Source organism: Semicossyphus pulcher, unplaced genomic scaffold, assembly GCF_022749685.1.
Source record: "Semicossyphus pulcher isolate SPU_LCO1_2020_fin unplaced genomic scaffold, fSemPul1.0.p SCAF_3, whole genome shotgun sequence".
NCBI lineage: Eukaryota > Metazoa > Chordata > Actinopteri > Labriformes > Labridae > Semicossyphus > Semicossyphus pulcher.
In genome coordinates this window covers 14,416,850-14,519,862 of record NW_027211704.1, presented here as the reverse complement: position 1 = coordinate 14,519,862, position 103,013 = coordinate 14,416,850, and the positions used below count along the sequence as shown (strand labels likewise).

General features: G+C 40.6%; 11 protein-coding genes across 16 annotated transcripts; 5 read left to right on the top strand and 6 right to left on the bottom strand.

Annotated features, from left to right (window-relative positions):
* Positions 1 to 529: 529 nt before the first annotated feature.
* Positions 530 to 23,178, bottom strand: LOC138606560 (sodium- and chloride-dependent GABA transporter 2-like). Its single transcript, XM_069679027.1, has 14 exons — positions 22,986 to 23,178; positions 22,041 to 22,175; positions 21,440 to 21,580; positions 21,048 to 21,135; positions 19,628 to 19,760; positions 17,634 to 17,768; positions 17,363 to 17,466; positions 15,309 to 15,433; positions 13,326 to 13,438; positions 13,105 to 13,242; positions 12,764 to 12,866; positions 7,216 to 7,316; positions 5,370 to 5,540; positions 530 to 865 (listed from the first exon to the last, which is right to left on the bottom strand). Exons 1-14 carry the CDS (start codon positions 23,176 to 23,178, stop codon positions 716 to 718), a joined length of 1,830 nt encoding a protein of 609 aa, XP_069535128.1. The 3' UTR covers positions 530 to 715.
* Positions 23,179 to 36,111: 12,933 nt separating this feature from the next.
* frs3 (fibroblast growth factor receptor substrate 3) lies at positions 36,112 to 42,299 on the bottom strand. Its single transcript, XM_069678898.1, has 6 exons — positions 42,241 to 42,299; positions 42,030 to 42,118; positions 41,700 to 41,886; positions 39,764 to 39,925; positions 37,841 to 37,962; positions 36,112 to 37,758 (listed from the first exon to the last, which is right to left on the bottom strand). The coding sequence occupies exons 2-6, from the start codon at positions 42,093 to 42,095 to the stop codon at positions 36,436 to 36,438; spliced, it is 1,860 nt and encodes a 619-aa protein (XP_069534999.1). The 5' UTR covers positions 42,096 to 42,118; positions 42,241 to 42,299; the 3' UTR covers positions 36,112 to 36,435.
* A 5,806-nt stretch (positions 42,300 to 48,105) lies between these two features.
* tspo (translocator protein) lies at positions 48,106 to 50,539 on the top strand. Its single transcript, XM_069677954.1, has 4 exons — positions 48,106 to 48,457; positions 49,294 to 49,469; positions 49,563 to 49,701; positions 49,816 to 50,539. Exons 2-4 carry the CDS (start codon positions 49,297 to 49,299, stop codon positions 49,987 to 49,989), a joined length of 486 nt encoding a protein of 161 aa, XP_069534055.1. The 5' UTR covers positions 48,106 to 48,457; positions 49,294 to 49,296; the 3' UTR covers positions 49,990 to 50,539.
* Positions 50,540 to 50,704: 165 nt separating this feature from the next.
* uqcc2 (ubiquinol-cytochrome c reductase complex assembly factor 2) lies at positions 50,705 to 52,485 on the bottom strand. The gene is made up of 4 exons (XM_069677956.1): positions 52,320 to 52,485; positions 51,394 to 51,468; positions 50,970 to 51,036; positions 50,705 to 50,880 (listed from the first exon to the last, which is right to left on the bottom strand). Exons 1-4 carry the CDS (start codon positions 52,455 to 52,457, stop codon positions 50,774 to 50,776), a joined length of 387 nt encoding a protein of 128 aa, XP_069534057.1. The 5' UTR covers positions 52,458 to 52,485; the 3' UTR covers positions 50,705 to 50,773.
* An 84-nt stretch (positions 52,486 to 52,569) lies between these two features.
* tomm6 (translocase of outer mitochondrial membrane 6 homolog (yeast)) lies at positions 52,570 to 55,112 on the top strand. 2 transcript variants are annotated; one of them, XM_069678437.1, is made up of 3 exons: positions 52,570 to 52,700; positions 54,274 to 54,397; positions 55,027 to 55,112. In XM_069678437.1, exons 1-2 carry the CDS (start codon positions 52,603 to 52,605, stop codon positions 54,368 to 54,370), a joined length of 195 nt encoding a protein of 64 aa, XP_069534538.1. In that variant the 5' UTR covers positions 52,570 to 52,602; the 3' UTR covers positions 54,371 to 54,397; positions 55,027 to 55,112. The 2 variants fall into 2 exon arrangements, with proteins under 2 accessions (XP_069534538.1, XP_069534537.1); XM_069678436.1 differs by lacking the exon at positions 55,027 to 55,112 and adding an exon at positions 54,503 to 54,592.
* On the top strand, positions 54,762 to 55,583 carry cunh1orf74 (chromosome unknown C1orf74 homolog). Its single transcript, XM_069678435.1, has one exon. The coding sequence runs from the start codon at positions 54,762 to 54,764 to the stop codon at positions 55,551 to 55,553; it is 792 nt and encodes a 263-aa protein (XP_069534536.1). The 3' UTR covers positions 55,554 to 55,583.
* A 378-nt stretch (positions 55,584 to 55,961) lies between these two features.
* On the bottom strand, positions 55,962 to 58,244 carry sirt4 (sirtuin 4). Its single transcript, XM_069678877.1, has 3 exons — positions 57,760 to 58,244; positions 57,051 to 57,345; positions 55,962 to 56,960 (listed from the first exon to the last, which is right to left on the bottom strand). The coding sequence occupies exons 1-3, from the start codon at positions 58,242 to 58,244 to the stop codon at positions 56,808 to 56,810; spliced, it is 933 nt and encodes a 310-aa protein (XP_069534978.1). The 3' UTR covers positions 55,962 to 56,807.
* A 954-nt stretch (positions 58,245 to 59,198) lies between these two features.
* Positions 59,199 to 68,135, bottom strand: sxph (saxiphilin). Its single transcript, XM_069678026.1, has 17 exons — positions 68,081 to 68,135; positions 67,557 to 67,720; positions 65,085 to 65,184; positions 64,812 to 64,988; positions 64,566 to 64,728; positions 64,390 to 64,454; positions 64,085 to 64,242; positions 63,816 to 64,002; positions 63,579 to 63,727; positions 63,373 to 63,463; positions 61,865 to 61,912; positions 61,598 to 61,780; positions 61,356 to 61,503; positions 60,983 to 61,065; positions 60,697 to 60,881; positions 60,290 to 60,476; positions 59,199 to 60,190 (listed from the first exon to the last, which is right to left on the bottom strand). The coding sequence occupies exons 1-17, from the start codon at positions 68,133 to 68,135 to the stop codon at positions 60,147 to 60,149; spliced, it is 2,187 nt and encodes a 728-aa protein (XP_069534127.1). The 3' UTR covers positions 59,199 to 60,146.
* A 542-nt stretch (positions 68,136 to 68,677) lies between these two features.
* Positions 68,678 to 77,775, bottom strand: sfi1 (SFI1 centrin binding protein). Its single transcript, XM_069678025.1, has 31 exons — positions 77,550 to 77,775; positions 77,396 to 77,467; positions 77,137 to 77,247; positions 76,962 to 77,056; positions 76,731 to 76,848; positions 76,540 to 76,642; positions 76,289 to 76,445; positions 76,032 to 76,193; positions 75,827 to 75,897; positions 75,653 to 75,745; positions 75,461 to 75,558; positions 75,261 to 75,327; positions 75,002 to 75,132; positions 74,799 to 74,880; positions 74,539 to 74,717; positions 74,377 to 74,452; positions 73,903 to 73,998; positions 73,742 to 73,818; positions 73,530 to 73,632; positions 73,336 to 73,432; positions 72,261 to 72,421; positions 72,099 to 72,173; positions 71,687 to 71,761; positions 71,389 to 71,580; positions 71,108 to 71,307; positions 70,956 to 71,027; positions 70,570 to 70,825; positions 70,407 to 70,476; positions 70,171 to 70,303; positions 69,987 to 70,086; positions 68,678 to 68,848 (listed from the first exon to the last, which is right to left on the bottom strand). The coding sequence occupies exons 1-31, from the start codon at positions 77,711 to 77,713 to the stop codon at positions 68,678 to 68,680; spliced, it is 3,657 nt and encodes a 1,218-aa protein (XP_069534126.1). The 5' UTR covers positions 77,714 to 77,775.
* A 1,938-nt stretch (positions 77,776 to 79,713) lies between these two features.
* eif4enif1 (eukaryotic translation initiation factor 4E nuclear import factor 1) lies at positions 79,714 to 91,507 on the top strand. Of its 3 annotated transcripts, none has more exons than XM_069678962.1 (19): positions 79,714 to 80,007; positions 80,723 to 80,859; positions 80,940 to 81,013; positions 82,475 to 82,602; positions 82,958 to 83,229; positions 83,344 to 83,545; positions 83,703 to 83,866; positions 84,510 to 84,648; positions 85,098 to 85,274; positions 85,890 to 86,161; positions 86,774 to 86,848; positions 87,072 to 87,258; positions 87,573 to 87,661; positions 87,957 to 88,090; positions 88,382 to 88,463; positions 88,580 to 88,703; positions 88,783 to 89,097; positions 89,212 to 89,382; positions 89,686 to 91,507. In XM_069678962.1, the coding sequence occupies exons 2-19, from the start codon at positions 80,764 to 80,766 to the stop codon at positions 89,871 to 89,873; spliced, it is 2,889 nt and encodes a 962-aa protein (XP_069535063.1). In that variant the 5' UTR covers positions 79,714 to 80,007; positions 80,723 to 80,763; the 3' UTR covers positions 89,874 to 91,507. The 3 variants fall into 3 exon arrangements, with proteins under 3 accessions (XP_069535063.1, XP_069535064.1, XP_069535062.1); XM_069678963.1 differs by having other exon boundaries at positions 80,720 to 80,859; positions 83,347 to 83,545; XM_069678961.1 differs by having other exon boundaries at positions 80,720 to 80,859.
* A 684-nt stretch (positions 91,508 to 92,191) lies between these two features.
* Positions 92,192 to 102,207, top strand: patz1 (POZ/BTB and AT hook containing zinc finger 1). Of its 3 annotated transcripts, XM_069678466.1 has the most exons (6): positions 92,192 to 93,438; positions 94,640 to 94,703; positions 94,805 to 94,976; positions 95,510 to 95,668; positions 99,736 to 99,948; positions 100,354 to 102,207. In XM_069678466.1, the coding sequence occupies exons 1-6, from the start codon at positions 92,192 to 92,194 to the stop codon at positions 100,833 to 100,835; spliced, it is 2,337 nt and encodes a 778-aa protein (XP_069534567.1). In that variant the 3' UTR covers positions 100,836 to 102,207. The 3 variants fall into 3 exon arrangements, with proteins under 3 accessions (XP_069534567.1, XP_069534568.1, XP_069534569.1); XM_069678467.1 differs by lacking the exon at positions 99,736 to 99,948; XM_069678468.1 differs by lacking the exons at positions 95,510 to 95,668; positions 99,736 to 99,948.
* Positions 102,208 to 103,013: the final 806 nt, after the last annotated feature.

The following is a 103,013-nucleotide window of genomic DNA, read 5'->3' as shown; positions in this document are numbered from 1 at the left end:
TAATGGCAGCTGACAAGTACAAACACGCTGCAGTGGCAAAAAAAAAAGACAAAACAAAATGCAGTAACTGCAAACGCACTAAAAATACATAAACAATTCATGGTTTAGTCAGTTGCAGAATATTTCAGTTTGTTTTGGAACATGTGTGTTTTTTAATTAGCATTGTTGCAGCTTGTTTGCACTTGTCAGCCGCCATAAATAACAACTTGTGTTTCAAATTTCTGATGTTCAAAAACTTTTGTTCGAATACTTTTCAATGCTTCACCATCTAGATTATTAATGCACACTGTCGCACTATGTTACTGCTTTTGTTGCTTTGATTGGTTGTAGCTCTGTCCAGCTGCATCCAGAGGCACTTTGTTCTCCACCCATTGATAAAAAAACTCCTTTAAAAACACCCCAAAATGATCCTGATGCTCTATTAATGTGGCATACTGAAGCATTACAATAATCATAAACATTTCAGGCTTTGACTAACAATAGTATTTAAAACTGTCTAAGCTTTGTCTTCAATACTGTTTGTGCCCTATGTAGTTCTACAACAGTCACACAAGACTCGCTGCTTATTGTACTGGATGCGGACCTGATATGGGAACTCACTGGAGCTGGAAGTCTTCTGAATTTATTGCTCATCATATGTCCCTAATAATAATTAGCTTGTAAAACTTGTTAAGTTTCAGATAAAAACATCACATTTAAAACATTAAAAAATGTCTCACATTTGCATCTCCATCTCAGCTGCCCCACTGGCCTTGTATTCATTGGCAGCAGGAGTAAGTGTGTTGTCTGGGTTCAAAGGGTACTGCTCTGGCTGCTTTGCTGTGGTGTGCGTCTTGTTTTCGGGGCGGCAGAGTTGCCTGAGGTTCTGTGGGAACAGGGTGGCAATACAACAAATCCACATCAGTCACAACATTGAAGTGCAGTGCAGGTTTTCCAAACTGGTGGGTAGGAACATGTTGAAAAAAGGATAAAATAAACAACTTAAACATTTACAATGCTCCCTCAGTTCTCCTTCCTTTGAAGGATTTTTTTTTTCAAAGGGAGGAACACTGATCAGTTGATCCCCTGACTTTTCCTCTAGCGCCACCATGAGGTCCACAAATGTCTCAATAATTGAATGGATTGTAATTAAATTTGGTACATATATTCAATTAAATTAATCGGCCTGTTACCTTATGTGATAGTAAACTGAATATCTTTGCAATCTCATTTTTTTTCTTCTTTTATCATTAAAAAAAAATCAGTTTAATCAATATTTAAATTGTTGTCTTTATGCCTTAAGTACCGGAAGGGTACAGAACAAAAGCACAAATAGAGCCTGGCCTCCCACATCTAATTTCTCATATTTTTAGGCGTCTTTTGTGTCAACGAATGCCCTCCTCTGGCATGTTTCTATTTCCTTATTTATTACAAAAAAACAATTATTTTCCATATAATATATAGTAGGGGGAGGGGACATTGGTGGTGATTAGAGTCTTGGACCTGTCAAAGATTAGCCACAAAATTGATTTGATTGCATATGTATTTTTTATGTAGTGTCAGATACTCCCTCTGGACACCTTCAGCGCAAAAATTACATGCATTTTTGGCCACGAATGTGTCCAGAGGGTAGTGTAGTAAATTTGAGCAGGGCACAAGGGTTAAGTGTTTGAGTCAAGTGTGGTGGAAAGTGCAGCTGCATGTCCTTGAGGCTCATGTCTGGCCAGAGGGCCTCGTTGATATTCTGCTGTTCTCTATCGTATCGAGACTATCTGTGAGGGCACTCAACCTTTCGGCCCTGTGAGAGTGGTGAAAGAATCAACTCACTGCAAACGATGTGTGTGGCACTGATTGGCTTTGATTAAGCCCAGGTGTGGGAAGTCTTCATATACCCTGAGTCTCCAGTGCCCTGGGCTGACTCATTATCTCACCTTCAGAGGTAGTGAGAGGTTCTCCATGTGGCATCTCTAGTTGTCGGTGTATCTGCAAACACCAACTCAGAACTTTATGTGTATTGGTGGTCATTGGTTTCCCAGGGAATAATTTGGGGTGCTGGAGAGTTTGTGTGACTCCAGCCTTTTGGGTTATCAAAGGCCTCCCGGGCAGCCTTTGCCTTTAGCTTTGAGTTTTCTGGCTCTCCTGGACAATTTTGGTTTTGAGTTAGCTGCTTGGCAGCGGTGATTTAGTTAATCACTTTAGTGCTTTATTTCATTAAGGAAGCCTGTAGCGGCTCTATACAGTTTCGTTGTCTTTTTCCTCCCCTTTCCAATCTATCGCTACTGCGATTTTGTGGTTATCCCTCTGGGATAACTTTGAGACACCCCTGGGTCTGCACCTGTGTCCCACCCCCCCCCGTTTCCTGACACTATCTCTCCACCCTACATATTTCATATGTACGGGACTGATCCCCTTTGGACAGTTGACATGAATACTCATTTAAGACACACCACCTATTTGGCCGCATTTGCGTGCATAAAAGGCCCAGGTGTGCATGCAATCACTGATTCACTGATTTCCATTTGGGAGTGGAAGACATGAGAGAGCAGAGGTTACAAGAGAGAAGTTTGGATAGTTAGCGAAGAATCCACTTAGCGCTGTGTAAGCAAGAGAGCTGGTCCATGGGACAATTCACTCTGTTAACGCATCCAGGTATAGCCTACTATCAAAGCTGACCCAGTCAGGAGGTATAGTGTGGCATCCCTTTGTGTCCAGTAGAGCTGAGAAGGGTACTGTACAGCGTATTGCAGCATTCGCACTGCTAACGCGCTCAGGTACAGCCTGCTATCAATGCTCGGCGGGTATAGCATGGCATCCTTCCCGTGCTCGACGTAAAGAGGATGTATTACAAGATCTGCTCTGTTAACACATCCAGGCACAGCAATCCTAAAGTCAACATCAAAAGCATGCACTCTTCTTGTCATACAACAAACATATTCCAACACGACAAAAGCTGACCGAGTTGGTGGGAATAGTGTGGGGGTGCTTGCTGCTTGTCCAAACAAAACGTGGCAATAGCTAGCCGCTAATGCTGCAAACATAAGACACAGCACGCGCGTACACTTCCGGGCTGCAGGAAAAAAAAGAAGAAGAGAGAGACGCTTTCTGGTTGCCTGGCAACAAGCAAAGTATGGCAATCAGTGAGGGACCTCCCTGTATGGGCTGTGGTGTGAAAATGCCCATAGAGGATGGACATGATTAATGTGTGCTCTGTTTAGGAGCTGTGCATGCATCAACAGCCAGGGACAACCCAGCCTCACGCATGAGCTGTTTTTGTATGTCAGTAAGACAAAGAGAGGCACGTTGACATTTGCTTGGTAAACGGCTGCCTACTCCTGCTTTAAGACCTCGGTCGGCTAAGCGCCACAAGACTGCGGCTACAGTAGTGCAGGGTACAGCAGGCAGTGATGCCCCCTTGCCCTTCACTATCGTGGTCGACAAAAGGGGGGGTCAGAGACCTGGGTCACAAGAGCCTCAGGCGACCGTTAATAAGCCTCCCGCTCCTGGACTGGTGGAAGAGAACTACACTCTTTCCCCCGAATCAGAAGGGGAGGTGAATGTTCTCACCCTGGCAGCCTCTGATGATGATGAGTCCATGCTGCAGCCAGAGGACAGGGTGTGCCTACTTAAGTTACCCGTCAAGCCATCTGCCATGTTTGGTCCTGATGCTGCTAGGATGCTTCAGCAGGAACAGGAAGCTCGTCGCTGTGCTTGTGAGGTATCAGGTACCTTAAGGCAGAACTGGGCATGGCACCAGCCTCAGCCACACCAGCCAAAGCAACCCCAGCCTACCTGGAGTCAGGGGAATCTGAGGGGCCAGCTGGAGGCATCACAGCAGAGCAGGGCGAGACAGAACAGACGGAGGAGAGGTGGCTGAAGGCCACCGCAGCTCTCACCTCGTTCCTGACAGTAGTGCCACCCCGAACCTGCCCCTGCCCTCGAGGAATTCGGGCATCATGGGAAGCCCTGAGGGCAGACCCCTGGATCATTTCAACAATGACCAAAAGGTACCGACTTCAGTTAATGAGTGCTCCTCCAGTGATGAGGATAGCTGCATTTTCCATCATCGCAGACCCCCAGCACAGAGAGGCTTTGCACTCAGAGATCTCCACTCTCCTGGCAAAGACAGCCATCAGGGAAGTGAGGAGAGAAGATCGGCAGGCAGGATTCTATTCCTGATATTTCCTCGTCCCGAAGCAGGACGGCACCCGCAGGGGAGGGTGACTCAGGGGAGGCAGGAATCGCTCGGGGTGTGCCTATGTGCCCGGTGCAGAGGTGTCTGTGGCGACTGGGGCTATGCCCACGGAGACACCTGCAAGCCCCAGTGTGGGTCACCAGGAGGCTGTGGGTGGCCCTCAGGTGGTGGAAGATTCCAGACCCACCTGGGGGCAGACCCTCTCTCCAGAGAAGGCCCAGCCCCTGGGGAAGGAGGCTGCACCCGGAAGTGGTTGTGGAAATCTGGCGCCACCATAGGAAGAGTCACTGCCCCCTGGGCATCTACGCCATGGCACACCAATGGCCTCAGGGACTGCTGTATGTGTTCCCTCTATTCAGTCTTCTTCCATCCCTGCTGCAGAGAGTTTAGGAGGAGGAGGCGAGGCTGATCCTGTTGGCCCCGTATTGGCCCCACATGATGTGGTTCTCAGGGATAACCCCCCTCTTAGACGGGAAGCCATGGGAACTTCCAGTTTGCTGGGACCTCCTCAGTCAGCACAGGGGGCCCTGTTCCATCCCTTTCCACAAGGGCTCATAAACGTAACACTCAGCCTACGTGACTTTCGCTGTACCTGCCTCGCTTGGACATCTGTGATTTAGCTCAGCAGTTAAATCGGCAACCATGTACAGAGGCTAATGTCCTTGATGCGGTTTCAACTCCCACCCTCGGCCCTCCGCCACTATCCACTGTCCTCTCTCTAAAAAATCAAGGCATAAAAAGTCAAAACATTTTAAATAAATGAATGAATACCAGCACATCACTGTGTTGGCTGCTCTGTGCATCTGAGCCAACACACGTGAGTCGTGCCGCCTTGCCTCACGCTGTCCTTTATATCACCCTTCACCGCCTTCTTCATATTTAGTTTTGTGGTTTTTAATCAATTGGAGACTCAATTTGAAAGTCTGTCATGCTGTTGCTCCTGCATTGCTAAGTACACAACAACAAAAAAATGCGCCTTCACCCTGCTCTGCCCCGGTGCCAAGTTACATCACCGTCCATCACAATGTCAAATGCTGACAATTGTATGAAGACATTTTTGGACATTTTAAACCAACCCATATAAATATAAAATGAAAATCTAAAAAGTTGGTGATTAGTTTTCTTTCCATTGACAAATCGTTTTAGCAGTAGATCCTGTAGGACCTTGAATATTCATTTTTCTTTACTGGGTACATACCTGCCCTGTCGTCCCTTTCATCCGAGTCACTTTAAAGATCATCCACAGAGGAACCAGGAGAACGCAGAACAATCCAAGGGACCAGCCTAAAGCGTAAGCCCAGGTCGGGTAGACATATGTTTTGTTGAACTTCAGAGGCTTGTATTTCACCACCGAAAAGATGAAGGTACCCTGAAAAAATATAACATAGTTTCATGAAGCCAAACTTCCAACTGAGACTCTGAGGTTCAACTCAAGCCCAGGGATGTTTTCTTAGATCTCAGTGGAGACCAGTTTATAAAGAGTCTAATGTTTATGGAGAACACTTGGAAATATTCTCAATAAACTTAACACACATGCATACAGTATGAACCTTTCACTGGTCTTATTTCATGGCCTCAAACCATTTATGGCCAAGTTAAGTTGCTTAGTTCTGACAAGGCTAATATCTTACTTAATACTAGAGCACATATTTATAATTGGGGAAGGCTTTCTCCTGTTTCAACAGAAGTAAAATAAAATCAGCATCTTGAGTTATGTTTTAAACAACTCGACCCGAGTTAGATTTTCTTGCACACTTGCACTACTGCGTAAATTATGTCTAAAAAAAAAAATTCACACAGCCGAGAAATCTTAAATCAGTCAAGAATGACAGGTCTATGATTGGGCGGTGGCCCAGGACATGTCAAACACATTGCAAGACGTATGTAGACATGTTACCTGAGTGATCGGATATCATCCCTCAATCCATCCTGGGTGTGCTTACAACTGTGCTCCAGCCTGTGATCTGAACACTCAGACCACATGCTGATACCAGGTGTAAACGGGGTCTTTAACTGTAGACCAAACTAACAGTCAGGCTCAGAATAGACGTCTAAATTCTGGTTGGTGGCTATTTGAAGTTGTGCTCATTTTCCATTAATTCTTGATAAATTAACACAGTGTCAAGGTCAATGTGTTCTTTTTGCCTGGTTCGCTCCACAATACTGTAAGCCTTCAAACCAGGTGTTGAAGCACCTTTGAAAAAAAAACTTGTCTGACCTCAAACACCTTTTGGAAGAGTCTTATCAGCCAGCATGGCTGCCTGACCTTGCTAACACTCTTGCAGCCTTCCAAGAAGAGTGGAGGCTTTTATGGCCTGCACATACTTTGACCTGGAGTACACTAACTCAAAGCTGTGTAGTGTATGGTGATGTAAAATAACTGGGCTCTGTTCACAAGAAAACGCTGCCATTATTTGTTTGGATTGCTGCCTGAACTTTGGACACTTCAGATCAGTTTTGATATCTGAAAGTCGGTTTGCAGTTTCATTCATTTTTGTATAACTCTCCTTTGTTTCCCTCTCTCCTTCATCGTATACATTGTTAAAGCACAAGTTTTCTTTGGTCTTATATATTCAATAAGTTACAGGGAACCTCTTTCTATTGTCAGAGTCACACTGTGTCTACCATCCTGAATAATATGCCATAAAAACATTGGTGGCTATATGATTCTCTTTGTTCCTCGGACTCTGCATCACCTCACAGTATGTGATATTTTATCTGTAAAGTACACTTGTTCTTTTCCCCTTGGAAACAAACAAAAGAGTCCGTGTCATTACAAACCCTGTTGGTCCAAATGTAATCTCAGCTCTGATCAATTCACATTTTTAAATCCTCATCTCATTCTCTTCCTCACCTCCCACTTCTAACCCAACACATGTACAAAGAGCCGGTGATTACATTTTAGAGTAGAAGGATGACAGAAAAGAACGTTACATTTTCATTCCTTCATCACTTTTTCACAGAAAAGACTCAAACACAAATATATCACCCTACTTTTCTCTTTTTTCCATTTGTAGGAATTAAAGAAACTGTGTTTCACTCACCAGACAAACAGTGGGTGTGACGTAAAGCCAGCAATACTTCATTAGTGGCCATGGACGGTAACCTATCATGTCTTCAATGTTGTCGTACAGACGATCTGCTCCTGTGAATCAAAGGAGAAATCATTAGTCGGTCAAACACATGAACAAAAACAAAATCACAGAGTTTCGCAGTTTGTATTTTCCTCATAGACATATTCGAAGATGATGAATGTTTTAAGTGAAAAGTCACCAATTAGTCTAAGATACAATATTATTGCGTAGCTGACGTAATACTAATGTGCTGCTTAGCTGCAGAGACACACACATACGGTTAAAAACATTACATCATCTGTAAAGTGATTTTACAAATAACCATGTTTACATTTATTGACGGTTCACAGCATCAAAGTGTCGACGACCTAACTGATGAAACATTCTTCTTCATAACCGGATTACTGACAGCCAATAAAGTTTTGTTCAGTCTGTTCAGTAACATCATAAAACACACAGAATGACAAAAACACCTGAAGAGATATTTATTTATGCTGCACATTTACTGCTAATTGACCAACGAATATTACTGTAGTTTCTTATCCTACTTTATTGTAGTTTATTATTTAGCAGTGTTTTAATTAACAATATGAATGATTTAAAGTGTTATTACATGCCTTATGATTAAATGACACTACTCTGAACCTTACTATCTCAATAATATTACACTAATGCCTTTGATTTCACACCAACACATATTTTCATCAAACGTGTATGTGTCTATGGATATGTTGACTATTATGTATTACGTTTGTTTATGTTAGATATTATTTGTATATAATAAATCTAATTATGCTGTATTATATGTTTAATATCATGTTATAATGATTCATAGATTTTTTTATCAAAAGTTAATATATACTTGAATGTATTTATGATTTCAGTGTGCTTCAATTTATTGTATGTTATTGATCTTGTTATCAATGTGTGTATAGGTGTGTATATACATACAGAAATAGAAATAAAAGCAACAGCAAAAGCATTTGGCCTAAATGTATTTATAAACAAAGGTGGCAAATGGCTTAAATATAGTTGTAAGAATACAAGTCAGTGAAATAAAGGAATATATTTGAAACAAGATTAGAATAATAACCTTGAAGTGGTTGTTTGTGTTAAAGATGAGAAACGGGTTTGCTTTGGTTTGTGCAAAATAGATAACTCATGTCGGACAAGGTATAACTTCAGAAGGAAAGGCAAGGGTATGTTAAAAACAGAGACCAAGAGTAAAGCAAATACTTCTATTTCAAATTATTTGAAAAGGACAAAGAACTTTGAATGGAAGAGGAAACAGCAGGAAAGTGTGATGTATCATGACAAAGTTAGGAGTAAAACAACATATCGTGAAAATGTGTTACACTGACAGAAAGTTAAGGAGAAGGAAAATAAGTCTCCAAATATATCATGACAATGAGTTGCTTAGAGAGACAGTTCAGGATAGGAGTAGCAAAAGAAATCGCTAAACACATCAGGAAAGCTTAAGGCCATCAGTAAAAGAAAATATATAGAAGATGAATTGCATAGAGAAAAGCTTAAGGCCATCAGTAGAAGAAAATATGTAGAAGATTAATTGCATAGAGAGAAAGTTAAAGTATTTTCTTATTTTTTGGGCTTTTTGCCTTTAATTGATCGGACAGCTGAAGATAGACAGGGGATGTTGGGAGGGGAGAGTGGGGGACAACATGCACCAAATGATCAGCAGACCGGGAGTCGAACCTGCAATCAGTGCGACAAGGACTGTAGCCTCTGTATGTGGGGCACCTGCTCTACCAGCTGAGCTAAACCAGCGCCCCAACAAAAGTGTTTTCAAAATCAATTCCAAAGGGAGAAAGTTAAGGTCTACAGTAAACAAAACTATTTACAACATACATTGCACAGGGAAAGTGAAAAAAAAAAGAGTAAACTCAAATATCGCTTTAATCATTTGCACAAGCAAAAAGTGAAATCCATCAGTTGGGAGAAGTATCGTGCAAATGTGGAGAATAAAAAGTGTGTTAAAGGTAATATTGTGAAAAGGCAGCAAACAAAAGTAACGGCAAAGCAGTTTGAGTTTGTAATGGAGCAGTTTTTGGATAAAGTTAAAGATGGTCCAGATTTTGTATGCAGTGTGTGCCATAGGTTGTTGTTGAGACATCAGGTGTAAAATTGTAAAAGAGATGCTTTTAATCACAGCAGGGGGATTGCTTCAGTTGCAGCTAAATGTATTACAGACTATTTACATCAGGGGTGCCCAATCCTGCTCCTGGAGAGCTACCTTCCTGCATGTTTAAGGTTTCTCTGTTCTTGCACACAGCTGATTTGAATGATCTGCTCGTTATCAACTGAAGCTTCTCAGGGGATTGATAATGAGCAAAACATTCGAATCAGGTGTGGAGCAAAAAGGTAGCTCTCCAGGAGCAGGATTGGGCACCCCTGATTTACATAAATGTAGTCAGGACCGTGTAATGCCTTGTGAGTGGTTAGATACAGGTGAGTTGTGAATTTGTTACACTTGTCATTGTAAGATTAGTAAAGGTGAAGTGCCACCTGAAAGTGTAGTTAACAATTTAAAACTTGATCTTGTGCATCTTTTGACAATCATAAGGCAAATTAATTCAAAGCTTAATCCAAAAGGCGACTGGGCTTAGTTGAACTTCTAGAAGATGTTTCACCTCTCATTCAAAAGGCTTCTTCAGTTCTAAACCGACTGGTGGATGGAGCTAGAAATACCAGCCTCTGTAGATCATTAGTATGCTCACAGATGTTTACTAATGACCTGCAGAAACGTATATGTTGGTGCTTGGCCCTAATAGGGTCCTGCACCCGTCGGGTACTCGGCCCGTAATTAAAGCTGCAAGCAGCGATGAACAGGCCCTTGCACTCGTGGCCATGCTGGGGCGTGTTGGGGCTGTGCACCAGTAGGTGGTGCTATGAGTATAAGTGAAAAATTATTACGTAGACCTGTTCAGGCGGAGACTATAATCACGCATGTGAAATTTGAAGCTGATTGAACATTGTTAGTGAGAGTCATTGCTGGCTCTTACCAGTAGGTGGCGCCATGAGTATGAACGAACAGTGTATATGTGGATATGTTCAGGTCGGGACTGGCATCATACATTTGAAATTTGGAGCAGATCGGACAATGTACATGAGAGTTGATACATGCTCTGCCCAGTTGGTGGCGCTCTAACCCAAAATGTATACGCAGATCTGTTCAGGGCAGTAGCCTCCTCAAACCAGTGAAATTTGGTGGAAATTGGACAATGTATATGAGAGTTGACTCTCCAGTGGGTGGCGCTATAGGATTGGTAAGAAAATGAGTGTGTAGATCTGTTTGGGGTGGGTCTGTGAAATTTGGTGCAGATATGATGAAGTACAGCCGAGTTATCAATGCCTAAATGTTATGGCGAGGCATCATGGCAAAGGTTATATTCGCTGTGCTGCCAGGGTCACACCCTCTGTTGAAACCTCACCTTGTTTTTTCATAAACCTTCCACAAAGTGTTAAGGCTTTCCTGGGCAAAGTTTGATGTTGATATGTTTTACCACCTTGGAGGAGGGGCTTGTAGAGTAAATCATGTAATTTCCTGTTTCCAGTGGGGGGTGCAATGCCTGATGGGAAATTTTTTCCTGTAGTTGTGTAGGCCGGGCGGCTTGTGATACATGTGGAATATGAAGAAGATGGAACACTGTGCATGGGATAACAGTGATATTCTGTATTTGGCATTTAGCCAAAAAAACATCAGACTTTGACCCCCCGCCAAGGCCATGCCCATTGACGAAGCTCAATTTTTTTGATAAGTTTTGATCATCAATGTCTTGTCAATACACTGACCGAATTTGAAAAGGATGGAAGGAGGAAGTCCCTAGGAGGAGTTTGCTAAAGTATGGACCCTGTGAATATGGCAAAATAGGCCAAAAATGACCACAAAATACAAAATGGCTGACTTCCTGTTGGGTTTAGGGTATGTCCATAATAGACTTTTTTGTAGGTCCTGACATGATGCATATGTGTACCAAAATTGGAAAATTGGTGCATGTAGGTAAAACCTGTGTGAGGGGCTGAACTTTAGGGGGCGCTAGTGAGCCATTTTACCATGCCCATTCACAAAAGCACGATCACACGTACATGTCTCCTACTGGTGATGCGCACGCCAACTTTGATGAGTTTTGGGGCATGTTAATGCTAACAAAAGCCACCCGTTGGGTGCTCTGGCCCTAAAAACAGAGCACATCCAATAGGGTCCTCGCACCGCTTGGTGCTCGGGCCCTAATTAGGTTTTAAAGTGGGATTAAAAAGTAACAATTGTGTATGCTTTTGTAACAATTATAACCACTTTCCCATAACAAATACCTTTCTCACCCAAACCCCCACACCCCTCTGAGGCAGCTTTTAAATCCCTCTTGACATGGCGGCAGCGTGAAGGATATTTTTATATGGCGTGATAGAGAAAGCTCTTCGATCCCTTTTTTTCATTCACAGTCAATAGAAGAGTGCAAAAGAGACCAGACTCCTCTCCGTAAGAGGGTTAAATGTCCATCAAGCTTAGATGAGCTTAAAAAGGAGTGATGGAGAGAACAAAACTGCGCGTAAAGGGGGCATAAGAACTGAATGAACGAAGCATCTACTAAATCAAGTGACCAAGTACAGCAGGTGTAAGTTATTATATAATTAAGATACTTTTAAAAGGCTCAAACAAACCTGGGTTTGAAGTTCATTGTGTCCTCCACGGAACCAACCAGTTAGTGACTTAGTGGTGCTTTAATCTTAGCTGCTTGTTTGACCTCACATTAGGCCAAAAACATGACGATCCACTGAATGAAGCTTTTAAGTAATGTATTTAGTGCCCCCTACTGGCTTTTATCAAAATAGTTTTAATAAATGAAACCTTACAAAACCTCTGATGGGAGGTGCCCTACGTCCTGGTTCACACACTGAGTGTTTTATGCCTGATAAATTCTTGCCAGCTTACATTGGGTCTTTGGTGACTTTAAGGATAAGCAAATGTTCGACTAAACCCAGCTGCAACTGCAACTTGACTTTTTTAAATGACTTTTAGAAGACATGAGATAAATTCTTAAAATTGAGCACCATAGTGTTATAATGGAATACACTGTATGTACAACTAAATAGTGCTAGAATACTTAACATAAAAATTGGTCCAGCTACTTGGTTGGTTGGGTCTTTATTCTGACATCGATGTAATAGGCCTCTAAGTATTTTGCATTTTTTGCCCGAACCACGATCTTTTCCTCAACCTAACTGCCTCTGGCCAACGGTGATGATTTTAGCGTACAATATATGATATAACAGTACAAAACAAAAGTGTAACTGATGTGATGCAGCCTTGTTCATGTCACTATGTCACATCACTGTTTTGGTAGATGTCCCTGATGCTTACTCGCCTAAACTTGTCCAACGGTGTCATTGATTACAGTGATTCCCACTAGATTCCACAAAGTACATTTAGCTTCTTATAATTAAAAAAAAAGAAAATATTTTAAATAAAAGTAAACTTTTGATCATTTGCAGAATGACTTACCATATATCCATCCAATCGCTATCGACTGACACACTGAAAGAAGGAGGAGATTGTTTCCACTGCAAACATAATGGTCAAAGAGTTGAAGGAAATACAGGCCTCCCTGCGGGAAGATAGAGGGGGTGTTGTTAGTGCACATCAAACACAAGGTAAACACACACTTCTGTACAGTTTTTGTTTGATATAATTAGACTACAATAATGCAGGGTAAGATAGGTCCAGGGCAGATTGTAAAGGGGAAAAAGGCAGCAGTGCTTCAGTATGGTTCTGTTTTGTGGAAGAACACGCTAGCTGTTTCATTCATTGTGAAGAGAACACAAATAAACAAGTGATGTTCTCACCTCAGTGACGAGGAGGAGGCCGAGAAAGAAGCAGACAGAACAGAGACAGAGCAGCAGCAGCTCTCGACGATAAGCTCTTCGAAACACGGTGGGGAACATGTCGGTCACCGAGGTCATCAGACACTCCAAACTCACAAACTGTCAAAAACAATCAAAGCTATTATCTGCAAAAACTAACAGAGGATGAATGACTGATTAATGCAAATTAGTTTCTGTCTCACCTGTGTATCTGCACCCAACAAGATGACCATGACGAAGAAACATATAGCCCATAATTGTGGTAAAGGCATCATGGCTACTGCACGTGGATAGGCGATAAAAGCCAAGCCAGGCCCTGGATTTAAGAAGATGTTGGTAACATTAGCATAAACATACACCAGGTCATGTGTGACATCTTTTAACCTTCAGTCTTCAGTCTCTTATGGAGAATATGGTGTAAGTTGTTGTAAGTTGTGTTCCTTTGGGTTTTGAAGAATAAGAAGGAGCCTGGATCAGAATTACAGCAGGTGTGTTTGTGTGCGCTAAAGGGCCCTCTCATCTGGTGTTGTTGGTGCTGGGATGGGTGTGTGAAGGATAGGGTGTGGTATAGGGGTGTGTGGGAAAATGTTTTCATCTGCTGCAGGTTGGACATCGTTGGGTCTCGCACATTAATCTCCTAAGGACATACAAATAAATTAAAGGACAGTGAGTGGGAACTAAGGGGCCAAGGTCGGAGTCAAACCAGTGGCCGATGCATCGAGTACATGGGGCGCAACTCCTGCCCTTCATTGAAACAATTAGAGGCCAGGAAGGAAGGTTTAGCTTTATTGTCTTGAAGGTGCTATATGCAACTTTCAGAAAATCCTCATCCCTAGCGACATGGTCGGTCAACCTTCTTGTATGCACTCGCACGCATGAACGAGCATCCCAGGTTTTTGCCGAAGACACACGAAACTGAGCATGCTCAGTCTCAGAACTCATCAGCTCTGTTTACTTTTCACTGAGGAGACGTGTTAATTGACCGGTATCATGTTGACCGGCATCATGTTGTCCAAAATCAACACTGTTTTTCATAATACCTGAGTTAATATCATGTTAGGTGGCAAAGTTATTTGTCAAGCTAGATTGACAACACTGACATACGCACTTGGATAGTATTTTGGTTGTCATAATGTTAGCGAGCATGCTAAGGTTAGCCAACTAGCTCTAACAGAACTACACTGCATGGATCTGGCCTTGTGCTTCGTAACCAAACGGCAAATTACTCAATTACCAGCCAGGTCAACCCCGGGAGTCTGCGTGAGTTAGCTGATGTTATCTACTCGACAGTGTTTTGCTACGTTGCCCAACTGGCAAATCGTCTGTGATAGCAGACAAGCTAATGGTAGCTTGTTGCCAGCTTACAGCTGGCTGGCTAGCCGTAACCTAGGCGGGTAATGCAATGATATTGGCAAATAGAAGAAACGTCACATCCTCTTGTTTCGCGGAAAAACCGTCCCGAGTGCTTTACATAAAAATCTGCCCACAGGTTGTTAGGGCCAATGGAGGAACGTGGTGAAGGTCTCGATGTATCAGTTCCTCTACTATCCCTTCACACATTGGCAATAAAAATGATATTTGATTGATAAATATATCTTACATATATATATCTTACATATACATATACATACACATACACATACACATATAGCCCCTTTAAACTAAAAATTGTTGTCAAAAAAAACTATTTGGCAATCACTTTGGGGTAAAATACTACGACTTCGATGCCCAGAATTATAATTATGCTCTGAATTTAGCACACATGTTGTCAAAGGATTGCAGATTATTTTTGTCGTTGAAGCTTAATATTGAACATTTTAGGTGAAAATAGCACAGATTAATTTTAAGAATAGATCTGATGGTTGTTCAGAGCATTACATTCAGTACATTATTATACTGGAAGTTTCCATTTCAAAATGGCCAGATATAGTAAAAACACATTAATAGTGATTTCACTTAGAACCATTGCTGAGGTGATACCAGAAGAATACCTGGTTCCTTGTTGGTCTACTCCCCACATCTCTGGACATCAAAAACCAAAGTCAAGCAATACCATGCAGCATAAATGAGGCATAATGCACATTTTTAAACCATATAGGCTCAAACAGTCTTGGTTACAGAGCAATAATGAACAGCTCTACTCTCAACTCTGCCTATGAAGCACAATAATTACATGGTGGTCTTACCAGAAGCAGCCACTTCAGATATTGGCAGTCCTTGTTCGTAGGACATAAAGCCCAAAACTGAGAAGATCGCAAACCCTGCAACAAAGCTCGACCCGCCATTCACCAAACACAGAACGAACGTGTCCCTGAGAAAACAAACAAAGAGTAGTGAGCAAATGTTTGAGTCTTCGGTCATTTTTGTTACAAAAAGAAGGAAGCAGTAACGACAAAGGTAACAGTGAAGCCTTACGACCACATTTGCATTTTTATCACAATATCAATATATTGAGAGCTTTTAGACATTTTTCTCAATAAGCTGACCATTTATAAGTGAATAATAGCACCAGGATCTGAAAAGTAAAGCCCATGCTAAAGTGCCTTAATCCTGCATTCTTTGTAATGGCCAACAGGGGGCGACTCCACTGGTAGCAAAAGAAGTTTAGAAGTCTACGTCTCACTTCATACTTCTCACTTGATGTGTAAGCTCAGTAAATATTTTTCTAACAAGTTTATTGTCACAGTCACTTGTTTCAAGCCTTCCTCAGTAGAGAATGAGGTTTATTTTGCAAATTATGTTCCCATTTATAACAAAATAGAAAAAAGAACAGAGTGTGCTTTTTGGCTTAGCTTTTGATTGACAAGCCACTGCCACCTCTCAATTCGGATAGATGCATAGCAATGCCTATCCTCCCTAATTTAACCCTCAAGTCAAGATATTGTCACTTCTGCCCAAAAAACAATAATACCAAACTGAGTTATACTTTAACTTTCAATATTATTTTCCATTCTCAATACTCTTCTTATTTTTATTTCAATTAAAAAAATAAGATTGTAGACAGACAGAAATGCTGAATCAAACTAATATACTCCTTCAGTTTAGCAATCAATCAAATCGGTCAAAGTCTGAGGCCACAGCACCAGTTTTTCTTAAATGACTATTTTTAGTTGTTAGTCACAAGGGGAAGCAGGTTTTTTGATTTTTCACAAAAAAACATCTAAACCAACAGGTTAGGAATACCACATCTTCATAATCCTTCATACACGCATAGTCTAGACTCTTACAATTTATATTCAAAAAGAATTTTGATAATCCACTGCTTTTTAAGGATTCATTCTTACGTGAGTCTATCTGGTCTTTAAGTGCACGAGAGTTTTTGAACATGTCATCACAGGAACCTGTATTTCCAGTGGGAAACGGACTACCCTTGTGTCTATCAACTAAAGATAGTATGTTACAGAAATGGCTGTATCTCAAAAACTACAAGGAGTTAAATCAAATGCTTGGTATCATTGGATTCAGAACAACTATATATATGAAATATATATAATATGATTCAGTGTAAGTTGGATATTTAGCATGACAAATGAATGTTGAACTTGTTTTTGAGAATTTTGTTTCTTTACAAAAACACAACTTTGTCAACCAATTAAGGCATGACACATATTCAAAATCAAAAATTGTAATTTTGTTTTGTGTAGCCACATGTATTTGTAGTTTCCACAGCAAATTTTGTATTTCCACCTCCAACAGAAAAAAATCTGTGAGACTTAACATCCTAAATTTAGTTGATAGTCATTAATGGGTTAAAGCTAAAAACAAAGATTTATGCTGGTAGAATAAAATGAAAGATGCTCCCATCATCGAACACTTCTACAAAAAGTGAAGCGGCTTTAAAACCTCCTCGTGTCATTTTTCTACATCTTTAGGAGCACACTTATGTTCCTATATCTTCTTGAATGACTCAGCAGTTTTCATAAAATATTGTATCACAATTGTTTGTAATGTGTAAGACCAGAGGTTTGAAATAATACCAAAAAAAACGCGACAACAAACAGATATTATCATTAATGTCAGCTTCTGTATAATTAAACAAAAAAAGCATATAAACAAAGGCTCTTCTTTCATTTCACAGCATTTTTCAGTAAGTCATTCATTAAGCAGATAAGCTGAGCGTTATTTGGTTCCAGCTTCGTAAATGTGAGGATTAGAAAAACAAATGTCTAGAATCTCACGCTACAATCTACAGTTATTATAGTGATGCATTTAAATGAAAAACAGACCAGAGAGCACTTACTTGTAACAATCATTGTTATACTGATTGTAACTGCCCAGAGCTGTCAAACTCCCCTGACAAATCCCAAAAGAGAAAAGAACTTGTGCACCAGCATCCATCCAAACCTAAGCAGACGCCAGATATTAGTCAACTTTCACCACTTTAACTACCATAAGAGTGAAGACTGCTGCTCATTTATAATAATACAATTGTTTAAAGGCTTCCAGAAGGAGGCGATTAAGCTGGTAGCTTGTCTTTATACTTATATTAAATGTTTGGAATTATTACTTACTTGAGGGTCCACCAACCTTTTCGGGTCTGGATAGAGGTAGAACGCTAAACCGTCCATAGCCCCCGGTAAAGTGAGTCCACGAGCCAACAGAACCACCAGCATCACGTACGGGAAAGTGGCTGTAAAGTAAACTACCTGTCGACAGGAGACATATGCAGGTTTATGCTTTTAACGTTTTAATTCATAATTTATTATTTGAATCTGACTAGAAGCTACAATAGAGCAGGTGCATTACAAGCTGGAGTTACATGAAAGGAAATAGGCATATATCGAGGAGACGTTGTAAAAGATTACATCCTGAACACGCAGCTGCTTAAGAAGCATCAAACACACCTGAGCTCTTCTCCTGTCATTCTTAAGCTGCCAAGATAATTGATAATACTTCTTAATACAACTCATGTTTTACAGTGTAATCAATCAAGCACCAGTGAAATTCTTATTTATGGTCTTTGTGTGGACGACAGCAAAATAAAAACAAGAGCTTAGCTCGTGTTTTCTGCGGAATATCAGTGATTACTTTACTCCGTTATTATCAGCTTCGGTCGTGTCTCCCAGTGCTTTAACTAGTATTTAACTAGTATTTACAACTAGTATTTACAAAATAAATGATTCCTCCTTTAATTAAAGGCCTGATTGTTTATTCCTCATTATCTTTCACAGTACCTACATTAAAGAAGCGTAAATATGTAATAGATATTATTAGTTAGATAGTAACTATCACCTGACGGAGACTGTTGCGTGGAATTTTTTTTGTGTGGCATTGAGTGGGTGTGTGAGCTTATTTTCCTTGCTGTTGTTTTTTGATTGCCTTGCACCTGCATGACCTGACCTGTCGAGGCATGGACCTCTGAAGGTGTGCTGAGATATTTGGCACCAGAATTGACTTTTTCAACAATTTGAACGACAGTAACTCTTCTGTCGGATCGGACCACACAGGCCAGCCTTGGTCGCTTCCCACGCGCATCAATGATCCTTGGTTGCCGTGACCCCGTCGCCAGTTCACCTATTTTCCTTCACCACTTTTGGTAGGCACTGACCACTGCAGACCGGGAAGACCCCCCCACAAGAGCAGCATTTTTGGAGATGCTCCATATGGCCCTTGTCAAAGTTGCTAAACTTCGAGGACAAAATGTTCACTTGCTATCTAACATGTCCCACCCATTGACAGGGGCCATAGTTACAAGATAATCAATGTTACAGTGCATCTCGGACATGTAGGTTACACAAATGCCATGTACAAAAGGCATATCACATAACGACATGACACATAACAGCATTTTCCCTCCCTTCAGTTACTGGGTGGTATTGAATGAGGCTATGCAGAGGGAACAAAACTCCTGCCATAGCGTGCCCTTTTATAGGCCAGAGTCCTGTATCTGCGACCTGATGGAAGCAGTGTGAAGGATGAGTTGAGGGGGTGTCCGGGGTCATGTGCAATGATATGTGCTCTGTGTGTGTGATGGCTTTGCTGTTGAGGTGTGAGAGGGTGGGGTTGGGGAGGCGGTTTGTGTTATGCTTACAAGTTTGTTCCTTTTGTTGTGACTGGTGAAATTACATTCTAAACTGTAAGCAGATATTGCCATATCAAAAAGCTATTAAAATAGCTTTGTCACTATCATAACAGATGGGTTTCAAGATTGCATTCCAGGCAGGGGGGTGTCCAGGACTTTTTGACTGAGCTGGCCCAACTGGGGCCCTGAGATACGAAGGGGTGTTACCATTTTTGCTTCACTATTCATATCTCCTCTAACTACTAACGTTGAGGTATCATACAGTTGTTACATACAGGTTTTATAATTTAAAAAATAACACAAAAGAGTAGCAACATGTAAATGCTTAATTTTTTAAAGATTCAAAAAGAAGATATATCTCAGTTAAAATTGAAAAAAAAAAAATTTAACAACTCTGTTAAACATTATTATCCGCCGCTATCTAAAACAACAAAGAGGGAATACACACAGACACGAAAGTTATCTTCTAAAGAAAAATGCTACCTTTCCAGTGGATCTCACTCCTTTCCACACACAGAAGTAGCAGAGGATCCAGGCCAGTAAGAGACACAGAGCCAACTCCCACCTCAGGCTCCCAACCTCCTCAATCCCTCCAGATATAGCCAGCACTCGTCTCCTAAAAAGAAACACATATTACCAAAGCTGTTTGGAGACAAAAACACTGGGAGATTTGTTTAAAATGACCGATAACAACCAAGGCCTTTTCTCTGACAGGGATGAATGACTGAACAGATGTTGTTCTGACCACATGTAACCACATTCATGTAGAAAATAAGCAAACATTTTTGTCCCTCCACAAGTTAATTTTAAATTACACAAGTATCTAAGGTATTCCTGATGCTCACAACTCTTGAATACAGAAGTAATACTTCTGCTACTTGACATAACTGCCCTGAACACATAATAGCATAATTTTCCCCTGTGGTTACATTTTGCCATTTTTAGCTCGGCATGTGACATGGAAAAAAAACATGGATGACTCATTTTTTTGCCTCTGTGAATTTGGCCGGCATGTGTGGAGTATTACACCGTTTTTTCTCTCGACCAGTTAAATGGCCAAATTTTATGTGGAAAAATTTCCCTCCGCAGAGCCACAAGTTTTTCCAGCGGCGTTCTTGTAAAAATACATTCTGAAAAAATGGATCGACTTGGCTGAAAAACGTCATGACGGCACTTGCCTTAAATACATAGTGTCCTAAATGTTCTGCATGTTATCTATTTGTTGATGGGATGAAGGAGAATTCTTTCACATCCTTTCTTCATGTCTTTGCGTTCTATTATGTTTGTATGTTAACCACCAAATGTGTAGAATTGAAATGCAGGCATCAGGCTGTAACAGATGCATAATGATAGATATTTTAAAGTTCAGATCCTTGGAACTTGTTGGATGTTGTTTTTTTTTAACTATAAAAAAAGAAAGGCTTAATTCACTAAAAGTGGTCCATAGTATTTGGGCAAATTTAACCCAAATCAAGAACTTCTTCATGCTCAATAAAACAATAACATGCTGATGTTAAGGAAGCAATCATGCTTAACATGTTCGGCATCCTGAATAAGTGTATTAGCATGCTAACATATGCAGATTAGCAAAAAACACGTACAGCTGCAGCTAATGAAAATGTCTTCAGTCATAAGGATAATAGTTGTCCTTATGACCTAAATCCGAGAGTTGTAAAGAAATCAGACCAACTAAAAGACTGACTGTGACATGCCTTCATCCATGACGCCAGCATGGCTAAAATTACAAGAGTTACAGATACAATGAGTGCCTTGACATTTGAACTGACGGTATCACAAGAAAAAGACAACCCCTCAAAAACAACAGGGTGCTAGTATGACTGTTCAGCCTCCAAAAGAAATGCGATATGAGCTTCAAAGTAAGACAGGTGTAAATGACACTTACTCCCAGAATTCTGTCGCAGGTGTTGTCGCGTTGGCAGCTGCTGTCCAGTTGGATGACACATTTCTTCTGTCAAATTCAACACAAGACTCTGAGGAATAAAAGATCAGAAGGGACTCATTTAATTCATCAAAGTGTACATAAATATGTCAAAATAGAAGTCAAATACAGATTTACATTCTCTTCAAACCCTGAATTATGTTACACTTATAGCAGGTGACTGACGCTCCACTTAAGGAGAGAAAGAAATTAATGTTGGCTCCAGAATAAACAATAGTGGAAACCATAACTCACAGCCACCTCACCCAACCACTGTAATTGAACAGTTTAACTGCTGTTATAAAGCCAAAATAATATGATGGCAACACACACGGGTCTCCTTTCTGCATATGTACCTGTGTTCCAGGAGTTCCTGCAGCTGGCCCAGGGAACCTCGGCCCTGAAGGACGAGAAGAGGTAGAAGAACGCCCACGCCTGGATGACGATGTATGACACAGCAGCGTACGCAATCACAATCTGGGTAGCGTAACCAATCCCTGAGAAGACAGATATGTGTAGGTCAGCTGAGCCAGCAGGTGCAGTTGATGGTAAAACTAAATTTGTTGTGTTTTCATTGTGTGCACACAAAGTCAGTGCAGAGAGCAGATATTGGTTGATGAATAGGTTACACACAGGATTTTAACCAAAGGGACCAATATTTTGTTTTACAGGGTACATGAACTTTGATGTTCTAGATGAAAATAAAAGTGCAAGAGTTTTGCTAATCTAAAATTACAGTAGACCAACCACAGCTGTTCTGAGTAAGAGTTGGATCAGCTTATGACAGGAAACCTGCTTCAGCTGATGCGGCATGAATCTATACGTTTTTAGCAATACATGCACATCTTTGTAAGATTATTCTACTGTTTTAACCTTACATTACTGCTTGCTGTATCTTTTTTTCCTATCATATAAATTAGTTACATAATGCATTTCTGTTCTGTTCAACAAACCGACCTTCAAACAAAGGGCAGAAGTGCCTCCAGCAGGTGATGCAGCCTTGGGATGTGAACTGTCCCATGGCCGTCTCCAGGAGGAACATTGGAATACCGCAGGAAAGGAGAAACAAGACATACGGAACCAGAAATGCACCTGAGAGAAACATGCATGGAACAATTACTGTAGTCTCTGATTAAATTGTAAAAGGACTGTACTTATATTGTACTTTTCTAGTCTTCCGACCACTCAAAGCGCTTTTACACTACATGTCACATTCACCCATTCCCACACTCATTCACACACTGATGGCAATGACCTAAGTGCCATTTTCCATTTAGGATCTATGCGTTCATATCCGATGGCTTTTTGGGGTTCAGTGTCCTGCCCAAGGACACTTCGACATGTGACTGTTGCAGTCAGGGATCGAACCCCCAACCTTCAGATTGAGAGGTGGCTCTACCACTGAGCCACAGCCGCCCCGCCCTCGGATGGAAATGTGATTACGTAACATTTGTTATACACAATCATTCGTTTTTGTTCATGTTGTGTGCATGCAAGCTAAAAGGCTCTTTCTCTTTGCAAGATAAAGAGATTGTGCTTTAAGACTTTGATCAATCCCATAAATATGAAAAAAGTTCAACCCATCTATTCACAGATTGTGGCGTTATAAACACATCTAATATGACTTAACGTAACCTTTTTTATGTTAATAATTCACAACCAAAGAAGTTATACAATGGTCTCCTTTGTACTTTTAATTTAATTTGGTTACACAATGAAAAAGTATTTTCTAACAGTAGCTCTGAGCGATGCACAAGCAACTTTCTCATCATCTGATTTCATGAATGAGCCAAGGTTATTTTTCCACATTTTTAGACATTACACTCTGAATCAGCTCCGTTGTTTGACTTTGTGCAGAAGAGTAAATATAAAAGCGTCATTCAAAATGTGAATCATGCTTACCTCCCCCATTTTTGTAGCATAAATAGGGGAACCTCCAGAGGTTTCCCAGCCCAACCAGGGTCCCTGCCACAGCCAGCAAGAACTCCAACTTATTTGCCCACTGGCCACGATCCAAGAGCTGAGTCTTCTTAACCAGACTGTTTTCTTGACCAGGCGTCTCCAGGCTGTTCCCTTTCAGGAATTCCCTAGACATGTTTGCGGACAGTAGCAGAATAATAACTAATTCAATGAAATCTGATCTGAAATGTCCTGTCACCTCCACTCACTCATTCACTTTTATAGGACAGGAACTGTCAAACCTTTGTAGCTCGGGTTATTAGACAGAACTACTCAGCTGGTTATTCTGCATTTCTCATAAGCTTTATTTATTCGTTTAAGCTGGCAGGATTACCAGCAATGGAAAGTTTTCAGTGGCAGGTGTTTGTCAGAAAGCTGCACTTTTTCAGCGCATATTTTAGAATTACAGCAGGGCAGCGATGCAATAAGCAGCCAAGAGTAAAACAAAAACATATTGAGGTACTTACCCCTCCATCACAAAGCCCCCTCCCCCAAGAGTTGCTCCCAGCAACAACAAACTGATCAGTATTCCTCTCAGTTGGGTGAACGGCAGGATCTCTACACAAACAACATGTCATGGGCAGAGCCAGAGTGAGAAACAAAGTAGCTATAGTTTCCTTTTGCTCCTCTATGAGCTGATTATTGGTCGATTTGGTCTGCAAACCATGCCGTCGGAGTTGACAAAGTGTTGGGATTTGACAAAGATCCAAGGTATACCACCACTTCCCCTGCTGTATTTTTCCACTGAGACAGGGCAGCTTGAGTCATTGAGATTAACTCAGTTGCTAACAACTAAACCAAATCAGCTGAGCCGTCTCTGTTGTGTCAGTGGCTGTAAACAAGCTCCAGTCATCTGCCCATTGGGATTTTGCAGCTTAAGTTGTAAATCATGTAAAAACAATAATGAGTCATCTGTTGTTTTCTTAAAATGTGCACAGAAATACTTTTCTTTCTTTGTTTGTAATAACTTTTACAGAGTGGCGTCTTATTACTGCAAAACGGTTGGATGTTAATCATGTGCAGCTGCAGCACTTTTCATTCATTGCTTTGATACATGATACTCTGTATATACAAAGTAATGTATATCTTCATGATCTCTGACTTTACTGTTCTTTCCCTCTATTACTTATTTACTAACCACACCTTACTACCACCGTTCCTTAATAACTTATTTTAAGTTTTTATGTTCCCCTCACTTCCCTCTTCCAGTTTTACATTCAATGATTTTACTGTCCTTCTCCTGCTTCTGTGACAATGAGATTTACCACCACGTCATTGCTAAAGTTAATCTTATCTAGTGTTTAAATACACTCTGTTGTTGAGTCTGGAATGTGCTACTGAAATGTGCAGTTTTCCTGTAGTTTAGTGATGCAATTATTCAATATACAAAGCGACATATTTTAGTATGCTTTTAAAATGGTAAGTTAAAAAAGGACCGGCAGATAAAATCATAAAATGTGGTCATTGATAATACAAATAAAGGTTTTAAATGTGACTATTGTGTCGTCGTCATCATCCTCCACAAAAAATAAAACAATAAATATAGTATTTATACATATAAAAGTACCAATGACAAAATGAATAACAATGTGTCTGTGAGTTGTAAATATTAACAAGTAGTTCAGAAAATAAGTGTTGAATTGATACATGGAGTGGAAGAAGTTATATGTACTTATTATGTACGTTATGAAAATAACGTACATGTTGTCTAAACTTGGATAAAGAAAAAAAGTACATGTTACTCACCCAATCTGGTTAGATCCAACAAACAGTCCTTAAACTGACAAACACGGTGAGACTGAAATCCAGCTCATGTTATCCCCCGTTAACGCTCTATGTTGGTGAAGAGAGCAGCACATATATTGTTTCTTTGAGCACGGCTTGTCATAAAGGGTTGTCATAAAGCAGCACAAAATCACCTACCTCCGGTGAACTCGAACCAGCCAATGTGAACACCTCCCTGAACAGCTGTCAATAGATGATATCCGGTAACGATGGCTGGCAGGTGGTCCAGCCAGAAATACTGGTTTGAACTACAAAACTGCTGTCGTATTTGATGTTTCCCCTAAAGCCACACATATTGATCACGTTGATTTTATTCCATTCGAGTGCATAATAGTAGAGTTAAATGTGTACGATAAATTGGGGTTGTTTGTATTTGAGTTCTTCTGCTCACAGAATCATGCCACCAGTGCCTATATATCAGGAGTCATTGTGTGCAATCGGCTGCAACCCCAGCTTTGGACCCCTGCATTTCATCTGCAATATACTACCTGTTCAAACAAATACATCTGAGAATCCAGTCAGTCAAAACACCAAAACATGCATCCCATCCACACATCCTCTGCCACCACATTTTAGGGTCTCACTTTTGCAGTTTGTAATGTATTTTCGCAGCTAGTATGCAGTACAAGCAAAGGCCAAGAATAAACATCCAAGCTGAAATAGCCTTTAATTATTACAGGCCAAAAAGTACAATGAATGACGGAGCCGGTACCTGAAGAACAACAAGTACCCCAGAGACAGAGAACATCAACAACTGCAGATATTTCTTTATACTAAGTATATACCTAACTTATAAAGATAATCAACTACATTTCCCTTTAACATTTCCTAAGTAATACCTTTTAAACAGTTTTGTCACTAGCATTAGCATCAAGTCTTTGTGCCAGCTACAACAATTAAGAAATGAGAACAGCCCCAAGTTATAGCCTCTGCCAACATTTCAAGTTGCAGTTTACATCCATGTCTATCCAGACTTACACTACCAGTCAAAAGTTTGGACACACTTGCCCATTCACTTGTATGAGAAAATGTGTCCAAACTTTTGACTGGTAGTGTATATATGAACAGAAAAATTTCAATAAAAGCTAGTAAGTGTAATTTATTCACAAAAGAATGGGACAGACCGACACAGGTTCCCCTGACTTTTCTGCTAAAGCTATCTTCAGGTCAAATTTTAAGTGTCTGCACTTGAAAACTTGAGAATGTTAGCATGCGAATAACTTCAGGTGGTGACAACAGTAAACACTTTTGCTAGACAACAGCATGTACAGTTAGCATTGACACTGTTATCATGCTAACGTTAGCTTATAACTTACAGCGCCAATTAGTCTAGCAATGATGTTAGCATGGTTGTAGTTTCTTGTAGTCCTTTTTACTGCTGGTTTTACTTGGTAGGTTGGATATTACATTGATAGCACTATATTTAATATATGAGCTACTTTACTTGATATTAGCGCTGGGCTATATTAACAGAATTAATCTCCAAGATTGGGAAAGGCAGCAAATTGAACCAAATTGTCGCAAAAGTTCACCAGGCACTTTTAAAATTGGAGCAATAACTAGGCTAGCTGTTTGTGGATACAAGTGGGATTTTGTGGATACAAGTGTGATTTGGTTATTGCTATTTTGGTTAGGGTGACCATATTTTCAAACCTCCAGTAGAGACACTTCGATTTTACCGCAAACCCACATGTATGAGCTCATGGTACAATTGGATAATACATCAGTGCACCTTTCAACACCATGGAAAGTGCCTCAACAGATGACAAATCATGTCTCCCAAGACACAACCGAAACTTTAGGCCTATTTGAAAAATGTAATAACACCAGTAAACACAAAACCTATTAATTTATTTATTATGTGCCAGATTAACTGGTGCTTGAATTAACTGGTGACTGTCACAGATGTGTGTGGGCGTGGCTTATGAGTCCGTTATACACAAACAAGGAAATAAATGACTCTACTTCTTGGCTGCTGTATTTCATTAATTAATCGGTGTCTTTTGAGACATTGTAAGACACACAGTTTGCTGGAACATTCATTTTTCTGTGGACAACATTACATGACAATAGAGGACTGTCCCCGCTGATTGCTACAAACGTGTTGTCTCTGTTTCTGTTTAAATAATAACAATAAACAATAAACGCAAGATAACTAATCTGAAAACAGGGGGAAGTGCTCATTTTTGACATTTTAGAGGGCTTTAATTTTGAAATTCCACATCAGAATGACCTGATATTTTCTGAGTGACACCCTGGGGTGGTGTACTTTCACTCTGAAGTCAAATTAGCGTGTGATAACCGTTGGTTTCGTTTTAATCCTAATCTAAAATCAGAGGAAAATTATTTTATGTAAGCCATTGTAGAGGGCTCTAATTTTGAAATTCTATTTCAATTTGAGAATGAAAAGTCGCTTTTATTTTGAAATCAGTTCTTTCACGCTGTTACCGTACTGCCGAGCATATATGCGCACTGCAAAAAACCGTGGCGGCTGGTTTGACTGTGTTATTCGAAGTGGAGGCTGGCGCTGGCTTGACTCCAGTGTGATACTGGACATGCATTGCTTGTGTAGGCTACTATCAAAGGTAACCTGGGCGTATCACCAGAGTTTGAACGCTTTAAACTCGGCATACATTTATACTTAAGACTCAGTGTGCTACGTATATTCTGTAGGAAAGTGTTAACACATTAAAATTGCCATGGCACAATATAAAAAAGACAACATGAACAATGTGACAGTTTATTGTAGCATTGAACAGGTATCGACACAGTCACTTACATTAGACATCGTTTTAAACGGGTTTGCAGGTTGGAGTTCCCTGAGACTGTGCAGCAAGATAACGTAAAAACTGAATTCAATAGTTTTTGACAGTTACTTGTGGGTAACTTTTTGTCATCTGTGCACGTCAGTGCTCCGGCATCATAAAAACGAGCTCTGAGATGGCCTTTGCAACCACAGCCCGCAAACAGCGGAACATCACAAGTTAATTCAAACTTCAGCTGACCAGTTAATGTGCTCTTTTACACCACAGATGACTCATGCTTTAGATGTATTGAGTTTGAGTTATTGTGACGCGTTCATCGATTTGACTATCCTCTCTATTTACTCGATGTTTCCGTGTTATTTTAGGAAACAGAAACAGAGACGACACGTTTGTAGCGATCAGCGGTGGCGAGTGTACAGTCCACTATTGTCATGTAATGTTGTCCACAGAAAAATGAATGTTCCAGCAAACTGTGTGTCTTACAATGTCTCAAAAGACACCGATTAATTAATGAAATACAGCAGCGAAGAAGTAGAGTAATTTATTTCCTTGTTTGTGTATAACGGGCTCATTAGCCACGCCCACACACATCTGTGACCGTCACCGGTTAATTCAAGCACCAGTTAATCGGGTCCCGATGGTCACCCTAATTTGGTCCAACAGAAGAAAGATACATTTGCAGAACCTACAGGTGTTTCTGCTGGTTTAAGCTAACAGTTGATATTCACACAACAAGATACACAGCAACTATCACTCATTTGGAGCGATATTTGTGTCAACCCGAGGAATGTACGTTCAATATTCAGTTCATTACATTTTGGGTTATCACCAACTTCTGATGGAAATATCTGACTCCTTAGCTGCTAAGTGCTCACCAGATGGCAGCTAACTGTGTCTGTAAGATAGTTTTTGCTGAGCAGGTAGTGTGCAGTGGGATTTTATAGGGTTTTTTTTGCGGTAGTAGGATGTCTGCTGATGGCCAAAAACAATGTTATGAGAGCGGTAAGCGTAAACCTCAGCAGTAAAGTTACGGGCTAAACATTAAGCTGAAACTTGACTTGAAGCTGGCTAGCCAGTTAGGCTAATGGAGGCTGGAGATTCCTGTAGTAAGTCTTCCTAGATTTATCATATGAGCAACAGTTGTTTCACATTATTTATTTTGTACATAGTTAATATTTAATATTGTTAATTGACGCTTTAGGTTAAATAAATAAACAAACAAACATGTAGCAGTTTTATACTTTTGCATTGATAATTTGTTGATTTTGGTTGCTTGGTTTAATAATCATCTAGGCTACTCTTTTCCCACCTATCACAAACTTCATAATTGCTATATAGGGACAATTGACAAAGTTTATTTAACCAAGTACTGCAATTTTCAATTCAGCTGGCTCCTTTACATGTCAGGAGCAGTTTTAAATGCCTTTTAAATGTGCAACCCAGCCACAACATCCTGTCCCACGGTTGTATTCATATAAAAGTCTGTTTGTTACACACTGGACTGTTTGTAGTAAAAACTCCACTGGTAGACTGGAAATTTCAGATGATCATGTTTCAGGTCTATTTGGTGTTCAGAGAGAAATCCAACCATCAAAGGACAACGAGTTGAGCGAGTTTCATGACGCCATGTAGAGGTATTGTCTATGTGCCTGTGTTCTGTTACAACAAAATGAATTATTGAAGGCTTTGGTTAAGTTAAAACCCTCCAGGCTTAACATTAGGGACGCTGAGTAGAGTAGAAACAATAAAAGCTCTGCTTTATTTGTGAGGCTCCTCTTTTGATACAATTATTCAATAACCATAAAACAAGACAGACATACGGACACAAGACAAGACAACTACCATTTAAGGCATGTATTAACAGTTTGCTGTAAATCTCTAATGCTAACAAGGACCATGCTCTCTGTACATCAAAGTATTCAAATTGTTTACACACTGGCAGATATCTAATGCATGCTCAAAAGAAGTTCATGTTCAGCTGCAAAACAATAATTGAATTAAATCATTATTTGATTTATGGTTTAAGCAAAAAATTGAAATATTAATGTGTCCGCTCGGACAATAATGAATAAATGCTGGGCAGGCTGTTGCAGCTGTACAATACATCTACTGTAAGTGGCGTTCACACAGTTAACATAATTTTTCTCCTTCACACAGCTTTTCTCAGCTGCTGGGCTGGAGAATGAATGATTATCTTCACAAAGGTTTGTGTATTGTATTACACACATTTAAACAGGTCAGTTCACGTCCGTCTTCAATGTTTCCTTAGAAAACAAAAAGACCAGAGCAAACAAAGCATCTCTCCTCCAAGATTGTTTAGTAACATGTTCGGGTAGATTTTATAAAAATATTCTAGAATTCTCTTAAAAATATCTTGTAGATGTTTTATAAATAAAAAAAATTGTACATGTTATAAACCCAAGAGAAAGAGGATCCTGGAGAGAAAGGTTTTTGTTTGCTCAAACATATTTATGGATTCTTTGAGACCTTAAAGGTTGACTTTAAGAAAGAAAGTAGACACTGTTAACTGCACAATAAGATATTTTCATAGCTTCATTTTAATATTAGAATGACATTTACTTTTACATTTTGGACAAATCCACACTCTATAATTGATAAAATTCATGGTAAAATTCACCAAATGTCAGGCTCACTTTGTTTTGGGACAGGGTGGGATGAAGAGGAGGTCAGATAACACACAACGCAGCTCTGTGTGGATGATGTCAGAATTAAAATGTTTCTTTTTGACAGTTGAACAAATGAAGCAAATCAGCTTTTTATATTCACCTCTAATGGAGCATGTAAAGACCATCACTGCATACTCATTTATATAAGCCATGGATGGACACAGAAACATACAACATATATTTGAAGAAACCTTTTTAAACTGAGACAAAAACAAAAAGAAAAGTTTTCCCTCTTTCAGCAAAAATATTCAGCATGGTTGAACCTTCAGGTGTGCGTCATATCACACGTAGAGTCTACAACAGTAGTGAGTCACTGAGTCTCACAGGAGGAGACAGAGAGTACCTGCAGTTCCTTGTAGGTCGCAGATTTTGTCATGCTCAAGCATATTTGGCACTCATTCAATTCATAAATTGATATAATAGTCACAAAGTTAGGCCAATGCAACCTGTATGTAAATACACAAATCCGTCACAAAAATGTACAGCTCAGACCCGTACATGTACATCCCCCTCTGGTGGTGATCACACCCTCGTACCAGACAAAAAAACAAAGCAGATTTAAAAAATTCACATTAATAATAATAATAAGAAGAAGAAGAGATATTACAGTTTTCTGATACTTTCAGTATTTTGACAGAGATCTATCTCATAGCATGGACAGGAAGTGGATGTTTTACAGTATGGCATTGAGATTATGAGTTTCTGTGGGGGATTTAAAAAAATAATAATTTTAAAACGATGACAAGAAAAACCACTGACGAAGATGATTTGTAGCACAATGGTGCAAACCGTATGCTGGCGTTTCTTTCTGTTCTTTCTAATATTCTTGTAATCCGACAAAAGAAAAGGGAATATTATTTTCACATTCTTCAGCACTATGAGAAGAAATGCAGCTGATGAGAAATCAGATAGTCATGTAGTGCACCATAGTCACGTGACATTATAATGACAAACACAATGTAGTCCTTACTTATAATTAACATTATATGCTACAGAACATACGAGTCATGATTCAACACCTTCAGTCACATTCAGTTTGGGTATTTCACTCAGCATATTAAGATTATGTTTCATGTAATCCCAAAGAATGATGATTCATAATTCTGATTTCAACAACCTTTAAAGAAAAAAAATCAACCTATATGGAAATAAGCTTTTCTGCTTTCCTGCCAAGAGTTCGAGAAGATTGATATCACTCACATCTGGCATCAATCAAATGTGCATGAATGAGTGTCGGCTTTATGTGGAACTATTTTATGGAGGGAGGTGGTGACTTTCTGGAGTTTCTGCTGGTCGCCTGCCAACTTCTGTCACCAAATGATCTAAAGAGGCGCCGGTTTAGCATAATTGCTTGGCATGTATAGAGGCACATTCCTCAAAACAGTGGCCCAGGTTTAACTCTGACCTCGGCCCTTTGCTGCATGCAGTCCCCACTCTCCCCGTATTTCAGATTCTAGGCCAGTAAAATTACAAAATGTTCTATTTTACTATTAGGTTTAGGTTTTGACTAAACAAAGGAGACAGAACGTGTCATTTGTGAGATTAAGTCGCCCTGGGAGGTGAGCCGTTTCCTTGATTCTAGTGTTTCTGCTGCTAACTTTTTGCTAGTAGTCTCACATTTAGCTTACAGACATATGTTAATCTAACTAGGCAACAATCCAAGCCTACTGCCGGCAGCCAAATTTAACAACATATGCTGATAACCTCTGAAGCTCTAGATGAAAATTTATAGCAGGTTTGTTTGTTCAGTACAAAAGTAACAATAACTCTTCTTAATTTAGATTCTTGTTATAATTAATTAATTAATTATATTTCTAAATTGTCTTAGGTTATCCAATTTCTTTTGTTTTTTATGTCTATTTTTGCTAAATGTTGCTTAATGTTCTCAAAGCTCCTGTGAGGAACTTTCGGTTTGAGTAGATTTTGGCGCCCCCTGTGGACAAAGCCGTACTTCTTATCTCTTTGCTGATTTTGTCCTGTACATGCTTCAGTGGTGGTTAATTAACAAAAAATCTCATCCTGCTTTCTTTAATAGTCATATGTATCACTCACTTAAAGGTTTAGCCCTGGAAAATGTAAACAAAGGCAGCGTGCAGTTAATCGCTTCGTCTGACACCTACCCCCCCGCCAGCAGTTTCAGGCCTTAAAAATAACTATATAGAAATAATCAATGTTGTCGCTGATGGTCTGGTTTGCTTTTGTAGCTCATATAGAGTCACCAGAATCAATTTCAGTCTGTTTCATAACCAGTGAAAACTCCTCACAGGAGCTTTAATGCTCTGTTTTTAATTGTGTAAAGCACTTTTAATTGCTAGTGTGAATGGTGCTCTCTACATTTGCCTGGCCTTCTAATCTTCGCTTTTGCACCGATTTAGCAAAGAGACATAACATGCTCATGCTTGAGCTTATGGGGATGCTGGTAGTAAGATTTTTAGTCGTGCTAGCTGTTTCCCCTTGGTCATAGTGTTTATGCTAAGCTAAGCTATAAGCCTTCAATTTAGCTAACAGACACATGAGTGGCATCAATCTTGTAATTTGCAAGAAAGCTACTAAACTTATTTCCCAATATGTCACAATATTATTTTAAACAGACAACTTTCAAACACAGTTTGGTGAAAAACAATCAGGAGTTGGCACTTGTTTTTTCAAATACATCTTCATAATGAAATACAACCTGAAGTGTGAAAGCACTTTCATTAAAGCCCCTTTAAACGTCATCTGTCGAAACAGGCTGGGACCTCCCTTATTTTATAACACCAGGCCGCCCCCCCCTTACATAGGAATGAAAATGTTTCTGGAATGAATATGAAAGGCACAGTGAGAAATTTCTTTAAATTGACTTCAAGGTACGCGTTCATGTTTGTAGAGTAAACACAGAGCAAGCCCTTTATGTTAAACAATCCGTACAATAAATCCAGTTTGGGGAACTTAATGACAGCAGTTGTTACCTCGCCGTGTGGCTTCTTGCCCTGCAGATTACATGAGCAGAAAAGATTGAGCGGCAGTAATGACTTCACAGACGTGTGAATTTCGCCTCGAGCATAGACACTGAGGGTTATGAAAAAGAAATGCTTGAGATAACATCAACACGAGCCAATCACAATGAGTTACGAGTCAGAAGCTGCATTTTGTTTGAACTCGAGTGGAACGAGAACGCAGGAATGCTTCAAAACAGTTATTTAACATAGCTACTTATGTGATTATAAACACAGGACAGGAGTTTGTGATTCTGTTTCAATGTTAACAGGTTTGGGTGGTGGTGAGGTTACTGCGTTATAACAAAGATAGTTTACATATTTCGACATGGATTGTTTTTAAATGACCATAAAACCACATGTAACAATACTCTGAAAGTTAAGATGAAACACTGTCTGATTCCTGTGTGACTCCGTCGCCACTGTTTTTGAAGTTTAATACAATAAAATTGAAGTACTGCAATGGTCACCTACTGTATGGCACTGTTTATGTGGGTTTCAGCAAACACAGCGTCTGACAATCAACAAAATAAGCATCTTTTTTTTTTTTTTAAAGTTCATAGCTGAAATCGAACTATGAAGACTGAAAAAATAAATATGGCACCTGAAATGAAAGTAAGACTGCTGACTTACAGAAGAACAGGCGAGTAAATACATGAAGCCCACAGCTCTATAGACTACCGTTTAAATTTCACACTTCACACATTGGTCTGGTGTAGATTGACTAAACAATGATTCACCTATTATTGCAAAAATGTAAACATCCTTCCAATGTATCAGTCAAAATGTCAGCTAAAAGATGGCCGTCTTGTTATAGAAGATTCTTCTTTTTTGAATCAACAAAATTCAAACAATGAACTTTTGATTTGGGGAAATTTGAGGCTTCTGTGTGAGGGAATGTTCAGCAGAAAATCTTCTTCCGCTTGATTAGGTATCACACACTTAAACTTGTTGTGAAGTGGTTCAATTGAGGGAAACTGCGACGGCGACGGCAACATTTTATAGACTAAAATGTTTTAAAAATTGCTGAAAAACTTCCATCCTGTAAATCTAAAACTGGAGGACATTATTTATTTTTGTTATGTGGGCTGCTCTCAGTTGGAAAATATTGATCTGAGCACCATGGCGAACTTTATTTTTGATTAATGAATTCATTTTAAGAAATCATCTTCGTTCTGCACCTCACGTTACACAGAAGCCAAAAACATCCTCCTCATCAGAAGTTGAGAGTTTGTATTTGTGTTTCATATTTAACTTCATGCATCACCTAAATGACACATCTGCATGTGAAGGCCGTCACACGTGTAAATCTAAAACACTTAGTCTCCTTCCATCAGCTGAAAATATCAACTTGATATGAGCGTTAAACAAAAACATGACTGCTTCAGTGGGCCTGTGCTTCCCTTCCAACCAGACAGCCAGGTTGTCAAAAAAAAATCTAAATTAAATTAAATAAAACATTTGCTGATATTTTAACTGCTTGGAAACAACAATGCTACTTCTATTAGCAGATGGTAAAAGGTTGACATCTCTTTAAACACACATGTTGCCTGTAGCTTACACAGGCTACTGTTGGTATGTACATGTAGCAGCATAGAACCACCCTTACTGTCAAGACTACAAGGTCGCCGTTCTTCTATCTCGCTCGGAAACAGCGGTCACACGGCTGAGCAGGAATGTGCAGTTTTTGTTGGTTTAAATTCAGCTTTTTTCTGTTATCACCTTATGTCTACAAATCCTGTTGGCATATTTGATTTGACTCATTATACAGTTTGCAATTAAGTTTGGCACTTAAAATACACATACAGTCTTTCTCTTTTAAATATAATCCAGCACAGTTATAACAGTAAAACACCGGCGACCAGTGATAATTTGAGGTGAAACTTTGGTCTCCATATTACCAACTGTATTACAAAACGCTGATCATCACACAAAATAAACAAAATTATTACAATTAAGAATGAATAAATAAATAATGAAATAAATAAATAAATATCAGCCAAAGACGGTTGATAAATCGCCTCACACAAATCCTCACTGTAAGACTCTGCGACCTTTTACCTTTAAAAACAAACCATTCACACCTGATAACTAACATATGATAGATTCAGCACATTTTCTGTGAGGTTATAGCTTAATGCCACTATTTGAGGTTGTTGATGTCTCCACTAAAACATGACAATAAATCATCCTATCGATAATGCTGACTAGGAGTGACATATTTGGCCCCCCCTGCTTTTGGTAAAAGGACACGGTGGAGGCTGCGGCTCCAACGGAGTGGGAGAGGAGAACAATGAGCGCTTCACCGACTCAGGGGTCAAAAGTGCAATGTGACAAGCGTAAACCGCGCGGACCCCCCCCCGCAGGTCTGCCGTGATATGCAGGAGGAGTGATCAAAGATGATATGCTACTTTTTCATTTGCTGCATGTGGACAGAAAGGAGCTCGTTTTAAACCGCGTGTGCTACTTTTACCATAATTCAGTTTAGAATAATTCGTCTCTTCTCTTCATATAATTCTCTTTTCTTAGACACCTTTTACCTTAAATATGATAAAATACAATTCCATAGGATTGTGTGCAAAATGCTCTGTACGCATATTATAACAAATAATGCTCTCTTCTACGAGCCACAATATAAGACTGCGATGCTTGTGATGAGGTATGAATATTGGCCAGTATCATGGAGGAACCATTAACCTTCCTTCGTGCCAACAAAGTCCGACTTCTTCCCAAATGTTAGTCTCATAGTATTTAAACAAAGAACCACATGGATGTAGAAAAACTAGAGGAGAGGAACAAGATGGTGTAAGAATAAAAATTTGCTCATACAGTATGGCAATGACTGCTTCCACTGAAAACTGAGGTCTCTTGTCTTTGTCATAGCTAAGCATAAAATCATACACGTATATGATTTTATGTTTATATTCATTTATCCAACAAACAGTATTTGCAGTTAAAACTGCCAATTTCTTGAGAGAGCTTCACACCACATATCTAATAAATAACACAGAATTAAATGGCAAATTCTCCTCGGAGATTTCTCATTTCCTTTTATATGCACAGATACGTTTCTAATTAGGTACCTGTACTGAATGGATGGATGACAGTGAAGGGTCCAGTGTGCTAAGATGAGAATAAGCCTTCATCTGTCTTCATCGCTCCTCTTCAGTCTGAACACCGTTTACAGAGGCAGGTCTGTGCTGTTGTGGCGAGTCTTTCTGGAAGTCCCATCATCCCTGGGCAGAGCTTTCTGCAGGTTGGACATGGCAGCGGTCTTCTTTAGGTCAATGACAGCGTAGCATTCGCTGCGCCGGGGTGCCTGTGGGCCACACTTTTTGGGTGGTAGGCGCTGGTGCTGTGGCTGGTTCTGGGCACCCCCGCCGCCGAGGGCCTGGCAGGGAGGTTCTCCGTCTAGGTCCACCTGGATGTAGTTCAGCTGCCGCGATGGAGGCATGTGGCCGTGCTCACAGCCTCCGACCCCTGACCTCGATCGTCTGCGGAAATCAAAGCTAAATATTCGCCCCCCTCGGTCGGGCTGACACGCCCGTGGATGTGGTGGGCAGGCGTGTCGGAGCCGGGGAGGCTGCACCTGCTCTGTGTTGACATAGTTCTGCAGGGCGTCTCTGTGGATGCCCCGGCTGTCCTGGTGGTACCCGTTGGGTGTCCCAGGGCCTTCAGAGAACTCATACTCATCAAAGTCTTCCTCCTCTTCCTCGTACTCATCCTCATCCTGCTCATCATCATCCTCTTCCTGTTCCTCGTCCCGCTGCAGGGCGCTGTACTCCCATACCGGCGGCAGAGAGGGCAGGTTCTCGTAGTTGAGCAGAGCTGTCCGACGGTGACCTCCGCCCATGCCCCTCTCGCAGGCGTAGCCCTGCGGGGGCAGAGACGCAGGGCCGTGGACGTGCGGGTGCAGGAGGGAGTGGGAGTGACTGTCCCCGGTGCTGCTGCTGCTGCTGGAACCGACAGACTGCGACACGCTGCTGGGACTCAGCCGCTGCTTCCTGGCGCTCCTCAAGCCGTTGATGTTCTCGTAGGTGAGCTCGCCGCTCTGGCAGCTGTCTGCGTGCTCGAGGCCCGGGTGCCGGTGCGCGTGGTGGTGGAAATGGTGATAGGAGTGAGAGTTGCACAAGTGCATAGAGGGCTCGTCCCCCTCCGTCTCTGAGCCTGTTGCACCCTCTACTGGCTGAAGGCTGTGAGGATTGAGCCCGTGCCTCTCCCTCTCTCTCTCCCTCTCTCTCTCCAGCAGATGGCGTTGTGCTGGTGTGGGGCCCAGCATGAATTTGACCTCCTGCGAGGACGGCTGTAAGAACACCTGAGGATCGTTGTGCTCCTCCAGGGGACAGCGCCGCAGGTTGGGCTGCAGATTCCCTTGGCCCCCGACAGGCATGGATCCCCGTGTGGTCTCAGGGAAGGTGCTGGGCCGCACCTCCGGCAGGGAGTGCACACAGTGACGCATAGAGAGGTCCCCCTCCATACTAACAGTGTTTACATAGGTGTGGGTCTGTTAAAGAAAATAAAAAAAGTATAATGTTGTGAACTAGCTACAGATACAGTGAACTATAAGAGGCACGGATAGGTCTTACCTGGTCTTCCAGACCCATGAGGCTGTGTCCATGATCATCAGCCAGAGAGGGCTGGGAGGAATCACCTCTGATTGGATAACCAGGATATCCATTGGGAAAAGCCTGGACAGGAAACCCTGGAGCTGCACACACAATCATGTGACATTAAAAAACAAATGCAAGGTGCCATTTGTGATAATGGAGCCTAAAAATTATGTATTATGAAAATAACTAACATACACTTATTAAATATACACTTATTTAACAACAAAAGTCAAAACAACAGTGTTCTACTGCCCACATGTTTTCACCAAGCTTGCCTTCACAAGGTGAGTCAGTTAACTGAAAATTACAAGCATATTTGATAATTTATTTTAGGATGATAATAATGTAATTTTAAATCACATCAGTGAAATAACTATAACCCAAGTGTGCACCCACTTTACTCAACACAACTGCCAGAAAAATCAAGTTGGATGTTTCAGATATCATCCGTGTTTAGCCGCGGTTTAGATGTCTCTCGTGATCCGGTGGATCAACAGCAGATCTACTGAATACGGAGCAGCACAAGCCAGCTGTCAAACACAGCTCTAACACTGACCCCCACTGGCTGCTTTCTGTAACATTCTGCTTCAAAGACACAAATAATGGTTTAACCATGATGTTGTGTGTGAGGACATCAAGGTACAATACTGCATGTATCACCACGGGATGATACAATAGGTCTCCCTTCAGTCTGTAAAACTGCTACAAAGTGCAAAATGATTGACAGAATTTCAAAGCGATCGATCTGTTGCACCTGGAGAGTGTGTCATCAGTGTATGTTTGTTTATTTGAGTAACAAAAAAAGTCTATTATCTGTGTAATTTGTCATATTCATATTTACTTGGTCCTGTTCAGGTAAAATATCTTTATAATCATTAGCATTATATGCTATTTTAGCCACTTCAGTAGTGAAAATAACTTGATAAAAACTTAATGCCTTTACTTGAAGTTATGAATTATTGAATAAAGAATATATGTGGAAATCCTCTTCATAAATTAATGCAATTATGCTTTAGTGTCCCGCCACTAAACTAGACTTTCACATGTGGCAGGAGCTGGGACTCAAAATGTATAACCTGTAAATAGTGCACAATCCGCTCTACCTCTGTGACCAAAGACACAGTCACAGTACTGCTCATTTAAATAGACAAGCTACCCACAACATCATAATTAATGTCCGACCAATTTACCAGTCAACCGGTATTATCAAGCCAGTGTGTGTTTATAACAGATATATCAGTATTAGATATGGTGTCATCATATAGTTTGTCCAGCAGCGCTCAGTCAGAGTAAACTGAGCACATGTAGCAGACCATCACAGCTGAGGTCACAGTGGTCTGCACTGTTTGAATGTAAAATAAAGTGTAATGGTCTTTAAACAAGTAATTTGTTTAAGAAAGAAAACAGTGCCTGAGTATGGTTGCATCGTCGTAAAATAAGTGCTCAATCCACATAAGAGGGTCTACTTTCATAGAAGATCAAAAATCCCATACAGCCACCAGATCAATAATCTGTGAATTCTTTCTATAAAATTGATATCGTATCGGCCTCAACAATCCTTTATTGATTGATGGTCGGGCTCTAATCTAATATAAGAATTTGTTCCAATATAACAGGACAATATATAACACTAACTTTTTGTCGTGCTCTAACTGGCCATATTAAGTGTAAGTGTATGACTACAAGCTCTGTCAATGCTCCATTTATTGTTTTTATTAATACATGTGTACCTGTGACTCAGTGGATTTAATTTAAACAGTGTTTATTTATAGCTTACAAATTCTGCTTCATTTACTGCTGTATAGCTGCATGCAAATTCCACAATTTATCAAAGAGTATAATTAGCAAGACTTGTGTGTGTATGTGTGTGTGTGTGTGTGTGTCTGCGGTGTGACTCACTGTTGGGAGTCTGTGGTGTGCGAGACATCTCCATCTCTGGTGTGTGACCACTGCGACTCATCATCATTGACTCTTCCACCACGTTGATGCTGTTACATTGCATCAGCTCCTGGAGCAGATTGAAAATCTCTTCGGCCCGGGAACACTTGAATGCAAATATTCCTAAACAAACAAACAAAAAGAACAAGATTGTTAGGACAAGATTTGTCACTAATACAGCTGAAATAAAACAACAAGGAACTTGTAGGATTAGATGGTTATTTTGTCCCTCTATTAAAAAAAAGGTTCCTGTGGCCACATATATAACATGTTTCAGAGAGTTTGTACTGTTTATATTACAAGGTTTATTATATGTTGTAGGCTTACATAGGGGGCCTCTTGTCCTGTAACACAACATGGGTGAACACCAGTGATGTGTACAATTCATGCTGAAGTAAGACTTGATCAGTGTCAAAGAGACATGGTAGACTTCGCTTAGATCCAGAAAAAGTATACCTCTCGCAACAAGAGTAGTTCAGACATCAGTACCAGTATCGGAAATACCATCAATACTGCAGATAATTCGGTAAATGATATCGGCAATAAAGCCAGTCACTGCACTGATCCCAAACCATAACACCTCCCAAATCGACTTTTCTTCTTCCTTCCAAAACAGGAGCCTGCCCAGTAACAACGTATATAATGGCTGCAACTGGGAAGTACTGTTTTAGAGGAGCAAAGAAGAACTGTTTTCATGTCATTTACCACATGGCTATAGCAAACAACAACAGTGCAATGCAAGCACAGAATGTAAAACATAAAATAATAATATGTTCAATTTTAATTGCACGGGAATCTAAGGGTACTCTGCATCAGCCAATAGTCGACATGTCAGAATCTGTACCCGGTAAGAAATGGTATTCCAAAAATCTGTACTTATAACTTGTGTGACCCGCACTTCACTACATCTGACAACAATAACAACAAATGCTTACATACATAATCATAACTTTATGAAAGAAAGCGAACTTGAACCATTCATTGTCACTTAGTGATGAACAAGTCATATAAAGAGGTTAAGTACATTCTGTGTAGAGGATGCCCACAGGTGTTCTTTAGTTGGGTATTATACTCCTGAGACGATTGTGACAGTCAAATGGTTAAAAGTTCACTACAATGAAATAAAACACCATTCGTCTTTCACTTCTCCATGTTAAAGGTATGCATTCTGCACTAATTCTGTACTATAATCCCACATTCACAGCCCCTACAAGCAGCGACTGGCGAGCAGTGCAGGAGCCTGGAGTTTGGACTTTTCCCTTACGCTTCCCCCCCCCCTTCTTGACACAGCGAGTTCTGTCACTTTACATGTCAGAAAATGAATGTCATAGGCCACATTTGATAGTTATTAAACGGGCTGTGTCTTTGAATGTCATTAGTGTAACATTATTGTTTGATAGTGTTACAGGATCGAATAGGAAAGTGTTAAATTGCTTGCTAACTGCTATGTTTGCTAGCTAGTCATTGAATGCTAGCATTGGCTGCTTTCTAGCAATTGGGTTAATGACTGTGTTTTTTTACCATAAAATATGTCCCTATATTTTGGATTATCACTAAATGTCTTGTCCGTTACTGAACAGTTGAAAAGTGGTGAAATTATAACAATAATCAGATTTCCCTGAAACGCAACAGTATGATGTAATAACTGAATTTGAGCATCCCACCTTGAGCAAGATGTCAAAGGAAACTGGCTGGTGTATGAATATGGTGAATAATCTTATTGACATCTGTTTTTTCAAATGTGACATGTCAAAATACCCTCAGTAAAAAAGAGGTCTACTAAGCAACATCATAAAAATGGTTTAAAAAGTACATATAAATAAAAAGTGTAAATGTTGGATGATACGCATAAATAAGCGGAACTTCTTTAAGTAAGGAAGAGAAACTCTATGCTTACCCTGCCCGGTCTGACAACGTCGGCCGCTCTCAAAAGAAAACAGGTTGGAGTCGTAGCCGTAGCGGCGCAGGCAGAGATACGGCCACCGAATGGCATCCCGTTTACGTGTGTGAAGAATGAGCTCGGTCTGGGTGAGCTCCATGATCCCAGAGCCGAGCTCGTTGCCCTCATCGTCCACATTGGTGACCTGGGACAGGAAGTAGAGATGTAACAGGAAGAGAGGGAAATGTAAGTGCTGATTATCAATCAGTGGCATTATACAGGTGATAATAAGAAAAAAATGCACACAATAAAAGTGTAGAAGAAGAAATGTATTTAGTTCTAACTGACCTTAAATTTGGTGAGATGGTTGTCTCTGATGGGGTCTCTGTACAGACAGCTCCAACAGCTCCCCATAGCTTCAGCAGGCCAGCTGAAACCTGACATAAACAAACATCATCACCTGATTCCTCTTACAATATTAGCAATTTAAAGACAGTTATCCACATCAGACAGAACAACACTGAACGTCCACTGCAGGGAACAGACACAAACTTCTTACTCAGTCCAGGCCATCAGTGTAAAGGGATTTACGCCTCAATCCCAGGATCTTCGACTGGGCAGCGTCGTTTCAAGCCAGTTGGTTTGCTGGACTGACATCTTCAAGAGAAGCATGATGCTCTCCCCCCTGAAACCGTGAACAACACTCAGGTTTACACAGAAAACTTGAACGTCACTTGCCAGCAAATATCACTTAAAAGTTTTGCTAATTGTAGCAGAAATACAGGTGGACATCCTGTAGGATGCTGAACCTGTTGCATGTCCTCCCTTCTCTTTCTCACATCATTTCCTGCCACCTCTATATTATCCATCGCAGAGAAAAGCCTTCAAATAAACCAAATATTAACAATATTTAAAATCCTGCTTATAAAACATGTAACATTCTGACTTTCAGTGACAAAGTAGCAGTTACAGTTTAGTATTTCTGAGACTCTTCCTGTTGGTCTGCTATGAAATATATCTTACACGTGGAGTAAAAGTGTAGTGGTAAAGATGCGCTGATTCCATACTCCAGATCAGCAGCAGAGCTGACACTTCACGTCAGTTGATCAGCCTTAAAAAATATGATCAAGTTTCTTTGTTGATTTCACTTAAAAATAAATTCATAATTCCATTCACGCTAGTTTTGACCTGATTTGTATCCAGATTTTAAATTGAACACTGATAAACTAGTTGAGGCATCCTGTGCAACCACAGCAGAAAATCCAAGCTGAACCTTGAGTTAAGATCTTTTGTTGCACAAGCAAATTCAACCAAATACTTCAAATTATTTTAAGAATGATGTGCAATTTTTCTTAAAAACATTCTATACATTAGCAGACCAGTTGTGCATTTTAAAATCAGGAGAGGAAAATAAAAACAATAGGCACGGGACAAGATGCGATTTGAGCTCCAGAAAAATTCTTTCATTAGACACTAAACATCAACAACGTCCTAAAAAATCAGCACCCCTGTGATTTCTGCTCCTTGACACCCTTACAGAGCCCTACAGACAGATTTCAGATCAACACCGCCGCATTATGTGAGCTCTAACCTGGGCCTCCACATCTGACTGGAGATGCCAGGCTGGACTCACACACACCACATACACACACCACAGCCACAGCTTCCTCTACTCAATGCGAGCAGGGCATTAAGAAATGTTACACACTTGTCATAACCAAACAGTGATTGAAGGGGCTTTCCCTCCATCTGGGCTATTTACAGCAGAAAATCACAGCTTTTTTTTTTTTTTTGCTCAATTAGCCAAGCCGACGCAGAGCTCCAAAACAAGCCGACAGCGAGGCTTCATCTCCCGCATCAATGTGCACAGACTCCACGGCACAACCATGCTACCGTGAAACCAGCACACTGACACTAAACGCACAACGACACGGTTCAATGACCATTTGTTCCCTTTGGTGTGAGTATACAATAGCGTGGGTACATAGCAGTCAACGGGTAAGTGGAGAACGACAGCGATGGTTTGCTACTCACATGTCTGGCACGGATTTTTTTTATATTAGCCCTAATGCGAAATAAGCATTGAGACTGCGAGAGGGTATCGGTGGCGGCGGCTGCTGCTGCTGGCTGGAGCGGGATGTGGCACTTGCACGGCAGAGAGGCGAATAAAAGATGCAGTGAGAGCAGTGAAAATGTTGTTATTTTTTCCTCCTATTACGCCCCCCTACTGCAGCACGGGCCTCTGCCTGTATGACATTTCCCAAGCAGCTGGGGTGAGAGTTCACCGCCAGACAACGAGGCTGAGAGAAGCGACAAGAAGGTAAGGAACGCTGGAGGACCAGGGAGGAAAGGTGTGCCTGCCTGATGGACAGGAGGAGGGGCAAAAAACCCACCAAGCTGGAAGGATAAAACATCTCTACCCACTACCAGTGATCAGCTGATTTCACTGCAAACAATCACATCTGTGTTTGTGAATGTGTGTATGACTTTTTAAGTCCTATCAGTGATCAATCAACTCATAATCCACTCATTTTTTATTGTTTTGTGTGTCTAATATTTAATTATCTTGGATTTATCTGCGAAATAAGGCAACATTTTTATTCAAGGAGTTTGTTGCTCGTTATGAAACAGACAGAAAATAATTTTGATTACTCTATATGACCTACAAAAACAAATCAGACCATCAGCGACAACATTGATTATTTCTATATAGTTATTTTAAATGCCTGAAACTGCTTGGGAAGGGACGAAGCGATTAACTGCACGCTGCCTTTGTTTACATTTTCAAGGGCAAAAATTTCAAGTGAGTGATACTTATGACTGTTAAAGAAAGCAGGATGCGATTTTTGGTTAAAAACCATCACTTAAGCATGTACAGGACAAAGTCAGCAAATAGATAAGAAGTACGGCTTTGTGCACAGGGGGCGCCAAAATCAACACAAACCAAAAGTTCCTTTAAGGTACTTGGCAATATTTGGGAAGTTAAGAAAAAACATTCATATAACTTTTATGTCTATACTATAAATATGAAACTTAGTTTAGCCTTTGAACTGTAAACAGGGGAAACTAGCTAGCCTAGCTCTGTCCAAACATTACAAAATGAACATTCCAATAGCTTTAAAGCACACTAACTAACCCTTTATATCTTGTAGCGTATAATGCGTTTAAGTGTAATATAAACAAACAAAGTTTATAGAACAACAATTGGAGATTGTGTGCAGGACTAGCAGCTAGGTAATCAGAAAAGGAAGTTATTGGAATATTTCGTCTGTGTCAAATTTAACTACCTCATTCACAGTTCCCTAAACACCAAATGATTTAGTCAACAGTGAGCACTAATTTAGATTCTGGACACTTAATAACCTTTTTTCTGTGTAATTCCTGAGTCACATAAGCTAATTTCATATTTATCAAATATGGCCCATCAGATTATCAGATTTCCCAAGTATGGACACGTGTGCCTCTGTGAAATTTTTAAGGGCACAGGATAGTGGAGGCGGGCTGTAGATATAGTGCACTGTAAATGTATTCAGGTTTCTAAATATTGATATTAGGAACAGTTGTAGTATTTGCGATAAGCTAAGCTAACTGGTGATTATATATATATAATATACATTTTTTTTAAGTAGAGTGGTAAAATCTTCTCATCCAGCCTAATCCCCAGTAAGAAAGAAAATCAACTTATTTCTCAAATTTTTAAGCTTTTCTTTAAATCTGAATTCAGTACGTGCAGGTATGAGCAGGATTTAGTGATATTAAAACTGCGATGACAGTCGGTTCAGATTCAGCATGTAGCTGAAATAAAGTTTAAATTGGAAACTTGAAGACCCCAGTGCACGCACACACCCAGGATGGACTTAACTAAATTTTAAAAGGTAATATTTTCTGTCTAGGAATTAAACTTTTGCAAAAGGAAACACATTTTCTTTTTCATAATTTGGGGATTTTCCATTTAAAGTTTTTGAGATAATGTATGTATTATATGTATTATATATTATTATGTAATTTATGTACTGTATATGTATAGAAAAAAGATGGGATATAAAGAATTTTCAATGATATATGCAATTTTCAAAAAACACCTATTTAAAACCTATTAGACCTCCAAGCATCTTGGAGATCTTGAAAGTCCTAACTGTTCTATCGCAAGGATTGTCATTTATAATTTAAAAAAAAAATTAAAAACATATAGAGCAACACAAATTCAACAAAATATTTACTACCTAAAATCATCACCACCTTTAAAGCATAGTTGAAATCAAATAAAAAGTTAAAAATACTCAACCCAATGATTTACAGGTGTTGGCCAACTCCAGGACACATTGGAATCATTGTGTGGTTTGGTTACAGGCCAATGGCTGTATGTTACAGGTGCTATAAAGCAAGTTTCTGATCATCATCTGCCCAAGCACACTCAGAGGACGTCAAGATTTTCTACTCTCACTGTCAAATCTTGATATGTTCCACATATGCAGTGTAGTGCTGATACTAGTAGTCAGCTAGTTATGTGTGATGTATGCAGACCCTCGCGACATGCTGTCACTGTCGGTACCTGTATGTCGCTTTTACATGGAGGCTTTGTTGGTCTTTCTGAAGAGCTGAAACACATCCATAGGGTTTTTAAAGTAGAGAGTAATAACAGCCTCGTCAGCATTCCAAAAAACCTTGAAAGTTGTCGTTCATCAGCATTCCCCAACTGGTTGCAGGGCACAACATATTTGATCAATTTCAATCTCGTTTCCATCAACAACACAGAACTGGAACTGCAGTAACGAAGGACGTTCTGAGTGTGCAGATAGAGGGGAATTCTCCATTTTTGTTTTATTAGACCGTTGTGACATCACTGATCATTCCATTTTAATTGATCGATTATCAAACTGGGAAGGCATCTCTGGTACTGCAATTAAATGGTTCACTTCATACCTGTCAGACAGACACTTCAATGTTCATATTAACAATGTGTCTTCCTCTGCCCCCCTTTTATGTGGGGTCCCAGAAGGGTCAATTTTGGGTCTAATCCTGTTTTCTTTATATATGCTATATCTGGATGAGTGGCTTCATTCTGTCTGTGATACCTCTAGCATTGCTATGCTGACGATATGCAGCTGTTCTTTTTGATTGACCCAGTTTACCGCAACAATCTTACCTCCCTCCACGACTGTCTACCCTCTGTTTCTAATTGGAAGTCCCAATTTCCTCCATCTCAATCCCGGTAAAACTGGGGTCCTTGTAATCGGCCATGATTATTTCAGTAAGGACGTCAGTCACTATATCGTTCCACTTGCCGGTAATAGCAAGACCCCCTTTAAGAATTTTGAGCAATATCAAAATGTTGAACCTCATGTCATTAAACTCGTTCAGTCCTGCTTCTTTCAGTTGAGAAATATTGCTCAAATCAAACCTATGCTAACAGCTAAACACATCAAACTTCTAGCACACACCTTAATCTTTTCTTTTTTAGACTACTGTAACTCCCTCACAGGCATTATTAGTCCTCAATAGCACAGCTATAATTGTTACAAAATGCAGCAGCTAGATTATGAACAAATACAGGTCATCAGTCTCATATCACCCAAATTCTTGCTTCCAGTAAAGAACAGAATCAGTTTCCAATTTTTATTAATTACATACAAGGCCCTGCATGGTCTGGCACCTGCATACATAACAGAACTACTGAGCCCTTATTTCACCAGCCGTCCTCTCCGATCATCTGATAAGGGCCTTTTATCAGTTCTTCTATCACATTTCAAATCAAGAAACTCTGGAACAGTCTTCTCCAGTTCATCAGGTCCACTGAATCTGTGGTCTGTAAACTTCTGTAGGTCAGTGTTTTCATAAATTCTGTCTGTGTATGAATGTATGCTGGTTGTATGTATGTATGCATGTATGAATGTATGTATGTTGTTATGTATGAATGCGTGTCTACCAGTCGGTAGTTTGGGATTTGATTCGTGCACTCCCTATGTGAAGCACTTTGTAACTGCCTATTTTAAAAATTGCAATACAAATAGTTAGTATCATCATCATCATTATTATTATTAATTATTATTATTATCATTCAAAGTAAAATACAAAAATGCTTTATTTGCATGTTCATGGTTAAATACGTTATTGAAAAGCATGTTGCACCACATATTATTTACATGTTAACAAATGTGTATGCAGACCCTAATGAGTTTAAATGCATTCAAGCTCGCATTTTGCAACTATGCAAACATTTAACAGGTACATCAACTTTACCTAGCCAATAGCATACAAGTTTTTAGTAGAAACTGCTGGAAGAAGTTGTTGGACGGGGCGGGATTTATCTTGACGGTTGTTTATTCTTTGCTGTCGTCATTCCAGTCACGTCTCCAGTTGTGTGCGTTTTATAAGCAACGCGGAAATATATGACAACTGGCCGAGCAGGAAGTAAGCACACGTTAACGAGTGTATTTTGTGACCTTTGGACTCTTAAGGACCACAGTAGCGTTATAAAACGATATTTATTTAGCTACCAAAATACTCCACCAACGGTCAGTCCCCACTTGTTTTCGTCCTGGCGACCAATCGTTGCTAACCACGCTGCGACGTCATACTCTTGACAAAGCTCTAGTGCCTTTGGGAGTGCCAGAGGTGTGAACACAAAGATAAGACAGCCCTGCCTGCTCTACATACTTACATCACAATATTGCAGCATGCCTGGGGATCTAGCGAAAACTGTAGATGTGTAGTCCGACAGAACAACATACATACTGTACATATACCTGACGGAGGATCTGACAGCTGAGTGAAAAGTAAGTAACACATGGCAACATCACAGTTTGTAAACGATCTTCAATGTTAAGACAGTGAAAACACATGTGACGGTTTGTTTACGCCAACGAAACTTTGGGCCTTTTAACTTTGTGTGTATGCGTCCGAATAAAAGTGCGTCTCTCACATAAGGACAGATTAGTTTAACATTAGCACATTTATCTGTTGTATAAAAATGAATTTATTTTGTATTATGTAGAGCGCCTGTCACGTGACAGTTACGTTTGTCCAATCAAATGTGTCTGTGGTTTCCTGAAGTTTGTAAATGTAGCCGTTTTGAGTGCATTTTTATCTTACTTAACCTTCTGCCATTGGTCTTTTTTTTGCGAGACAAAAAAAATAACTTTTTGAGATTTTTGAGGCCGATACGGATACCGCTTTTGGAGGGAAAATTGACACATTACTGATACAGCGATTGGTGAAGTGAGGTTTTGAGATGAATAAAATTGACCCTTGTTTTGTATAATGCGCAACAATTTTAAACTGATATGAAAATATACAGAAGGCTGTCAACAAATTAATTAAAAAACAGTTAACATCACTCTACATTGTCAACCAATTCTCGTGCAGAACTGTGATGCTCTGCAACATATGCTGCAGACAGTGTTGAGAGTATTAAACATAAAAAAAATGAAGTAATAAAAATCAAGAGAACCATCACCTGACGTAGCAGTTCGCACACATCCGTGAAGCTTTAAAACGTCCTTCAGCGCCATGTTTTGGCTCTGCTACTGACACACTCTGATATACCAGAAAAGTTTTGGTACTCTGTCGGTAAAGAGGCTAAACAGTTACATGTGTCCTGCCTTTATCTCAGACCATGTGGCTGCCAATGCTAGGAATGACCGCCCTGCCCCACCTGGGAGGGCTCTATGGTGGTTATGTCACACGCAAAGAGGTAAAGACCTGGTACCCAACCCTGCAGAAACCATCATGGAGACCACCCAATGCAGCATTCCCTGTAGTGTGGACCTGTCTGTATACAGGCATGGGGTAAGCATCAGTAAGAATGGATCCTACAGTCTTTTATTGTTCTTAATGCAACCTTCTCATCTAAATTATCCTGTTTTAAACCTTGTTCCGCAGGTATGGCTCCTACCTGGTGTGGAGAGAGCTGGGAGGTTTCACTGAGGATGCAGTGGTTCCACTGGGACTTTATGGGCTGCAGCTAGCTCTGAACTGGGCCTGGACTCCCATCTTCTTTGGAGCACACAAGATGAAATGGGTAACTCTTACACACATGTAATTATTTCTCACAATATATGAAGGTTATGAAAGATGTCACAGCTGAATATGCTACATCTGTGACCATTAAACACCTTCTCTTTACCCAATTTAGGCTTTCTTTGAGATTGTGCTTCTCACTGGGACTGTTGGAGCCACAATGGTGTCTTGGTATAGCATCAGCCGCACGGCGACACTGCTGATGGCACCCTACCTGTCCTGGCTGTGCCTCGCCACCTCCCTCAACTACTGCATATGGAGAGACAACCCTGAGAAAAAAGAAGAGTAGGAGACACTTCTCCGCGCTTTGACGTTTTGAATCCTTTGAATTCAAATCTCCTACTGATTTCGCCAAGGGTTGACATTACAATATCTGCTTTTTAAAGATCAATTATTACCTGCAAATATGTTGACTAATGTGAAAAATATATATAAAAAAAAAAAAATCAAGAGTTCGTCCAGCAGATTGTTCTTTACGGTCTTCCACAGAACACGAGACGGCAGCATGTTACACCTGAGCAGGTGTGTTACTGGTTGGAGGATCAGTTGAATGTTTGACTGTGAAACAACCTGCCTGATCCGTCTTTTCCACAGTGCCGTTACCTAAAAGAAGACCCTGCTATAAATAAATATCTGCCACTAATACATATCTGCAATATTGATCTGGCTTCATGCTTTAATTGAAGTAAATGAAATAGATTTTTACATTGATTCTTCTTTTCAAGGAAAAGTGAAAAACTGCATTTGTTTGCTTTTTTTTATGTAAAGAATGTCCTATGTGTGAGTTCATGATGAAGAATTTTATTTCTGAAGTTACTGCTATAACCCAATAAAAATAAAGCTTCTTTAAAATCTATTGAAATTATTTTTAATCTAATTTATGTTTTTGGGTGGGAATTCCTCTCTAATCAACCTTCCAATGTTACATCAAAGCTACAGGCTACGAGCACAGATAAGATGGTTATGATAGACATGATAGAACATAAAACCTACCAGAGTCCATAAAAGTAGCAACAATAAACTTTATTTCTATACATGCAAAGAGAAAAGAAAAAGGAAAGCTGGAGAAAAAGTTATTTCTCAGGCGCTTTCTCTGGAACGTCTTCTGGTGATTTGGAGAATCTCTCCATTAAAGTCTTCCACAAACCCTTTTTCTCCTCATCCATCTGTTGCACACTCCCTGTACGACAACAAAGACAAAGTTAACTACAACAAGAAGTGTTTAACAAACATAGTCCTAAACAAAAAGAGTGGTTTGTGGGTTCATACCTGACAAAAGCACTTTACACTCTTCCACTGTGACTCCAGTAAAGCTTGTGTCTCTTACACGAGGAAACTGTGAACAGACAGAATATGTCAAATATGTTTCACACTTGATGATAAAGTTAAGTGAATACATATTATGGAGAAGTTTTTCAATTTATGATTTTCTGCATATTTTCATGTTAAAACCTGAACAGGAAAGGATTAAACATTTTAATCTTCAGGTACGGGTACGCACACTGTGTCTTATCCAAGTTTTAAATAAAAGAAAAGTTTCATAGAAAAGACAGTATCTAAAGTTTATACTTTGTACTGACTATAAAATATATAAAATATTTACAAAGATGATTAAAGTTAAGGTAAATAAGTTATTAATATGATGGACATGCACTTAGTGCAAAGACTTAGCAGATATATGTACTTTACTTACTCGTTGTCTGTATACGTTGCCGTTAATGCGGGCCAAACTTTCATACATCTGGTCGCACTTCTCTGGATCTGAAATCTGGTGAAAAAAACACATGTATGTCAGGTGCTAGAAACTCAAATTCCAGTTGTGAACAATGTAAATGCTAGCATAAGCTATATCGTAGAAAAATACAACTTCAGTTATCCCATAAGACATGTAACATTAAACCAGGAAAATAGAGATGTCATAACCATTCCACAATACATCACGTTTGAAATAACATTTATTAACCTCAAAAGTATTTGGCAACTAAAGGTTGTACAACACAATGATTTCAGTTTGTTCAAACTACTATATAAGGATTATAGGCCAATTACTAACTAGGATAATACGTCATTAGTTTTGTCTTTGTCGTTCATATGTGTGGTTAAATAAGATTACTGGGCAATATCGGTTTTTACAACTCTCAGTTATCGGTGTCTACTTCTATATTCCAATAATGGTCTTACCATGATACTTACCCTTAAAATAAATTAAGTGGTGCAAAAAGAACAACATTTTCTCTGACATGTTGTTAAATATAATTGCAGAAATTGGAATTACTCAAGTGCAACACTCCGAATACCTCAAAACTGTACATTAGTGTTTGGGCAATAACCACTTATGAAACACTTCCTTCATCATTTTGATTTCTTTCCAGCTGGTTCGTTTAAACTGTGTTATAAAGGAAAACACTGGCACTAGTTGAAGAGCATGGCCTTCAAAGCTGCATTTATAATGGTCATATTAAAAAAGGCTTCTCAAGTATCAATCATTGACCAGGGCAGGCAAGGTCGACTGCTGTTAGCTCTCTTACCGTCAGTTATCCACTTAGCTAAGCTCAGTCTGTTGTGTAGCTAACGTTAGCAGACGGAGAGTCGTGTGTTGTGTCAGTTAATCCGCTATACCTGTGTGTTTTCGCCCTCGCGGAAGGCTGAAGCTACTCTCTGCCGCAGAAACGTCCCCAAATCACGGCCTTTCTTGGACTCGTCCCGTGGCCATTCCTCACATAGCTTTAAAAACCGACGGTACCTGGTGGCAGACATCTTCGGATATATAATATTTCGAGTTCGACAGGACGTCTGAGTTTTGAGCTTTATCGCACACCGTACCTGTGTTACATCGAAAGTCTTCCTCGTCTTTTCAGTTCCCCTCGTTGCCGTTGCTGTCGTTACGCCGCACGTTAGCAAGATGAGTGGATCAAACGGCAAAAAGAGCTCTTCCCAAGGTGTGATGGAGTGGATCGGTTCGGCTTGTCGGTTCGCAACAGATAGGAATGACTTCAGAAGGTGAGCTAAAATAATGTGTAATGTTAATGTGTTTGAACGGTGTTGTCGTTGCCCGTAGCTTACGTTAGCACGTTGTTAGATATGGCCTTGTCTCGTCCAATCCCTCAGGGGTGTTTGAAATAGTTAAACCCACTTATTCATCACTTTCAAAGCTGGATGATAAAACAGGAAAAGTGGGCAACTGCCCAGTGGTTCAAGAACTTAAGGGGCAACCGTAAGCCCCAGGCCCTCTGTACGTCTACTAGTAGTTTGACAGCTCGGGAAACCATTTAAACTAAATATTCACTGCCATGACCTTTGTGGGTCCTTGTGCAATTCCTGGATCTTTGGGGAGACTGTCTTGGAGAAAATCCATATAAAGTATCTCGATAATGATATATATATCACGATATATAATGTTTTCTGGTAATTTAACAAATAATTAGGCTATGTGAATTAACCACACGGTAAAGCCTATTTCTGGATAATCCTGTTTAAATTAAATATTTGACAAATAAAAAGTACTTAGTTTCCGTTTTCGCTTGGGCTGAGCCTGAGCCCTTTTCTGGACTGGATTGCAAGGATCAGAAAGTAAAGTGTTGTCAAAATGACGTAAAAAAATTGCTGTAAAGCAGTTCAGCTGCTGGTTTTGTGACTTCATGAAAGAGACGATATAGAAAAACACATACGATAGACATTTTCATATTGTTTTAACAATATGTATTATCATATTGCCCAGCCCTAATAGATGAAAAAAAAAGTCTGTATGGATATATTGTCTAACACAGACTTGTTGCAGATCTGCCGTTATCGGGCCTTTATCAATCGAGAATTGATCCAGAATTGCAGTACAGAATAGCCAAAATATGTGTCATTTGTAAAGTCTTTATATCTAAAAAAAATAATAATTAAAATACATATCAATATATATATTATTTCCAAAAATGGATCCTTTTAAAGTTACACAGGGTTTCCCTGTGGCCTATTTTTTGGGACGCCCATGTAACCGCAAATTCTTTGGTTTGATCTCTGTTGGGTAGCTTATCATGACCCTTCCTCTCTGCTCAGTTTTGTCTGTATTTTAACACTATTTAGTTTTATCCAAAGTAACAGTCAGACCATGATATTTGTAACTTCCAAAGAAAAACTGTACACACTGCATAGTGAAAGAAACAGGGATTAAAGGGGGACGTAGCAGATCATTTTCACGAAAGGACCTCTTAATTTGGCCAAATGAAGCAAAGAGAAAGAGTAACCGAGAGCAGCTGGGAGTATGATGAAGTCTATGACTGAATAATCCAAGAAGCCTCCAAGAGAAGTTTCTGATGTTCTAGATAAAAAATAAACTTTGTGTTCAGAGGGTGGCTTTGAGACAAAAAATGAAAGCAATCAAAGGTGAGAAGAAACATTGATAACTGGCTTTTCATCCTTTGAGTGGGCTGAAAGGTCAAGGAAAGGTCATACACAGGCTTTAGCAGTATTTGTCTACTTACCTTCACTGCCAGAAGGGGGAGACAATTTCAACACTTTTAATTATGAATGAGCGTATTATTATTTGTGAGTCTGAACATGATAACTTTTTTTCTGTCTTTAGGAATCTTCTGGTCAACCTGGGCTTGTTTGCAGCCGGTGTTTGGGTTGCAAGAAATCTCTCAGATTTTGACCTGATGTCTCCGCAGCCTGTGACATAACCTCATCAAAACATATCCGGGATGATGGTGAGATCATCTTTATTAATTTACTTTATTTATTTATTTATTTTTCTGATGGCAAGGTTACCAATTATTTGATCAAAGTAATTGGTTTGACCATTTTTCTTTCAGGTGTCTTGGACCAACAAATAAGAAACAAGGGACATGAATAAATTATCATGAAACTTCCATTACTAGTTACACTTTGAAAACAAATCCCCTTGTTGAACTGACATTGCCTCAATTTCCTGTAGAACATCTTGTTTCATGTCATTATAGGTTTCTAGAAATATTTACATTAATCAAGGTCTCTGTTCTTGTCACTGTCGCCCCATACATTCTGAAATAGCTTTCATTTTGAAATCCTCAAGTGTGTCGTGATTTCGCTGCTATGTCCACTCAGGAGCTCTTTGTTGCTGCGGCTCGTAAATGTCTGTCTGCTGGTAGAAAGTCCCTGTCTGTCTCTCAGAGTCTGGACCTGGCTGCTCAGGTCTCGGCTTTAGATTTGGGATTGAAACCAGCTTTATTGTATGATAGCAACGGTGCAAGCGCGGATCAGGTGCAGCAGTACTTGAGCTCCCTGCAGTCCTCCCAGCTTGTGTCTAAATCACTTCTCACTCTGGATTTAAATGGAAACACTCTTATTGTCAATCCAGTTACAGCCAGATTGAACGTAGAGCAGCTGTTTCACGACGGCAACGCGGCTGTGATTGACGTCTGCCACTCGCTGGAGAAGCCCACCATCACCGATCCGCTCAGAGAGGAGCTGAAGAGCACGACACGCGATTTACTGCTTCTCCTGAGAGAGCTGGAACACCTGAAGGAGGCTGAGAAACCTCATTGTGTCAGAGAGAAATCGGATGAATGGAACCTGTGCACAGTGTTCGGCCTTTTGTTGGGTTACCCGGTCGCCTACTGGTTCGATCAGAACAAGAGTTTTGAAAACTGTCTGTCTATGACTCCCCTGACGGTGACTACAGCTTCAGTGACATGGCAGGCAGATACCACGAGCCACAGATGCTGTCTGTTCTCCTTCAGCGTGCCGACTGCTCTGCTCGAAGAGATGCAATCCAAGCTGGAGAACTGGAGGCTTTGTTTACAGGAGAGATTTCAGCAGCAAAATGTCCTAAAGGATCTTACAGTTTGTCAGTCCACAGTCACTCTGCCCTCAGTCTGTTTGTAATGTTGCATATGTTTGTCTTTAAATAAACTGTTAGAGAATATGTCAGTTTTACTTGATTTCTTTGAATGGCTGATTTTTTCTGATCATGTGATTTAATATATTGTTTCCATAAAATCACATGCTTCAAGTATTCCACTGTATGAGGAGAAACGAGATCATGCACTTTTAAGAAAACCTCATTGTGAGCCGTAAAATTATATTTTATTTTAATAGAAAAAAATAATAGAAACCTTTTCCTCATTTCGTGTGAGCATACTCACACTCATGGAGCCATCATAGTGTTATTTCCTACTAGACAAGTCACATTTCCTTATTTGAAAAGGTCTATTTTGAAGTGTGTTACCCTTGTCTGAATCATCCTAAAGAAAGAACTGATAGTATGTGGTGCCACTTACTGACACTGTTTTTATTTATAAAGTGGTGTAGGACTTTAACACAATTTAAGTTACGCAAAACAGAAAAAAACATTATTATCACAACATTAAACATTTGAATAAGGTAAAATAAAATCCATAGCTTTACAGATAGCAGCTTTAATCTGTAACTTGTACAGTTGCATTGTTAAATAAATCGAGGAAATGTCCATTCTGTTTCTGTTAGCACTAAAAATGTATAGCATCATCATCAGTGACATTATACAAAGACATGAGACCAATCCATTACATAACACAGACCGTTAAAACCAACTGATTGCAAAATATTTTGTATTATCTATAAATTAGTGTTCTTCACAGTTTTCTGTGTCTTACATACACATGATTTTCACCTTTATGTAATACCAGCTTGTATTCCCACATGTCTTGTAGCTCATCTTTATATTTAAAAGCAACATCAGGGTAAAACAGTGAAAAGAACCGAGGAAGACAAACCATGAAGCAGCTCTCCTGTCACAGCCTTAAAAGTTCAACTCAACACCTTCACAGTAAATCCTGCATGCTGCATTATAACTGCACATATATGACATGATTCTACATACAGTACGACTTGAGTCTTTCTAATTCTCCTGGCAGAACCAGAATATCGATCCACTGACACCAATCTGGTGTGCACACTTTAACTATTATGACATTAATTTGTTAAATAAATGCATAAATAAGGGAGAGAACATATGTCCTTTTTATCCCAGCTTTGATAACAGCTCCTGGCAGAGCACTGAAGATGCACCTTTTTTTTAACCTGGTTGAATCTGAATCTGAGGTAGTGTTGAAAGCTTTCTGACTAGCTTAATACAGAATATCCAAACCGTCATGACAGTCAGAGAGGCTGAATGACGGACAGCACTTCACCACAGCGGCCGCTCACTTTCAGCTGGGCCAGGTGATCCGCCCTCGTGGACCCAATGTTCAGGATGGCGACTGGTAGCTTCCTATCACTTGCTGCCAGTAGGAACCTGTATCCTGAATATACCTTGGGAATGACACAGAGGGACACAAATGTAAAGAGCGTTTTGTAAACTGGTGTTAGTGCTTCATGCATTATAAAAACCATAAAACCTACCTGTAATGATGAGCCCACAACCAGCACCGCATCCGACTCCGCCAGTCTGTCATGCACAAACTGTACTGTGGTTTTGCTCACAGTGTCTCCAAAAAAGGTGACCTCAGGCTTTAGTATCCCTCCACAGTCCTCACAGGAAGGGACTCTGAAATGCAGGACCTGCTCGTCCTCTAAGAAAACATCACCGTCAGGAGCCACAGCGCCCGCCTGCGCACTCCAGTCCGGGTTCACCGATAAAAATCTTGCCTGGAGCTCCTCTCTAGCTGTGATGGCACTACAGCCGAGACACATCACCCTGAGGACACATAATATGAATACTTATATTTTATCATGAGGATGGTGACTTAAAGGAACAGTTCACCTAATAAAATACCATGTTTTCACTCTTACCCCTAGTGGTGTCGATAGCTGAAGATATTTTGGGTTTGGTTTGCTCAGATATTTTGTTACGAAACAGTAAAGGTGACTTGAATTCAATTTGTGACGTTCTTAAGAAGACCTGACTTTGAAAAAAGTTCCTTGGAACTTCTTTATATGGGAGAAATAATTTGTTTTTCATGTTTGTTTAAATCCAGTGATATAAAATGTACCACAACAAAACAGTAACTGTATGTCTTGTCCTCCTCCACTAATCCTGAAAACAAAACAAACCAGAAGACCACATTCTGGACATGCTTCTTGATTAACGTGTCAGATGATGTTTTCTCACCTGTGGGCACAGCCGTGCAGCTCAGTCAGTCTTTTCTGTCCTGCCTTTGAATGAAGAGCATCCACATTCTGTGTAACCAGCCAGTTTAGCTTGCCCCTCTCCTCCCACCGCTGCAGGACCCCGTGTGCACAGTTTGGCTGATGGGATGAGAACTGCGGCCAGCCGACAAAGTTTCTAGCCCAGTATCGCTGACGGGACTTAGCGCTGCGGACAAACTCTGCATGCTGCATGGGTCTCCTGTCAGTGCGAGCATACAGCCCGACACCCTCTGAGCGGTAATCTGGGATCCCTGACTCCGTGGAGAGTCCTGCTCCAGTGATGACAAACATGCGTGAGGATCGGGACACAAAGTCCTGCAGCAGCTCTCTGGAGTGGGCATCAGTGGAGCCGCAGACAGGAACAAAGTTCACCGCACCTGCAGGGACTGAGGACGCCCTCCTTAAAGGTGCTGAGTGTAGTGAGATGATCCGCCATGGCAATCTCATCTACAGCAAGGAAAACATTGAAAAATTGATTGCAGACAAATCACAAAATAATTCAATTTATTATTATTAATCTACATCTATGCTCTTTCAATGAGGGGCGATGACAGGTCACTGAATGCTAACAGTCAGGTAGCTGCCAAGCAAGAAGAGACACTTGCTTGACACAACTTTAATGACATTTTAATGTTCTAATGAGTTAATGCTAACAACATTCACATATATGAAAGGGAAATATTAATACATATCAAGAAAGACTTAAAACAGTTACTGGGCTACTTTGCAAAAGTGCACTTTTCAACCGGTAACGATAATAACAGCTGGCGAACGATACAATGTCAGCTAGCTAGTAAGCTAACTTTGTTTGGGTACGTTAGTTAGCTACTATACCTTATTTTTGAGGTAAAGCGATAGCTACAGTTTGTCTATAGCGACAAAATGTCAGGAGCTAAAAGTGTGTGTTGAATACCATAACAAGTAACAACAGCCTGATATAACGTGGGAACCTCTGTCTGTCTTTTTTAGGGACAGCAACAGGAAATGCCAGTTTTGACGTAACACCAAACACAATGGCGCTGTGTTGTGGGAGTTGTAGTCCAAAGTGTAAAGCTCAAGCTTGCCAGTTTATCAAGTTAAAATTGGCTTTCTTACCCCCACAAAATAATTTTTCTGTATATGTTTTGACATCACTGTATATCTCTACTGATATTGACCAGCCATATAAAATCAATTTTATTATTGAAGAAAAAGTAGCACCTGAAGGAAAAAAAAGACACCTAAATATAATAAAAAAGTTTACCAAAACAGTAAACATATGATTTAAGTAACATAAAACACAATACACAGGTACGTGGCTTTGGTGTCTTAAATTAACTTCTAATATTTTAATTTGTTTCCAACATATAACATATAAATTATATTCTTTTATATTCCTATATTTGAGCTACTTTCCTTTTATGTCTCAAGCATTCAAAAAATTTTGTCATACAGTTTTTCTTACACATATTAATTACAGCATTATTCAAGTTGTATTGTTTGTGTATGACAATAAAGAACTCTAAACTGACTTTGGAGCCCATACCCCTAAGTTATGAACTTTTTAAATCTTATGTCTACATGCAGGCGGCATAGAAACTGATGCCTGAATAACAACTTATCTGCATTACAGAACTAAGTATTTGGCAGTAGTTGCAGCTGTATTCAGCTCAACAGTCTGAATGTCGTTATTTAAATTAAAGCATCAAACGAAAACAACCTTCATCAAAACTTTACATAAAGCAGTAAAGCTTTGAGGCTTGAGGCAACTTATTTACTTCAGAGCTCCTTTAAGACAATTTAACAAAAGTAACAACCTTTGCTTTTAAAAAAGTGTCCCCATACTCTGTATGGTTCCCAGTCCCACAGTCATTTTGAGATTTATGAACAAAAACAGTACTATAAATGGTGCATAACAAAATGTTACAGCTAAGGCAGAAGTTTTATCATATACACACATATGCGATTACATTTTTATATTCTACAATCATTGATTTTACAACGATATATTTACATGTCATCAGTTTTCACTTCCATTATTGCGACCTTAACTTCTTTGTGTTAGGCTTTGTTTGCCCTTTGCAAATGCATTTTTGCCATTTTCAAGGACACATAGATTATACACAATAAAACATTTTAACTTCTAGTGACTGAGTTACTGAAGGCTTTTCTCTAGTCTTTACAAGAAGAAAAAATTAAAGCAAGAGTGAAGACTGAAAAGAAATGTTATAGTTTCTGAAAGGTCAATCACTTCACTTTATACTGAATCCTGATCCATGACGACCAGTGGTGATTTGCAGTCATCAGATAAAGATGAAACAAGTTTGTGGATTGAATCACAGAGAAAGGTGACGTTTCCTTCTGTGTCCATCAGAAAATGCTGCACACGTCCTGATTACAAAACTCCAAGATATCTGTCAGGAGCAAAAAGAGATGTGAGCATTCTTAAAATATCCAAGAGACATGGTTCGATTATATGTCTGACAATCAAGTGAGTGTGTGTGTAGTCGTACCTGAGTGTGTGCAGTTAAAGACGCTCTCTACATGACTGTAAAACTCGTCCCCGAGGATGGAGCGGGAGGTCATGTGACTCGTGTGGACGAAACACTGCGTTGCATCTTTGAACAGCAGATCACTTTCTCCATACTGCTGAGACTCAAAGAGCTTGAACTCTGTGTTTGGGTTGGCAGCCAAAGTTTCCTGTACAGTTATAAGAAAAAGAAATGTTTGTTTTGAATAATACCTTCAAGTACTGATACGATAATATATAAAGATTTATTGATTGATTATATTTTATATCTTGAATCTGAATCTGCAGAATTACAAGTAACTAAAGTATTTCCTTAAGGTGATATGTTCAATGTTCTGAACGGGTAAACACAAGGACGGTGGGTTCAATGAAACCCTGACATACGCTGACCTGTGACTTCATCAGGAAGTCGTACACTCGTGCTGTTAGCACGGGCCGAGTCATGACGGTGTTGGGGGGGACGACTCCGAGGTTACAGCTCTCCCACTCCGACAGCGGGGCCCGACGACCATCTCCACACAGCAGCTCAAAGTCTGATGACGTCCAGCCCTCTGCCCAACCAGAGGAGCCCAAACCTGACGGGGTAAAACACGATAATGTGATAAACAAAAGGTTGTCAACATGCAGGATATGTTAGCATCAGTGAGTGTGTTCATGTCAGAGCTTATTATCTCACTGAGGATGTTTGCCTGGAGGTTGTGCTGCTCGAGGAAGGCCACATCACCGTAGCTTTTACCAGTTGCATCTCCGACCAGACACCTTTAAAGAAAAGAGTTTTAATATGAGCATATGACCTTAGTAGAATCTATCTATCATAGCAGAGCATTCAGCTGCCAAAGAGATAAACATATGTCCCTCAAGAGTTGGTGGGGACCAAAAACAGAGCTAAAAGAAGAGGGAATATAAGACCAGATGAAACACAAATACAAACGAATGGCTTGATACCAGAAAAGACAAGTTAGACATTCTGCTTTTTCTTTAAAGTTCTGTGCTTGATCTACAGCAGCAATCACAGATGAACACAAAGCTCTGCTTCAGGTACAACATACCTTAAAGCCCCCATGTTGCCATAGTAGCGCTCATTGTGGTTGTCAGCGCAGCGTTTGGTGGCGGCCTCCCCCGTGCCTCCCATACAAACTTTACACAGATTCCCCTGAGAACCAGGAAGACAGCCTTTCCAAAACACGTTGTTGTACACTGAGGAAAGAGAAACAAAAAAGAGGCAGCTGTACACTCACATAACAGGAGGACATTCAGTGGGAGTATAAACTTCAAATGGGGGTGACAGTACCTTGGTCTGGGTCACAGGGGGAGCTGCTGTTGTGCTCCAGGCTCAGCGTGTGTCTGTACGGCAGCAGCCAGCCTGCGGGGCTGTACATGTGGCCGTGACAGGAGCGACGGCCTCCCAGGTTCCCGATGAAAACGTTCCTGCTGGAGCGCTTTGCCACCACCACACCCACCAGTGAGGGCAGCACTGAGGAGAGACAGACAGTTTTAATGCAAAGACAACAATCACATCAGCTGCCAGGATCAGTGGTTATTTACTTCACCGTCTTACCGTCCGTCTCTAAGTGGGTCGATCCCTCAGCAGGCACACATTTTCTCTCTTTCTCTGAGAGTCCAAAAGAGACACAGTGGAAACAGAGATATTTTTTTTTACAATGCATAAAGACAACAATTGCATCCAGTAATATGAACGATCTGATGGATGTTTCTTTCCCAATTAATTATGTTAAAATATCAAAAAAAGAAAAACTTCCTTGATTCTCTGCCTGAAAAGTTTAATTACATCAACAAATACCTAAAGTAGATTTAAAATGCCGCAGGCAGAAAGGCAGTTAATAGAAAGTGGCTGATGATTAGATATATTAATTACATACATAAATATCTTGATTATGGGAAGTATAACTTTCTTCCTTAAAGAGCAGCTCCAGTCATGTTTTAAGACAAATAAAATGCTCTGCTTGAAATGATAAATTGTGTCTGATATGTTTTTTTCTGCAAAAAATGTGTAATTACCTTGTAAAAATCCTCCCAAGGCATCTCCTCCTTCTCCTTCATTAAAAATTCCAGAATCTGCATAGGCCCCGCCCACTATGCACATTCCCACCCGCCCCCTCCGTCGCAAAAACAAAACACCTCTCTGCCATCATTTAGTGGCAACTTGTTGAAACTTAGCTAGCTTGAAATGTCGTAATTAGTAGTAGTAACATTAACATTAGTAGTCAGTAGTGAGTTTGCAAAAATGACAATGATGGTTACAGCTGGCTCGCGCATTGCCGAAGTGGTTGCCATAGGTTACACATAATGATATGCATAGCGTCACCCCGTCTATTAACGGGATTGGCTCCTTAGGTTTTTGACGTCTCAAACCTGCCAATCTGAAAACGTGTTGTTCAGCCTGTCCTTGGTACACTGCAGTTTAAAAGCAGACAGGCCCAGCCATGGAGATGACTGCTTATGTTGTCCCTGATATGTCTTGTAGCACATGAAGAACACCACATGGAGATGTTTACAAGGTTAAACACTTTCACTGGAGGGGTCTTTAAAAGTTGTACTTCACATTTTAACCTTTATATTAATCTCATCAGGGTTCACTCTGATTTTTCTTTTAATCTGTATTTAATTATATTATTTATCATCACTATTTTTATGGTTATGATATATTTAATGGTATTATGGGTCGTCAAGGCTTCTACATTTTGTATCAATATTAATTTGGCACTGCCTTATTATTGGTACATGTTGGTATATGTTCCTACAGTCCATGGTAACATCTTTAAATAGCTTGTTTAGTCCAACTAATGCTCCAAAAACTCAATTATATTAAATCCAAAAAGACATAAAAACATTTTCATCGATCTTTATATTTTAGCTGCTGAATTGAAGTGATTTCTTTTACATAAAGAGAAATCAATGATCAAATCTGTTGGCTACAAAATGCTTCAGGAATAATGAAGTTCACAAGTCATTAAGGAAATACACAGAAGAAAAGGCTGCGACTGAATTTTGAAATGTGTCTTCTGTATTCATATGTATTGTGATTATTGCACACTTAAGTCTTACCATAATATTCAGTGACCACAGGGACCAGACCACATTTCCCTGCGATGAAAGTGTGAGTCGCATCCAGCGAGACCGCGTCCACCTCGTCCCTCTGAAGCAAATGTGTGATGTTGGGAAAATACATGTACAGGTTGGTTGCTTTTTAAGTCTTTGATACAACTTTAAATTCATCACTCCCTGGGATTAATTCAACTTGAATAACTTACCTTAATTTTCTCGATACAGTCGCGCATTGAGACGGCTCTTACACACACCAGGGGGTCTGACTTTATATTGAGAGCCCACTGCTCACATTTCTTCTGCTCTGCAAGGCTGATACAGCACCATCGCACGACACTGTCCTCAAGGGAACTTCCTGTTCACACATACATTAGGTCATAAAACCATAGCCAGTCTGTTTCGAATCTAAAAAGTGACAAACACACATAAATATGGGCGTGTACCTTCATGTCCGAGACCTTTGAGGAGAGCCACATAATCTAACCCCAGCACCTGACTGACGTCCATGTCATCTGGCAGAACAGCCAGTTTATCCGTCACATCTTTGAAGAGAAGGTCGTTTTCTCCAAAAGAGGATGAGTTAAAGAGCTGGAAGCGCTGCCTCTCTCTACCTCGCAGGCCAAACAGCATCTAAACAACAATAAAGAATCCTCCATTGGGGTATAAGGACAACTGTGGGCATGTAACGTGGAAACAAAGTGTGTACACGTACCTGAGCCGTCACTAGGAATTTGCGAGCGGGCTTGCGAAAGTTGAATCTGGTGACCATGCCGGCTCCCGGACCTCGACCCAGATTACAGGTTCTGTAGTGGCTGAGAGGAGCCTGTGTGCCATCCGTGCACAGTAACCTGAAGTCGTCTCTGTCGCTGTCTGAGAGAACAAACAATTGAATGTTGCATCATCGTCATTAATCTATTACCTTCAGTTTATTAACGTCTTTGCTTTCGTGCAAACTAGAGTCAGCATCCTTAGAAGTTTTACAGTAGACATGCAGAAGTCCATTAGAAGATAGTTTACCTTCAATACTTTCAAGAGCTAAATGATCCACAAATGCAACATCTCCTGCTCCGCTCCTGAGGCATCTGTGACAAAGCAAAAGAGGCAACAGAAGAAGTTCACGTCTGTGCTGTTGTTTGATGTTTGAAATGCAGCAAATGTGCCTCATGCATTGAGAGCTTGTTGATCCGCCTGACCTGAGGGCTCCTTGGCTGTTGTAGAAGGGCTCACTGTGGGACGTTTCGCAGTGATAATTCTTCTGGCGGATGTAGGACTTCTGGCCCTGGCACAGAGCGCACAGAGCAGGAGACATGGCAGCAGCTCCGGGAATACAGCTGCCACTGAAAAAGGTGCTGACGTCTGCTCGAGAGGAGAAAAGTCAGAGGTGCTTAAAGGACAGAAGAGTAAGAAGAAACTTCCAGGATGCTCTGTCAGGTCATTACCCTGACTGAGCGGCTGCTCCTTCGACCAGCTCAGGTAGTTGCGGGACAGCAGGAAGCCGAGAGGGAGACTCCATCCAGCCGTCCATCGAACCCCACTGTGACAGCTCCTGAGGCCCTGCAGGGAGCGTATGTCCACACTGCTGTTCCTCACCACAGCCACAGACAGAATACAGCCTCCTGCAGGACTCAGACAGACACAGACAGGCATAGTGACTCAGAAAGAAAAGGTGCAGATACACGCTGAAGTGTCTTAGAAGTGTGAAGTAAACCTACCGTCGATGTATATCTCCTTTGCGATGGCAACAAGGCCGAACTGCTTCACAGCAGAATAAAGTTCTCCTGCGTCTAACGTCACAATATCAGCACGGTTAGCCTGAAACAGAACATTAACAGAACTTTACAGGATAGCATCTTAATCGTCGCTATAGTGGTGTTCAGAGTTCATACAGTCACTCGGGAGAGATTACTTTTGCATGTTTATAATGATTAATCCAAAAACTATTCAAGGACTTTCACTTTACCAGATGCTGGTGGTTCTGTAACATGATGTAAACCAGATTATGATCCCACTGTAACTGCAAAGCAACACAGCTGCACATGTAAAACAACTTATTAATTAAGAGTTTCCATCCCCCCGAGACATTTTGTTGAAGGATTTAATTATAACAGATGTCTTTATGAAAACATTTCCTGTCTCTGGCTGTGCCTCCTCCTGTTGTTTTCTTATCATATTTTGTTTCATTCGATACATCAGCCTTTGATATCTTAAAAAACGAGTTATCATAAAGAATAGCTCTTAACTGAAACGCTGGGTTTTGGTGTATACGGTGGCTGATAAGGGACATTAAAGTGCTGTTGCAGAAGATATGCTTCCTTCCAGCTCTGCAAATAGACTCCAGTTCAAAATCCTTCGCATCACCTACAAGGCCCTCTGCAACCTAGCCCCCTCCTGCCTCACTGACCTGCTTCACCAACACACTCCCACCCGCAACCTACCACCAACCATCCCTCACTCCCCTCTTTCAAAAAATCTCTCTTCACGTTTTTGTTTTAATTGTTTGCTTTTATACATATATATATTTAACTGTTAATTCTGTACTTTGATTGCTTTACACTTTCGCTTTTACTGTCTTTGTTATTGTTTTTTGGGTGATTTTTTTTTTTTTTTAATTCTCTTTTTATTTAGAAAAGGCACATTTCCATCACATACATTTATTACAGCCTTAGTTTGTCAAGGATGTAGGAGAGGATCGATGTAGAAAGTTTGGGTGATTTTGTTCAGGTTCAGGATTGTTTGTTTCTGGAGTTTTCTTACACGGACCTAAATTTTTCCAGGTGGGAACAATAACAAAAAGGAACAAAACCGGGGAGCGCACCCCTACATACAATCAGTACATCACATAAAAAAAAAGAGGGTAGGGTCACACAAAGCACCAGTATAGTCAAATGAAATCAGATCTGATTGGTTTTACAGCCCATTTGGTCCAGATCTTATAACATTTTTCTTTCTTAACTTTGAGGGAAAAAGAAATCTTCTCCATAACATAAATCTCATAGACAATTTCAATCCATTCATCAATGGTGGGAGGTTCCACTTTTAACCATTTCCTCGTGACACATTTCTTACTAGCTGCCAACAGTATAGCCGCCAGTTTTTTTGTCTTTTATGGTCCATGTTTCAAACAATATATTGCCCAAAAACATAGTTTCACATTTTAATGGAATGTTCACATTAAATACATTTTTGATATGTTTGTGGATCTCTTCCCAGTAAGATCTTATTGCTTGGCAGTCCCAAAAAATATGGAAGTGGTTGGCTCCATTAGACCCACAGAGTCTCCAACAAGCGTCCCCGCTGCCTTGATGTCGTTTTTGAATGGGTGTGATAAAAAATCTTGTTATGTTTTTCCAGCAGAACTCCCGCCATGTGTTTGACCCGGTTGAGAACCATTGTAGTGGACATATTTTCTCCCAGCTCTCCTGTGTGATCATTACCCTTATTTCCTTTTCCCATTTCCTCTTTATGTATTCTGTATTCTCTAGTTTGGATAATTGGATGGCATTATATAATTTTGAGATAATTTTGTTGCATGGTCTGGACTCCATGAACCCTGACTCATCTTTTCCTAACGCCTCTTTAATATTTTTGTGAAAATAATGTCTCTGTTATTGTTTTTTGTATCATGTAAAGTGCCTTTGAGTACCCTTTAAAGCGCTATACTAATAAAAAGTATTATTATGTTTAGAAACAGTTTCTCCATTATATTGTATTTGCATCAGGGGACACTGACAACCTCAGAAGGCCTTTTTCATATGTCTAAAATAACACATATCATGGATCATGATCAAAAATGTTTATATGTCGATTAACTCTCAAATATCAATGTCAACATAAAAGTCCAGTATCGCTAACTTGACTGTTCAGCCCTGCGTAAAAAACATCTGACTTAATACAACAAATTGTCCTTGTTATTGTTATCTCAATGACAAGGAAAATAGTCGAAATACAGTTAAGTCAATTAGGTGTAATTTAAAACATTTCATCATCCATATGTTTTCAATGTTTATTCACTTTGGAAATCCGTGAAGTTATCCACCTTTGCATTAAGGGGTTTTCTTTGTGAATTAAATGGTTGAAAGTATATATTTTAGCTGTAAAACACACAAACATAACTACGTGTATGTGGTTGTGACAGTGACTACACCTTCTTGTTACAATAATAACAGAGGTGTATGATGTCTCACCCTGATCTTGTCGATGCAGTCAGTCGTGCTCGACGCTCGGATGCAGGAGAGTCGGGCAAAAGCTGCCACAGCAGCGGGCGGCAGCACCGCCACCAGAGCTTTAGCTAGCTCTGCGCACTTCCTGTGCTCAGGATCGGACACTGTGCACCACCGCATCTTCTTAGCTAACGTGCAAGGGAGAGTTCAAACTCCGTGTGAGTTAATTAGAAGACGAGCATACAGTTTGGACAGAATGAGTAAGCTTTATGCATATTTATTCTTAAATACAAGTATGTACTGGACTTCTCTGTAAGTTTATTAATCGAGAAAATCTAAATCCAACTTTGCATTTTTGTAAACTGTGAAATAATTTGACATTTCTAATGTTTGAATCAGTTTTAATAATGTCCAAAAAAACCCCCCTCAACAACAAAATCTAACATCAACAAAATAATAAAAAGAACATTCAACAACAGGAGAGTGAACCTGTAAACAATTTAACTTTACAATAAAGTTAAATTAACTAGTTCAGTATCAGAACTCACCCCTGACGCAGCAGACAAAGATAAGAAAGAGTAAAATGGCACAGAGTCCTCGCATTCTGTCCTGCTGTGGTTTCACTCAGTCTCTTAAAGGCTGCAGAGCTCAACAGACAGCTGTCTTTTCTGTAAGTCTCAAACCCCGGACGGTCCTGCATAGATCTCCCAAAGATTAGAGGCACTTGTACTGACCGATAAAAATCTATTGCGCAAGGGCAGCTCCTCTGAAAACAGTTAAGTCACTCTTTTCCCACATATGGATCATATTTAGCCCCATCTGTTACAAGGACGACCCCTAGCCAAAGTCTAATAGACTTTCAGTTAAGTTGTGGTTGTGAACGCTGCTGTAAGGACTTCTGCTTTTATGTTTTTGGGTATTATATTTACAGGATATTTAAACTGGAATAAATAGCAATAAATATTTAATTTTAATATTTTGAACGCAGAACAGGGACAAATCTAAAACAAGCAATGTTACAGTCATTTATGTATCAGCTGGAGAAAACTTTCAGATTCAATTCTTGTGTCTTCATGTTGCACCTAGACATAAAAACAGATGACCAACAGTCCCAATAACCAGTAGGTGTAATCACTGTTTACGCTTTATGTCCTGTCATGCTGTAAACACAGAGTGTCCTCTGCTTTCTGATAGAGAAGAGGAACCCCTGAAGCACTCAGGACCGTCTGTAAATGCTGGATCCTCTCCGCATGTAGCAGCATTGTTGGTTTCCGTTTCCCCAGTTCAGCTGACAGCCTGTCGATTCGCTCCTCTAACTGTAAACATCAGAAACATATCTACTGTGACTCAGGTAAAAGAACTGTGTCAGAGATTACATAACGTTTCCCCTCATTTGACCTCTGACTTCTCCGCAGTCAGTGATTTACGGTTTGAATGAGACGTCAAAAGAATGCATGCAGAAGGTAAAACATCAGTGTGGGTCATTTGGGAAGTAACCTTTAAATGACCTTTACTCATGATTAGCACCTTATAGGCCCTCCTATCTTTACATAATAAGAGTAACCCAGACAGTTAGATGTGCTGCCAATGATCATACAGTAGAACTGTATACTATTATTATCATTAATCTACAGCCATCTACTTCTACATTCATGTTTCTCAGCTGTACTAAGACATCTATGAAAATAGTTCCTGTCAATGTCTTTGCCTCTTCCTGTTCTTTTTCTGATCAGATTTTCTTCACATATTTCACATACCAACTTTTTATATTTTAACAGGCTATCATCAAGAATATCTCTAAATAGGGGCGCAGGTTTAGCTCAGCAGTTGTATCTGCGGCTCATGTATAGAGGCTGCAGTCCTCAATGCGGCGGCCCCAGGCTCGACTCCCGCCCTCGGGCCCCCTGCCGCGTGTCATCCCCCATTTTCTCTTCCCCTGTTTCCAACACTATCCACTGTCCTCTCGGTAAAATAAAGGCATAAAAGGCCAAAATAATAATAATATCACTCTAAACTGAAACACTGGGTATTGCCGTGTATGGTGGCTGATTAGGGACAAGAAATATGTGAGTCAGTTGTTGTTAGACATTCAGCAAAAGATGTTAGAAATCAGGCTTACAATAACCTAAATCACCGTGTCTGTTTGGGCCAATAACGACAGAAATGTAATATATAAACTTTGTTTAAGTGTTTTAAATATTCATGCATTAGATAAGAATGCAATTTGTTTGGTAATATACGAACAAAATCCAGATACACGTAATTTATGTTCTCTAAACTTAATGCTGATATCTGGAAGTGAAATGTGAAATATGTCGAGTTTCAAAACATCATCAAACTTGGAGATGAGGGACAATTCAATGGCATGACCTTATCTCCAAATAACCAATAATATAGTAAAATAATTAACATGTTAAATTTAAGTGAAATGCCCTTGTGTTTCTTATTTCTTACGTCCTTCAACTCTTCACAAACAGCATCCTTTTCCACGTGTTCGTCCTTCCCACTCGTCTGTAACCAACTCTGTAAAACCTCACTCAGTTTTTGCCATGCCCTGAGTGAACACACAATAACACATCACTTAGTATGCAGACAATATAATGTGTGTTTGGAAACACATTTCTCACTGATGTCTTACCGGAGCTGCTTCCTGTCCTGCTGGTACGTCTTCATGTCCCGCTGGATGCTGAGCAGTTCTCTGGTCAGAGCTGAAGCTGAATCCTTTGCTGCTTCTTCCAGAGTTTCTCCACTGGATGCTCTCAGTAGTTTTTCTTTAAGAAGCACAATCAAAAAAGTTGTTCAGGCCTTTCTTCTTCTTCTTGTTAAGCATAATCCAAGCTAGACGACTGAGTTAGAGAAGTGCAGGATACATACCCGGATAAGATGTTGAGGGTTGTTTAAAAAGAGGGACATCTCTAAAACCTGAGCTACTGGTCTTACCCAACTTAGAAGAAAAAAACACAGCAGTTACAACCCAAGTAAAGTAACTTACTTTAGCACTGAATGCATCCTGAAAGGTCAAACAGGTGATATTTACTGTGTTTTCAGCTCCAGTGGTCATGAAAGCAGAGGGGGGTAACAGAACATCTTGGTTTTCCTGGGAACGGTCAGGAGTCGACATGTGAGGTTCAGAGGGTGACACATTAGATATGACGATGCTCTGATGTGTGGAGGTGACAGGAGCTTTGGCAGGATGAAGGCAGGACGACACTGTACGACCGCCTTCCCGTGAGCCGAGCTGCCAGGGTTTTGGACCTGCTGCAGCGCTGGTGGCAGCAGGAGGCCTCAGAGTGCTAGAAAACAAAACAGGAAGTGTGAGAGCTCCGTGAAAGGAAGATTTTTAGCATGATGTTTAAATTTCCAATCTTAAATCCTTTATTTAAACATAAGGCATGTTGATTATGTTAAAAAAAACGATGTTACTTTATTTTCAGTGGAGATTCAAACAGCTCCTCGCAGCGGCGTGGCTGGCGGCGAGGCATACGGCCGAGCAGTCTGTAAAGAAAAGGAGACGCTCTGTGAGTCTGAGTCCATCTGTTGAGCACAGATTCAGTCTGTCAGGAGCTCTGACTCACAGCTTGCTTAGCACTCCATCTTCAGCTTCCCGCTCCTCCGAGTCAGACGAGGAAACGCTCTTCAATCCAGTCAAACAGAAGGTCACACTCTTTTTCAGCGGCTGACCTCTGACCTCTTGCTCTCTTTTTGGTTTACACAGAGCTCGCTGCTTCCACCTCAAAGCACAGCGCTTCACCACTCTCTGGAGATGTCGCGACCTCTGTAGGACACAGACAAACTGAATATAATACTCCTGTTTAGTGTCTGAAATGACCATACATGCGTATACACAGGCTCCCACCTGCTCTTGGCTGTGTTGTGTTAGACCCGTTGTGAGATCGCTCATGTGAGCAGCGTACGTGAGTGCACGTGATGCAGTGATGCACGTCACGCCCTCCCTCAGCAGCTGGTCTCTGTACACCTCTGCAGCTCTGGCTGTCTGCTCTTGTTTCCTGCGCTGCTCTGTGACCCACAGCCTCCATCCGTACAACACCTGCAGAGGGTTTGCAACACAACATCAAGAAAACCGTGCGAGCACCAAATCTACGGACTCAATGCTCCATTTAGCAGTGAGAGAAGAATGTGTGGGCAGGTGTTACCTTGGCCTGGAGAGAGAGGGACCAGTGCCAGAGCGCTCGCTCCGTCTGCTTCGCCTCTCTCTGTCTGCGCTGCAGCTGTGGGCAGGAAGGAAACAGCGTCATGGTCACAAGTTAACTGCACTAAGTCAAACCACATAACTGACCTTGATTCATATTGATGTTCCTTTTAGGGCAGCTTTATACAAATTCCTTCTTTATTTCTGGCTGAGATTTTCAGTTTCAAAGATCAAGTTAACCAATTTAGGTTCTTATATTGACATAAAATTCGAGGACATGAGAGAGACCATTTTTAAAAACAACAGACTAAATAAAAGCAGCTGAGCCACAAGCCACGAGCAATGTGATCTTGTCATGTAAAATCTATAGCTATTAAGAGGCTAAAGTGTTTGTGTGAAAAATAATATGAACTAACCTTGACCTTCCACTGTTCAAAGTATATCTGGTACATCTTTAACCTCAGCAACAAGATCCCCTGTCGTTTCATCACCTGTGTAAATATCACATCATCATCAAAATAATGTTCAACAGCACAATGTGGCTTCATATAATAATTACGTCGATGTGAAGTTCCAACCTTGTTTTTGCGACACTGGCACTGATGCTTGTTCCAGGCTTTCAGTGCCTTAGAAAGAAGTTTGGACTCATGGTGCTGTCGGGCTTTTTCCATGCAAACCCTCTCTCTGCGAGCTGCTCTGGTTTGCTTCCTCCAGTGTCTCAGAGAGCGCAGCAGTCGCACTAAATAGAGGAAACATCAAGTTAAAAAGAGTGCAATGATTCAGGTACACATGCCTGATGTGAATAGAATAATTCTGACCAGATATTAACCTAAAGAGTTGTCAGATCTGTGGTTAAAAATGATCAAAACTGCAATAAAACAGACAGAAGTAGATAACAAATACTACTATTTGTCTGGGACATAAGAAAACATTGTACAAAAGATTTTTTATTAAAGTTAGGTTTCCCCCATATTTTCATACATGTTAATATAATTGATTTTTTAATAAATTTTTCCTTTAAAGTGATAATCTAGAAGATTTTCTTGTGAATAAATGTCTGTTAAGTCATCGTTGAATGAGGTAACACAATGGTGATTGAGCCTATGGCCCACTGATGAAAGCCTTTGCATTTGCAGTATATAGTATTATTACAGACTGGGTGTCTGTGGTGACATTCGCGGAAAAAAAATCACAAGCGGCGCCCAGTTAGTAACGCGTTTTTCATCAGCCAGCAGTGGTTGGTCTGCCAGAGAGGGTAGGCGCAGCTAAGGGGCTGCTTTTCCGGTCTCTGCGAGTGTTGCGAGTAAACAGTAATCTACTATGGCTGAACAAACAAAGAAATGATCGATGACTACAGATACAACTTCAAAAATAAGTGAAAATACAAAGAAAAAAATGCCTAAAAAGGAAAGTGAGGAAAATCAAGAGGTCTCATGCCAAAGGGAGCCAACTGTAGACATCTGGTTAAATTAGGAAGGGTGCACACATACACACTGATTATTGCCAGTGGAAGGCGCTCAAGAGGACGAAAATTAAAATTTTCAAGATTGTATCTTTTACAACAAAGCTGTAAGAAATGCACATTAAATAACACATCTGTAAACAGTAAAGAATTTAATAGTCTTGAATTGTGCTGTATGAGGTCTTTCATACCTTCATTTATGGACCTCTGAGCCCTGCTGACTGCCTCCCCCTGCTGGCGGCGCTTTGACACTGCGCGTGTTGTTGCTTCTTTCCAGGCAAGAAACACCTGAAATATCCAGTGCAAAGACAGCAATAAACAAAGGCTCCAAGAATAATACAACTACCACAGTTTAATATGTGAGGGCACCAGACTGCTTTACAACCTTCAGCTGAAGGACATGCTGAAAGTGATTCTGTGCTTGTTGCTCCATGAGCCTGACCTCTGCCAACAGCACAGCCTTCTCCCTCCAAACACACAGAACGTTTCTGAAGAGAGATATGAGAAGGAGCTGACATACTCTGGTGGTTTCTAATAACATTAATTCAAACTTCAAATCTTATAAAGGATATATAGAAATATATATTAGTTTAATACTTGCAAACGCTCTCCTGTTGTTCTCTGTGTAGTTCCTTTGCCTGACCAGAGAGCTGACACATCTGTAGGTGGTGTGTCTGTGAATGCAGCAGGACACAGTGCATCAGCTTTAACATCACGTCACCACTGCAAGCTTTAAAAAAAGCATGATGCTGATGTACCTTCCAAGCCACAAAGGTGTGTTTGAGAAGTTTAACTTCATGGGAACGCTGCATCTGCTGCAGTCTGCTTTTCTGTACTCGCTGACAATGAACAAACTGAGCAAGCAAACACGAGTCACTAACACACACACAGAAACACACACAGTTAACCTGAAACAGATAAATGTGCATCTGATTTGTGTTGGTATCTGTGATTCAGTGATGTCTTGAGACAAACATGTAGGTCATGTAATATTGAACTCGTTAAGAATAGGAGAGCAGTGTTTCTGGGTTACATCTGCAGGTTACATGCTGACACATCAGTGCTCAGGTCTTACGGAGATACAAGTAAGAACAGCTAACATAACAAGTATCGAAGACTAAACAGATCAGTTTGGTTTTTGTTTTTTAACCTTGAGCCAAAGAACAGATGCCTTTATATATTATGTGAACTGATGTTGTAGAAACTGGACAGATAAAATAGCAAAGAGTCACCCTTTTCCATTTTTCCACAGCCCATCTCATGCAGCGCAGGTCACCCTGACGACAAGCCTGCTGCTCCCGATTTCTCCTGACATGCAAACAAATGTGGTCAAAAAAATGTTAACCGACATACCAGCAAACTTTAACTAACTCTTAGCCCTAAGTTTGCTTCACCTGTCTCTGCACTCCGTGCTGTTGTCCTTCCACTGTGCCATCGTCTTGTAAAGCAGTCGGTGCACGTACAGACGCTCAGACGCCTCCTGTTTCTCCTCCTGGATGATCTGCTGATCTGCCCGCTGCCTCCAGCGAGCCCAGGCCTTCTGCAGGTGGCCCCGCTCCTCATGTAGGATTGCCTGATAACAGCGAATTATCCGTCAGTATTTGTTACACGCCTGCAATATGCAGTAGTTTGTTTCCATTTATAGTGGACATACCATGCGCTCAGAAAGCATCTGCTCCTTGTGCTTCTCTGATCGTCCCCACCAGGTGTAAAACACCCATGTGAACTGACGCTGCCTGATAAGAAAGATCAAGGAAATCAGATACAGACAACAGATGAATTAACTCTTATTGGTGCAGGAAGAGGAGCTGATCAGCATAAGAAGAAATCAGTGGGTGGGGGGAGATGGTAACTCACTGATTGAAGACTTCTGCCTTGTGTCTCAAGAGCTTTTTGTGTCTTCTCTGCAGAGTGAGCTCAACCCACGAGTTGAAACAATGAGGAAACACATGTTCAGCAAACCAGATGTCTGCACGATGCTCCAAATCCTGCAGGAATAAAACATGACAATTTTGTGTTAGAAGGATAGTATAAATTTTGTGTTGGAAACATGTTGAAAGACAATATCTATAGAAATATGTCTCAATCTATGCTCTGTGAGTGTTGCTCAAAATACCTGCATGTGTGTCTGTTCAGCAAGTTTCTCTCTCCAGTGCTGAAAACAGCTGCTCAACAGGGCTGTGCTATAAAGACAATTCAAGTCAGAATTTAAACGTAAATAAAGCAAACACAAACAACTTCATATGAAACATGTTTGTAGCTTGGATGCTAACAATCTTTTAACTCTTCTGGTACAGATTGTGTAACTAAAAGCACCTGCGGTTAGTCAGCGCCATTTCTGTCAGGTGATGAAAGCTCCTGTCTTCAGCCTCCTCCAGACGGTCCTGCCACACATCCCAACACTTCCTTGTCATCTATCCAAAACACAAACACAAAACCCTTAAAAGGCTTTGAAAAAATTAAATCATGTATTTGAAGCTGTAGGATAAGGATGAGCTCATCAGTTACAGTTTGATGATACTGTTGGACGGCCATGTTGTTGTTCAGCCGTTGTGTTTTTTTCCTGATGACATTCAGAGAAAGCCCTTTAACACCAGTATGCTGCAACACAAACAAACAGATCTGTGAATTTAATGATCAAACTCTGTGTATAAAGAGTTGCTTTACTTTTAGGGTTCTTACCAGCAGATGATGATGATGATGTTGACATGCAGTCCTGTTTTTTTCAGCCTCTTCTTTGCACAGCGTGACATCTAATGAAAAGCTCAAGAATCAAACAACTGTACTGATAATTATGAGCTAGTCCTCTCCCTCAGTGGGCGACTTATTATATAGTAGTTGGTTTGAAAATACAAAGAATGTTGTTTTTATAATCTTATTAGGATACAAGCCTTCCAGCGCTCCAGTGCTCTGCACTGTGTGCTCTGTACGGCCAAACGTCCGGCAGCTTGCAGGCGGTCCTCCTCACTCCGTTTGAGATGCAAAGCACTGTTCCATTTACTCAAACACATCTTCAATAGGCGGACACGACATGCGCACTGAGCCTCAGCTGAAAAATGATATCAAGAAAGGGTTGTAGAGTGATCAAGCTTTTTAGATGATCTTATCCGTTAAATATACATCATGCAGGTTATTTCTAATGACCTTGTGACTCTTTCTTGGTTTGGAGATTAGACACATAACATTTCCAACGATGCAATGCTTTACTCTTTAGGTTGAGGACGAAGTGAAGTGCAGCTTTGGATTCCTTCTCTTTCTGATGAAGAGCTGATGTATGCATTTCTCTCCACTGAATCCAGGCCTTTGATTAAAAAACACCACACAAGACGATCAGTATTGATCAACCTCAATGTTGACTATAATTGATTCATGGGCGTGTTAGACACGGTCTTTACCCTGCGCTGTAAAGCTAGCTCCCTCTGTTTTGAGGCTTGGTCCTCTAAAATGTGAAAGTCTTGACGCTGCTGCAGCCTGGCTTGCCACAATATCCATGCTGAACTGCACAGACAAACATAACAGTATTAAACCATTAATCTGCTTAACATTACAAGTGTAGGTTTGATTTGCAAATACAATCATTACTTACTGCAGAGTTGTGAGTCTGTTCAGCTCAAGGGCAGACTCACACATCCGGATCTTTATGCGCCTCATGTGTGTGAACACCTCCCATCTGTCGCAAACCAGACGCATCCGCTGCCTGTCAGCTAGTTAAGGAAACAAAGTGATTAATGACAAAACTTCTTCTGCCTTTTGGTATCTAACAAAACAAAAGGCTTTAAGATTAAATATACTCTCATTGCATGTGCCAGAATCATACCAAATAACTGAGCATTTTGGACTTTGCTCTTCTTTTCCCCCCGCAGTGACACAAATATCCGCCAGTGATGGAATACCAAGTTACACAGATAATATCTGAAACATCAAATATATAATTAGCACACACACAAATGAGTCTCTGACCAGCTGACTGAGGTACAGGCTGTACTGTGTACCTGTAGTGACACTCCGCCCGCATTGCAAGACTCCACTCCCTCCTGGTCGTCCACCACTCATCTCTCCATCCTTCAAAGGCTCGTCTTAAGACTAAGCTGTTATAGTGAGACCTGCAACATGCAATATTCCCTTAGATCAAGGAACTCAGGCAGGTAGGACACTTGGAAACAGTGGAAAACAGACTGTTGTCTCAGTTGTAAAGAAAGAAATTATTTAAAAGTTTTGATTTCCAGTTTGTAAAATTAATGTAACTGTTACTTTGCTTTGTGAGGAAGAATACGGCCAAAGGTTCTCTGAATCCATATCTTCAGGAACTTCCTTGCCAAGTGCCTGCAGTGGTTGAAAATGTAAAGTTATAAATTATAAGATTAAAGTAAAAAGTTGAATTAAAATACATGAAGTGTCTCAGCACCTTATCCTCAGTTCCTTGAGTCTTCCACCTTTGTTCCAGCTGTATCCAACTCTGTAAGGAACCTTTCTTAAGTGAACTTTGCAGACTTGCTTCGCTGGACCACCAGTACTAGCACTGCGTAGTCGGGGTCTCACTGGATATGGCTTTCTGGCGTTACTTTGCATTGTATCAATTCAGGCCACTAGAAACGAGAGCTGTGGCTCAGCATTACATCTAAAATAAAATCAACACAGGGCAGTAGACACCCTCAATTTTAAACCCTTCGTATATAACAACATGAACATCCTGCGGCCAAGTGCGGGGATTGTTTCTGTAACTATGCCGCGCGTTTGTTTTTCCTTGTCACGTGATCGCTGATGATGCGACATTGGGCTATGGAACGCTGAACGTGCCATTATTCACATAAATTTCACGCGAGATTTTGGCTGCATCTGATGCTTTATACAGAATAATGCCAGAATGCCTTGGCCTTTGCTCTGTGTGAAAGGAAGGCTGAAGTAGTATTCAAATCTTTAGTTGGTTTACACAGGTAAGGTGTTTGTTTTGCCCCTCCTCCACTGTGACTGGACACTGGGTAAAAGCTTACAGTTACAAGTAAGTTAGTAAGCAAAGCTTTATTTATATCTGACTTTTTAAAACACATGGTACTAACAAATTTAATAGACAAGTCAATATATAAATTACAACATTGCTTTTCTGTATGACTTTATTACATGTATTCAATCAAAATTTTCATCGTGCTTTACTGATATACATCTTCAAAATAAATGGACAAAAAACAAACAGCCTGAAGCATAGCCTACTTATAAGATATGAAAGTAAGATTTCTTTCTGCTTGAAATTGTGCCTTTATATTTATTTTTATTTTCTCTGTCGTAGTCTTTTAACATTTTCTTTGTATTTTTTTGTGAGTTTGAATACAGCTGTAGTATCATAGTATCATATCTTGACATGTTGAGTCTAAGTCTGGCTTCTTCCATGAAGATTCCCTTCTATATTTCCCAAGTGTCCACATCTGACGAAAAGGTTACCAGACTTCTTTCCAGGGATTGATATGATTGGAAATGGTCCACCAGAGTATATGATCAGAACTGTGTCCATAGCAGCATTTTCTTATTAACAGCAGCAGTCTGCTATTCAGTAGTACGAGACCACAGATTGCTGAAATTGACCACTTGGAATAAACTTCTTAACAAAGCTGTGAACTATTAATATAAGAGCACATCAATGTTGTTTTGTCACATTATATTTTTAGGTTTAGCCAAAATAACTGTTGTTTTTAAAGATTGGGGTTAGAGCTAAATAAAAAAAAGTCTTTGTTTCTTTTGGTTTCACTGGAGACACAACCAACTCATGGGTATGTGAAAAGTATCGCTGTGACAGTTACAGCTTAACTTAAAAGTAGACACTTTCTCTTGCTTTTTGTTACATACAATGGCAAATTCTGCACGCTCTGTCATGACCTGTTTTATAATTAAAACTGTGCAAAAAGAAACTTAGTTCAAAAATAAATCGTGAAGTGAGGGGGGAAAAATGGCACTCATGCAATCCATACAAGAGTGTTACAGACACAGTAACCACACACACATAAGTTCAGGTTATGAGAGTAAAATGTGCCTCTCTGTCGTTCTTAAAATGTGTTAAATATTGTGATGATGAATGTAAGCCAATAATAAAGATACCTTCTTCCTGTACACAAGAGTTTAAATTGTGACTGTTTTATTTTCGCTGTGCAGTACGAGCCATTCGTAGAGCCAGGAACGCACCTAGGGTCTTTAAAGAGTAACAGTTCGTCGATATGTTGGTCGTGCACAGCCCGAGCGGGCGGGGTCTAAACATTCCCTCTAGGAAGCGCGATGAGACGGCTACACAAGAGTAAAAATCAGGCAAACCCCCGGACAATGCGTAGCTGCCCCAAAAAGTGCCTATTGAATGTTCTAAATCAAGTGTAAATAACTCGAATACAAAGAAAGTTCGGCTTTTTCATCCGTTTGTGTAGTTAAATATTATAGCTGTATATTAGGGTTTTAATTAAAAAATTGAAGTTTGCTGACGCACTCTAGGCTATCTGAAATTCTACAAAGGCGCTATGGACACAATGTAATCTTTCCTAGGACCTTCTTAAAGCGGTGATCAGAGGAAAATTGCTGCTACGACTTAGAAAACAGAGAAGGAGCAGACAATTATTTAAGATTACACAGTCTCCATTTGAATTAATTTGTTATTTGGACCTGTGTTATTGAGTTTAGTTACCCCAGTACGGTGTGTCTTTCCTGAATTTACTACAACAACTCAACCGGCTTGAGATTTGGTACTCGCTGGGTGGGCATTATCCCCATTCCCCAGCTAGTTAGCTAGCTAGCTAAAGGGGCTAGGTTTGCTAGCTAGCTAGCTAACTAACGTGAACTGCCTCTGCTTTACCGTTAGCAACCAGTATTCTACGCATCATTCACACAAGGTAAGTTGACTGTTCGTTTGTTTTTTGTAAATGTTGTAGAAAGGCAGTTGTTACTACAAATCTAAATTACCAATGAGTTGTAGAGTTTACTGTGTAGGCGCTACCTCGCTAACCGTCTACCAATGTCTGGGCTAACCGGTAACGTATATTTTCTTCAAACTCGGTGAAAAGATGACTCATTTAGCAACACTTTGGTTGAGTAGCGTTAACGCTCTGTTATGGTTAGAGATTTTCTTTCTATATATTTAAAGTAAAGACCTTGAAGGTAATTTTCCAATTAACATCAACGCTGGATAAATTATTGTAATTGACATGTCTCACGTCAGCGGTCGCTGGCTGCTGTCAATTAACTTGCTAATTAACTAGCAGCTGGTTGAAACTCTCCATAGAAGTTAGACCGACGTTATTTGAAGTTAATTGCTAACTTTATTAAATTATATTTTTGGTTTCTTAATCCTTTGAGTTACTTTTCTAATATTTTGTTATTCCACGCTAAGAAGTTTAACATGTCATGTTTCCTAAATTCAACACAGATTATAATGAGGCCATGTTGCAGAAACCAAAAAAACAACTTTTTTTGATTGACACCAATGATTATTTGGGCTCCTGGACAAAGTACTTTCAAGCTACTTTGTCTAGACAGATCAAAGTGAGTAAGTGGAGCAGCCACTGTCATACTTGATTAACTTAGAAACGTTGACTTTGTTTCCAGCAGGAGCAGAGTCACTGCTGGGCTGAAAGCTGTTTGTTTGAACCATGGAGAACGATGCTTGTGTAGAGGAGAAGAATGGTGAATCTGTTGTGGACCAAGTTAGACAGCCAGCAGCCCCAGCTCCTTACAGATACACCAAGGTGACAAGAAATACCAAAGAAATGTTACGTCTGAGTTCACAAAATTTAAACCAAAATTAACCATATCAATTACTATACAGGAGGAGCTTTTGGAAATCAAAGAACTCCCAGTCTCTAATGAAAGGCCGGATTGTCTCTCTGATAAATATGACAGGTAAGAATGTATTTTAAAAAATGGACACTACATAGTCCAAAATATTATTTATGTTTTGTAAGGATAACAATGTGCATCAACAAGGAACACAGGATATTGGACAGATCTCAGTGCTCCTTGGAAAAACAGTGTTTTATTGGCACTTTGATTATTTTTTCCCTTGTGCAAAAATACAAAATAACTCTCAGATTTCATTGTAGAATATGATGATTTTTCTGGGCAAACGCATTAAAATCATGGGTTTTATTTAATAGTTACAAGAGCTCAAGTATATAGAGCAAAGCACCATGTCCTCAAATGCCTCTGAAGTTCAGACCACATGCTAGAATAGAAATAAATGTATGCATCAAGTGAGGCTTTATTGAATTGCACACTTCAAACACTTTCAGTTGTAATTAGACACATTTTCAATAATATAGTGTAGAAAATGGCTGGTTAAAGATGTGTTCTGGTAATTATTCTCTTGAGAATAAAGAAATATGTTAAACAAGTGTTTGGTCTGCAGATCACTTGAATGTTTTTATTTGTAAATTATAGAGGCTTTTTCGGTCACTTGAGAAGTCCAAAAAGTGAATTTCTTTTAGGTGAAATTTCTTTTTTTACGAAATATTTTTGACACTCTAGTTGCCAATACATTTTGTATGGGTTGCATTCATATTTGACAGATTTATCTGAACCAACCTTTTTGTGGTTGTAACTTGTTTATCTGATTTTTTTTTGCTCCTAACACCATATCCACCAGTCATGTCTATTTTTTGTATGTTTTTATTTCACTTCCAGATGCCATCAGATTTTTAAACATTAAGCCCAGTTCAGATCAATGATTCGCAACGCAAGAAAACGGTTTTAAAATGTTGCAGAGAAAATTGCAGCGGTGTGAACTGGTTAGCTGCAGAGCATCTCAAGCCGTTGCGTGGAGTTGCACAAGATTTGACTTGTCAAATCTCCAAATGCAGTTTTAGAACGGAATGATTTACCTATATTACTTCAGCCAATCAGGAAACAGCATAAATTGGTGTAGGCACCCTGTCTCTGGTCCTGCAGTAGCCAAAGAAGATCTTAACTGGGCTTTAGATGACTGATAAAAACAACGAAAAGTTGTTTGCTCTTTGCTCACAGGAATTCGGTCAAAATCCATAGTTGATTTTTGTTTCAAATAATGGCCATGCTGACTGATTGTTTTACAAAGTATTGCTTTTAGATTGTACCATAATTAATTGTTCTAATGATCAGAAGCCTGAAGAAACTAGTATTAGACATGTAAGGTCTGCCCTGCTGAATATATCCTTCAGTATTTGTATGATTTAGCTTTGAATGTTTTATTTCATATGTACCATTTTAAATCATCCCTTTTAACAGTTGTGAATCATGATTATGCAATCACTGTTGGCAGTGAATTATTTTGTTTAGCAGTAAAAATATGTGTTTTTAATTGTGTGTTCAAATGGTGTTTTGATGCAGTGAAGGTGTCTGGGACCCTGAGAAGTGGCATGCCTCACTGTATCCCACCTCAGGGCGTAGCTCTCCGGTGGAAGGTTTTAAGAAGGACTATGTGGACGATAGAGTTCCTTTGAAACGAAGAATCCCAGGTAAATGCCCCAAAGCCAGAAATCTAAAGTTTTAAATCAATACACGAGTCATAAACTTGTCTTGCCGTCTCTGGGCGGATGTTTGTCAGAGGAGATCTACCGAGAAAGTAATCAAGGAATGTATATATTTTCTAGAAAGATTCTGGAATTGTAATGTTCCCAACCCCTGATTATTCATGATTATGCTTAAAGAATTTCAAGTCTTAATTGATTTAGATTCTTGTGGGTAAATGGATGGCTCTTTTCTAATCTGGCCTTATATTGGATTGTTGGTTTGCTATGTGACCGTGCGTGTGCATTTTGTCTACCTACTGTAAGAATCTAAAACCCAGTCTGGTTGCTGCATTGTATACAGATCCTCGTGAGCGGTTAAAGGAGGATGATCTGGATGTCATACTGAGCCCGCAGCGACGCAGCTTTGGAGGTGGATGTCAAGGCAACGCTGCCCTCGCACCCCATATCCGTCGCCCAATCAGCCCCCTGGAAAATAAGGAGAATGAGTCCCGTCTTGGAGGGGCACGCAGAATCGGCAGCGGACGCATAATTGCTGCCCGAGCCTTTGAGAGAGAAGCCCGTGCAGAGAAGGAGAGAGAGCGCGATAGGGACTTTAAAGATAAAAGATTCAGGGTCGGTGTTCATAATTTTCATTCTATACAAATTTACTGCCTGTAGTGTTATTTTAACCACTTTTTGGCAGCATTTGAAGCACAAACAGTGATATGTTGTTTTTCTCATCTTTAGCAGAGAGATTTTGGTGACAAACGTGTGTTTAGTGAAAGGAGAAGAAATGACTCTTATGCAGAAGAGGAGCCAGAGTGGTTTTCTGGAGGCCCCACCAGCCAGTCTGAGACAATTGAGCTCATTGGATTTGACGACAAGATCCTGGAAGATGATAAGCGCAGGTCCAAGCGATCAAGGAAGCGGGCAGAGTCTGTCAAAGAAGGCATGTCAAAGCCTTGTTCTTCAGATTACAGCACCATAATGCTGTGTTTTTGTTAGTGGTTACACGGCTGCATTATTTAGATAACTAGCTTTGTGTGACTGCAGTCACATAAAGAATACTTCATTATTTCATTTTTTGTTGTGTCACTTTTGTGCAGTTGTGGAATGCAATGGTGGACAGGCTGGAGAGCAGGATGTGGGTTTACAGTCTACTGCTGATCAGGAGGTTCCCCACCCTGATGTTCTGCCCGAGCAATCGACCGGAGACTTTGACTTCAATGAATTCTTCAATCTGGAGAAGACCATGCCAGGACTGGCCTCTGTAAGTACTGGGGGGGCACTGTGTGGTGTTGTGGGTGTGAACATCAGATGGGATGCCATTAAAACATTTGTGTTTTTTTAGTATTCATCTTAGTTGGAGCTAAACAGTAGAGGTTTTCATTTATATCTTTTCCCCTCCAGGCTGCAGGTTGTCTTTTTCATGTAATTAGTGAGAAACATTAAGAGGCTAGATGACTGTTGTAGTTGTAGAACAATTTTCAGTCTGGTCATGTTTCAATGAAGATAAAAATGATCACCTCTGCTGCACTGGCTTGGTCTCGTTGAACTTGCACTGTGGTGGGGGGTACTGTCACTGAATGGTGCACTCTTTTGTGTCTTTGGGAAAATGCTTGGGGTTAAAGGGAGGTAAGGAAACAGTCCAAGTTTATGCCCATCATTATAGCTTGATTAGACCCACCACTAATTGGACAACAATGCAAATACGAATGTTGTGTACTGTTAAGTAAGACAAGGCCAAACCGCAGTGCATTCAATTACACTGCCATTCATCTTCTCGCACATTTTGTGCTAAATCGAAGGAAAACGCCCGAAACGTAAGTGCCTCCTTTGTCCTTTGTACCCTACCGTCAGCTGATTTTTGTGTTTCTCACTCAGACTCACATGCACCTGTTTATGTCTTGCAGATGATAGAGGACGTCCTGGGGGAGGGTCCTGTATCAGCTAGCCGCTTCAGTCAGTGGTTTTCCAGTAACCTGAGCCCTTCGGGCAGCCGGTCCAGCAGTCTTAGGTCCACTCCCCACGAGGAGCTGGAAAAACTTGCAGGTAAATTATTTAATTTCTCAGAGGGAGGTTCATGTAAATATGTAGCTTAAAACCAGTCACAGCACTCTTGAAGTTCTGTTCTGGCACGTGTTAGTATAGAAACCTCCTGAGTAAAGGCCTGGTCTTTCATAGTGCATTTCAGGATAACCGTCTATGTCCAAGCTTTCAGGTGGTCTTGAGATTTAAAGTTATCCAGAAAAGTCAGTAATTCTTCAGAATGAAAAAAGCATCTTGCACACATTCTGGGGAAAATCAACCCCCTCCTTAGTCTGAGGGTACGGCATTAAAATCTTGAAACTCTGCCCAGGCCAAACTGCTTCTCTACTAAATCACTCTGTAATACTAGCTAGCCATTTTCATTCTTGCTGTGTAATATGCATGCCTATAAAACACTGTCAAATTCCTGTGTTCGATGTTCTACATCTTTGACTTTCTTTGCTCCACTGAAGGGCTTGAGCCGCGCTGCACGTCCCCTGGCCACGGCCCTGCCTCGTACTTTACACCTATTCAATCATCCGAGCGCAAGGAGAATGTGGACATCCTGGAGCTGCTGCACAAAGCCAAAATAGACCTGAAGCCTCTTCTTTCCACACTGTCAGTCAATAAGGCTCGGCTACGGGAAAGCAGTGAGTGTCAGTCAAAATAAAACATTATACAGGGAATATACTGTGTTCATGTATGGTTAGGCGATATGGAGACTATTTAAGAGCCTCCATTGGCCAATCTAATATGTGCAAGCACATGTTTTTGTTAGATTGCTTTGTCCTTGAACGATGTATCTCTGTTTACTTATTGATAGAGCAAAAGAGATTGATTGTCCTTTGTAATAACCTCAGAGCTATTTAATTGCTATCCAATGCTATTCTAAATCCCCGCAGTGTTCGTGTGTTTGAGGAATAGATATGATTGCTCAATAGTTTATGACCTGGACTTAATAAATGTGCGTTTCTTGTGTCTGGCTGAAGCATTGCCATCTTAGCTGTGCTGTTATAATGCATTCAAAATTAACAAGATTTCACATACTACAAATACATTCTTGAAAAGCAGAAAGCAATACCATATTCATACTGTAAGTACAAATGTCTGATTTTCACACTAAGACTTTACTTTGGCAGGCTGCCCAGGTATATTTATATACCTTTTGTATATTTGGCCCCCTTTTTTTTGAATTTTCTTTCTTTACTTGAGAAGTCCTGTCTACCTTTTTTTTGGTTTAAGCGTTGAACTTAATCTGTCCACAGCTACCTGTGGAGCAGTGCTCTCGCTGGAGGAAGTGGAGGGAGGGATGAAGGGGATGAAGCTGGGCCCAGAACCACAGGTGCGAAAGGTGCATCCTCCACAGAGAGGAAATGGCACACCCTTCATGGCTGAACATTTAGAGGAGGCATTAACTGGCGGCTCCACCGCCCGTCCACACTCACGTGACTCAGACATGTCGGCCTTTAATAAACTGGTCAGCAGCATGAAGGCAAGTGGAACTCTGCCAACTCACCCAAAAACCAACACAAACAATGTAAGTATATTTGTATAAACATTTTTTGTGTGTATTGATCCAGGTTTACAATGGATATGTTACATTTGAACAGGATGCTGTTCATACAAATCTACCCTAGAAGATGCTGCATGCATGCTCTGTAAACTAACCAGTCTCTGAAAATGTAATCAACACACCAAGAAGTGATGGGCATAAATTTAAATTTGTGTTGGATGTTTTGTTTTTTCATGTGTTTGATGTATGAAAGCTGCAAGTGTCCTTTTTTTATGCAAGGCAGTTTCTTAATTGTTGTTTTTTGTGCAGAGACAACAGTGGTTATTCAGTCACTGGATTAACACTCATTAGAAAAAATTACATTGCGTTTATCAAAAGACCTACCTGACTTGCATGAAGGACACTTAAGTTGAGACACGTGTACAAATCCATCTCAGTGGGCGAGCACTTTGAGGTTCACCAAATTCCATATTTGATGCATGTCCACATTTGATACATTCACATTTTCTGTTTCATCGCACTTTAACCTGCCTTCCACACACTCTACAGTACTTCCTGGGAAGGGTTTCTACAAAGAAATGTTGTTTTTTGGTTGAAATGCACCTGTCACAAATTCTGTCTCCCTGTACTAAGCAGCAAACTTCAGACCAAGCTGTGGTGTCTGTGTCTGAAGCCCCGCCGCCTACACAGCAGCAGAAAAACATATTTCAGGTTTGTATGTTGCATACCTTCTGGGGCTGACAAATGTATTGTGTGGTTGTGTGTGTGTGTTTTCTTTCCTGCATGGTGACAAACCTGCCTGGTAACAGGATAAAATGTGGGGTGCATATATTCCTCATACCCCAAAGATAATTTAGCTATAAATCTAACCTGCACGACCAATACCATTACAGCTACTGGTGACTTAGATATACTGTATGGGTATGTATTGCAGGAGCTCTTGGGAGGTCCTGCGCGTAGTGGCTCCCCTACGCTACTTGGCAATCTGTTGGGCAACTCTGAGGGCCCGACGACCTCTGCCCCTCTTCATGGCTTACTACACAAGGGCCCATCACCCCCTCTCTTTCCACAGAGGGCACCCTCACCAGACTATTTCAACAGTCGGTTGCAGCCTGCAACAGGTATGGGTTTTTTTTGGTTTTTGGGCAGGGGGGGATTCTTACAGAATCATAGTAGTTTTGTCAGTAAGTGTTAAGAAGTTCATAAATCCATCCAAGAAAATGTAAAGATTACCAGTGCACATTGCAAACACGAGTAAGAAGTGTATCATAATTACTCCACACTTAATAATGGTTCAAATTGCATGACACTGAGGCATGAATGTAACACAAATGTAGGAGTGAAACAAATCTCAGAAGTGCCTTTTTGAATTCTGGTGGTGTTGATCAGATGAGCTGGATTATTTGATTGATTCTCCTCCCTCTCTTGCTTCCAGGTTATCCTGTTGGTCCTCAGCACATGCTGCCAGAACAGTTTGCTGATGTACACAGGTCCATCAGCCCTCGATCTGCTGCACACCAACAGGTGACTTAAGTCTTTCGACACATTAAAGTTTAAATAATTGCCTTTCTGTTGCATTACTCAACATGGTCTAATGAGTTTGTTAAAAAACTTGGGCCCTGCTCCCTGCCTCAATGGCACCTGTACCTTACTCTAGGATGCATGCTTAAGATCTGTAACCTGGTTATTACAAGTCCTGTCCGCACACCCTACACACATTTATTTGTGTACAAGTCGAAATGATTTCCTTATATAGGAAAGTATTCTTTTCAGACATCAGTTGGTGATCTCTTATGTTGTATGCATTTTGTTTGTCCAGATGAGGGCGCTCTCTATGCCTGTGAATCACGCAGACCTGGAAGCTCTGGCATTCCAGCAGGACCTCGCTCTTCATGCCCACCACTCATTCCAGTCTGGCTACAAGCCGACACAGGACAAATCTTATCGAAATAGGTTAGATTTCTATAATTATCTTTCAATGCCGCCCAATACATATTATGGTGACGTAATGACGCTTGAATCTGATAAAGGCCTCTAAGCTAAACTTTATATGCTATGAAGGACATTTTGAATGGGCTACTTGTCTTGAAGCTCTGGTGTTTTGCTTAAAATTTGTTTTTTAAATAATTTTCAGTAACAATCATGGAAAATATGGCACATTAATGTACTAACTGTACACACAAACCAGATAACAAAGATTTGTTTGCTTTTGACACGTATGGCTGACATGCTTATGATCCATAGACTGCCGCGAGTTAATCGCTCCCCTGGTCCGGGCCCTCAGCCCGCTGGAAGAAACTCTCCAGGCAACGCTGTCACCAGCATGGTGAGCATAAACTTTATCCTCCAAGCTACGTGCTCTTTTAAAGTTAGACTCTTTCTGCACAACTTGTTTTACTGGCAATAATGTGTTTTTGTTTCTCTGTTGTTAATGTACTACAGTTGTCCCCATCATTTACACCCACATCTGTGATCCGCAAAATGTACGCCACAAAAGAAAAAAGCAGAGATGAACCGTTGGGTCGTTCAGAGAACAAGGAGGAGGCTGGAGCACATTCTAATGATGGTAAAGATTTACTCATAGCTTCCTGATTTGAGCTTAAGTATTACAGCACTGTAACTATGCTGTTATGTGATTATTACAGACAACAGCTCCCCAAATCTGTACCTGGAGGCGATGGATGGGAATGCTGCCCCGCCTGGGGGAGTGAAGGCCAGCTCCCAGAACTTGCCAAACAAGGACCAGGAGCGTCTCAGGCCGGGCTCAGCTGGACACCATACTTCCAACATGGTACCTCCTGGACCCTCCTCATCTTATCCTCGCCCCATCTATCCGGTACCGCTGCTATCCCATGTCCCTTTGGTGCGCCCTCCACCTCAGCTACACCCTAATGTAGTTCAACGAATGCTTGCCCAGGGTATCCAGCCCCAGCAACTTGGACCTGCTCTTGTTCAAGCGGGTAAGTGTTGGCCTTTTATTTTTCTTTTATTGTTAAACTCATTTTATATTGAACTGTTTTGTAAAACTTACCAAGTCACCTGTGAGATCTGATGGAAGTTTTACATTTTACCAGGTATATTTCCACCACATGTTGACCTTGCACAACTTCAAGGCTTGCCTCCTGCCCTGCTTGGACAACCGTTGTACCCTCTAAGTGCGACAGGGCACACACTTCTACCTCCCAGAGCCAACACTCAGATGCAGTTAGCAGTAATGCAGCAGCAACTTCAGCAACAGAGACCAAGTAAGTGGAAGTGGCAAAAGGGTCGTTCTCATCAAACAAAGAACTACATGTATTTAGAGATTTTGTAAACAACTGTGTGGAATATTCTGTAACCGCAATCATAAATCAATATAGTCATAATGTCTGCAACAAGATATCTGTGTCAGTTAAGCTAAAAATAAACTTCTGGAAGAGGTAAGGAATATTTATAGTTTGATAAAGTAAAGATATGATGTGAGCTTAATGCACAAGAACTTTACATTTAAATTTAGTTTTGTTTTTATTTGCTCTTCAATTAAGCTGCATTTTTGTCTAATTTTGCAGTACATCCAAGCATCCCGGGCCCTCATTCACAGAGCCATGGCCCACACCGGACAAACGGCCCCCAGCAACACGGGGGCAGCCCCCCTCTAGGCCTTGCCAAGTGGTTTGGATCAGACGTGCTAGAACAGCCGCTCCCCTCCATGCCGGCCAAGGTCATAAGTGTAGATGAGTTGGAGTTCCGGCCATAAGGAAAATAAAACAAAAGGGCTGGATAGCATTTTTTTTTCCTTTTTGCCGATCTCCACCTCCTCTTTACCATAAAAATGTGAACTTTAATTTGAAAGACAGTGCACAGACCTGGACAGTGTAACCATGCCATGCTTTGTCTTCAACTTTGAAGTCACTGCTTTTGAAGAGGCTTGTCAGCAGAAATGGGAAGATGAGTGATGGCGAGTTGTTTTGCCAGCTGAGTGAAATTTTTTTTTCTTTTTTTTAATTTGTATTAGGATCTGCACAGTAAATAATGTATAGGCCCAATTGTACAGACCATGGGAAAGAATCTTATTCTCCCTGTATATAGCTTTTTTTTTTTTTTTTTTGGTATGGGGAAGTTCAACTGAAAGTCACCGAGCTGGTAGCATTCCTTTGTCACGTCCAATGGTAATCCCCGCCCCCCCCGAAGTGCACTGAGAAATGGCTCCTGTTGGTGGGAAATGTTGGATTGATGAGTAACTTAAGTGTGTACTCTCCCTCCCTTTGTGGCCCTTTTCTGTAAATGTGACTGGATGGAGCATTTCAAGACAACTCCAGGGGATGCAGCAAGTGCTGGTTGTGCCTTTTTTCTTTGTTTTTTTTTCTCCTTCCTTTTAAAACTGTATCCTCTCTCATCCAACCGGTCACTGGGGGGGTGGGGGGGACAGCACTGCTCACATTGTCAGTTTTTGAGGGTGGTTGGGATTCAGTTTATGTTTATGTGCTATTAAGTTATAAAAAGCACAAATAGAATTAATAAATAAAATCTTCAGTAAAACAGTTTGCTAAATTGTTTTGTATTTTCTGCTTACCGGTATGTACTCTAGTTATTGATGAAACTATCAAACCCCTTTATAACCTAATGAAATCTATTACACAGCTTTGTCCTAGGATCTGCCTTTACATAGCTCGTTCTGTTATAATTACTGCCATTGGTTTGAGTCATTTATGTATTATAGAGGTTGTTGTAAGTGGCCACTGAATGTAAATCTGAACTCTGTACCAGCTCTGAACAAGTAGAAGCTGTCTACATTCTACTCAGTGTTGGCCATACTTGCAAGGAGAAACACTAAAGGGTCATCTTGCCTGCTCTTGTCAAAATATTATAAAAAATACAGCCAATTGCAAGTATGTAAGGGTACAAAGGAAGCACAACCGTAAGTGCTGCTTGAGCCATTTAACTGAAGACTACAGTGCAATGTAGAATCAGAGCAATGTATCTGCTGGTATTGACTTGTTGCAGATATCCTAGCTTTGACAATAAATGAACTGACCCAATAAATGAAAAGTCATGGCCCAGCAGTAATATCAATTATGTCTTTAAGAATTATTGTCTACTTATCAGGACTTCAAAATGCACATTTTGGTCATAGTTATTTTAATAATCACATTAAAGGGATTAGAGCTGTAATTTTCTTTTTATGTAATTGACAAGTCTTCATTTCAATTTCAAATCAACTCTGTAAAATGTCAAATGGTTGAGAATGATCCACACAATTTCTTTGGTCTTGCCATTATTCTCAACCCCTGGGACTACTCATTTACTATCAAAATGACATTACAATGCAGCAAATTCTTACATTTAAGAGGCAGGAACTGGCTTATGTTTGACATATTTTTGCTCAAAATAAATAATACTTTAAGACAAATAAAAAATGCCAAACTATATGAATCCTGCTCTTCAAACTGACATGTCACATTAATTCTACAGATATTACAAGCTGGGTTGGGGATGTTTTGGTGTTAGCCTCTGTCATTTGATTTCGTTAAACTTTAAGGCTACCCCTTTAATTACCTCGTTGTAAAGTTACCTTAAGTGCGTCTTGAATGGGCTTAAAAGCTGCGCTCATGCAGAGGAAAGTGGCATTTTCGTGCTTGTGGTCGGTTGGGGGAGGGGTTTTACAATCAGACCAAGCAGGAAGAGCCTTACATGTTCACATTATGGCATGAGGACAAGAAAGACCCCGTGTGCTGGGGCTCTATCCCTCTCATCGACTTCCATTACAATAAGGGAATCCTTGAACTAAATACACGTTTGTGTTAAACCCCTAGAGACAATTTATTTCACAAAACAAGAGCGACCCCCACCCCTCAAGAAACCAGGGTCAAAGTTCACAGGAAGCTGGGGGGCTGCCATTTTTCGCTGCTGCTACTGCTAGCGTTTAACGTTAGATGCTAAAACGACGGGGAGGGGCGGCTGGTTTTGGATACTGAAACGTTAGCTAGCTGGTGACAAGTGATCGAACAGAACATTGGAAAACGTCATTTCTCCGACCGTTGCCGCTAACTTCCATTGTTATTTGATGAATTCGGCATGGATAAGGTAGCGGAGCCGTCTTGGACTTCTTCGTACACCTACCAGGTGAGCAAGCACAGTGCGGAGATGCTACACAACCTCAACGTTCAGAGGAAAGATGGAGGCAGGTTCTGCGATGTGGTCTTACGCGTCGGCGAGGAGAGCTTCCCTGCTCACAAAGCTGTGTTGGCCGCGTGCAGCGAGTATTTCGAGTCGGTATTCAGTCGCCAGACGGAGGGCGACGGCGACGCCAAGGAGCTGGAGATGCACACCATCAGCCCTAAAGTTTTTAAAGACGTTTTGGACTTCGCCTATACCTCCAGGATTGTGGTGCGACTGGAGTGCTTTCCGGAGTTGATGACAGCTGCCAAGTTTCTGCTGATGCGGTCCGTCATTGAGATATGTCAGGAGGTAATCAAACAGTCAAACGTACAAATCCTAGTACCGACCTCGCGCGGAGGAGACGCCAGTCTCTTCCAGGCCACGGCGGCCACGGAGCTGGGTTTCCCGGTGGCACAGCAGGATCTTGTAAACGGAACGGGAATGCTGGTGAACGGTCAGAGCTTTGCTAACAATGCAGAAATGCATGTGGACGGGAGTGAAGACACTGCCGCCGTGTTATTAGAGGACGGCGGCGAGTCGTCGATGCCAATGTTGGAGCCTGTAGAGGGACTGTCCGTTTCCCCGACAACGGAGATTTCTGGGAACACGTTTCAGCACGACGCTGGCTCCCCGGGGTCGAAAAAGAACAGGGGGAGACCAAAGAAAGCTGGTGGGGTAGTGGAGCCAGTTCACTTTAACAACAACACGCAGAAAGACAATATTCTGTTCCCTTGTGGGACATGCGGTAAGGCTTTTACCGAGGCTTCCCGCTTGAAGAACCACGAAGCACAACACGGGGCTAACACCGGCGGTGTAAACAATGTCGGTGACAGCCTGTCAACAGCGGGCGGCATGTCTTTGATGTCTCAGCCGGGGCTGGTGGAAAACGGCGTGCAGCTACACGGAGGACTGACGCTGGATAACGGCCGCAAACGGGAGAGAACCAGGCGGCATGTTGGTTGTGATATTTGCGGTAAAGTTTTCCGTGACGTTTATCACCTCAACCGACACAAGCTCTCTCATTCCGGGGAGAAGCCATACGCATGCCATGTGTGCGGGCTCCGGTTTAAACGCAAGGACAGGATGTCATACCATGTGCGGTCCCATGATGGGTCAGTTGGCAAACCTTATGTGTGCCAAAGCTGTGGTAAAGGCTTTTCAAGGTGAGTAGACCAATGTCACTACTAATGGTGTGCAGAAAAATGTTATTGGTGTTGTAGAAAAACATGTCTGTCAGTGAGGCCATATCCGCTGCAGTGTTGTTAATTGTTGTCATATCTCCATATATGTATGCACGTGGGACAGTAACTGCATGTATTTAATAGTGATCACCATCTTAACCAATTCTGCAACAAGCGGATTAAAGCAGTTCTCGTCAGCCCTGCTGTTCCTGTTCAGAAAGCTGTTAAAATGATAGAGATTGACAGACTTATAATACAATCATTTATTCTATTATTAGCTGCCATATGTCAAAAACAATTAAATGCTTTATAAGAACGTATTCTTATGAGCTGACATGAATAAACAGACAGGACCCTGAAGTGTGTGGGTTGCTTACTTTACTTTTATCAGTAATTTAAAGGAGGCCAATTTCTGCAAATGATGACACCCTCTCAAATGTTGTCATACAATACTGTCAGTTCTTGTTGTCACCAACAGATTGACTTGTCATCTGCGTTATTTGGCCTAAACCATACAAAACAGTTTCCCAGGCTCTCACTGTTCTCTCACAAACACACCATCGCCACCTACTGCTCTGGAGGTTAATATACATGCAGATGATAAATTGAAAGAAGTCTCAAGTTTGATGTCGTGCTGAAAAATATGAGGATGGAGGTTTGTGACAAAGCCATCACAAAATATCTGATGTAAAGATATGCAGTGGTGCAGTGTCTGCAAGTTGCTACATAAAGAAAAAAGTGACTACAAAGAGTGTTGGGATTCATATTTCCAGCATGACAAAATTAAAACAACTCCCTCACACTTAAATAAAGACTACATTGTTTTTAATGCCAAAAAGCCCCAAATACGTTATGTTAAGGAACATTTGTCAAATTTGTCAAAAATAGGATATAATACTAATTTTAATAATATTTGAAATAAAGTGACACCCACACATTTCATATAACATTTACACATTATAATGATGTGTCCTTAGTACAACATGGATTTAATTCCACTATTTCAGAATTTACAGGAAAATCAACACCTATCAGAGTTGCACATTCTTCAGTTAGTAATTTAGAAAGATAAATGCATGCTAGGCTTCACTACAAAGTTTTCAGGAACAAAGAGATTTTCTCAAAGTTTAAATAAGGAGTGCTAAAAGGACAAACAAATGCCATTTTCCTTTTTTCTTCCCAGACCAGACCACCTGAATGGACATATCAAACAGGTTCACACAACAGAAAGACCCCACAAGTGCCAGGTAACATTCAGGATTTATTTATCTGAGTTTCGGTATTTTAAAATCTCAAAGCTCACAATAGGTTTAAACCATAAAACCATAACGTGTTTTCTGTATTGCAGATATGTAATGCCTCTTTTGCCACGAGAGATCGCCTCCGTTCGCACCTTGCATGTCATGAGGACAAAATCCCCTGCAAAGTCTGCGGCAAGTTTCTGCGAGCTGCCTACATGACGGACCACCTCAAGAAACACAGTGAAGGAACACATAACTACTGTGGCATTTGCAACAAAGGTAATTGTTTAAAGTACCCTGGCATGCTCCAGACTGTAACAAGCTCCTTGTTAAAAAAAAAAACTCTGTCCTGTGTCCAGACAGATATTCAGTTTTAGTCTGAAGTTTTGGACATTTCTCTGGTTTTGGTATTTGACCGGCTCTTCCTGGTTCCACATTTGAACTGGGAGCCTCTGTGGTGCGCCTCTGCTGTGTCGGTGCAGTGGTACAACTGAAATGAAAGAGGGGGCTGTCTTCTTTTTAGATGGTACTAATTTTGATCTAAAATATGGTGTACAAAAGGAAAAATGACACCCCTAACATTTCCTATATTCTTGTTCAGCGTGTTTATTGTTGTCTCTTTTTTTACGTCTTGTGTTTCCTGGTTTGATGGTGCTAAACACACAACATTTCAAAACAGACTTTATGTTGGCTCCCTGCACACACAAACAACACCTAAGTGCCTGTCATCATGAAACAGGAAGCCCCCTCCACGTAGTCAAGGCCTTGGGTGTGTCAAACAACTGCCTTGTTCTCTGTTCTTTTGGTCCCAGGTTTCTCCACTGCGTCCTACCTTAAGGTGCATATAAAGACACACCATGGCTCTCCACTGCCCCCCTCTACCACAATGCACACCTTCCCTGAGCCAAGGGGGGAACTGCAGATGCACAACGGCAACCCTTACCACATGGGACGCCAGTGCTCAGTGGAAGGCAAGCAGCCGTCCTCCCCATCTGAAACTTTCATGTTTCTGGCTTTTATTTGCTCTGCTGCTTGTTGGAAAAACACGCTGCTGCATCTTTGTGTTTGTTAAAGACACGAGCATACATCAACTTGTGCTGCCAAGCTTTTTCGCTCAAACATTTACTATTATGCAATTTCATCCGCTGGTTGTCTTTATACAGCTTTCTGTCAGTGTGTCTTTTATTCAGAGGGGGCATTGTGCACAGAACGTTCTCTATGGGTAGGTAGGAGGAAAACAGCTGCAAGTTCTAATAGCTCTCTAACTGAAACACCAGTTGCATAATGACATGCAGATTAAGACAGATATGATTAGGCAGTTAGTCAGTGTAGACAGAAGTTTTCTGACTCGTATCAAAGGTCAGTATTGGGGAATTGGCTGGAGGAAACTCCTTTATTTTGTAATATGAAATGAATGAAAGTCAATAGGTATGAAATCTCATTTGAATTTACAGTTTATGATCAACTTTTCTGTAGTTTGACTGGTAAGGACCCTGACACAGTTTGATATTGCATATCTTGACGGTATATTGTGTTTACTTAGAGTGAGATATAAGCTGTGTCCCTACTCAGGCTGCCGTATTTGAAGGCCGATTGCGTCACAGCTGCGCCTTGAAGGCTGTCCCAATTCAAAGGCTCCCTCAGATGCAGCCGACAAATGCGTCCTCCTTTTCCCGGGCCACGAAGCATCCATCGGGTGCGTCCTTCACAGCCAAACTAGCCCGAGATTCATTGCGCGGCAATGCAAACGAGATGGCACGACTCTTACGCAAGGAATACACTTTTAAAAACAAAAGTTTTAGGTTTCAACTCAGTCAAATCGCTAGTGTTGCACATGTAAGAAAGGTTAAATCACTCCGCGTTAGTTATGCTAGCTAGTTAGCTTGCTAGCTACCTATTGCTAGACGACAGGAGTAGCGTTTGGTGATGCAAGGGTGTAAGGGAGGGAACAGCTGGTGATGCAAACAGGAAATCCTCCATAGAGCAGACCGTCTCGTTTCAGTTCAGCTTTTCAGTGTACGCAGGCTATGAATGACGCATCCTCCTTAGACCACCTGCTTCGAAGGCTGCAGCCTCTGGATTGTGACGCAGCTATAGATCTTTAATAGGCTGGACATTATGACTGTATGTACAGTTCATACTCATAACGGTGTATGAAGTTGGAGTGCTGAGTCACTTTTGCTTTCTTTCTTTTGGTGTGTGTGTGTTTGTCCAGCATGGCCATGGCAAACAGTGTCTGATCCTGCTTGGCTGGTCCATCAGCAGTTGTTCAACAATGCACTGTGTTGCATGATCGTCCTAATGTGTACTCCATTTGCCCTGGATTCATTGAAACTTTTGTAGGTGTGCCATTTCTTTGAGAGATGCAGTAGCATAGTGACAGTGCACAGAGGTCTCACAATCAAAATTGGCAACAATAAAATAGTGGCATGTTTATGGCATGAGTGTAGAGTATTGGAAATAAATACTATTTGGCTAATGAGAGAGCTGCCTCGTATAAGGTGAATTCTTTTGCCTATTAATAAATCATTAAAACTGGCCATGTCCATATCTTATAGATGGAATCATGGTGTTCAATTAGCTGCAGATGCTATTCACAACAATCCTGGAAACATATCTGCCATTGTCCTTTTTTTAAGGTAGTTTTTCAATGAGAAATAGTACAAGTGGTTTTATCGTTTTTAGTACAACAAATAGGAATTCATTAGAGCCACATTGACCTTTTTATTTCTGAGCTAGTTCAGGAAAAACTCTTGCTCTGGCAATTGAAGACTTGTCAAGCCTTTAAGAAGTTAGTTGTTTTGCAGTTTTGTTTGAGGGGAATCAAGGATGTTAAAAATGTAAGTCAGGTTTTGTTCACAATACATAATGACTAGAGAGATGTCTGTGTTCCTCGGGCAGCATTACTGTCTGTTTGCTCTAGTTATGCTGCTGTGAAAGTGTAGTCTTGTTTCTGCTTGTTTCCAAGATGGATCAGGAAAACAAATAAGAAGTTGTGAGATTATAACATAGCTGTTTGTGGAGTCTTGTGTTGATAACTAAATCGCTTCGTATGAGTGTCACGTAATAAGCAGATGTCTTGTCACTGTAGTGTGACTGGGTGAATACAGTTTGATTTGTAGAAGCATGACTTTGCACCCCATGTTTTAGTAAGACGTTAAAACAAAAAGATACTGTAAACATTTAAGTAAACGTTTCTTCATGAAGTGAGCTGACAGCTCACATTATAGGGAAATCATTGGTTTTAATGATTTAGTTCTGACAAAACTCAGTACAATACATGCATAACCTGAAAAAGCTGAAATTGTGATATATCATTGGAAATGGCTGTGACCAAAAGTGTGTACTGTCACTATACTTAATGCTGTTTTCACTCGAGTCTCCAAATGTGAGAAGAAAGTTGTGTCTGAACAATATACTTTGTTAAAAACAGCATGGGCTTTTCTCACAGGGATGTTTCTAATAACATTAATAATGGCTCTCTGTCTATTTCAGTGTGTTGGTAAGACAACATGTGATTTAGCAGGGTTTTCACAACACACCTATAATAAATGTGGTCGCCTCCTCCGACATGGAGGTTACATTTGTTGAATTTTGTCTGTTCGAACAAAATAATTACTGCCAAATAAAACTTAATATGATAGAGGATCGGGCAATATATCCTAGGCCAGTGGTTCTCAACTGGTCTAGCCTCAAGACCCACCACCACCTCCTTACTGACAAATCGCAACCCAAATTTCAGACTTTTTTCAACCACTCCAATATATTTAATGAAAAATAGTGCAGCTTGGACCTGAGACGGAACGTAACATCACAGTATGGTGTTGTCTGTTGTGATAAGGGGATGGGGAAGGGGGGAAAATAATCCCTGTACTTGTATATGACAAAAACTGAAACATAAATGTAACCACTGTAAGGCTCATCAAGTTTCAATAATGTAACTGTAGCTGGGATTACCCAATCAGTGGATACATGGAGTATAACTAAACAACTTTTTCACCACAAATGTTTTTTATTTTTCAAGCACACATCTGCGACCCACTAAAAACAGCTCCGCGACCCACTTTTGGGTCCTGACCCACCAGTTGAGAACCACTGTCCTAGGCCATAGACTGTATATACATTTTGTTGTGTTAGGCAGTGGATTTTGGAAACACCGTTTTGAAGGCCAGAGTTAGGAAGTTGTGCCATCACGGGTTTTTTGGTGGCAGAAGTGACGATATTTGGAATTGAGGGTGCATACGCATTGCTACATCTCTAATCTCTGTCCTGGTTTTCAAGGCACCGTGGTAGTGTCCTGTCTGTCACAGGTAGCCATTCCTTAAGCGTACCGTTTTATCATCTATCTTACCCTATCCCCCTAAATGTGACCATTATTTACAAAACAAACAACATTCTGTGTTGAAATAGAAATGAAACTAGTGATTTAGAGCATAAACTCATTAGGAAACAGTTTACTGAGGTAACGAATCAACCCAGAAGTAGGGTTCTTATCTGGTAGCACTCAGATCAGTACTCCAACCAGTGGAGTCGCTTCCTGCTGGTCATTAGACTGAGAGAAAGGTGTTACACGTTGGCCTTACAAACTAAGAGGCGATGTCCACTTCTTCTATCCATTCATTGATCAAGACACATTAGTGTTTTTAGTCACACCTGTGTGAAACAAGTCAACATTTCCCTCGTGAGAAAGGTCCCTGCTCAAATGGCACACACGTTATGCAACTGAATCTGATTAAATGTGCTTGTTAGTCATATGGATGATTCATGACCTCGTGTGTTTTTCACAAATATCAACTGTTAGTCACTTAGTTCAGCGGTGGGGAAAGGGAGGAGAAAGTGATTCATTCATCAGCTTTAGTGAGTCGACTCACGCAGCATGGATTCATTCAAACCTGTCTAGCTTACGTTATTTACAGGAAGCTTTTTAAACTCTAGTGATGAAATGAAGATAATTCTGTCCGTATGGTTTCCGCCGGCCTTTTATTTCTGCCCCCCCCTCCCCCTCCCCCTCCTCTCTCCCTGGCCGGGTGTTGTGTAGACCTGTGCGCCAGTCGCCAGCTGTTTCTCACCTCGCCTGAGGCAGAGGGTCGCTTTCATGGGCTCGCTGGACACCCAGCTCTTCCCCAGCCCGGCCCTCCAGCCTTGGGCCTGCAGCCTGAGCTGCTCATGGGGAAGGCAGGTGGGGCTCCATATTTCTGGGAGTGTCGCTCTGGCGGGTTGCCTGGCTTCCCGGTCCATGGGCCTGTCACAGGTCAGTACAGTCCAGCAGGAGGGTGGGGGTGGGGGCTTGGTGCTTGAACTGTCAGTCAGCTGGATGGGCGGCAGAATTGTCAGTGAACACTGGGCAAATGGACGCTAAAGATGATTTTGTAGTTAAATGCTCTTATCTATGTTTTGAAGGACTTGTGTGTTTGTTCTTTTTTACTGTATTTAGTGTTGATCTGTAAAATTAAGTGTCGCAATCTTCTGTACGGGTGCTTCGGTTCTCAAGTAAAAATGTAAGCAGGTGTCAACCAGCCACTGGATTTTAAGTTGTATTTGACAAAACCTGTTATAATCTATTTGTTCTAATTCATACCTCCTTTTTCTCCCATTTCCCCTCTTCTCTTTCTCTGTCTCACTCTCTGCCTTCCTATCCTCTCTGTGTTTACGACAGATGGACAGGAAAACGCTGGCAAATGTCCTCACCTGGAATCAGAAGAATCAGATCCTTCATTCGGGGAACTGCCCAACGGTGACGAGCTCAAATCTCCACACAAACCTGACGGACCGGACCTCGAGATGCCCTCTTTAGCCTGTAACGGAGCCTCTTCTGGGGCCTTGGGGTCTCCAGAGGGATCTAAAGCCAAGACCACAGACCCTGAGAAGAAGTTCACCTGCGCCATCTGCGGCCAGGCTTTCCGCACCAAGTCCTACCTCAACAAACACCAGCACAGAGTTCACAAAGCCCAGAAGGCCCAGGGGGCGTCTGGGCCGAGCTTAAACGAGCTGGCCCCCTCCCTGACCTCTCCTTTCTCCCCTCAACAAAACATGTCTCTTCTCGAGTCGTTCGGCTTTCAGATAGTCCAGTCTGCGTTTGCCTCTTCGCTGGTGGATGCCGAGGCAGGTCAGAGTGGACTGGACTTTGGAGGGAAGTGACATGTTTGCTGAAGTTAAAGCAAAGCCTTTCATTCTTAGGTCAAAGCCGGGTCGCCCACAGACGATGCTCTGAATATGGGAATAACTTTGCCTCAAGACTACTTTTTCTGTTCGTTACATTGCTAAATATGTATCCGATTTTATGTCAAAGACTGCCATACGATTCCTACCTTTTCTACTTTTTCAGAGTAAGAGTACGGTGTTTGAATTTTCTCTATAAAGAAACGACATGAAGGTTTTATTTCCTTTATTGGACGTGGATCTGTTGAAGTTATCTTTGGTATGCTTTCATTTGTTTTTGTCGCTTGGGTGTTTAATGAGCTTTCTTAGCTGCACAAATGTTTCTCGACATGAAATGAGTTATTTACTGAAAACTTTAAAACAAGTTGTTACTTATTGTCCGTTTGTGTGAACTCTGTATTTATGTTCTTTTAAGAAGGAATTTTTTTTTTTCTTTTTAAGAACGGGGATTTAAATAGGCCCCGATTCTGTTACAAGTTTCTGTTGAATCTATTGATTATTCCAAGAAACATTCCCGACAGGCTCACAGCAAATTTCCCGACACTTTCATTCTACGCATTTCTCTTCATAAGGACCCTAATGTATTACTATTGAGACCAAACTTTGAAGCGTATAAGATGAGATAGAACTTTATCAATCCCAAAGCGCACATCTCAATTTAACCAGACGACTGGCTCCCTTTGTCATGGCACTAACTCTTGGTTGTCCTCGCTTTCATTTGTAAACCGTTTGACTTCATCTGAGCGTCGAATTTGTTTCTTTTTCTTTGGATTTTCACTTATTGTGGAAGTTGTATCTGTCGTCATCGATCTTTTCTTTATTTGTTCAGCCATAGTAGACTACCGTTTCCTCGCAATCCACCGCCACTTAGCTCCGCCTACCCTTTCTGGCGGACAAACCACTGCTGGGTGATGGAAAACGCGTCACTAACTGGGCGCCGCTTCTGATTTTTTTCTGCAAATGTCGCCACAGACACCCAGTCCATAAAAATACTATATACTGCAAATGCAAAGGCTTTCATCAGTGGCCCATCGGCTCAATCACCATTGTGTTACCTCATTCGGCGATAGATAGCGACTTAAAATACATTTATTTAAATGAAAAAGTTTGACATTGTTACTTTAATATTAATTAAATTTAAATATGACATGTTACAGAATCAATCAAAGCTCAACCGGGACTGTTGAAGCTTAATATGACAGAAAAAACAAAGATGATTGAGCTACCTCACAGAAGTAAATAACACCATAGTGCTTTGTGTAACATAGCTGAGTAATTATTTATTAGTGTTAAAAAAATAAGTCACAGATTCACAGGAAAAAGCCATTCACTGTTCTGTTAGATGGATAGAAATAAGTAAAGAATGTCAGTGAATTCAGAGCTCTTCTAGCACCTTACATTTGGCACACTGGTGTGGCAGGAGGAGGGATGTGCTCTAAATGAAGAAAATCTAAGACAGGACAGCCATTATTAAGATCCATACTAAGCACACAAAGTTAATTCTCCTCGGATAAAATGTTTAATCAGTAAGACGTGTCCTGAAACATGCCCTGAGCTTGTTCGGAATGAGTTCTGTGTCCCCCCCGTACAATGACAAGGTTTCCAAGTCTTATTCGTTAGGTGTTAAATCATTTGTGAACATTAAACAGGGACCAAGGTCAGGTATATTTTTTAGTATATATTTTGAGAAATGTAGAATATATTTTATTAACTTATTCATGCCCTCGGTTTTGTGTACAGTTTTGTTTAATTTTCAATTGATAATCTTGTGATTTGCTTGTTTTGATAATTTTTCACTCTAAATTATGATAAGTAGAGATGTGTGTGTGTGTGTGTGTGTGCATGTGCGTATGTGTGTGTTTTGCGACAGCGAGGGTGGGGGTTCGATGATGGAGTCACATCCTGATCCACCAGCATCTGAACCAACCAAACCTAATGCAACTTTAAGTTAGTAATTGCTTTGATTATCTCTTGCCTCTTCTTCCTCATCGCCTGCACCTCTTGTGTTGATCACGCACCTCCTGTCTGATCCATCATTCTGTTGTAGATTTCATATCTTGTGTTTGCACTAATGGGTGTTAGGTTATCTATCTGGGTGAAATCACGTCATTCCTGTGATGAGGACTAACTTTACGGTTCTTCAAGTCAAAACTCAGT

Coding starts and splice junctions, on each gene's coding strand:
- LOC138606560 (XM_069679027.1), bottom strand. CDS start 23,178: ATGTCTAGGGAATTCCTGAAAGGGAACAGCCTGGAGACGCCTGGTCAA. Junction 21,136..21,439: donor CAGGAACTCCTGGAACACAG/GTACATATGCAG, acceptor TTTATTCCTCAG/AGTCTTGTGTTGAATTTGAC. Junction 19,761..21,047: donor CCTGCGACAGAATTCTGGGA/GTAAGTGTCATT, acceptor GTTTCTTTTTAG/GAGACGAGTGCTGGCTATAT.
- frs3 (XM_069678898.1), bottom strand. CDS start 42,095: ATGGGGAGCTGTTGGAGCTGTCTGTACAGAGACCCCATCAGAGACAAC. Junction 41,887..42,029: donor ACCATCTCACCAAATTTAAG/GTCAGTTAGAAC, acceptor TTCCTGTCCCAG/GTCACCAATGTGGACGATGA. Junction 37,963..39,763: donor CACACCACAGACTCCCAACA/GTGAGTCACACC, acceptor TTGTGTGTGCAG/CTCCAGGGTTTCCTGTCCAG.
- tspo (XM_069677954.1), top strand. CDS start 49,297: ATGTGGCTGCCAATGCTAGGAATGACCGCCCTGCCCCACCTGGGAGGG. Junction 49,470..49,562: donor TGTCTGTATACAGGCATGGG/GTAAGCATCAGT, acceptor CTTGTTCCGCAG/GTATGGCTCCTACCTGGTGT. Junction 49,702..49,815: donor GAGCACACAAGATGAAATGG/GTAACTCTTACA, acceptor TACCCAATTTAG/GCTTTCTTTGAGATTGTGCT.
- uqcc2 (XM_069677956.1), bottom strand. CDS start 52,457: ATGTCTGCCACCAGGTACCGTCGGTTTTTAAAGCTATGTGAGGAATGG. Junction 51,469..52,319: donor GCGAGGGCGAAAACACACAG/GTATAGCGGATT, acceptor TTTTTTCACCAG/ATTTCAGATCCAGAGAAGTG. Junction 51,037..51,393: donor GCAACGTATACAGACAACGA/GTAAGTAAAGTA, acceptor GTCTGTTCACAG/TTTCCTCGTGTAAGAGACAC.
- tomm6 (XM_069678437.1), top strand. CDS start 52,603: ATGAGTGGATCAAACGGCAAAAAGAGCTCTTCCCAAGGTGTGATGGAG. Junction 52,701..54,273: donor GATAGGAATGACTTCAGAAG/GTGAGCTAAAAT, acceptor TTCTGTCTTTAG/GAATCTTCTGGTCAACCTGG.
- cunh1orf74 (XM_069678435.1), top strand. CDS start 54,762: ATGTCCACTCAGGAGCTCTTTGTTGCTGCGGCTCGTAAATGTCTGTCT.
- sirt4 (XM_069678877.1), bottom strand. CDS start 58,244: ATGAGATTGCCATGGCGGATCATCTCACTACACTCAGCACCTTTAAGG. Junction 57,346..57,759: donor CTGCACGGCTGTGCCCACAG/GTGAGAAAACAT, acceptor ATGTGTCCTCAG/GGTGATGTGTCTCGGCTGTA. Junction 56,961..57,050: donor TTGTGGGCTCATCATTACAG/GTAGGTTTTATG, acceptor GTCATTCCCAAG/GTATATTCAGGATACAGGTT.
- sxph (XM_069678026.1), bottom strand. CDS start 68,135: ATGCGAGGACTCTGTGCCATTTTACTCTTTCTTATCTTTGTCTGCTGC. Junction 61,913..63,372: donor TGTGGTCACTGAATATTATG/GTAAGACTTAAG, acceptor TCTCAGAGAAAG/AGAGAAAATGTGTGCCTGCT. Junction 61,066..61,355: donor GGCAACATGGGGGCTTTAAG/GTATGTTGTACC, acceptor TTTTCTTTAAAG/GTGTCTGGTCGGAGATGCAA.
- sfi1 (XM_069678025.1), bottom strand. CDS start 77,713: ATGCAAAGTAACGCCAGAAAGCCATATCCAGTGAGACCCCGACTACGC. Junction 75,559..75,652: donor TCCAACAGTATCATCAAACT/GTAACTGATGAG, acceptor TGTTTTGGATAG/ATGACAAGGAAGTGTTGGGA. Junction 74,453..74,538: donor AGCACGGAGTGCAGAGACAG/GTGAAGCAAACT, acceptor TTTGCATGTCAG/GAGAAATCGGGAGCAGCAGG.
- eif4enif1 (XM_069678962.1), top strand. CDS start 80,764: ATGGAGAACGATGCTTGTGTAGAGGAGAAGAATGGTGAATCTGTTGTG. Junction 80,860..80,939: donor CTCCTTACAGATACACCAAG/GTGACAAGAAAT, acceptor ATTACTATACAG/GAGGAGCTTTTGGAAATCAA. Junction 81,014..82,474: donor CTCTCTGATAAATATGACAG/GTAAGAATGTAT, acceptor GTTTTGATGCAG/TGAAGGTGTCTGGGACCCTG.
- patz1 (XM_069678466.1), top strand. CDS start 92,192: ATGGATAAGGTAGCGGAGCCGTCTTGGACTTCTTCGTACACCTACCAG. Junction 94,704..94,804: donor AAAGACCCCACAAGTGCCAG/GTAACATTCAGG, acceptor TCTGTATTGCAG/ATATGTAATGCCTCTTTTGC. Junction 94,977..95,509: donor CTGTGGCATTTGCAACAAAG/GTAATTGTTTAA, acceptor TTTTGGTCCCAG/GTTTCTCCACTGCGTCCTAC.